The sequence below is a fragment of the Cucurbita pepo genome, chromosome LG15 (genome assembly GCF_002806865.2).
Source record: "Cucurbita pepo subsp. pepo cultivar mu-cu-16 chromosome LG15, ASM280686v2, whole genome shotgun sequence".
NCBI classification, from domain to species: Eukaryota; Viridiplantae; Streptophyta; class Magnoliopsida; order Cucurbitales; family Cucurbitaceae; genus Cucurbita; species Cucurbita pepo.
In genome coordinates, this window is record NC_036652.1 from 6,581,590 (window position 1) to 6,716,219 (window position 134,630).

The 134,630-nt window shown below is 38.1% G+C and overlaps 24 protein-coding genes and 1 long non-coding RNA gene across 33 annotated transcripts in view; 12 read left to right on the top strand and 13 right to left on the bottom strand.

Annotated features, from left to right (window-relative positions):
* Window positions 1–2,271: 2,271 nt before the first annotated feature.
* Window positions 2,272–3,909, top strand: LOC111811205 (auxin-induced protein 15A-like). Its single transcript, XM_023697959.1, has one exon. The coding sequence runs from the start codon at window positions 3,455–3,457 to the stop codon at window positions 3,755–3,757; it is 303 nt and encodes a 100-aa protein (XP_023553727.1). The 5' UTR covers window positions 2,272–3,454; the 3' UTR covers window positions 3,758–3,909.
* A 7,134-nt stretch (window positions 3,910–11,043) lies between these two features.
* Window positions 11,044–12,132, top strand: LOC111776254 (auxin-responsive protein SAUR15-like). Of its 2 annotated transcripts, none has more exons than XM_023655656.1 (2): window positions 11,044–11,333; window positions 11,828–12,132. In XM_023655656.1, exons 1-2 carry the CDS (start codon window positions 11,103–11,105, stop codon window positions 11,858–11,860), a joined length of 264 nt encoding a protein of 87 aa, XP_023511424.1. In that variant the 5' UTR covers window positions 11,044–11,102; the 3' UTR covers window positions 11,861–12,132. The 2 variants fall into 2 exon arrangements, with proteins under 2 accessions (XP_023511424.1, XP_023511423.1); XM_023655655.1 differs by having other exon boundaries at window positions 11,848–12,132.
* Window positions 12,133–14,175: 2,043 nt separating this feature from the next.
* LOC111811192 lies at window positions 14,176–18,187 on the top strand. Of its 2 annotated transcripts, none has more exons than XM_023697947.1 (5): window positions 14,176–14,682; window positions 16,412–16,708; window positions 16,803–17,021; window positions 17,627–17,755; window positions 17,839–18,187. In XM_023697947.1, exons 1-5 carry the CDS (start codon window positions 14,413–14,415, stop codon window positions 18,043–18,045), a joined length of 1,122 nt encoding a protein of 373 aa, XP_023553715.1. In that variant the 5' UTR covers window positions 14,176–14,412; the 3' UTR covers window positions 18,046–18,187. The 2 variants fall into 2 exon arrangements, with proteins under 2 accessions (XP_023553715.1, XP_023553716.1); XM_023697948.1 differs by lacking the exon at window positions 14,176–14,682 and adding an exon at window positions 15,725–16,273.
* Window positions 18,188–20,053: 1,866 nt separating this feature from the next.
* LOC111811190 (type III polyketide synthase B-like) lies at window positions 20,054–21,548 on the bottom strand. Its single transcript, XM_023697946.1, has 3 exons — window positions 21,382–21,548; window positions 20,888–21,299; window positions 20,054–20,811 (listed from the first exon to the last, which is right to left on the bottom strand). Exons 2-3 carry the CDS (start codon window positions 21,262–21,264, stop codon window positions 20,223–20,225), a joined length of 966 nt encoding a protein of 321 aa, XP_023553714.1. The 5' UTR covers window positions 21,265–21,299; window positions 21,382–21,548; the 3' UTR covers window positions 20,054–20,222.
* LOC111811196 lies at window positions 21,291–22,969 on the top strand. The gene is made up of 4 exons (XR_002817510.1): window positions 21,291–21,532; window positions 21,620–21,729; window positions 22,209–22,341; window positions 22,766–22,969. It is a non-coding gene; the product is annotated as an uncharacterized LOC111811196 (long non-coding RNA).
* On the bottom strand, window positions 21,841–26,168 carry LOC111811193 (5'-methylthioadenosine/S-adenosylhomocysteine nucleosidase 2-like). The gene is made up of 8 exons (XM_023697949.1): window positions 25,864–26,168; window positions 25,702–25,765; window positions 25,033–25,124; window positions 24,047–24,153; window positions 23,289–23,363; window positions 22,976–23,050; window positions 22,350–22,442; window positions 21,841–22,248 (listed from the first exon to the last, which is right to left on the bottom strand). Exons 1-8 carry the CDS (start codon window positions 25,958–25,960, stop codon window positions 22,051–22,053), a joined length of 801 nt encoding a protein of 266 aa, XP_023553717.1. The 5' UTR covers window positions 25,961–26,168; the 3' UTR covers window positions 21,841–22,050.
* Window positions 26,169–28,655: 2,487 nt separating this feature from the next.
* Window positions 28,656–32,167, bottom strand: LOC111776418 (COBRA-like protein 2; the record flags this gene model as incomplete). The annotated part of the gene is made up of 4 exons (XM_023655854.1): window positions 28,656–28,837; window positions 29,971–30,424; window positions 31,666–31,745; window positions 32,086–32,167. Coding segments are annotated over 4 exons (798 nt in total), but the record flags the coding sequence as incomplete, so codon positions are not given.
* Window positions 32,168–33,037: 870 nt separating this feature from the next.
* Window positions 33,038–36,845, top strand: LOC111811194 (translocon-associated protein subunit alpha-like). Its single transcript, XM_023697950.1, has 8 exons — window positions 33,038–33,244; window positions 33,720–33,887; window positions 33,964–34,014; window positions 34,264–34,352; window positions 35,612–35,689; window positions 35,838–36,044; window positions 36,354–36,428; window positions 36,522–36,845. Exons 1-8 carry the CDS (start codon window positions 33,184–33,186, stop codon window positions 36,567–36,569), a joined length of 777 nt encoding a protein of 258 aa, XP_023553718.1. The 5' UTR covers window positions 33,038–33,183; the 3' UTR covers window positions 36,570–36,845.
* A 16-nt stretch (window positions 36,846–36,861) lies between these two features.
* On the top strand, window positions 36,862–39,591 carry LOC111811195 (peptidyl-prolyl cis-trans isomerase 1-like). Its single transcript, XM_023697952.1, has 2 exons — window positions 36,862–36,871; window positions 38,660–39,591. Exon 2 carries the CDS (start codon window positions 38,723–38,725, stop codon window positions 39,239–39,241), a length of 519 nt encoding a protein of 172 aa, XP_023553720.1. The 5' UTR covers window positions 36,862–36,871; window positions 38,660–38,722; the 3' UTR covers window positions 39,242–39,591.
* Window positions 39,592–41,566: 1,975 nt separating this feature from the next.
* On the top strand, window positions 41,567–45,521 carry LOC111811583 (probable magnesium transporter NIPA6). Its single transcript, XM_023698508.1, has 9 exons — window positions 41,567–42,051; window positions 42,488–42,544; window positions 42,633–42,723; window positions 42,808–42,968; window positions 43,054–43,181; window positions 43,266–43,403; window positions 43,918–44,010; window positions 44,110–44,227; window positions 45,017–45,521. Exons 1-9 carry the CDS (start codon window positions 41,928–41,930, stop codon window positions 45,106–45,108), a joined length of 1,002 nt encoding a protein of 333 aa, XP_023554276.1. The 5' UTR covers window positions 41,567–41,927; the 3' UTR covers window positions 45,109–45,521.
* A 428-nt stretch (window positions 45,522–45,949) lies between these two features.
* Window positions 45,950–50,178, top strand: LOC111811585 (probable amidase At4g34880). The gene is made up of 4 exons (XM_023698510.1): window positions 45,950–46,741; window positions 47,652–47,866; window positions 47,952–48,191; window positions 49,342–50,178. The coding sequence occupies exons 1-4, from the start codon at window positions 46,172–46,174 to the stop codon at window positions 49,973–49,975; spliced, it is 1,659 nt and encodes a 552-aa protein (XP_023554278.1). The 5' UTR covers window positions 45,950–46,171; the 3' UTR covers window positions 49,976–50,178.
* A 1,533-nt stretch (window positions 50,179–51,711) lies between these two features.
* On the bottom strand, window positions 51,712–56,157 carry LOC111811581 (translocase of chloroplast 120, chloroplastic-like). Of its 3 annotated transcripts, none has more exons than XM_023698503.1 (3): window positions 56,004–56,148; window positions 55,815–55,880; window positions 51,712–55,672 (listed from the first exon to the last, which is right to left on the bottom strand). In XM_023698503.1, the coding sequence occupies exon 3, from the start codon at window positions 55,641–55,643 to the stop codon at window positions 51,984–51,986; it is 3,660 nt and encodes a 1,219-aa protein (XP_023554271.1). In that variant the 5' UTR covers window positions 55,644–55,672; window positions 55,815–55,880; window positions 56,004–56,148; the 3' UTR covers window positions 51,712–51,983. The 3 variants fall into 3 exon arrangements, with proteins under 3 accessions (XP_023554271.1, XP_023554272.1, XP_023554273.1); XM_023698504.1 differs by having other exon boundaries at window positions 55,815–55,883; window positions 56,004–56,147; XM_023698505.1 differs by lacking the exon at window positions 55,815–55,880 and having other exon boundaries at window positions 56,004–56,157.
* Window positions 56,158–58,506: 2,349 nt separating this feature from the next.
* LOC111811582 (U6 small nuclear RNA (adenine-(43)-N(6))-methyltransferase) lies at window positions 58,507–62,997 on the bottom strand. The gene is made up of 8 exons (XM_023698506.1): window positions 62,692–62,997; window positions 61,555–61,763; window positions 60,994–61,447; window positions 60,712–60,919; window positions 60,511–60,618; window positions 60,293–60,424; window positions 60,119–60,188; window positions 58,507–58,959 (listed from the first exon to the last, which is right to left on the bottom strand). Exons 1-8 carry the CDS (start codon window positions 62,907–62,909, stop codon window positions 58,886–58,888), a joined length of 1,473 nt encoding a protein of 490 aa, XP_023554274.1. The 5' UTR covers window positions 62,910–62,997; the 3' UTR covers window positions 58,507–58,885.
* A 1,416-nt stretch (window positions 62,998–64,413) lies between these two features.
* Window positions 64,414–65,383, top strand: LOC111811584 (glycine-rich protein 2-like). The gene has a single exon (XM_023698509.1). The coding sequence runs from the start codon at window positions 64,488–64,490 to the stop codon at window positions 65,052–65,054; it is 567 nt and encodes a 188-aa protein (XP_023554277.1). The 5' UTR covers window positions 64,414–64,487; the 3' UTR covers window positions 65,055–65,383.
* A 1,304-nt stretch (window positions 65,384–66,687) lies between these two features.
* On the bottom strand, window positions 66,688–70,095 carry LOC111811184 (auxin transporter-like protein 2). The gene is made up of 8 exons (XM_023697939.1): window positions 69,834–70,095; window positions 69,578–69,763; window positions 69,385–69,497; window positions 69,113–69,296; window positions 68,930–69,027; window positions 67,664–67,871; window positions 67,317–67,574; window positions 66,688–67,091 (listed from the first exon to the last, which is right to left on the bottom strand). Exons 1-8 carry the CDS (start codon window positions 69,999–70,001, stop codon window positions 66,816–66,818), a joined length of 1,491 nt encoding a protein of 496 aa, XP_023553707.1. The 5' UTR covers window positions 70,002–70,095; the 3' UTR covers window positions 66,688–66,815.
* A 6,369-nt stretch (window positions 70,096–76,464) lies between these two features.
* Window positions 76,465–78,128, bottom strand: LOC111811569 (myb-related protein 308-like). Its single transcript, XM_023698479.1, has 2 exons — window positions 77,237–78,128; window positions 76,465–77,034 (listed from the first exon to the last, which is right to left on the bottom strand). Exons 1-2 carry the CDS (start codon window positions 77,497–77,499, stop codon window positions 76,548–76,550), a joined length of 750 nt encoding a protein of 249 aa, XP_023554247.1. The 5' UTR covers window positions 77,500–78,128; the 3' UTR covers window positions 76,465–76,547.
* A 3,626-nt stretch (window positions 78,129–81,754) lies between these two features.
* On the bottom strand, window positions 81,755–85,969 carry LOC111811568 (L-ascorbate peroxidase 3-like). Its single transcript, XM_023698478.1, has 10 exons — window positions 85,899–85,969; window positions 85,655–85,816; window positions 85,207–85,331; window positions 84,947–84,996; window positions 83,883–83,948; window positions 83,746–83,794; window positions 83,067–83,149; window positions 82,901–82,980; window positions 82,703–82,805; window positions 81,755–82,138 (listed from the first exon to the last, which is right to left on the bottom strand). Exons 2-10 carry the CDS (start codon window positions 85,765–85,767, stop codon window positions 81,947–81,949), a joined length of 861 nt encoding a protein of 286 aa, XP_023554246.1. The 5' UTR covers window positions 85,768–85,816; window positions 85,899–85,969; the 3' UTR covers window positions 81,755–81,946.
* A 740-nt stretch (window positions 85,970–86,709) lies between these two features.
* On the bottom strand, window positions 86,710–94,093 carry LOC111811927 (synaptotagmin-2-like). 3 transcript variants are annotated; one of them, XM_023698998.1, is made up of 12 exons: window positions 93,667–94,093; window positions 92,716–92,814; window positions 92,585–92,635; window positions 92,373–92,496; window positions 90,791–90,909; window positions 90,611–90,712; window positions 89,825–89,899; window positions 89,462–89,538; window positions 89,130–89,376; window positions 88,710–89,063; window positions 87,438–87,569; window positions 86,710–87,065 (listed from the first exon to the last, which is right to left on the bottom strand). In XM_023698998.1, exons 1-12 carry the CDS (start codon window positions 93,775–93,777, stop codon window positions 86,934–86,936), a joined length of 1,623 nt encoding a protein of 540 aa, XP_023554766.1. In that variant the 5' UTR covers window positions 93,778–94,093; the 3' UTR covers window positions 86,710–86,933. The 3 variants fall into 3 exon arrangements, with proteins under 3 accessions (XP_023554766.1, XP_023554767.1, XP_023554765.1); XM_023698999.1 differs by having other exon boundaries at window positions 86,710–87,085; XM_023698997.1 differs by having other exon boundaries at window positions 88,710–89,376.
* Window positions 94,094–95,046: 953 nt separating this feature from the next.
* LOC111811197 (beta-galactosidase 13-like) lies at window positions 95,047–98,433 on the bottom strand. Its single transcript, XM_023697953.1, has 13 exons — window positions 98,338–98,433; window positions 98,143–98,255; window positions 97,991–98,057; window positions 97,671–97,907; window positions 97,502–97,596; window positions 97,318–97,423; window positions 97,150–97,234; window positions 96,787–97,073; window positions 96,544–96,722; window positions 96,240–96,459; window positions 95,940–96,152; window positions 95,336–95,830; window positions 95,047–95,254 (listed from the first exon to the last, which is right to left on the bottom strand). Exons 1-13 carry the CDS (start codon window positions 98,431–98,433, stop codon window positions 95,147–95,149), a joined length of 2,301 nt encoding a protein of 766 aa, XP_023553721.1. The 3' UTR covers window positions 95,047–95,146.
* Window positions 98,434–101,082: 2,649 nt separating this feature from the next.
* Window positions 101,083–103,645, top strand: LOC111811198 (ubiquitin-conjugating enzyme E2 5B-like). Its single transcript, XM_023697954.1, has 4 exons — window positions 101,083–101,201; window positions 102,659–102,786; window positions 102,889–102,993; window positions 103,440–103,645. The coding sequence occupies exons 1-4, from the start codon at window positions 101,132–101,134 to the stop codon at window positions 103,581–103,583; spliced, it is 447 nt and encodes a 148-aa protein (XP_023553722.1). The 5' UTR covers window positions 101,083–101,131; the 3' UTR covers window positions 103,584–103,645.
* A 2,846-nt stretch (window positions 103,646–106,491) lies between these two features.
* On the top strand, window positions 106,492–108,934 carry LOC111811575 (basic leucine zipper 23-like). 2 transcript variants are annotated; one of them, XM_023698494.1, is made up of 3 exons: window positions 106,492–106,701; window positions 106,907–107,779; window positions 108,540–108,934. In XM_023698494.1, exons 2-3 carry the CDS (start codon window positions 106,993–106,995, stop codon window positions 108,560–108,562), a joined length of 810 nt encoding a protein of 269 aa, XP_023554262.1. In that variant the 5' UTR covers window positions 106,492–106,701; window positions 106,907–106,992; the 3' UTR covers window positions 108,563–108,934. The 2 variants fall into 2 exon arrangements, with proteins under 2 accessions (XP_023554262.1, XP_023554261.1); XM_023698493.1 differs by having other exon boundaries at window positions 106,501–107,779.
* On the bottom strand, window positions 108,782–111,641 carry LOC111811574 (WD-40 repeat-containing protein MSI2-like). 2 transcript variants are annotated; one of them, XM_023698491.1, is made up of 6 exons: window positions 111,290–111,641; window positions 110,888–111,211; window positions 110,655–110,798; window positions 109,627–109,751; window positions 109,106–109,422; window positions 108,782–108,953 (listed from the first exon to the last, which is right to left on the bottom strand). In XM_023698491.1, exons 1-5 carry the CDS (start codon window positions 111,599–111,601, stop codon window positions 109,143–109,145), a joined length of 1,185 nt encoding a protein of 394 aa, XP_023554259.1. In that variant the 5' UTR covers window positions 111,602–111,641; the 3' UTR covers window positions 108,782–108,953; window positions 109,106–109,142. The 2 variants fall into 2 exon arrangements, with proteins under 2 accessions (XP_023554259.1, XP_023554260.1); XM_023698492.1 differs by having other exon boundaries at window positions 108,782–108,956.
* A 1,581-nt stretch (window positions 111,642–113,222) lies between these two features.
* Window positions 113,223–114,699, bottom strand: LOC111811168 (heavy metal-associated isoprenylated plant protein 26-like). The gene is made up of 2 exons (XM_023697918.1): window positions 114,509–114,699; window positions 113,223–113,699 (listed from the first exon to the last, which is right to left on the bottom strand). Exons 1-2 carry the CDS (start codon window positions 114,587–114,589, stop codon window positions 113,316–113,318), a joined length of 465 nt encoding a protein of 154 aa, XP_023553686.1. The 5' UTR covers window positions 114,590–114,699; the 3' UTR covers window positions 113,223–113,315.
* A 13,295-nt stretch (window positions 114,700–127,994) lies between these two features.
* Window positions 127,995–128,674, top strand: LOC111811930 (probable BOI-related E3 ubiquitin-protein ligase 2). Its single transcript, XM_023699002.1, has one exon. It carries the CDS (start codon window positions 128,008–128,010, stop codon window positions 128,476–128,478), a length of 471 nt encoding a protein of 156 aa, XP_023554770.1. The 5' UTR covers window positions 127,995–128,007; the 3' UTR covers window positions 128,479–128,674.
* Window positions 128,675–132,009: 3,335 nt separating this feature from the next.
* The window catches only part of LOC111811217, a 3,203-nt gene continuing 582 nt past the window's right edge, over window positions 132,010–134,630 (bottom strand). Inside the window, exon 2 of the mRNA XM_023697971.1 lies at window positions 132,010–133,641. Coding sequence (XP_023553739.1) covers window positions 132,793–133,641 — 849 coding nt within the window. The 3' untranslated portion in view covers window positions 132,010–132,792. The remainder of the gene's footprint in view (window positions 133,642–134,630) is intronic.

The window sequence follows — 134,630 nt, forward strand, 5'->3', positions numbered from 1 at the left end:
ATCTATTAGACATAATTTTAAAAGTCTAGGGACCAAAAAGAAATCTCAAAGTTGATAAATTAAACTCGGTAAATTAACCGGAGACAAATTTATATGGGACCATATTTTTAAAGTTGAGACACGTTTATGTGGGACCATACATGAGATTCTTGTAATCTTTATCCTTCCAGGGTCCTATAAAGTCTACAAAAGATAAAATCTTAGGGTGTCCTCTGGAAGAAAGAAAGAAAAAAGGACCAATCTTAAATGATAAACAATTGAGACTTATCGAGTTGAAATATGTGGAGAGGACGAGATGGTTGTAGGCCCTACCTAAACTTGGTTGAGACCGTTCCAGTCCTAAACTAATAATTATATCAATTTAAACCGTTACAAGACAAGCATAGATTTCTTCTAAGTTGAGACCTCACGATGAACCTATCAATTTCTAGAAATTGATGAAACTAATCTAAAAATAACAACATGCTTTCTAAAATGTGAATGTTTCCTTTTTTTTTTACCTTTTTGAAGGATAATATTATTTTTTACCTTTGCGGAGACTTCTCCCTCTCCTATCTCATTCTAGCTTCTTTCTCTTTTTTTTTTCTTTCAAACTTTTGATCTACAAATTTTTTATTTCTCTCCCCCAACTTCGATGACTCATCTGAAACACTATCGTTCATCTGTAGAAAGAACTGACGATAACCTTCCAACATGTACATTTCAAAAAGTTACATCCAATCTGGCCCATTGAGCTCAAAGTTACGATTTCTTAGAGTTTAAACTCGATCCTTTCGACTTTTGAAGGCCTTAAAAATCAAGATGTTATAGAATTTTGATTTGTTTATATGCATGGTTGGAAAGAACACAAAAAACAAATCGTAAGAAAACACCGGATTATTTAGCTAAAACGAACTTTTATCGAGAGAGAAATATAACCAAAATACATCTTAGAGTGAGCTCGATCACATACTAGGATCCTAGGATTATATAATATGATCTTAGAATTGTACAATACGATTCTAAGATCCCCATATCGTATTGTACTACACAAATATCGTACAATGTGATCATAAACGCTCTAAGATCATCTTTTAGTCATATTTCTCTCGATACACGTCCATTTCAGTTAACTGATCACTCTTTAAATACAATTTTTGTGTGTTTTTGTCAGCCAAGCATATAAATAGGCAAAAGTCTAAAACAATCCAAAAGTCAAAATAATTTAAGAACATAACTTTGAGCTCAATTAGCCAAATTGGATGAAATTTTTTATATATACTTCCACATAACTTTTCAAGATCTACATGCTGGAAGACAGCTTATTCGACCATTTAACTAAGAAAAGATCATTTTGGCCCTCAATTTAGACTCCACAAAGTTTTTCATGGTGGGATGAGACAGGAGAGAGAAATAGAAGCAGATAGAGTTGTAGAGAAGGAGAAGACAAAGGTGAGAAAGATAAAAAAAGAAGAGAGGGAGAGAGGAGGGAGGGGGAGAAGAAGCTAGAAAATAAGATATAGATGAGAGAGGAGGGAGAAATTTTCTCTAGTAATTCAAAGGTAAAACATAATCTCACTCACTAAATTCCTTCTCTTGTTTATTGTTTTTATAAAGTGAATTGAAGATTCACAACCTTTCCATATCAACAATTCATATATAGATTATCACATTGAAAAGAGAATCTTAAAATTCAAATATTAATTATCACACTAAAAAGAAAATCCTAAAAGCATGTTTCAGGCAAAGGCGATCCCAATGGATTCACTAATTTGAAGAAAGTGGAAGGTCACCGTTTGCTGCTTTATCGTACAGAATGCCAATCAATACAAAGAAAATGACTCAGAAGACAAAGCCATGTGGCTTCCAAACCTTTCATCTTCACTCACTAAAAGTAGCATTTTCTATGATGTATACTATGCTTCCCCCACCTTATCACTACATAAACCTTCTTGTTCATTGGATCTTTTTCAGCCCTAATACTTATCCCTCACCATCAAACTGCCATTAGTTAGCATTTGATTCATAGAAAGGAATTAGAAATCAAGATCGTTGTCAACAGGGACCTTCGTTGGCCAAAAGTTGTAGTTTACTTTTCTAGGAGTCGAGTCATGACCTTGGTGCCTGACCTTCTCTAACAACCACTGTCCAAGGTGGAAAGTTGACAACCGTTGAGATTATGTATTTAGAGATAAGATTTGATAACCACAAAGAATATTCTAAAGGATCTGCTAATCCTATAGTAAGATTCTCTATCATGGACTGCCTACCCACACCAACCGAGAAACGAAGCTTGCAATCCCTCCCTAATCCCACACGACTTCGATCCTTCCAGTGGAGAACTAGATCATGGTATTGAACATGGCATACCAATGCCAAGGACAGCTAAAGATTCAAATGCAGAAGTATCCATTCCAGTACTTGACACAGTAAGGTCATACGGATTTTGTAAATGCCTCAATAATTAGAACTAATGATATGAGTTGTAGCTTCGGTTGTACATTATAATTTCAAAAAGTTCTCAAAGTTCATGGAGTGATAGTGATGCCATTGAATAGGCATCGCCAACCTGGTTGAACTGGACATCATCCTATCTCTAAAAAGTGATAGTTAAGATATTTTCGCACCAAGTTCGTCACAGTTTCTACTTTTCTAAATCCGCGTGACGAACGACACCAGCATTTATTATATGTCCTGGAAGCATAAATTCTTGATGATGCTTATGAAAATCCATTATCAAAGCATTTAGTAGCTGGGTTCCTAAAGTGTTCAAAGGACCATTAAATCGATAGAAAGAACAAAATTTCACACTCGAGCATCAAACTCTTGCAAAAAGTTTCGATAATGAGTACTCTATTCATGACTCTTCATGGAGATACTGTCTGCAGATGCATAATTTAGCTGGGTCACTGTTTTCTTCAAACAGAGGGACCCTTGAGTGAACCAAATGAACCCACAAAGACTGGTTGGCTAGTTGGCAGGGGATTTAAAAAAACAAATACAAACTCGAAAAAGCAAGAACCTAAAGAAGCAGTCCAAGTTCAGTGCTTAAGCAAGTAAACTAAAAATGGAGCTTAAATATTTTCTTTAATTGAAGACATACTACATGTTGCCAAGAACATGCCCAACATCAATAATTTAGTGCTTTTTTTTGCATTAGAGGCTCAAGGATTCACAAGTTGCCATTCCTTTTTCTATTTTTCGTTTCTAACATTTGTGCAAGCAAATGGTAGGCCATTGTGTTTTGCACTAAACAAGGCAAACCATGTGAGATATTGCCAACTTCTTCACCTGCTATGTTTTTCCCCCCTCTTCTTACCTTTCTACTTATCCATGACAAAAATTCTATATATAAATACATAAACACTCACTCAGTGACTCAAAGCTCACTACAAGTACCATAACAAGTCCTTTCAAATCCAGTTCAAAAGGCAATTCAAAAACAGGGCCTCTTCTTTCTTCTAATCCTACAGAGATGGGAATCCATTTGACAGGAATAGCAAACGCAAAGCAAAAGCTACAGAGAACACTTTCGGAGAAATACGGGATTGGATCGGCGGTCACGAATGTTCCTAAAGGGCATTTCGCAGTGTACGTAGGAGAAACAAGGAAGAAGAGATTTGTTATTCCGATATCGTACCTGAATCATCCATTGTTCAAGGATTTGCTGAACCTAGCGGAAGAGGAATTTGGATTCGATCATCCAATGGGCGGCCTCACGATTCCTTGCAGCGAAGACTACTTCATCAGCTTAACTTCATCCCTAAATTGTTCATAAATTCGCAAGCTCCTTCAAATTCTGCTCTAATTTGACATTTTCTTGCTTCGATTCTGTGTTTTTAGTCAGAGAATTGAAATCGAGAGATTCAAGCAAAGTTGGTCTCTGTGAATTTTGTATCAATTTTTTTTTTTTTTAAGAATTTTTTTTCATCATCATTCATTGTTCTTCCTCGTTATTATTACCATTTTAAACTTCCTAACAAATATTTCATTCCCCTCTTTACAACTCCGGCATATTTCGGATGCTTGAAGGCTTCGTTGACGCGATGTGATCGGGATAACTCTTAGATTCTCGACGTTTTAGAGAGTTTTTATTCAAATCCCGACTCAACCCCTCACTGTACTCGTTAAAAAGAGAAATGAATGTCACGACACCTATCCATTTTTTACCTTTTCACAGTTGAGAAAAGCGGAATCCTCATCCTGAGTCGAGTCCGCATTGCCATACGAATCGACATCGGTCAAACCAAGAGCTCCTATTTTTTCTTTGACTGATATCTCACAGTTTACTCTCTTGGGAGTCAGCGTTCTCATTCGCACACCGTCCAATGTGGGATCTCACATCGTTCGAGGGTGTGAAAGCTTCTCCCTAAAAACTCGTTTTAAAACGTGAGACTAACGACGATAAGTAAGGTTTGAAAATGTCACTATTTTCATATGTTTTGGAATTATTATCGAAGTTGAATGGCTAGTGATAGAAAATAATTATATTTAATTATTCGTTGAAAGAAGTTTTTCCATTTTTTTTTTTAAATAAAAGTTTCTTTAAATATATACGTGCATATCGACATTATTTTATCTCAAATTATATTAAACTTTGTAACATTTTAAAAGGCTTTTTAAAAAGACGATAATTATTAAAAATTAAAATATTACGAGAGCAAGAAACCATGAATTAAGATTCGGTTTCTTTCATGAACTCGAATATAATTCAACTGATTAAGATATATGTCTTCGATTTGTGAGGTCAAAACGTTCAAAAAAATTATGTATCGACTTTCTGCTAGCAAATCAATTGAAGTTGTCAAAACTAATTTGATCGAAGTGTAATTAATTAATCAGCAAACAAATAAAAAAAAAAACATATGTACCTAAAAATTTATAAAAATGTTTGAAAGAAGAGACCCGAACTGTTTTTTTTATTTTTTATTATGATATTAATATTTTAAACTAACATTATTTACTGTTTTTATAATCATTTATAGAATCAAATAAATTAAAAATATATAAAAATAACAATAAAACAGAGGGAGGAGGCAAACAAATGGATACAAGATATTTGCTATGAGGACAAATATGATACCTTACAGTAGACACAGAAAGCAATAGTAAAATATATTTGTCTATAATAAAAGATCAAATAATATATATATATATATATATGATAAACTATAATTTATGACTAAATATTATCGCTCGATTATATTTGATAATTATCCTGATTTTTTTTTTCTTCAAATTTTGTGATACCCGAATAAAAAATGAGTACATGAATGGAGCGAGACCGCATTCAAATAAGAGTAATTTTGAGGATATAATGGTTAAGAATGATTTAAAAAAAAATTGATAGTTCGGTGACGGTATACTTTACGTGAATACGAGTCATAAAATCCAATACAACTCGATTTTTTTTTTTTTTTAAGAAAAGATGACGAGCCACCTCCAAAACAAAACAAGGTCGTTTACGATCCTACAAAAATGAATTGAAAATTTTGTTAAGATGAAGAACGAAATACGAAACTGTGACGAAGAAGGCCTTCCGTCCCCTTCCTATAGACATCTCTAGTCATGTTCGGGTCGGGAAAAACCCGATCCAAAGTACTAGTATTTTCAGACATAATTGTACGTATTTGAGAGTTGTGAGGGGACGTAGAACGGCCGTGTCTGGCGGAGGATCGTTGAGGCCTTTAATGGAAGGGGGCCGTCGCAGGCTGTCGCCTAACGAGCACTCTTCCGTACAGGTGAAGCTCTTATACAAAGAATAAAACCTTCAAGGTTCCATGCACAGAGCCACGCATTCATTTGCCGACAAATCGCATTCATTTCGCCACGACCCGTTCAATCTAGTTTACGTGCATCTCGACTTTAAAAAGTTTTGTTTTTATTGTATGGCATGTAAGTAAGGACAACGTCTCGATTGATAAAAGATTCTTTTTTTGCATCAGACAAGAAAGTGACATCTCGAGAACCTAAATCTAAAGTCACGAAAGAAAACCTAAAATGGGTCTGTTCGTTGTTGTAAAATCTCGAAATTGAAAAAAAAGCAAACGAATTCAAATTTTATAATTCTTAATAGACGTGTTTTAAAAACCACAAGACTGATTGTGTTACATAACGAGCCAAAATGGACAATATCGGCTAGCGGTGAGCTTGAGCTGTTACAAATGGTATCAGAGCTAGACACCGGACGGTGTGCTAGCGAGAACGCTAAACGCCCTGGGAGATGGATTGTGAGATCCCACATTAGTTGAGGAGGGGAACAAAACATTCCTTATAAGTGTTATGAAAACCTATATCTAGCACGTTTTTAAGACGTAAAATTGACGACGATACGTGACGGGTCAAAGTGGAAAATATCTATTAGCGATGGGTTTGAGATGTACACTCGTATATTTCGAAAATTTTCATTTTAACCCTTAAACTTTGAAATTATTTCAAAAATACCCTTACAAGAATTTTTTTTTTCTTCAAATAAAGGACGATAGTAATGTAAAAACACGAGCACATAAAGACATATACGTGCAAAGATGCCTTATACTTGACTAACCAATTACTCAAAACACACAATATTAACATCACCCAACAATTATTTAAATGGATTCTACCCTTTCGAGCAGGTAAAGATGTTATTCTCGATCAAAAAGTCATCATTCGTATTTAAACATGCATCTGTTAGAGATCACTATCATAATGTCAGTTTAAGGACGGTATAAATCTTTATCAGTACAACACCTTTTACATGAAACGAGAAAATGAAGTCACGTGCAGCTTAAGTTAAATATTTTAACGACAGAATCATACTTTCAAATGTTGCTAATAGAGATCTCATAGTGTCTGCCATTATGTTTTAGCTAAATAGAACAGAATACTGCAAAACAGGAGCGTGATGTTCTTTTTCTTCTTACTTTACATAAAATAATAGGTTGACTTTAGCTCGAGATTCTCGGTATTTTTCTCGAGATCTTTTTCGGTCAATGATGAATGAAATTATAATGCCAAGTTGACATATTAAAAGTCAAATTCCACTAAGGTCTCCTCCTCTTTTAACTACATGTGTTCCTCAAGTGGTGGAAGAGAATGGAAGACATTCTATACATTTCTAGAGTGGTTTTTAAATTTTATTTAAATTTTATTTTTATTTTACTCCTTCAAATTTCAAAAATAAATAAATAAATAAATAAATAAATAAATAAATAAATATATATATATATATATATAATCCCTTTTTATTAATTATTTTACAACTTTTATTATTTCTTTAATTTAATAAAAAAAAAATATTATGGTTCGAATTAATTTATATTTCAATTTTTCCGTAAGTAGATAAAGATTTATAGTGTATTTTATTCATAAAAATATTATTCTACGTTGGTGTTCATAGAATCGGTTAGGTCGGTTGGTTGGGTCGTAAATTTTTTTAAATTTAAACAATTCTTATTAAATAATGAACCCAACTAACCCAATTTAACCGAACCATAAATTTTATGAGTTAGGATGGTTTACGTTGTTCAAGTCATTTGTTTAATTTTTTATTTTTAATAAAAATAAAATATTAGTTCGTAAAACATCTATTTATTTATATTTAAACATTTAATTAATATTTTTCACTTAAATTTAATATTTATTTTTAAAAGTCGTGGAAGAATAAATAATAATAAAAAAAAAATTTATATTTTTTTTAAATAACAATAAATAAAAATGAGTTTATAATCCGACTTAAACCAAGATTGACTACGAGTCACGAGCGTTTTTTTTAACATCCTATATGCAACAAATGAAACGAACACTCTTAAATTATTTTGAGGTTTGGACACGTGGCAGACGCGGAACCGTAATGTCGGAGAACCACCGTGTCTCTCGGAGGTTGTCGGATCTTTAATGGAAAAGGGGTCGTCGCAGGCTGTCGCCTCACGAGCGTTTGAGTACGGGAAGCTCAAATACAAAGAATGACATGTAAGAAAGGAAGAAGAAGAAGAAGAAGAATGTGTGGGTGTTAGGGTGGTGACAAATGGCATTCATTTTCTTGTACCCTTCTTCTACCTTCTTCCCTCCAATTATTTATTTGCCACCTAAGCTCGCTCACGCGGATCCCGATCCGACATTTAATGGTTGAAAATGCTACAAAAGTCCCATGTTCGATGAAAAGATCGATATTGTTAGCTTGACCCGTTACGTATCGTCGTTAACTTCACTGCTTTTAAAACTCGTCTGTTAGGGAGAGGTTGTCACACCTTTATAAGGATTGTTTCGTTCTCCTCTCCAACTAATGTGGGATCTCACAATCCATACCCTTATAAGAGAGACGCGTTTTAAAATCGTGAGGCTGATGGTGATACGTAACGGGCCAAAGTGGACAATATCTGCTAGCGGTGGGTTTAGGTTGTTACAAATGGTTTCGAAACTAGTCACTGGTCCGAGTAGGGATAGACTCTTTCCATAATAGGCATGTTTTAAAATCATGAGGTTGAGGGCAATACGTAACTGGCCAAAGTGGACAATATCTACTAGCGGTAGGTTTGGGTCGTTACGAATGATATCTGAACTAGTCATTGGACAGTGTGACACACTAGTCGGAGTAGGGCTAGACCCTCTCTGTAGCTCCGTAGTAGACACGTCTTAAAATTGTGAGGTTGAGGGCCATATGTAACGGGCCAAAGCAGACAGTATCTGCAAACAGTGGGTTTGGGTTGTTACGAATGATATCAGAACTAGTTACGGGACAATGGGACGCACTGTTGGAGTAGGGCTAGACTCTTTCTATAGTAGACGTGTTTTAAAACCGTGAGGTTGAGGGCGATATGTAATGGGTCAAAGCGGACAATATCTTTAACCGTGGGCTTGAGTTGTTACGACGTTACTTACTTATCTTGAACTGATTTTAAAAATAAAGCCTATAATTTAATTTAAAATCTATAAATTTGTAATAAGACAATCGATTAGGATGAATTTTCAATCTCGTGTTATAAAAATTTAAAATCATGGACCAAATTTTATTCGATATAAATGCAAAAAACGTCAACGTCAACGTCAACGTCAATTATTATTATTCGTCGTTGTGATTATATGCTAATTTTACTCTTAGAATTTCAAATCGATTGAATCTAGACAACTCGTTCCTATCTTTTTAAGATAAGACGGCCCCTCTTTTAGCGACCTACAACCTTACAAACAAAATAAGATCCATACGTTGAATAAAACGTGTATGAAAATGTGTTATCTTGTGCAAAGTTCATTACTTTACGCGTGACAACAAAATTGCCGATATGGCTAGTTGACCAAGTAAAAAACGTACATTTTAATTAAAATTTGAGTTTTTTCTTCCAAATAATTATATTATAATTTCTTGCTTTGCTCGAGTTTTTGATCGATGAATATTATTAAAAATTGTATGGAAAAGAGAACAAAAAAAAAAAAAAAAAACGGGCGAAAATTTGGATCGNGAAAATTTGGATCGAGTAGAAAAAATAATATAACACAAAGAGTGAGCTTGGAACATGGAAGAATTATCAAATGAGACTTTCAAATACTCGTGGCTTTGTCGGTATGTTACGACCGAGTGAGTGATGTGGAAAAGTAAAGCTATACGGGTTTATGTCGATTTGATCAAATACTCATGGCTTTTTGGGTGTGTTACGACCGAGTGAGTGAGGTGGAAAAGTAAAGCTATACGGGTTTACATCGATTTGATGAAATACTCTTAGCTTTGTCGGTATGTTACGACCGTGAGAGAGGTGGAAAAGTAAAGGTATACGAGTTTATGCAGATTTTATCAAATACTCATGACTTTGTCGGTATGCTACAACTAAGTGAGTGAAGTGGAAAAGTAAAGTTGTAACAGTCCAAGCTTACCACTAACAGATATTATCCGCTTTGGCTCGTTACCTAGCGCCGTCAGCCTCACAGTTTTAAAACGTGTATGTTAGGGAAAGATTTTCACATCCTTATAAGGAATGTTTAGTTTCCCTCTCCAATCGTGTGGGATCTCACAATTCATCCCCCTTTGTGTCTACCTTTGATATCATTTGTAATAGTCCAAGTCCACCGCTAGTAGATATTGTCTGTTTTGTCCCGTTACGTATCGTCATCAACCTCACGGTTTTAAAACGCGTCTGTTAGAGAGACGTTTCCACACTCTTGTAAGAAATGTTTCATTCTCCTCTCCAACTAACGTGGGATCTCACAAAAGCTATACGGGTTTACGTCGATTTTATCAAATACTTATAGCTTTATCAGTACGTTACGACCGAGTGAGGTGAAAAAGTAAAGCTGGGTTTACGTCGGTTTTATCAAATACTCGATCCGATAAGATTCCTGCAATCCGTCTTATAGATCTTCTACGAAAAAGATGCAAATGGGAAGTTTAGGATATGAAGTCAAATTCTAATAAGGTCCTCCTCCCACCAAGAAGTGCTTTCCTATAAAGTGTTGGAAAAGGAATGGAAAGCCTACTACTCCCAATTGGTAGCCCTTTTAGTAGTGAATCCTTCTTGATCATCCACTTTCCTAGAGTGGTGGAAAACAATGTAGGACATAGGACATCTCGAATTAGGTTAAAGTTTTAGTTGACTTTCCCGAGCTCCTTAAAGTCCAAGGTTTGGTCGGGATGATCAGATTATAACGCACAAGCTGTCTAATGTGCAACGAGAGCAAGTTCGTGGAGACCCTGTTCACACATGTCATATACTGAGTGGTGCAATTGTGTCCGTGACTGTATTTTTCTTTCTTATCTACAAACAGTGGAAGATAGCTAAAGGTTATTTTTTTTTTCGAGTCTTTCGATTGTAAAGGTTGTAGCTTTCAATCGTTGAACGTTTCGAGTGTTGCACTACACAAAAGTGCATTGCTTCACATCGTACACTCAACGCTTAAACGTGATGTCTTGATCAAGTCACGAGTCTTTTTTCATCCCTACTAATTCGAGCCAAGCGATCGTGCGTGGGTCCGTTCTCGTCCAAGTTGGGCCTTTGGATAATACCACTTTAAGGGAAGAAGAATCACAATCCAAATCCCCCAAAGAAGTTTCTATATAAAGCTACACGATTTCGAGCTCTCAAAGAGGCAGCAAAATTAGAACTATTTTTGACAAATTTCTCTCTGGGGCATTTCATCGAACACTTAGCAACATGGGTATTCTGCCGGAGATCATTCATCACGCAAGGCAAATAACTCACCGATCAGCGTCGTCGCACCACCGATCGGGTTGTTCGGATGTTCCGAAAGGCCATTTTGTGGTGTATGTTGGGGAGGAAGAAGATGAGAGGAAGCGATTTGTGGTGCCATTGTCGTACTTGAAGAATCCCCTGTTTCAAGAACTGTTGAGCCAAGCTGCTGAAGAGTTTGGATTTGAGCATCAGGTTGGTGGTATTACGATACCTTGTGCGCACGATCATTTTCTGAGTTTAACTTCTGGATTGAGCTGAGCCATAGCTGAAATTGATTAGAACTGGGAATCCATTTGCTAAAAGCTTCAAAAGCTTGAAAATGGTGGAGCTCTGTAAATTAGGGGTTTTAGAGTTTAGCCATTGATGTATTGTTTTGAATCATTAGATCATTGGAATCCGTTTTCTTTCTATATCAATCGTTCGCCATGTTTCGTTAGTGTTCATCGAACCATCAGTCTCGTTTGTTCATCGAACCATCAGTCTCGTTTTGTTTATCTTCAACGCCATGTTTGCATACATCCCACCCTTCTACATTCACAGCTAGCAGATATTGTCCTTTTTGAGTTTTCCATTCTAGGGTTTAAAAACGTGTTTACTTCGTTCTATTCTCTAACCGACATGGGATCTCATAATCCACCCGAGCCAACGTCCTTATTGGGACTCGTTCCCTTTTCTAATTGGTGTAGGATTTCACAATCCATCTCAGGGCCAGGCGCTGATGAGCACATTGAACTATCCATGTGGCTGAGAGCCCTCACAGCCCAGGCACAACGACGCAATTATCAGGGGTGCGCTCTACCACTGAGCTAATAGCTCATCCCCCATTCGGGACCTAGTGTTCTTATTGACCCTCGTTTCCTTCTCCAACTGATGTGGGATCTCACAATCCACTATCTCGGGAAGACTTTCTTATCCCTGCCACATTGGTCTTCTAAGTTGACAAGATTTTGACCACCGAGAAAGTTCTAAAGCAATTAGGTCGGTTTGATAACCACTTATGTCTTGTTTCATAACTAATTTTCTCATGCATTAATATCTTGTTTCATAAATGGAGTTACACGCGTGCATTAGTTAGCTAAATCAACGAGTTCACGACCTATGCAACTCTAAAAAGTTCACAATTCAATCCAACCTAACTCTCTATTTTTGGATTAAATTGTTGAGTTTTTTTTAAATTATTTATAAAAATATCTACTTCGATATAATACATGTTACATTAATAAATAAAATATCGTAAAACCCAAATTTCAAACATTTACAAGTCACAAAACATCGCTAATATCGATTACGAACGTCAAATTTTCTTAATCTTTATGATTATAACCCTGTTTTTGGGTTGGTAGGGTTGACCCGACCAAAAAATTGTGAATCTGCGAATTGATTCAAAGTTTTATTATTTTAAAATTTAAACTCAACCAAAAAAAAAAAAAAAAAATTAACCCGACCTAACATTTATGATTTGGATTAAGTAACTGGATTGGTCGAGTTCTCGAGCCAGATGAATACCCTTTTGATAAATATAAATGAAAGTTTAAAAAAAAATTTAAAACTCACTAATATAAATATGTCATTAAGCCTTTAATTTTTTAAAAAAATTAAATTTTTTTTAAAAGAAATTAAAAAAATTTATATAATTTAAAATTTTATAAAATAAATTTAAAATTTCCCATAATAATATTGGAGAAAATTGTTAGTAGTTTGACACGTGGGAGTAATAGGTCACGTGTCTCCACCACACACGTATTAGTGGCAAAATAGGAATTCACCATCATGACCATATTAATTTATCTATGACTTACCCTAAAACATTCAAGACTTTATTTTTATGTATAATTTAATATTGCATTATTATATTTTCTCGATTTCTACTTTACCGAAACAATATTATTTTTTAATAGCGTTTTTTAATCTCTCCCTTCGGTCGTTAAAAATTACAAATACAAAATGTTTAGGCTTTCGTACCTAGTGTAACAATTCTCGAACAATCGTATGTACCAATTTAAAGCGGTATCCGTTTGAAAAAAAGTCTAATCTTGTATTTGAATTTCGAACGGCTGACATGTTCGGGATGGTAGAACGGAGAGAGGGGAAGTCGTGCCCATATACAACCAGGAGTGGTCGAAGTACTTCCTAAAACAAGCACGAAGACCCGCCTTCCATCCCGCGTTTTCCTGCTTGAGACCCAAAAAAGAAAGGTCAGCCACTTTTATTAGGTTTCACGCTCGGAAATTCACTGATAGTGACTTTGCCAGGTTAGAGGTAAAGGTAAGCTTCATCTAGAGAGAGGGAAACAACCCACCACCTGATGATTCGACGTTCACGATAAAGTTAAGCGAAAATACACGTAGGAACTGATCGTAGATAATTACTCGGATTTACGTGAGATTTCTTTTTATCACGAAATTCAAATCGAAATTATTAAAAACTTCAACAAAAAAAAAAAAAAAAAAAAAAAAAAAAAAAAAAAAANTTGTTCGAGTTGACAAGAAAGAGTTCGTTTGTATGAGTAATAAACCTATGTATTTACACGAGTCGCCCTTGTGGAGTAAATGAGTTCTTTCAATTTCTCGTATCGTTTGTCGTGGATTAGTATCTCGAAGTTCTTTGATAGGCATAAAGAAATCGTCTCGGTAGCAACCACCAAACCAATAGAACCAAGGTTAGCTCAGTCGGTGATCCATAAGCAAGGTAAGTAGGTCTATTACTGGCCCGCTCCAAAACGAAAAGATCTAACGGATTAATCATTTGTCTCGGATCGAAGATGCTAACGAGGCGGGAATCGATGTGGAGGACCTCTCTACCGTTTGCGTCTGTGTCTATCTCCTCTAAAGTATGCTCGGGAGACGATTTAGTAAAAATATAATTAATAAAAATTTTAAAATTTTATTAGATATAAAATAAAAAATTTATAAATTTATATATAAAAAAAAAAAAATAGATAAAAATGCAAGAGTTTGACTAAAATGGTAATTTCACTTATTTTTATTGAAATTTAAATCAGAAATGGAGTTGGTAATATACCAATGGACACGTTCTTCATCTCCGAAGCTTACAGAGAAGGAAAATACAGAGAGAAGAAGAAGAAAGTGACGAATCCGTTTGAATTTGTTCCTTCTCGAAGTTCCATTAATGGCCGAATTCTGTAATCAATGAAGCGTAATCAACCAATTTGATCGCCATTGCCAACGATCTCTCTCTCTCTCACACAAGAATCTCAGCAAAAAGCTTGGGCAGTTCACAGGACTTGAGAATCAAAAGCAGAAAAAGTTAAATGGATACTGTTTCTTCTTCACCTTCATCATCATCTTCACCATTGAAGCGATCTACCGGACAGATTCTGGACGGTTCAGAAATTATGGAGTTGGTTGCCAATAAACACGTCTTCTCCTCTTTTGTCGACCATAAGTTTCACGAGCTCGACACCGACAAAGACGGCAAGCTATCTCTCAAAGAGCTTCATCCTGCCGTCGCCGACATTGGTGCTGCTCTTGGCCTTCCTCCTCAAGGCACTTCCCTTGATTCCGATAACATTTACTCTGAGGTTTCCTTTCTTTCTCCTTTTCGTGCAATTTCAGATGTTGTTGTTGTTGTTCTTCTTCTTCATTAGGTTTTTTTTTTAGATTATATACTGCGGAGATACTTTGATTGGATTCCTTCTGGAATTTCCGAATGCGAATTCCGGAAAACGATAAGAACTGTTCCTTTTGTTATTAATTGCTGTTCCTGTTTTCGTTTAATGATTGTTTTGATCTGAATTGAGTTTTTCATTCTATCTAAACTCTGTAGAAAGTGGTGTCCGTCTTGTCCCCACTATTTGAGACCATCATTATGGTGTTATTAAATTGGAGGGAAATTTTGTTCATGTTGTTCTCTTGTTTTAACTGACAAATTCAATCCAGCTCTAATGATGGATGACAAGGAGATTGATACAAGTTCTTGGTGTTCTTTTTTTGGCTTGTCCCAACCTGCAATTGGGAGAACATTTTCTGGTTTTGTGAAGTTTTGATGGGACTTATGAGATTATTGTTTCTTTTAATATTGTCTGTAATGCTTGTCCTTCCCAAAGATCACTTTTAATTTGATGATTATGATGACGTGAGATCCACACTTGTCGGAGAGGGGACGAAACATTCTTCCTAAGGGTGTGGAAATCTCTCCCTATAAAGAGGCGACGATATGTAACGGGCCAAATTGGACTATGCCTTCGAGGAGGCTAGACTCCTTTTCTTTTGGAGTCATTTGTTTGACATTTGAGGATTCTATCGGCATGACTAAGTTTAGGGGCATGACTCTGATACCATGTTAGACGAACACGACTCTTCACAATGGTATGATATTGTCCACTTTGAGCATAAGCTCTCATGGCTTTGCTTTGGGCTTCCCCAAAAGGTCTCGGGGAGAGTATTCCTTGGTTATAAGTCCATGATCATTCCCTAAATTAGCCGATGTGAGACTTTCATCATCCAACAAATATGTGTTAGCGGTCGGCTTGACTGTTACAAATGGTATTAGAGCTAGACACTGGGAGGTGTGCCAGTGAGGACGCTGGCGCCCAAGGAGGCTAGATTGTGAGATCCCACGTTGGTTGGAGAGGGGAACGAAGCATTCTTAATTCTTTGTAAGGGTGTGGAAACCTCTCTCTCTAACAAACATCGCTTTAAAAGGTTGACGACAATGCGTTATAGGCAAAAGCGGACAATATTTGTTAGCGGACTGTTACAAAAAGTTTAGTGGGCAACTATGATTTTACTTTCCATTCCTTTATCTAAAAAATGCAAATTATTAGTTTCCATTTACAGATGGCTTGAGAAGCATCCAGCCTCTGGTCCAACATGGCCGGTGGGTTCATTACAACTTTCTGGATTCCTTTTCAGTTCATCATTTCTTTTCCTTTTTGACATTTCCCCCCCTTTTTACAAGGTGGAATCTATGGCGAGTGCTTTGAAAACAATATCCCTTTTGATCATTAACAATGTTAGAATTGTCAACATCTGACCTCAATAATAATGAAACAAGTTTTCTGCTCCAATAATTAAGCAAGAGAGTGTTAAAGCTTTTGTTCATAAAACTGTTCTTGTTTCCTACTTGTCTTTTGTTGCCAAAATATATAGCAGATTTTCAGTTTTAGGCAGGTTGTGATTCTACTTCTGACTTTTTTTTCTTGAGTTTATTGTCAAATATGTCTTCTTTATTGCAAACTGTTTCCGTTCTTGTTAGTTCATTCAACAATTTCTGCTCTGGATGGGGTTCTTTCTTTGGCTGGCATGCAGGTATTGAATGAATTTACCCATGGATCAAGAGAAAAGGTAAGCAAGACCGAGTTCAAAGAAGTTCTCTCTGATTTTCTGCTAGGCATGGCTGCCGGGTTGAAGCGAGATCCTATCGTTATACTTCGGATTGATGGAGAAGACCTTCTTGAATTCATCAATGGCCCTGCTTACGAGCCTGAGATGGTCGCCACTTTTTCACAGATCGAGCTACCTGAAGGATCTCTTCGTGATTACATTGTTAAAGCTTTTGAATATCTTACTGTGGAACAAGGGATGCCTCCTCTTTCAGACCCCTGGGTAATTAATAATTTGATTTCTTAGCTGAACTGTGACTGGATTTCTTCATGTTCTAGTAGTTTTGTGATTGAATTTGTTGCCAACTTTTCATTAGGTTATGAGCGATATTGTCGAACCATCTCTGGAATTCTGTTCTGCAGCTGAGAATTGGGACAAGCCTGTCTCGCCCGAGACGTTGTTGGAATTCAAGAGAGCGGCGGAGCACGTGGCACAACGCCTTAAAGAACAGCCTGTTATCGTTGCTCACAGTGAAAACACCTTTGATGGAAGCAGCATAAGAAGATTGATATCCAACAAATTCGAACTTGACAAGGTAATATTGTGAAAAAGTCTAAGTCCACCGCTAGTAGATATTGTTCAAAGCAGATATTCAAATAATATCTGCTAGCGGTAGTAGATACTGTTCAAAGCAGATATTCAAATAATATCTACTAGCGGTAGATTTGGGCTATTACAAATGGTATCAGAGCCAGACACCGAACAATGTGTCAGTGAGGATGCTGGGCACTCAAGGGGGTGGATTGTGAGATCCCACATTGGTTGGAGAGGGGAACGAAACATTTCTTATAAGGGTGTGGAAACCTCTCCCTAGTAGACGTGTTTTAAAACCTTCAGGGGAAGCCCAGAAGGGAAAGCTCAAAGGGGACAACATCGACTAGCGGTGGGTTTGGGCTGTTATTAATAGTATCAGAGTCAGTCATTGGTCGGAGTAGGGCTATACCCTCTCCATAGTGGACACGTTTTAAAAACCTTGAGGAAAAGCTTGAAAGGAAAAGCCCAAAAAAGACTATCTACTATCGGTGGGCTTGGGTTGTTACATATTGCATCATTGAACTGTTTTCCAGTAGTGTTGCTTGATTAAGATTGTTCTTGCATCATGTTCTCTACATCATCTGTCGTACTTTAATCTTGATGCAGTCACTTAACACGGCACTTCAGAGTGTCCCAAAAGATAAAACTGGGAAATTGCCAAAGGAACATCTGCAGTTGGCGCTGGATTTGGTTGCTCCATTAGCCGGTCTACCACCGCTCGGTGCCCTCGACGAGGTTACAAAACAACCAACGATCATCACCGACATTAACTGATCATCACTGAAACTAACGCTTGATATCTATAATCTAATCTGCAGATGGACAAGCTGCTTGTTGGTGTATTCAAGATGGTAGACCCGGACGACAGGAAGGCGGTTAAAGAAGACGAGTTCAAGAAACTATTAACTGAGATTCTGGGGGCAGTCATGTTGCAGTTGGAAGGTAATCCAATCTCAGTTTCTTCTAGTTCTGTTGTGCATGAGCCTCTAGCCTGTTCATCTTCACTTTTGACACCATCCTCTTAGTAAACATATCAAGCAGAGCTGTTCTAGGGTAAAAAATGATATACTCCTTTGAATCAATGTATGCACCAGATTTGTTGTATTATATTAGAAAAGATACTTTATACGTGCGTGAGCATTTATTCCAGTTAAAATATCATCACTAGTCCAATAGGGTCAAACTCAATAATTATACGAGCTTATTGTTAATTAAGTTTTTTAGGAATAAATTGTCCGGCCTATAGGATAAATATCTCTCTACTCTATCAAGGTTTTCATCAAAGAAATTCAAGCCGCCTCAATTAGAGCAAAGTGTATTAGTATTCTACGGAGTGTCTTGTAATCTCTTCACTACTTGTCTTCATACAGAGTACTAATGTTTTCCACGGAGAGTTTGTTCAATGTATCATTATTCAAAAGAAACTAAATCAAAACTAAATTCTTTGGTAGATTAGCTGGGATCAAGTTTTGATGAATGTGCTATACCTCTCTTCTCTTTATTATTTGAAAAATTTGTCTTCTTTGGGCTTTCTCTTACGGGCTTCCCCTCAAGGCTTTAAAACGCGTCTACTGAATGTTTCCACACCGTGATTTGTTCTCCTCCCCAACCAATGTGGGACATCACAATCCACCCCACTTCAGGGCCCAGCGTCCTCGCTGGCACTCGTTCCTTTATCCAATCGATGTGGGACCGCCCCCAAATCCACCCCCCTTTGGGGCCTAGCGTCCTTACTGGCACACCGCCTCGTGTCTACCCCCCTTCGGGGAACAGCAAGAAGGCCGACACATCGTCCAGTGACTGGCTCTGATACCATTTGTAACGACCCAAATCCATCGCTAGCAGATATTGTTCTCTTTGGGCTTTCCATTACAGGCTTCCCCTCAAGGCTTTAAAACGCGTCTGCTAGAGAAAGGTTTCTACACCCTTTATTTATAATGGGTGATTTGTTCTCCTCTCCAACCAATGTGTGACATCACAAATTATATCATCAATCAATATGGTAGGTTAGAGTGATTGCTCTTCATATGGTTTGAACTAAAAAGATGGGTACTGTTCTTTTCGAAATTTAACCTAAGTTTCGTGAAGTTAGATCTTTTATTTTATTTTTTTTTTCTTTTTAATAAATAAACAAGGACTATAAATTANTAAATCACGTGGGGGAGTAAGATTAAATACGACCTCTTAGAATAAATAGAAATATCTTTATTGTCAATCTATGTGCTCAAGTTTGCTCGTTAAGTTTTCTCGATGATAAAGATGTTGGGTAGAACTCTTTTAAGTTAGACGTTGGGGGTTAGGTAATTTATATAAACTTAATTTTAAAAATAAAAAAGTTCCATTTTTATTTTTCAAAACTTAGCATTCGTTTAAAAAAGAAACCCACTTTTAAAAAAGTACAATATAAAAAATTTATGAACTTAATTTTTAAAAAATTAATAATTAAATATTAAATGTTTATGGGGAGGGCGTTAAAAGATAATTATTTAAAAAAAAAAGTTTGTTAACTATTTTTTAAGAATGTTTGTATTTTGAAAATATCACCATAAATATTGATATATAAATTTAAATCTTATATTTAATAAAACCCTAAAGTTTTAATTTTGTATTTAGTAAAATTTAATTTTTTGAAAAAAGATTTTGATCTAATTTTGAAGAGACGGTTGGATGATGAAAGTCATCGACTTATTTAGCGATTGATTATGGATCTATAAACAAAGAATACTCTCTCTATTAGTACTATGAGGTCTTTTGGGAAGCCCAAAGCAAAGATGAGAGCTTACCCTCAAAGTGGACAATATCACAAGAGCAAAGATGAGAGCTTACCCTCAAAGTGGACAATATCACAAGAGAGTCGTGTTCTGAATTGTGTTCATCTAACATGGTATCAGAGTGATGCCCTAAACTTAGTCATGTTCATCTAACATGATATTAGAGTGATGCCCTAAACTTAGTCGTGTCCATCTAATATGGTATCAGAGCTTGTGGACAATATCATACCATCGTGCACGGTCTCTTTTTTTTCGGTTCATGTAAGAGAGACATTTAATTTCTATAAAAATTAAAGTTTGAGAAGTTCATGAAATGAAACATTCGTCAGCATCGAAGAAGAGTGATTCTCAAACAAATCATTCCATTAACCTTTCTGAAAAGCAGCGTATAACAGAAATCGAAATTTTCAGACTGATAATCCAGACGAAAATCATGCTCCGACGGCAAGATTCCTCGTCAGAATCCCTTCAAACGAAATCCCAGGTCCAAATGCCAGAATCAATCCCCATTCCTCAGTTTCCCCACCACCCATCTTCTTCTTCAAGCTTTCTTCCACCATGTATTCCAGCACGTACACGATCGTGTTACTGCTCGCATTTCCATAGTCCATCAGAGCTCGCCGGCTCGCCGTCAGCTTCTCAGGTAACAATTCGAGTCTCTTCTCTAACCTGCTCAGTATCGCTGGCCCTCCTGGATGTACTGCCCAGAACATTTTGTTGTATTCTTTTTCTTGCAGCCCAAGTGTTTGAAGAAATGCCTCACAGAAATTTTCGATGTTATCTTCGATTATCTGAGGGAGATCTCTTGCTATTGTGAAGCTAATACCCTCCTCCGACAGTCTCCCGTCGATTATGTTCTGGGTGTTTGGAATGAATTTCTGGGTTGCTGTGTGGAGCTCAAAGAGTGGCCGTTCAATGCCGAAAACAGGGTCTGTGCCAATTAGCATCGCACCTGCACCGTCCCCAAATAAGGCCACGCCTACCAGATCGTATGGCCGTTTTGCACTCGGTGGCTTGTAGCTGCAAAGAAAATGACGTTCATGTTTAAATTCTCAGAACAACTAGTATGAGCTTTGGGGAGTGTTTAAAGAGTTACCCAATAATGGTGGTTTCAGAGGTGACAAGCAGAACTCGGCTTCCGGGGTTGTTTTCAGCTAAGTCTTTGGCGACTCTAAGGCCTGCCACGCCTCCAGAGCAACCCATGAAGTAAAGCATGAGTCTCTGGGTGTGAGGGCTGAGCCCAAGGCCCTTCGCTAGGAAGAGATCGCCACCAGGTAGGCGAGCTTCACTTGAAGATACATAGACTAAGTGGGTTATGTCTGAAACTGGCCTTCCCCAGTTCTTAATGGCAGCTTGTGAGGCTTCAATGGCCATGTCTGTCACAGCTTTGTTGCATATCTCCAGTCTCTGCTTTATGGTTGCTTGGCCTTCCATTGCTAGCTCTGGGTACTTCTTCAGTATCTCTTCTGACATCACCACGTATCTGGTTTTGACTGTTGTCGTCTTGCCTATGGATTTACAGTACAGGATGACAGTTAATTCAGTTAAAATGAGAAGTTTTTATAAGCTCTAGCATTAATAAGTTCTTACAGAGTCGGGTGAGCTTTTGCTTGAGGTCTAAATCATCGCAGCTCGTATCCTTGAAATAGCCATCGACCAGGCAGTCTTGAGGGACAAGTTGGGGAGGAAAGGCCTTCCCAAGTGCCAAGATCGTAGCTCTACCAGAGTTGGCCTTTCCCTTGTAGGCTTCTTGTGCCCCATTTATGTTTTTCATATCTTTCATTTCCAACTTTTCAAAGAAACTTGGGAATCAAACAATTTTTTGCAGTTTGCAGGGACAAGAAAGCTATTAATAAAGTGACACTACCTGTTCATCACCTAGAAAGGCAGTTTGAATGCTCAAAGTCTACAATGGAAGGCATGTGATTTGAAAATAAGGTAAGATTTTAGAATGGTAATTAGTTAAGAAGCAGGGGATTCATGTAGGCTGTGCATATTAGTAAGGTATAGATTTGGTTAAAGTGTGTATTTAGTGCATTTGCAGTCCAGTTGAGTCGACATGGTTTGATATCCATTCTCATCATAGTCACATTACAAATACTCAGTGCATGAAAGCACATATAAAAAGAGACAAATCTCACTTGCTACATCGATTTGTTTGCTCGAGCAGGCCGAAAGACATTTTAACGTACAATAAAAAGAGTACACAATATGATTTCCAAAAGTATATATGCTTGGTTATTATTCGACTCTTGTAAATTACAGTTCATGAATGCACTTTCCACTGATGAAATGTATAACTTGTGTCACTGCTTCATCCAATGCAGCAGAAACTGTAGCTAAATTCTGCAAGAATTCTTCTGCAGTTGGTTTTTCGCCATCGACGATATCAGTTACAGCTTTTACAAATATTGCAGGAACTTTGAACATATCTGCAACGTAGGCAACTGCTGCTCCCTGAAATTCAAAATCAAAGAGTTAAGAGACTTTGATGGAATTTGGAAGTGAAAGAAATTCATGCCAGTGTCAATCAGCCTTTGTTAACTCCAGGTACCTACCTCCATATCTTTAACTGTGGCATCGTTAGCTATAATCGATGCTTCATCCTGCACGGACATGTCCAGCGAGTCACCAGTTGATAATTTTCCGACCTGATAGAAGAAACGAAATGACTTAGCTGATCAAATATATATTATTCTGCAAACTCGATCATCATGACATTTTCAGAGTGCTTCACTTCATGGACAATGAAAGTGACTTCTTTCCAACTTAGATAGAAGTTGATAACATTGAAAACTGAAAATTTGTAATAAAAAAAAACATATCAAGCCAGTGGCATGCTTCTTGTAGCACATGTTCAACTAATGTTTCAAACAGCAGGAAGATTTCATGCAGTTTCAAATTTAAATTTAACTTCTTGGCTCTGCTTTACATCTATATTCATGTAATGATGCATATGGGTGAAACATTTCAGGTTCATCATCGACGTGAAAGCTATTCGAAACGGGAACTTCAAATACGTTTCAAAGAAAACTAGGAGCCCTTACATCACATTGAAGGTCAGAAGTGACTACCTAATAACATCGCAGTACCAAAACAAACTAATGCTGTGGATTATCCAACTTAGAGAGAATAAATATACCATAATGTTAACTCTATTTAATTCTTTGTGAAAGAAATTCACCTTTAGGTCGAGTCCCGCGAGAAGATTCGGTGTTTTCAGTGTTTGCTTCAATCCGACTCCATATAAATCAAAAACCTGTAAAGTACATCATATACTGATGAAAGAATCCTTTGAGGCAGAATTAAGCAGCAGGAAAATTGAAGCTGTTAATACTCTATCAGGCTATCACAAATCACAGCACAAAGTGCTCAACTTGTACATACAAACATGCCATTACGACGTACAAGAAAAGACGATCGACCTGTTAAGTTCAACGATAATTGCAAATTGAAGCATACATTATGCCTCTTCAGCTCTAGAAAATAATACTTACTGGAATAGGTATACGTCTGTCATGGAAGGCACACTCAGATACCAGAAACACATCGCCAATGCTAGCTCCTTTGGCCTGATAGCATGCAACCCAATCATCAGTCAAACACAAATAGGAGTGATCTTAATCCTTCATAATTGTTAGTAGGTTGAACTAAAAAATAAATCCCAGAATTTTAAAAAGATTCAACAATTGTTGGATTGAGGAACACAACCACTATTCAACGATTTGGAAACATATACAAGAAGGAGAGGACATATGTGAGATCCTACATTGATTGGAGAGGGGAACGAGTGTCAGCGAGGACGCTGGGCTCCGAAATGAGGGTGGATTGTGAGATCTCACATCGGTTGGAGAGGGGGAACGAAACATTCTTTATAAGAGTGTGGAAACTTCTCCCTAGTAGACGCGTTTTAAAAACCTTGAGAGAAAGTCCGAAAGGGAAACTCCATAGAGGATAATATCTGCTAGCGGTGGGCTTTGGCTGTTACAACATCACTAAGACTGAGGGCTGAATGTCACAAATAGTGTTCAAGGGGGAGAAAAAGAAGATCAAAAGGAAAGACGACGAAAACCCCAAAAAAGAGATTAACATGTCCCATGAAGGAAACACTAGTCTGATGCTCTTTTTTTAACTTTGAATCAAGGTTAAAAGAACAAATCTGTGTAGCAAGGCAGCAATATATGCATGATGAAGAAAAAAATGGTTACAACACTGAAGCCTTAAAAATAGATTGCTATCAAAGATATACACATACCTTAAAACCACCAGCAGTGCCTGCATTGATGATCAGGTCTGGTTGCAATGCTTGGATAGAAGCATAGGTTACGAGCGAAGCAGAAATCGTGCCGACACTATCAACTCCTGAGAGGTAACTTGAACTTCAGAAACAGATAGCTTACATTGTAACTTCTATTTTGAACACATTATCAAAAAATAAAAAATAAAAAATAAAATAAAACGTGAAGAACAAAGAAGAACATGGAACTAACAGAAACACACAAAACACAAGGATATAGCAACAGATGATTATTCCAAAATGATGAAAGAAACGAATCTGGTTGTATGATGCTAATGAAGCAATGTCTAAAAACACCCAAAACCAAGTTAACAATTCAATAATTATATCCAACTGATTGTGAGATCCACGTCGATTGGAGAGGGGAACAAGTGCCAGCGAGGATGCTGGCCCTAAAGGGGGATACATTGTGAGATCCCACTCGATTGGAGAGGGGAACGAAACATTTTCCCTAGCAGACGCGTTTAAAAAACCTTGAGGGGAAGTCCGAAAGGGAAAGCCTAAAGAGGACAATATCTACTAGCGGTAGGCTTGAACCGTTATTTTTTAAAACGCTCTAGTACTAAAGATATAGTTCAAGTATCCAGCACGTAAAGGAGTGTTGAGTACACAAAGACGTCATAAAAACTAAACTTGATATCTGTACTTCATAGGTAAGATCATAATAAGCACCTAAGTTGCAGCCATAACTAGCCAATCTGAACCAGATCATGTAATAAAGGGAAACAAAAAGAAACCTAGCTCAACTATCAAAAGAAAGAAGGCATGCCAGAGATTAAATGTAATCAGGTCTATCAAACAGAGCTTGAACAGAACCTGTGGGGATGGTAAAGGTCAGTTTATGAAATGCATTACAAGTCGTTAACATTAGCAGTCCATGGAGATCCTCCACTGAAAGATACGAATCAAAGAAAACAAGGTGATTGGTGATAAATTATCCATACCCAATGCTGAATCCTTTCCAGGCCAAATTAAATTAATTTGAAGATCTTTGTACATCCCATGATAACGAACCCACGGAACCTCCTTTGGAAACCTGCACAATCAAGCACTTGATATAAAAAGAAAAACGAAACCATACCAAGAACCAAGAAAAATCTTCAGGTAAGAATCACGACTCTCTACAATGATATGATATTGTCCACTTTGAGCATAAGCTCTCATGGTTTTGCTTTTGGTTTTCCCAAACGGCCTCGTACCCATGGAAATGTATTCCTTATAAACTCATGATCAACACCTTAATTAGCCGATGTGAGATTCCTCTCCCAACAATTTTCAACAATCCTCCCCTCGAACAAAGTACACTATAGAGCCTCTCCTGAGGCCTATGGAGCCCTCGGAGCCTCCCCTTAATCAAGCTCGACTCCTTCTTTAGAGCCCTTGAACAAAGTACACCTTTGTTCTGACACTTGAGTCACTTTTGACTACACCTTAAAGACTCACAACTTTGTTCGACATTCAAAAATTCTATTGACATGGTCCGTTAGAAATCACGGTTTTGATACTCATGATCAATCTCTTAGTTAGTCGGGACTCCTCTCCCAATAATCCTCAGAATAGAACACTAGCAAGACTAGCAAGTCAGAGCATCAAGGTTGAACAAAAAAACTTACACAGAGTTATGATCTTCGGAGAGCTGAAACTTCTCCACCAAAGGAAGCGCTTCGGTCTGCATAGCTGAATCGCCAAATCACAACCCAACAGTCGAAATCCCAACTAAGAAAGTAAACATAAAGTATATACAAAAAAATCATTCAAATACGAAGATGGATTACCGATTATGATGAGAATAGATGAAATTGGGCGGTTGCTGTGAGTCTGAGAATCCATGTAATCCTCTGCAGAGCTCGGAATGTCCTGGGGAAGAGTCATGGTGATCTTGGGTATCAATGGCCGAGACTTTTTAGCAATTTAAAGGACAATCAAGGGACTTGCAAACGACTAATGGGTAGAAAATTTGCGAAAATGGTATAGAACGTGGCAAAAGAGTCTCTGTAAAACAGCCTCAACGGCGGCTGTTTCAAAAGCGAGGTGCCATTTTATTCTCTTCCCCTTCTTGCTAGGGATTTCGGTTATTTGAAACTTGGAATTTCAATATCCAATGATTTTCGTGGTTTCAATTCATTTTGGCTGTTTGATGGAAATAATAATAATAATAATAATAAATAATTTGGTATATATATATATATATATATATGTATGTCCAGATGGGAGGGAGTGGCACGTTGGTTAATTTAGGGAATGATCAGGGGTTTATAAGTAAAGAATATATCTTCGTTGGTACGAGAATTTTTGGGAAGCCCAAAGCAAAGTCACGAGAGCTTATGCTCAAAGTGGACAATATCAAATTCTCAAGTGTCGAACAAAGAAACTGCTAGCCTCGAAGGTGTAGTCAAAAGTGACTCGTGTGTCGAACAGAGGGTGTACTTTGTTCGAGGGCTCTAGAGAAAGGAGTCGAGTCTCAATTAAGGGGAGGTTGTTCGAGGGCTACATAGACCTCAAGGGAGGCTCTATGGTGTACTTTGTTCGAGGGAAGGATTGTTGGGAGGGAGTCTCATATTGGCTAATTTAGGGAATGATCATGAGTTTATAAATAAGGAATATATCTCCATTAGTACGAGGGATTTTGGGGAAGCCCAAAGCAAAGCCATGAGAGTTTATGACATTATTATACAATTGTGGAGATACATAATTCCTAACATGGTATCAGAGTCATGCCCTTAATGTAGTCATATCAATCAAATTCTCAAGTGTTGAACAAAGAAATTTCCAGCCTCGAAAGTGTAGTCAAACGTGACTCATGTGTCGAACAAATTGTGTATTTTGTTTGAGGGCTCTAGAGAAAAGAGTCGAGCCTTGATTAAGGGGAGGTTGTTCGAGGACAACGTAGACCTTAGGGGAGACTCTATGATGTACGTTGTTCGAGGAGAGGATTGTTGGGAGAGAGTCCTACAAATAGACTAAAAATGACATCACAAGGTATTAAACAAATGGAATTGGGATACGGAGGGATGAAATGAGTGCGAGTATGGGACGTGGGATTTTGGGCCAACTTGGGTATTGGGTTTCTAAATGTATGGGCGCAACTAATTAAACACAGCCACGTGGAGATATTTGATTGGTGGGAATGTTGTGGAGACTCGTAGGGCAATTGACACATAAACCTTGAAACATGGGACTTTGTCTTGACGTTGAATTGAAAATTATTGATTTAGATATTTAATTGGAGTGGTGAAATTACACTTTTAACCCTAATTTTACCCATTTTTTGTAGTTGGTTGTAAATAATTAGGTCACACGTTTAAATCAAATATCGTAATTTATACACTTTACTACAATTTTTAAACTTACGGTAAGAGAGACTTAAATTCTACATTACTGAAAGTCATTTTTTAGGTCGAAGTGTAAACCTTGAAAGCCTGCAATACTTCGAGAGAGTAAGCATAGGTATGGAACAGAACCCATCTCGTATTTTTGTATTTCATTCTATATTTGGTCTACCTCAACCAAAACGAGAAAAACTCAAAGCAACAGTAAAAGGGTCGGTTTAATTAGTTAATAGTATAGCTCTATCTTTCTCGAGTATAAATATTTAACAACTAGCCCGAACAAGATGATACCTCATCTGGGTTTGCCATAATATTTATCAATCCACGACCCACTCCCACGAGAACTCACTAAATAGGTCGGATGGTGATGGCAGAGGAAGCCCGTGCGAAAAAGAGAGATCTTTTAACATTTAGAATGCATAGCCAACCTTCCAATCAACCCAAGCTATGCTTTCACCAAAACAAAAAGGCCAAAAAGAGGTTTCCCTCAAGGTTTTAAAACACGTCTATTAGGAAGAGGTTTCCATACCCTTATAAAGAATGCTTCGTTCCCCTCTACAACCAATGTGGGATCTCACAATCCACCCCCTTTAGGGCCCAACATCCTCGCTAACACACCATTCAGTGCCTAGTTCTGATACTACTTGTAATAGGCCAAATCCACCGCTAGCAGATATTGTCCTCTTTGGACTTTCCCTCAAGGTTTTAAAACGCGTCTACTTGGGAGAGGTTTCCACACCCTTATAAGGAATGCTTCGTTCCCCTCTACAACCAATGTGAGATCTCACAATCCACTTCTTTAGGGCCCAGCATCCTCGCTGACACACCGTTCAGTGCCTAACTCTGATGCTATTTGTAACTGTCCAAGTCCACCGCTAGCAGATATTGTCCTCTTTGGGCTTTCTCTCAAGGTTTTAAAACGCGTCTACTAGAGAGAATTTTCTACACCCTTATAAGGAATGCTTCGTTCCCCTCTCCAACCAACGTGGGATCTCACAATCCACCCCTTTGGTGCCTAGCATCCTCGCTAACACATCGTTCGGTGCCTAGCTCTACCATCATTTGTAATAACCCAAGTCCACCGTTAGCAGATATTGTCCTCTTTGGATTTTCTCTCAAAATTTTAGAACACGTCTAATAGAGAGAGGTTTCCACACCCTAATAAAATATGCTTCGTTCCCTCTCCAACTAATATAAGATCAACACCTTTCAAGTATGCTACTGATAAAGCATGGCAGCTAAAAACGAGATAGCAAATACCTTGTACACTGAACAGAGCTTTTGTCTGCTTTTCTGCAACCACAGCTGCATGTAGGGCAGGGTGTGATGGAGGGATTGTAAAATGTTGAGAGTGAGACACAACAAAGTGGTGTCTTGTTCGCCACAAACATGGAGTAAGTACATGTTGACTTCCATGTTCCTGCAAAAACAAGTAGTCAAGCTTCTGCTTTTAAGGTTTTGGTCGAAGTTTTCTTCAAGAAAAAGAGATGGGTTTTTCTTTTTTTTTTGACAAAACAGCTTCATACACAAAGTCTAAAGAGAAACATGAAATCTAGTAAGAGATCACAGGTCATTCAGGTCCCTTTGCAAGCCTTTAAACATTCTATGGGTCGTCGACCTGTGCTTATAATAAGCTTGAGTCCAAGCTCACAACTAGCAGATATTCTCCTCTTTGTGTTTTCTCTTTCAGGCTTCCCCTCAAGGTTTTTAAAACGCGTTTATTAGGAAGAGGTTTCCACACCCTTATAATGAATGTTTCGTTCTCCTCTCCAACCAATGTGAGATCTTACAATTCACCCATCTTCAAGGCCCAGTGTCCTCGCTAGCACTAGTTCCCTTCTCCAATTGATGTGGGACCTCCCACAATCCAACTCCTCTTGGGGAGCCAGCGTCCTTACTGGCACACCACCCAGTGTCTAACTCTGATACCAATTGTAACGGCCCAAGCCCACTATTAGCAGATATTGTCCTCTTTGTGCTTTCTCTTTCAGACTTCCCCTCAAGGTTTTTAAAACGCGTCTATTAGGAAGAGGTTTCCACACCCTTATAAGGAATGTTTTGTTCTCCTCCCCAACCAATGTGAGATCTTACAATTCACCCCTCTTCAGGGCCTAGTGTTCTCGCTGGCACTAGTTCCCTTCTCCAATTGATGTGGGACCTCCCACAATCCAACTCCTCTTGGGGAGCCAGCGTCCTTACTACCAACACCACCGAGTGTCTAGCTCTGATACTATTTGTAACAGCCCAAGTCCACCGCTAGAAGATATTGTACTCTTTGGACTTTCCCTTTTATAAGGGTGTGAAAACCTTTCCCTAGCAGACCGTTTCAAAACCCTGAAAGGAAATCCCAAAGTGGACAATATCAGCCAGCAGTGACACTAGGACCGTTACAAGAATAGACTCCAAAAAACTATGAATTTGATATCAGGAAAGCGATCGCGTAGCATATAAGAGTAAGATTAAAACATGGAATCAGCAGACTGTGCCATTCTTTTGGGCACTTGGGCAATTTCCAGAGCCAAAAGGCAATGTATATTCATTTAAAGTACTTACTAAAAACCTGAACTTGTCTTTTGCCATCAATGACAGAAGAAACGGTCGGATGAGCGTCCAAAAATGGGCTGCAAGTGTAACCAAGACCAGGCGCCATGAGAGTAACATTGGCCGGTGGTTGCTCATGGCCATCTTCATCCATACTCCCAACTGAAATTTCAAACGAAGTGAAAGACTTGGAAGGGTCCACAGCCCAAGCAGAAAGAACCCCACCGCGGCAGCAACCCTCCGATCGGTTTTCGGGCGATGCCTCCGGCATGAGATCAAGAATGACAGGGCTCCCTTCACAGGAATGTGGAGTGTCAAACTTAAACAACGAGCAATTCCCTTGTTCAGTTGCAAAAGCTCCACTCATTGACCAGATGACTTCACCCCTCGTCCATGTCCACCCCAGCTTCCAACCCGGCTTCTCCACGTGTCGGAATTGATAGTAGTTTTGGACAGTGACCCTCCCCTGAGAATGACATGTTGGTGAGAAAGTTCATAGCTTTCCTATCTTTCAAATAAACCCAAATGATGAAAACTAGTGAAAATTGCACAAACTAACTTGAATGATAGGTATTGTTGTAATTACGCTCAAGAACGTTAATTCGAACTTATAACTCTGTTGGTTTAGTAGTTCCAACAATATTGGATGTGAGATCCCACGTCGGTTGGAGAGGGGAACGAAGCATTCCTTATAAGGGTCTGAAAACCTTTCCCTACCAGATGCGTTCTAAAAACCTTGAAGGGAAGCTCAAAGGGGAAAGTCCAAAGAGGACAATATCTGCTAGTGGTGGGTTTGGTCTATTACAAATGGTATTAGAGCCCCAAGCGATGTGCCATTGAGAAGTTTGAGCCTCGAAGGGGGGTGGACATGAGGCGGTGTGTCAGCAAGGACGTTGGGCCCGAAGGAGTGGTTGGGGGCTCCCACATCGATTGAAGAAGGGAATGAGTGTCAGCGAGGATACTGGGTCCTGAAGGGGAGTGGATTATGAGATCCCACATCGGTTGGGGAGGAGAACGAAGCATAAGGGTGTGAAAATCTTTCTCTAGCAGACGCGTTTTAAAAACCTTGAGTGGAAGCTCAAAAGGGATAGCCCAAAGAGGACAATATCTATTAATGGTAGCCTTGGTCTTTTACGAATGGTATCAAAGCTCAAGCGATGTGCCAGCGAGGAGGTTGAGCCTCAAAAGGGGGTGGACATGAGGCGGTGTGTCAGAAAGGACATTGGGCCCGAAGGGGTGGATTGGGGGGTCCCACATTGATTGGAGAACGGAACAAGTGTCAGCGAGGACACTGGGTCCCGACGGGGAGTGAATTATGAGATCCCACATCGGTTGGGGAGGAGAACAAATCATTCTTTATAAGGCTATGGAAACCTCTCCCTAACAGACGTGTTTTAAAAACCTTGAGGAGAAGCTTAAAACGGAAAGTCCAAAGAGGACAATATCTGCTAGCGGTAGGCTTGGACTCTTACAAATGGTATTAGAGCCCGGCACCGGACGATGTACCAACAAGGAGGTTGAGCCTCGAAGGGGGTGGACACAATACAGTGTGCCAGCAAGGACACTAAACCTCAAAGGGTGTGGATTGGAGGGTCCCACATCAGTTGGGGAGGAGAACTAGGCATTCTTAATAAGGGTGTGAAAACTTCTTCGTAACAAACGCGTTTTAAATATACTTTGCAAGCTAAGCACAAACGTTAAACTCACCACGTATCCATGAGTCGTCCAAGTTCGAATATCGTAAGTAATCGTAACGTTTCCATTAGGATCCAAGGGATCAAAACAACCTGCAGCACAAAGACATGGATCAAGACATAGGTTATGAATAGACAGCAAAAAGAAAGGCATATTACTCCCAGAAAATTGAATCCAAAGAAAGCTAGAAAGATGCCTGCCAAATAACAGCACATAGCTACCAAGAACAAACAAAGAACTGAAGGAGAAGGGCTTGCTTCCATTTTGTTTGTCTGAACCCAAATCAAACCATGACCCATTTGACATTTTGTTTGTCTAAAGAAGAAAGAAGCCTTACCCTAACCCCACATGGGTTAAAACTCCATTCCCATCTTATCCAAAAGCTTATATTCAAACAAGATATTCTAGGAAACATCGATTGGTCGGTCTAACCTTTGGACAGCCCAAGTGTCGTGGTCGGAGCTCCATTGCAGCAGGCGACAGTAGATGTTTGGAAGATGATGCTTGTCGTGTTTCAGCTGCAGATGCCGGTTGGGATTGGAAGTTTGCAAAAACAAAGACAAAAAACACCATGAATTAAATGGGGATTTCAAGAAACATGTGTGTCTTGTTTTCATGGTTTATGCTGATTCGAAGTCAGCTTAGGCCACTATGCTCTGTTTATGGACTTATACAAAGAACTTCCTCTTAAGAAACCCTATTTCCACGCTTTCCCGAGCACACTCGATCGGGATTGTTTCGAACCACAGACTTCTATAATTTGATGATATTGTCTATTTTGAGCATAAGCTTTCATGACTTCCAAGAGGCATGTACCAATAGATATATAATTCTTACTTATAAACCCATGATTATCTCATTGGCCAACGCGAGACTCTTCTTCCGTGTACATCTAGGAGAGCTTATACTTAAAGTAGACAATATGACTCGAGCTAAAAAAACATTGCACATGTAGTAGGATGACGATATTTTGCTTCATTGAGCTTACCATTGCGGGAGGGAAATGAGTACTCACTTTAGAAGCTATTTAGTTTTTACGGATCAATCCGGTAAAAAAGAGCATAAAAATTCGAGTAGCTCTAGACACGCTAATTCTTCTATGATGACATCATCATTCACGAAAGGTATGATTTAATGCATCGTCTTCACCATATTTAGAGCTACTCAATTTTTTTTTAACAAAATGTTGTTATTAATAAATTAATAAATGAAAATACTTTTAAAAAAATAATTTGTGAAATAAACAAAATTTTAAGAGTGCTATTTTTTTTTATTGAATTATAAAATATATTTAAAAAGTATATTACAAAATGAAGAAATTATTTTTGTAGGTTTAATTTAAAAAAAAGAAAAATATATATATATATAGAAATTAGGGGAAAACGGGTTCTCTTCTCGATTCCCAAATAAAAGTCGCTCATAGATCCCCAAGTTTGACCCTCGAAAATCGAAGCTTGGTCGTCTCTCCCTTTCTCTCTCTAATCGGAATTTCCTCAATCTACGCTCTCCGTTCGATTCGCCATTGTCGCCATGAAAACCTTCAGAGTTTTCTTCCTCGCCCTTCTTCTTCTCGCGTCTCCCTTTCTCCAAGGTTTGCTCTTTTTCCAATCTTAGATCTACACGTTTTTCCATCATTTGGGTCTTGCGGATTGGTCTTTTGGAATTATTACTCTGTTTTATTAGATTTTCGATCTTGTTGTGCGTGTAGGGTTTATGATGGTAATTTTCTGTTTTATTGGCTTCTGGATCTTTGACTTTGAGGGGTTTGATTGTTTCTCTGGTGGATCGGAGGGAGGGAGTTCAGATTGTTCATTTTGTATTGGATCGTGTCTTTTCCTATTAGTATTTAGTTGCTCTATCACTGATTTTGATGGTGAAATGAGCTTAATTGATTAATTAATCATTCGTTTGAGGATTGAGGTTGACTATGCTGAGGGATCGTTATCGAAAATTTTATGAATGAAATGGTCATTAGGAATCTATATTAAATCTGGCTTTGAGTGCATTGGATTTCATTGTTTTAGCGGGTCATTTTACATTTGCTTTGTTGTTTACTTGCTTAACAGCTGCTACATGTCAATCGGACTCTGATGGTGAATCATCTGAGGCTGTTGAAGAAGCTAGTGATATTGGGATTGTGGGCGAAGAAGATTCTCAGGATTTTGGAGAAGTGAACTTCGGCCCTGCTCCAGGAGTTGATACTGTCTGCGTTTTTCCAAAAAACAGTGCACGCAGTAAGTGTTTTTTCTTTGATAGTCATACTTTCCTGATATCTATTATTGACATTGAAGTTCATGCCTTCCATTGCAGTTGTGCCTGCTGGTGAAGAGACCGAACTACTCGCCGGAGTGAAAAATGATGGTAAACTAACTTCAATCTGTTCTTTTTAATTTCTTTTCTCTGTTGGCAAAGTGGGTTTTCATCTGAGATTATGTTCTTGACTGTAGTACATTCACTTCTTTAATTGAACTTTGTTCAACTGGCAGTCATGCTTGAATGTAATAACAAAGAAATTAAGGCCAGCATTCATTAATTAAACCTTTTATCGCTTACCATTGATCCAAAATCTTATCAGTCAATAATATCCTCGACTGTTATTTGTTAATCCAGGGGAATCGAGCTTGAATGTTATAGCTATTAAGGCCAGCATTCACTACACTTTTGATCATCGTATGTTGATTCAAAACCTTACTGGACAGGTAAAACTAACCTGACAAGAACAATGTGATTATTAGATAGAGTTGTTGTATGATCTCAACGTTCTCTATTATATTTGATGATTACAGCATTGTACCACAATTTGATTTGCCTGCGTTTTGATCTCAATCAGTTGAATGCCAAATTTTATAGAGGAGATTTGCTGTGTTGGGAAGATTTAGTTTCACTAATGTGTTTATGAAATATGTGTTATAGATCACGAGTTTCATTAATTTTGTAATGGCCCAAGCCCACCGCTAGTTGACATTGTCCTCTTTGGGCTTTCCTTTTCGAGCTTTCCCTCAAGGTTTTTAAAATACGTTTGCTAGGAAGAGGTTTCCTCGCCTTTATAAAAAATGTTTTGTTCTCTTCCCCAACCAATGTATGATCTCACAATTCACCCCCCTTCGGGACCCAGCGTTCTCGCTGGCACTCGTTCCCTTCTCTAATTGATGTGGGACCCCCAATCCACCCCCTTTCGGGCTAGCGTCCTTGCTGGCACACCGCCTCGTGTCCACCCCCATCCAGGGCTCATCCTTCTTGCTGGCACATTGCCCTATGTTTGGCTTTGATACCATTTGAACGGCCCAAGCCCACCACTAGCAAATATTGTCCTCTTTGAACCCAAGCCCACCACTAGCAAATATTGTCCTCTTTGAGCTTTCCCTTTAAGGTTTTTAAAATGCGTCTGCGAGGGAGGTTTCCACACCCTTATAAAAATTGCTTCGTTCTCCTCCCGAACGATGTGGGATCTCACAAATTTCTTGTGGAGATCGGAGAACTTGGTAATCTCCTTGAAGAAGACATCAAGACCACCTAGAATTCTTTGAGTTTGGCTTATTGGTGTTTGGACATCATTAATTTATTTGTATGTAATGAATAAAGAGTTTGGCTCGTGTTCTTTTCTTCTTTTAGACTGTTATTGGTCAGTACAAACTTTCTTTTAATATGTTTTGCATGTCAATAGAAACTCTCTTTAGGATATTCATTGCTGGATATCATGCTGCTATTGGTTTGATTCGTATCTGTTGAATAACTATTCCCTCTCTCATCAAGATAATGCTACATAATTTACAACTGAAGTTCAAATTCCTCTCTGATTTATTAATATTGTATTTTAGTACAAGCCTATCTTTCTTTGGTTATAAAGACCAGTTATGAACTTCCAGTTATATTTTCACTTTTCTTAACACAGCTTCTCTTTCGATTAACTTCAGCTCGATAATTTTAACTTATATCATCTTCCTTATTATACTTGTAGGTTTTCCACAACGCAACGGTGCCACCATCAGCCCAAGCTTCTTACCCATACATATTTGCTGTCAGCAAGTTTTTGCAGGTATATTCATCATCGTTATTATAGCAGTTCCTTGTCCTCGCAATATGAATTTTCAGTTTATATACTTACCAACCTGCTTTTCTTTATCAATTTTGTAGTTCGAAAAATCTATAAAATGAAATTAACTTAACATATTCCTGATCTGCAGCCTGGAAACTTTGATCTAGTGGGCACTATCTTTTACGAAATAGACCAGACCGCATACCAAAGCGTCTTCTTTAATGGTACTATCGAAGTCGTTGAAGCCAGTGGTCTCATTAGCATGGAGACTGTGTTTTTAGTTACTCTTGGAATCGCCCTTCTCGTTCTACTTGGCTTGTGGATTCATGGTCAAATACAGCAAAAACTCTCCAAGGTATAGATCTTTCTTGTCTTCATTTGATGATGACTATGCATTCGAATAGTGGGTGTTTACTTATTGTCCCAGCATCAGGGCGTGCAATTTTTTCATCAAATATGTAATCTGAACTGGTTTACAAGTATTTACCGGCCGCCGGTTCTTTTATTAAAAACCATGTTCCTTGCCTTCATACCGAATCCTCTCACGTTAATATGTGGAGTATGAGAAAGGCGGAGCTGCAAGACGTGCATCTTATCTAATTTTAGACATTTCTAGAGATATAAATACTTTTGACATAAAATTCTATGCAATTCCTTGTACCAGAAACCCAAGAGAGTTGCTTCCAAGGTTGAAGTTGGCACAAAAACCATTGACACCTCTATGGATGAATGGCTTCAGGTTTGTTTTTGTTCCTGAAATTCATACGTGTCTTGAGAAAATCTCAAAACTGCTGCTGATATCTTTTGCAATCTTGTCTCCTCTGATACTTAGGGAACTGCATTCACTCGATCGTCCAGCAAGTCGAAGAAAAAGAACTAATGACGACTCGTCTCCATCCCAGTTGCATAGTACACTGACAATGTGCAGATTCCTGCAACCCACATTAGGCAGTTGAAGATTTCAGGAGAGTCAAGGTTGACTAGTTTTGTAAGGAATTCTTCGCATTATCTGTTTCTTAATGCCAATCTGAACTTAAGTTAGTAACGATACAGTTTTTTAAATCTAGAAAAATTTCATTGAAGCACATGATTATCATAGTTGAAACTTTGTTGAATCACCAATGACATGGGGTATGCAGGCCTCATTTCCTTTTGATTTCTTTTACCTCTACTTCATGGGAAAGTTCTGCTCATCGACGTCTAGATGTTGAACGATGAATAGTTTTTGTGAGTTCATACATCGATTGGAGAAGGGAACAAAACATTCCTTATAAGGATGTGGAAACCTCTCATTAGTAGGCGCGTAACGGGGAAGCCAAAACCAAAAAAGCCTCGAGGGAAAGCTCGAAAGGAAAAGCCTAAAGAGGATAATATTGGCGAGCTTAGACTGTTACAAATGGTATCAGAGCCAGACACCAGACGGTGTGCCAGCGAGGATATTGGCCCCTAAGGGGGTGGACTGTGAGATCCCACATCGGTTGGAGAGGGGAACGAAACATTTCTTATAAGGGTGTAGAAGCCTCTCCCTAGTAGACAGTGTAATGGGGAAGCCCATAAGGGAAAGTCCAAAAACTTTGAGGGACAGTCCTAAAGAAAAAATCTAAAGCGGACAATATCTACTAGCGGTGAGATTGGGCTGTTACAATTTCGCTATAAAACTATTAGACATGCGTGTTTTCCTCTTTAAATTGCCCCATGTGAGGTCTTGGTTGGTATCTTTCATGATTTTACGAGGAGACGACAATTGGAGAATTGATTGAATTGCTCACTAGCATGGCTCGTAAAAAGTTGGGGGAAGGAAAACCATTGCTTGGTGCTAAGAAATGAAGGCAAGCTACTAGAGTCCGTCCCATCGATCGCCACAAGCAAGCATAGCGAATCACATAGGTAAGTCCCTAGCCAACGTGCAAATAGATAGGGTGGGCGAAGTGACATTACTCAACATGATACTTAGTACATGGCAAGTCTAGATATTTTTGACGTCATAGATTCAAATTTGTCCATGTTTTTCGATGGGGATTACAAAATAAGTCGTAAACAAAGTAACAAAAAATTAACAACGTGTAGTTGAAAGGATAAAAACGGAGACAGAGGAGTGTAAAACTATTATTTCAACTATAGTTTGATCCCGCAATCACATCGTGCTTTTTTTTTTTTTTTTTAGAAGAATCATATTTCATTCAAAATGAAAAACTTTAAAAATTAAATGCCTCAAGTATCTTTTATTTCTCAATGTCAATTGCCCTTCTTTTATGGATACCCAAATGATAGCTCTTCCCAAAAGGAAAAGCCATGGTCTACACTCGTAGGATCAAATATTCTTTTTATTTTCTTTTTATTTATTTTTAGAGTGATTGGCCTCCATGTTTTGGAATAAGAACGGTTTTCTTTCGTGGACCCTACAATATGGTGTAAAATTTGGTTCGACCGGTGTTTGCCTTACTCTTGAAAGTGACAACTATCTTCACAAACGAGCAGTGTTTGTTTAACATGTTTTGTTCTTACTCACGTTCTTTCTAAAAAAAATTCAGGTCACCCGAACCAAACATGTTTGAATTTTGAGTCTCTCTAATTTAGCCACCGAAAAAGAAGGTACATCTGTTGATATAAGATTTAATGACGGAGTAAAATTATGTTAATGTATTAGGATTTTTCAATTTAATTTCTATCTCTATAAAATTTAAATTATTTAATTATGCCTTTTAATTTTTTTTATTGGAAAAATCCTGCACCGTTGGATCAAACTTCATCGCAGATCGAAAATGAAATACTCTCTAGATTCTTAAGCGATAATCATTGATAGCGAAATTAACCATGGTAAACCAGGATGTTTTTTGACCTAACCATGGTTAGACTTATAGCACTTAGATTACACCACGTGTCTTAGATCCAACGGTGGATATCGAGTTTTCATAGATACACACGAAGCTTGACCGCTATATAAAGTGCTTGCCCCGCCGAGTCCAATAATCACGGGTCTTCTTCTTCTACGCTGAGAAATTTAGGGAACTGAAGAGGAGAAAAAGATCAAGAATGCCAAACCCTAAAGTTTACTTCGACATGACGGTCGGCGGCCAACCGGCCGGCCGGATCGTGATGGAGCTTTATGCCGACGTCACTCCCCGCACCGCTGAGAACTTCCGTGCACTGTGCACTGGCGAGAAGGGAGTCGGCAGGAGCGGCAAGCCACTTCATTACAAAGGCTCGTTGTTTCACCGTGTGATCCCTAATTTCATGTGCCAGGGAGGCGATTTCACCGCTGGAAATGGTACCGGAGGTGAGTCGATCTACGGCGCGAAGTTCGCCGACGAGAACTTCATTAAGAAACACACCGGTCCTGGTATTTTGTCCATGGCGAATGCTGGACCTGGAACCAACGGATCTCAGTTCTTCATTTGTACTGATAAGACCGATTGGCTCGATGGTGCGCACGTTGTGTTCGGTCGTGTCGTTGAGGGCATGGATGTGGTAAGGGCCATCGAGAAGGTCGGATCGGACTCTGGAAGGACTAAGAAACCGGTTGTGATTGCCGATTGTGGCCAACTCTCTTAGATTGGCGAACGCACTCACTCTACCGTCGGCTGCGCTGCCGAAATGGTATCTATGATGATTTCCTATTTGCGTATGTTGTTTAAATTGATGCGAATGTAGGTCAGTGCGAGTCTCTTCTTAGTCTATGGGTCATAGGTTTATGCTGCTACTACTGCTACTGCTTGAGTAACGCGCCACTGCCGTTCTACCTTAATTAGTGGTGGTTCTGCGGTGGTTCCTAGACATAATTGGTTGTTCAAACCAAAAACCTTCAATAATATGGCTGTCTTTAGCGCTCTACCTCATAAATCCCTGGTCCCTGTGTTCAACTATTTGCATCTATAAATATTCATCCGATCTTTTATGCTAGTTTAAACCGTATGTTACTCTGATTGCGTGGAATTGGTATTAGATTGGGTTGATTTTGCTCTGTTCAAGATGGAAATAGGAGAGCGTAAAATCTGGTCCATGGAAGTATAGTTTTTCTTTGTTTCTATTGCCATGGTTTGGTTTTGAAAGATCTGGCGTCGATCTAAGCTTGTTTTTGGAAAATTATCAACTATGTTCATTGAAAAAGCAGGCGGTGGGGGAATATTTTATGGTTTATCTTTTTGGATTCCGGTGGAGTTGGGAAGGAACCGAGATCCAGATTTTGGGATCTGAGGGTTGTTTTAATTTTGCTAAATTAACCAATATATATATTATTATTATTTATGCATATGGTGGTGGCGGATTTTTTTTTTTTTTTTTAAAAAAAATTTAATTAAATATTTGAATGTTTGAAAATTTGAATTTACAAGACGCGTCTGCCGCCTATAATATTTAAAAAAAGTTTCGACAAATTTAGACCAAAATTTGAGGTTTTATTTTATTTTTAAAATTTTTGAAAATTCATAAATTTCTTAATGAAAGTTCTTTGAGGGTTATTGTTATTTTTATTTTTTAATTCAAGTGGGTTTGATGTTATTATTGACTAATGCCATTTGAATAAGTCTATTTTAAATTTAAACGATTAATTTGTTTTTAAATTTCAACAATAAAATAATTTTTTTGAAAAAGTAAATGGATGCTAATGTTTTTTTTTAGCTATAAAAAAAAAATCAATCCACATGCTTTTAATATTTTGGATTTAAATAGTATTGAGAAAAATAATTAAAATTATGTACTCTAAGGTCCTAAATTGTTATATATTAAATTATTAAAATATAGTGTTAGACGAACACGACTCTTTATAATGGTATAATATTGTCCACTTTGAGTACAAGCTTTCGTGGCTTTGCTTTGGGTCTCCTAAAAGGCGGGGCCTCCCAAAATGTTTCATACCAATGTAGACAGTATTAGTTGATTATAAGCCTAAGTCCAAAAATGCCTCATATCAAGGAGAGAATATTTTTTTATTATAAACACATGATCATGAGACTTTCATCCAACACCTCCTCTTAAACAAAGTATGTCTCCCCTTAATCGAACCTTGACTCATTTTTCTTTTGGAGTCTTCGTCATTTTTTTACTGTCTTCGAGGAGCCTTTACTCCTTTTTCTTTTTTTGTTATTGTGTGGACGGTCGTATTTGTTTAACGTATCAAACATTTTTTAAAATATATAATATAAAGGATAAAATATTCCTACAAAAAAAAAAAAAAAAATACAATATTTTCGACCACGATTCTTTTTTCCTATTGTTTTCACGACCTTTATTGTTTAGACAATTAATTAAAAGATATATTCGAAACAAATTTAGTTATCTTATTTAAATTTGAAAAAAATATAAACATTCCTTCCACCAAAGAAAAGATTAATTGCTCCAAGTCAAATACGCTTAATTTTGTAGTTTATACGATCAATTATTATATCTTATTGGTAAATGTAGTAACTATTAATTATTTTAAACCTTTTTTAATTATTCTTTTATCTTCTAATAATTACTCTCATTTACAAAGGGTCACGGAACACATATACCGCACATAAAGAGGGATACATCGGCTACGCAAATCAATTTAGGATCTATAAAAAAAATTATAAATAAGTCGAGAAAAATATAAGATACAAATATAAAAAATATTACTATCATCCCTCGATTCTAATAATTTTTAATATTAAATGAATCGTTGAATAAAAATTATTCCTAGAATCCTATTCATATATATATATATATTTTTTTTAATTCCCAACCTGCTAATTAATTTTCTTTTTTTTTTTTTTCAAAAGAAAAAAGCAAAACGTGTATTTATTAATTTATTAATTAATTTATGATTGGGATTAAAATATAACCAGTACGTAGCCGACACGTATTGCTATATTTATGTTGAAACAATGAAAAATAAAAAAGGAAAGGAAACCTTCCGCCCATTAGAAAAATTCCGACGAGACGACGACGGCAGTGCGTTACGTCGAGAAGTATTTCTCAGATCTCTTGATCTCTTTTTCTCATCGGAATTTCTTACTTCCGGTGATCCGTTGCCTTTCTTCTTTCATTTTTTGGAACTCGTGATCTTCTTTTTGGCGGGAATTTGGTTTTGTATTAGTGGCCCCATAATTCTCTTTCATTGGGCGACTAGATTTATGATTGATTTGTGCTGTTTTTGTTTTCTTTTGCGGCTTGTTTGAATTTTGGAGTGCGATCCGATTCGGGCGGGAGTTTTTGTGGGTACTTTTTGATTTAATCTCTGAGAAACCTATTGTCTGAGTGTGTAAAGAGAGAGGGAGAGATGACGATTTCGGAGAATACGAAGGGTCTGGTTCTGGCTATGGCGTCGAGTGCGTTTATTGGTTCGAGTTTTATCTTGAAGAAGAAGGGACTCAAGCGTGCCGGAGCCACAGGGGCGAGAGCAGGTCTGTGATTATTACTCACGAAATGAAATTTTTGTCTCTTGGTTTTGGTTTTGCTTTCTCGTTGAATTGTTCTACCGATTTTGAAATGCTTGATTTACCGATTTTGAATTGTTCTACCGAGTGGACTTTTGTTCTTGATCTGTCTATACTGGGGTGACATTTAATTCAAGAATGGATTATGGAACACAGGGCAATTGAGCTTCTAAACGGATGGAATCTCTAGCTTTAAGGGGTTTGGATTTGAAGTTCTTTGCAAACTAGTATGTTACTGGGCAAGCGTTAAGCATTAAATAGAGTTCATTATGAACTGAAAATGTAAAAGATCTTTGATTAATGAATTTGTTTTTTCTCCTCTAATGGACGTAATTCAAGAGTCTTCTAGGCAATGTTCATGCTCTAATTCTGGTTGATGCTTATAGTCTCATTCTTAATACAGGTGTTGGCGGATATACATATCTGTTAGAGCCACTTTGGTGGGCAGGAATGGTCACAAGTATGTATAATAATACTATTTATGTCTGATCATTATTGGCAAAAATATGATGTTGATCTTGATCCTGAGTTTTCTTCTTCCTAAATAGTGATTATTGGAGAGATTGCAAACTTTATAGCTTATATTTATGCCCCAGCAGTTTTAGTCACACCCCTTGGTGCACTGAGCATCATTATCAGGCAAGTTCCTTTCCTTTGAGGTTATTGTACTGTTTGCTCATGAGTTCGTGGAGGATCTCACATTTCCTTTTTCTATTTGGGCAGTGCTGTTCTAGCCCACTTCTTGTTGAAGGAGAGGCTACAGAAAATGGGTGTGTTAGGGTGCTTATCTTGTATTGTAGGATCAGTTATAATAGTTATCCATGCACCTCAGGAACATACTCCTGATTCTGTACAAGAAATTTGGGATTTAGCTACCCAACCAGGTAAGAGTTGATTCTTATGAAGTTCATTGAATGAAATATCATCAAATTTTGTACTTAATATATGTTTTTCTTAATCCTTGGACAGCTTTTCTAGTCTACATTGCTACTATAGCTTCGTTAGTATTGGCTCTCATGTTGTATTTTGAGCCTCGCTATGGGCATGTAAACATACTGGTCTACTTGGGAATCTGTTCTTTAATGGGTTCATTGACGGTAATTATGCCATTTCTGCTAGATCAAACTATTTTAGAACTATTACTTGAATTGCAATTTTCTGAACGTTTGTGGTTAATTCAGGTTATGAGTATTAAAGCTATTGGAATAGCGATAAGGCTTACACTTGAAGGGGTAAGCCAGGTAGCTTACCCACAAACTTGGCTGTTCGTCACAGTTGCAGTAGTCTGTGTCATCACACAACTAAACTACTTGAATAAGGTTGGTGTCATATTACTATGGTGGGCACAGTTGTTTCCTATCCATTTCTTAAGCAAATTTGAAATGGCCCAAACCCATGACTAGCAGATATTTTCACTTTGCCCGGTTATGTATCGTTGTCAGCCTCACGGTTATGTATCATTGTCAGCCTCACGGTTATGTATCGTTGTCAGCCATACTCTTATAAAAAATGCTTTGTTCCCCTTTCCAATCGATGTGACATCTCATAATCTACCCCTTTTCGAGGCCTAGCGTCCTCGTTGGCACACCGCCTGGTGTTTGGCCTTGATATCATTTGTAACGGCTCAAGCCCACCGCTAGCAGATATTGTCCGCTTTGACCCATTATGTATTGCTGTCAGTCTCATGATTTTAAAATGCGTCTGCTAGGGAGAGGTTTTCACACTTTTATAAAGAATGCTTCGTTCCTCTCTCCAACTGATGTGGAATCTCACACAAATGCTTGAACGAGACTGTATATTAATGTTGACTGATGTGATCTTTTTTTGTTTCAGGCCTTGGATACATTCAATGCAGCCCTCGTATCTCCTGTATACTATGCCATGTTCACGACATTGACTATCATTGCTAGTGCTATCATGTTTAAGGTAAGTTACTTAACCATATAGCTTTTCCGATCTCGAGTATTACATCTATTCAATTGTAGAACGACGAATCTAAATCAGTTACGTCGGTCTATGCCGCAGGACTGGTCAGGCCAGAATGCAAACACCATAGTTTCTGAATTATGTGGATTCATTACTGTCCTTTCTGGAACTATTATTCTTCATTCAACCAGAGAACAACAACCAGTCTCCACGCAAGGTATGACTTCTGAACATCTCTTTTACTTATCCCTGTTGCCCATCAGTTGAGAAATCTTAGTATGGTTTGATATCTAACCAATTATTGCAGGATGGCGATCCTGTGTACCTAAGTAATGATTGTGTATGCATACTCGTTTAAATCTTATATATAACCGCCCAAGCCCACCACCAGTAGATATTGTCCACTTTGGGTTTTCTCTGTTAGGCTTCCCCTCAAGATTTTTAAAACGCGTCTGATAGAGAGAGATTTTTACACTTTTATAAGTAATGCTTCGTTCTCCTCTCTAACCATGGTGAGATCTCACAATCCACCTCTCTTGGGGGCCAGCGTCCTCGCTGGCACACCGTCCAGTGTCTAGCTCTGATACTATTTATAATAGTCCAAACCGACCGCTAGTATATTTTTTCCTCTTTAGGCTTTCCCTCAAGATTTTTAAAACGCGTTTGATAGGGAGAGGTTTTCACTCTTATAAGTAATGTTTTGTTCCCCTCTCCAATCGACGTGGGATCAACGTGGGATCCCACATTATAGAATCAGGAAGGGTTCAGGACATCTATTTCACGTATTTGAATCTTTGATCTGTTCTTCAACCGTCTTTTATATGATATCATTTGGTAAAAGTAGGGTCCTATATCCAAGTCTTACCTTGACAAAAAGGGGTCCAATGGGCATAAGAGAACTTTGAATCCTGCTGAATGAATATCAGCATTATATACTTGTTTAATCTGGCTGTGGTTAATGTTTCATAGAACTTGCACAACCCATAAGTTAAACCTGTCTTTGCAGGATCTGTGGCATGGTATATTACTGGGGATTCAATGAAAGGCATTGAAGAACATCTGATCACCATAAGCAATTCACATTACACTGAAGGATGAACCTACTCTGTTGTGAATGCAATTTGAAAGGCAATGGCCTTAAATGCAAAACTGAAAATATACTCATATGGAAAGGATCGGTACAATGTGGACGAATTGGCACATCGATCATGGTCTTGTCACGACTCGAGAGATCGTGTCCTCCCCTCAGCTGCTGCGAACCCGAGCTGCTCGACAATCTGGTAAGGATGTTTACACTTGGAATGGAAGAGGGGGGGAGAGATCTTCTCAATGATCCATGCTGGTTCCAGCATCAGTAGTATAGTCTGTGCCATACTGTAAATTATAGGTTATAACATTTATTCATTTCCCATCTATAGTTTTGAATCTGTAATCTATCTTATTTGATTTTGTTTATAAGCCTTGGGAATAGATTATAGTTTTGAAGGAAACTCTTTATTTTAAAAGTCTTATTTGATTTTGTTTATAAGGGTTGGAAATGAAATTATAGTTTATAAGTCATTTTGGATGGAAACCTTTAATACTTTTTTAGTTACAGTACTAACGGTTTCATCCAATCCTAACGGTAAAGTCATTTTTGTAATTTAAAAAAATTAAAAGTATTAATGAAAATTAATAGTTCAAGGGTATTTTTGAAGAATGTCATTGTCCATATAAGAAAATGAGGCCGGGATCATATTTCCCGTTCCCATTTAGGTTATACAGAAAATTTTCACCCCCGATCCCTCCGAGACAGGTCCACGGAAGCTATTCTAAACTTGCTCCAAATGGAAACAAACTTACAATTTATCGTAAAATGCCAATTACTATTAGAAAAATGAATAAGTTCGAACGCTCTCCCATTGTTGAACTAAATAAAACTTAAAATTTCCTCATCAAAATTTGTATGTTCCTTGAAAGGCATTTAAAAATTTCTTCAACCCCATCAATCAACCAAGCACTAGCTTTAGATCCCATGAACAAACAAACAAATCCACCGAACAGGGACGGCAATGCCATCCTCTTTGCTTTGGACTTCATCAAATCTCCATATTTTTAATGTACAATAAAACAGTGCTACAACCAAACCTTCCATTTAAGCTCTATATATTATCATAAAGCCATGGCTTTTACTTCAGAACTTCCATTGAAGCTCCAACTTCTCACTTCCATGGCCTACTCCTCCTGGCTTCTGATTATTGTGGCCTTTTGTTTGACGGTGCAACGTTCTGCAGCTGTTCGAGGATTTTCGATCAGAGAAGCCACCATACCTGACCTTCAGCTAGCTTTCAAGCGAAACCAGCTCACTTCGACGGGCCTTGTCGAGTTCTACATTGGGGAAATTCGCAGACTCAACCCGGTTGTCCATGGTGTCATAGAAATCAACCCAGATGCCTTGCTGCAAGCTTACAAGAGTGACAGAGAGCGTGAGGCTAAGAAGCCTGGATCGCTTTGTGGGCTGCATGGAATCCCAGTTTTGTTGAAGGATAGCATTGGGACTAAGGATAAGTTGAACACTACTGCTGGGTCGTTCGCGTTGCTTGGCTCTATCGTACCCCGTGATGCAGGCGTGGTGAAGAGACTAAGAAGGGCTGGAGCCATCATACTGGGAAAGGCTAGCTTGAGTGAATGGGCTGATTTTAGGTCCCTTGCTGCTCCTGCTGGTTTGAGCGCTAGAGGTGGCCAGGGAAAGGTGTGTTGCTTTGAATTTAGGTTCCTACGTAACTAAAAACCTATAGCAACTCAAGTCACGGCTAGCCGATATTATCCTCTTTAGGTTTTCCCTTCCAGGCGTCCTCTCAAGGTTTTAAAATGTGTCCACTAGGGAGAGGTTTCCACACTCTTATAAGGAATGTTTCGTTTTGTTCCCCTCTCCAACCGATATGTGATCTCACAATTCACCCCTTCAGAGACCCAGCGTCCTCGTTGGCACAGCCCCTGGTATCTAGCTCTGACCATTTGTAACAATCCAAGCCCACCGCTAGCAGATATTGTCCTCTTTGGACTTTTTCCTTCTGGGCTTCCCCTCAAGTTTTAAAACATATCCACTAGGGAGATGTTTCCACACTTTTATAAGGAATATTTCGTTTTGTTCCCCTCTCCAACCGATGTGGGATCTCAGAATCCACCCCTTAGGAGGCCAGCATTCTCGTTGGCACACCGCCTGGTGTCTATCTCTGACCATTTGTAACAGTCCAAGTCCACTGCTAGTAGATATTGTCCTCTTTAGGTTTTCCCTTCCGGGCTTCCACTCGAAGTTTTAAAACGCGTCCACTATGGAGAGATTCCCACACCCTTATAAGGAATGTTTCGTTCCCCTTTCCAACCGATGTGGGATATCAGAATCCACTCCCCTTGAGAACCCAGCGTCCTCATTAGCACACCGCCCAGTGTCTGGCTCTGATACCATTTATAACAGCTCAAACTCACCGCTAGCAGACATTGTCCTCTCTAGGCTTTCCCTTTTCGGCTTCCCCTCAATGGTTTTAAATCGCGTCCACTAGGGAGAGGATTCCACACCTTTAAAAGCAATGTTTCGTTCCTCTCTCCAACCGATATGGGATCTCACGAAACCATTTTTTTTGTACCATTTTTTTTTTCAGAATCCATATGTTTTATCAGCATCACCCTGTGGATCCAGCAGTGGACCTTCCATATCAGTAGCAGCAAACATAGCAGCAGTGTCAATAGGAACTGAAACCGACGGTTCTATCCTCTGTCCAGCTAGTTTTAACTCGGTCGTCGGTATCAAACCGACCGTCGGCCTCACCAGTAGAGCAGGTGTCATTCCAGTCTCCCCAAGACAAGACACTATAGGGTGAGCAATCTGGCATCCATATCAGCAAAACATTCTACACAGATCATAAGAACTGAAACTTTGTAACCTTCACATGTGAAAACAGGCCAATCGGCAGGACAGTGACGGATGCTGTAATAGTTCTTGACACCATTGTGGGATTTGATTACAATGATGAAGCCACCAGAACATCCTCCAAGTATATTCCATACGGTGGCTACAAACAATTCCTCAATGCAAATGGGTTGAAAGGGAAACGATTGGGCATTGTGAGGAACCCTTTTCTCAGCTTCTTTAATGATTCAGCCATCACTCAAGCTTTTGAGGAACATTTCAACATTCTAAAGTAAGAAAACCAACTTCCCTATCCATGCAAATGCTAATCATTCCATAAACAGGTTCATATTCACTTAAAACAAAAGGCTCGATCCATTAATGTGAGATCTCATATCGGTTGGAGAAGGGAACGAAGTATTGCTCATAAGGGTGTGGAAACCTCTCCCTAGTAGACGCGTTTTGAAGGGAAGCCTGGAAGGGAAAACCCAAAAAGAATAATATCTGCTAGCGGTGGGCTTAGGCTGTTACAAATGATATCAAAACCAGACATCAGGCGGTGTGCTAGCAAGGACGCTGGGCTCCCAAGGGGGTGGATTGTAAGATCCCACATCGGTTTGAGAGGGGAATGAAACATTTCTTATAAGGGTGTGGAAACTTCTCCCTAGTAGACACGTTGGTGGATTGTGAGATCCCAAATCAGTTGGAGAGGGGAACGAAACATTGCTTATAAGGGTGTGGAAACCTCTCCCTCGTAGACGCGTTTTGAAGGGAATCTCGGAAGGGAAAGCCTAAAGAGGACAATATCTGCTAGTGGTGGGCTTGGGCTGTTACAAATAGTATAAGAACCAAACACCAGGCGGTGTGCCAGCGAGGACGTTGGGCCCCAGGAGGGTGGATTGTGAGATCCCACACCGATTAGAGAAGAGAACAAAACATTGCTTATAAGGGTGTGGAAACCTCTCCTTAGTAGACACGGTGGATTGTAAGATCCCACATCGGTTGAAGAGGGGAACGAAACATTGTTTATAATAATGTGAAAACCTCTCTTAATAGATTTACTTATAAGGGTGTGAAAACATCTCCCTAGTGGACTTGATTATAAGGATGTGGAAAACTCTCCCTAGTAGACGCGTTGGTGGATTGTGAGATCCCATATCGGTTGGAGAGGGGAACGAAGCATTGCTTATAAGGGTGTGGGAACCTCTCCCGAGTAGACGTGTTTTAAAACCTTGAAGGGAAGCCTGAAAGAAAGGGAAAACCAAAGAGAACAATATCGGCTAGCAGTGAACTTGGACTCTTCCTTACGAATTAAGAAAAATCAATTCAACAGGAACACAAACAACCAATCTTCTAAAGGAATAGTTTACAAGCCTCTTAACTCAAATTATATTCCATTGTTCTTCTAGTAAACACTAAATCTAACATTGTTAAAACTCAAGGCAAGGTGGTGCAATTTTGGTAGACAATCTAGAGATAGCAAATATAGATATCATCTTAAACGTGACTGCAAGTGGAGAAGCAGTGGCATTGCTAGCTGAATTCAAACAATCATTAAATGAGTACCTGAAAGAGCTGGTGGCTTCCCCTGTTCGAAGTTTGGCCGACATAATTGCCTTCGATAACGCAAATCCAGATCAGGTAACACAATATTCAATCCATTGTTCATCGCATAGTAATCGCATTCATTCGGAATCGATTCGAATCATGGTTGTGCAGGAACTGCTCGACGTTTTCGGCCAGGAGATTTTTCTCGCGGCCGAAGCCACAAATGGGATCGGCGACGTGCAGAAGGCGGCTCTGTTGAACTTGGCGAAGCTGACGAAGGATGGGTTTGAGAAAGTGGTGGAGGAGGAGCGGTTGGATGCGGTGGTGACGCCAGGTCCCGCCATAGCTACGGTGCTTGCAATAGGGGGATTTCCGGGAATCAATGTTCCGGCGGGATACGACGGCGGAGGAGTTCCATTTGGGATTAACTTCGGAGGGTTGAAGGGTTCAGAGCCGAAGCTGATTGAGGTTGCTTACGCGTTCGAGCAGGCCACTCTGATAAGAAAGCCTCCTTCCTTCAAGCCTTGAAGTGAATCAAATTACAACTTTCATCAATTGAGCTATGTGTTAAAGATATTGAAATTAATTGACATTTTAGCTATTGAACTACGACCTACGACATAAAACTACTTTGTGTTGCAATGATCTAACTTAATTCGAACAAAATTATTGTTGTCTCGTATTATGAGACCAATTGTTGTCTCGTATTATGTGAACAAAAGTAGGTTGTATGTCTGATTAACTAGAGGACATAGATCCACCCCCTCCGCTGGCACTCGTTCCCCTCCCCAATCAATGTGGGACCCCCAATTTACCCTCTTTCGCGGCCCAACGTCCTTGATGGCACAATGCCTCGTATTCACTCCCTTCGGGGCTCAGCCTCCTAGACGGCACATCACCTGAAACCTGGCTCTAATACTATTTGTAATAGCCCAAGTTAATATTATCTTTGGACTTTCTCCTTCGGACTTTCTCCTTCTGACTTCCCTTCAAGGTTTTTAGAACACTTCTGCTCCAGAGAAGTTTTCACCCTCTTACCTTTGCTCTTACATTTGCCAATTAAGACCATATCCATATTAATATTAGTGGGCACGCACAATGAGTTCAATTAATTGTGGTACCAAAATCATCCTACAACATGTGCCCATCACCTAATTTCTTGGGCCTCTTCTTGAAACCTATGATCTTGCATATGACCACTCAATAATTTATTTGCAATTGATCTGCTAATTCTCACAAAATTTCAGTCATGACAATGCTAAAAAAAGAATACTAAAAAGAATTTGATTAAGGAAAGAACAAAAGTCCCTAGAATCAGACAACAACATCAAGCTAGAAGTGATGTGGCCTATTTTGAACAGTACAGACATTGGCAGGTAGCAGGCAGGCACATTCTAAATGGAAGTTTATAATAATGAATCTGAAGAGAAGGGAAGAGAAGATGCCTGTTGATCAAAGCTGAATCAAACAAAGCAGCTACGACAAGGGCACATCAGCTACCACCTTCTTCAGTGGCCACATAGCCGCTAGTGTATCTCAGCTGGCCACTGAAACTGACTCAGACACACAGCACCTTAAACAACCGACCAGTTTGACAACAATTATTCACCTGTCTCATATACAAGTTTGGAAGGGAGCAATCAATCACCTGCACTAGCTAGATCCTAAAACACGACGACGTCGGTGACTCAAATAATCTCGAGATGTAACGGCCCAAGCCTACTGCTAGCAAATATTGTCTTCTTTGGGTTTTCTCTTTCGAGCTTCCCCTTAAAGTTTTTAAAACGCGTCTACTAAGGAGAGATTTCCACATCCTTATAAAGAATGCTTCGTTCTCCCTCCCAACCGATGTGGATACCTCTCCCTAGTAGACGCGTTTTAAAAACTTTAAGGGGAAGCCCGAAAGAAAAAGCCCAAAGAGGACACAATATCTGCTAGCGGTGAGCTTGTGCTGTTACACGAGATTTATCCTCAATTGAATCATCAATCGACATTGCATGAGCAAAGTTTGCAAAGTTGTGGACTAATCAGCATCATGACATCCAAAAACATGGATTATCATCAGTAACAAACAGTTCAAACATGCAATGTAAGGACAGGGTCGACATGGGCTATAAAGATTTGGTCGTTTCAGAGTTTATCTTCGACGTGCCAAGATGAAATGGCATCGGTTTCTTTCCAACATTCAAAAGAAAGATGAACATTACACCCAATACCAAGCAAACGGAGCAGAGTAATGGAACATAGTAGCGTACCGTGTGATGCCAGTGAAACTCAACTCCAGAAAAGATATATTTTGCATAAAAGCATGACTTAATTTAACAAGAAACACAACTTGAGCAGTGAGAACAAAAATACCAAATATCCTATCGAACAACAATACCTAAAAGCACTACAGAAGGAGAAAGCTTGTGGGAGGAGCAGAGCTTAGAGTCACTTACATTTGAAGCTAAACGGTATGAGACTGCCACTTAAAAACGTCATTATTACCTATATTGCAAAAATTCAGCTGCATCTGTAACCTAAATTCATTCCATCATTGTTCATCCTGCCAGTGTTGATAACAACCCAGAAGCTTTCTGAATAGAGGAAGGAGACCAACAAGAGCTAACTGAAGCTGTTCCGAGCTGTTTAACCGAACGCTGACTTGCCCTGCCCCCCTGTTATTCAAATTCATACGACCAATTAGGCTTGTCGATCGTCCAATGGGAACTTGAGATTGTATGTTGCAACCAATAGCAAGATCTCCATGCCAATCCATAACCGAGAGCCCAAGAGTCGAAAGGGAACGACCCAACGGATAATCTTTATCTCTCAATTGAGCCTCCAGGCTGCCACCATAAGCTACATCTCCCCTACCAGTCATTGCACCCCCCGTCACAACCAAACGAAATCGCTTATTAGCAATCAATTTATCTTCAACTTTGAATCCTGCAGACAAGGCATCGCCTAATAGGGCAAATGACAGACCAGCAATTGCCTTGTTCTTCCTAAAATTAATAAATGTTGTCTCACCACGTAATGTATAGGCCAAATCCTTCCCAACAGTCTGCATATCGAAACCGACAGAAGACGCTTTAGTTTCGCCATGCTTTATCGTACTACTCATCTCGATTTGAACATTTGCATCCTTCTTATCCTTGGTAACTTGACCACTAAAAGAGATGGGTATTGTGTCTTTGACGACGAACAACTTCTCTGCATTTATACCTTCATAACCAACATCATGATCCCATCCATGTGTTTCTAGTACAGGCCTTATTAGCCATTGATTAGAGGAATCGAGATAACGATACCGGTGAGTGGGATTATCAGAATCAAAGGAAGCAGGTAACGCCAAATCAGGCATGGGAACTGGTACTGACGCAGCGGCACCACTATCTTCTTCTACATTATCACTAGAGTTGCTAGGTCGATCTTTTGCCTCGGCAGCCATTTTCTTCAACATCTTCCTCCTCATTTTCTCTTCTTTTAGTTGCTTCTTCATAAAAAGTTTTTCCCTGTATTCCAACTCGTCAAAGTAGGCCTTCTTCTGTTCTTTGGAGAGCTTCTCCACCTGTGCTTTCTTCAATCGTTTAAAAGGTGGCAATTCGTCATATTCAGATTCATTTTCGGAATCTGACGATTCATCAAGGTCATCCTCAAGACCATCATCATCAGCAAATTGTTCCTCTGGGAGTTTCACTTGAGGTCTGGGTTGAAGAAGGGAAGAGAGAAGGAACGGTAAAGGCGGTGACTTCGACCGAGGAGTAAATGGCCTCCCAGGAGGACTATCTTGCAACTTCAGAAGAGTGTTAGCTTCGGCCAAAATCTTCGAGGCAAAAGAGAGCAATAACAAATGAGGTTTCCAAACCTGGCCATTTGGCAATACCCTTTGCCCAGCTCTGTTCGTTCTGCAAGCAGAGTGATTCTCCACTAATGAGACGGGATTCATAAGACGCATATCCCCTGCAGCCTGGCGTATGGCTTGCTGTACAACATGAGATCGCTGAGTGACGAACATATCGTAACTAGAAGCAGTGCCATTTGGACCATCAGGTGGAGCAGATGCTGCATGAGTAAGAACTACAATTGCATTGAACCATATAGATGGTCCAAATATTTCAGTAATTGTACGCAAGAGAGGCATGTCACTGAAATCTCGGCTTTGCATGTCCAGCCTATCAAGATACAAAACAATATCTGGAGGCGTCTTCTTTATAAAATTTTTAACAGAGAGAAGGATCTTCTCATTCTGGCGCTGGTCTGACCAAGAGGTAAGAAGACCAGGAGTGTCGATGACCCGTACTTTGATCCCCTGCACAGTTCCCACAACATCTTGAACCTTTTTTGTGCCCATTTGAAAAGCATCAGTACTGAATTTAACTTCATCGAATATGGAGTTGATGGTAGCGCTTTTACCCACGCCTGTCTTTCCAAGAACCATGATCGTACAAGAGAAATCAAGCGGTTCCTGCCCAGCAGCCTCCAGTTGCTCTGCCATGGCACTGGCACGGTCAAAGCTGAAGGCACCAACCCGACCTCCATTTCTTCCTCGAAGTTGCTCAGCTAATCCAAGACGGTATAGAACTTGTGCCACAACAACATTGTGTGGAGTTTGCCCAAGCCTATGTGCAAGACGCAAAAATTTCACTCTTATCATCTGGAGTTGCTCACGAGTATCGTCATTTTCCTCAGCATCCCCATTAACATGATCATCAATTTGTTGCATTTGAACATGAGATACAGTACCGTTTACTCGAGGTGGCTGCACCACCCGAGGGGCAGGTTCCAACAATGGAGCAGCCCGCCCAAGACCAGCTGGATGGGCAGGAGGAGTGGGATTTGTAGATTTTCCAGATGATGAAGCAATGATTGATGAAGGTTGAATCTCTGGATCCCTTTTCACTTGGGTTCTGTCCTGTCCAACCTTCTCTTTACTCTCCGTCTTTTCAAGCCCTCCCGTGTCGAGGCCATTATTGGAACTATCGACAGGATGCTGTTGTCTTAATGTATTATCTTCCTTCACAGTCACATCACTTTCACCACCCTGGGTCTTCTCAATTTTCTCATCTTCTATCTTTTCAGAAGCTGAGATATCCTTAACCGTCTCCAGAGAAATTCGATTTTCACCCACAGGTTCATGTTGATCAACAGAAGTAGTACCATTCAATCCCCGAGATTCTCTCGACTGCACTTCTGTGTCTTTCCCAATAGAAGCATCTTTCACTTCCTCAGAGCTTCCTTCATTTTTATTATCATCGTTCTTAGGATCGATCCCAGTTGTAGCCGTTTTTATTTCTTCACTCTCATTGTCAGGCAGTTCTAGATCCACATGAAGAGAATCATCCCTTAGCTCAGAATTCACATAATCTTGATTGTCCAAATCAAGGACAGTGGGTGCAACTAATGGCTTCTCGGTGTTCTCAACATGATCTCTAGACTCTGTAACGAAGCTTTTCTCATTCAATTCTATGCCTTCGCTGTTTTCTGTCAGAATCTCACTGGAAGAATTCAGGTTAGTCCCCCCGATCATATCGGCAGTCTTCACCTGTTCATCATTCGAAGGCGGAGTCACATTCAAAACGTCACTATTTTCATTTTCAGACTTCATACTCGTCAAACCGTATTTCAAATCATCCTCATCCCCACCCTTCAGCACTTCAACCTCCGGGCTAGCACCGTTCTCCAATGTCTCCTTTCTCGAATCATCTCTACTGCAGTCCAACTCATTATCCTTCCTCTCATTCAACTCAGAGGTCACTGCTTCCTCTTCAATTCCTCTTTCATCAATCTTAGAAGCCACAACTACATTATCGACCAATTTCTCGCCCAAGTCTTCCTTCTCCTTTTCAGAATTCACATCTTGCTCATCCACCACCATGTTTTCATCGACCCCACTAGAAGCCTCCATTGCCTCTTCAAACTTCTCTTCATCGTGAACACTACTAGGGCGGTCCAAAGTTACTGCAGATACAAAATCATTGACTTCTTCTTCTCCAACATCACCATTCACCGAACCATATCTCGGACTCTGCTCTAGTAAATGCTCTTTCCCATCTAAAGCCTCCTCAAAAACATCTTCCCCTTCCAAATCCCTAGATTCGTGAGCACCAAGTACAACTGTTTCATCTACACAATCCGGTGAAACACCATCTTCCCCAAATTTCTTCTCTCCATCGTGCAAGCCATGAGCAATCTTAACCCCATTTTCCATCACAAATCTAGAACCTCAGCCTCAAAGTCCTACATGCACCAAAACCAAAAATCCGCATCAAACCAAAGACATCAACAATCAGAGAATCCACCAGAAACCCAAAATTCAAAAAACCAACAAAATCGAAAACCCTAGTGCCTAAATCCAGAAATGGACAAGTATTCCACATACTCAATATCGAAAACCCGCAACAAAAACGCCCAATCCCGCGTTCTACTAATTCAAAGCCATTAGATCCTTCTTGAGCAACAATGTTTCGAACAGGATTTCACATGAATCAAACCAAAAGCAGATGAGCCCAAAAGAAAAACAAAACACGAACATCAAATAGCTAATCAACAAAAAACATAAGAAACTCACCAGATTTTGAAGGTGGGAAAGAGAGAGAAATCTTTTAGGTAGAGAAAAATGTTCCTAGAGAGAGAAAACGAGTCTGTGATTGTTCAAGTTTATTAAGAAAGGAGGAAGAGAGAATCCTTAATCTTCCTTCTCCATTGCTTATCTAACTCGGTATATCAAAAATATGAAGAAATTAGAGACATAGACTCCAATCGACGGCTGAAATTTCATCACAGTATTTTAATCGGACGGTGGAAAAGGGAGGATTATATCACAAAGCGTGATGACGTGGACATGACGGTTGAAAAAGATTGCCTGTTCCGGTCCTAGATCAAGCAGGCGTTTAATTGTTCACGTGGAGAGAATCTGGGCCGTTTGTGGATTGTTTGGTATTCAAATTGAACGGTGATCCGTTCGTGGATTTCCACGGGTGTTTCACGTGGCTGATACTGGAATACCTTTTTGGGAAATAGATTTGGTGGAATGAGCCCTTCGAGGGCATTTCCGGTACGTGTCAATTTTTTTTTTCCTTCATTGAAATAATTATTTGTTTTTAAAAAATAGAAATATTGTCGTTTTAAAGTTTCATTTCCGATATTATCCTCCTTAGGCTTTCCCAGGCTTCTACGTCCTACTAAATAAAGGTTTTCACTCCCTTATTATAAGTAATGTTTCATTCCCTCGCTACGTGAGATCCCACGAACCACCCCCTTGAGGGCCCAGCGTCCTTGCTAGCACACCACCCGATGTTTGGCTCTAATATCATTTGTAACATGCCAAACCCACCGTTTGTTCCTTTCTCCAACCGATGTGAGATCCCACAGTCCACCCTTTTGGGTGTCCAGCGTCCTCAATGGCACACCGCCCAGTGTCTAATACCATAACAGCTTAACCACACCGCTAGCAAATATTGTTCTTTTTCGGCTTTCTGGGCATCCCCTCAAGGTTCTAAGACTCGTTTACTAGAGAATAGTTTCCACACCCTTGTAAGAAATGTTTTCAGCTTTCTGGGCATCCTCTCAAGGTTCAAAGACTCGTTTACTAGAGAAAAGTTTCCACCGTAAGAAATGTTTTGTTCCCCTCTCCAACCGATGTCAGATCTCACAATATAACTTCAGTTAAATTGAACAGATATTTGATGAAAAGTTAAAGGCATATAATGTACCAATGCAAATTATTTCGATTAAATATTTATTGATGTTATGGGTTTCGACAATAAACCCTAGAATTAGGTCAATTCACTTATGTATCTAGTCAATACTATTTGAACGGGAGGTGTAGTTTCTAAAAACGTCAAATATAGATTCTTGATATCGAAAAATAATTCCAATCAACTTTATATATCGATCGTGAAACATTAATGTTCAAGACGAAAAGGGGCATTTGGCCTTTAATGAAATGTTAGGTTTAGGATAAAACAATTCCATAAGAAAACGTAATATGACACATTTTGACGATCTTTTCATACACCAACCTCTCGACTACCTTTCAATTACTATGTTAGTAAAACATCACTATCACACAATAACATAACTTTTAAAAAAACGGTACTTAAGACCGTCGCATCTTGTTAGCATCAATTGTACGTATTAGACTCAACAAAAATCTAGACTCGAAGAGTCGTATCTCGTTAACAAAGGGACAAGTCGACTAAAATCTGTAAGGGCAAAATAGGAAACGAAAGATTATTTTCCAAAGTAAAAAATTGGAGGTAGTTTTAGCAAACCCACCAAAAGAAAATTTCGTCACTCGAGGGGCACTTGCAAATTTAGAGGTATTTTTATTAATTTAGCCTAAAAATAATAAATAATAACTCTAAAGAAATTTTAACTTTATTCAAGGCTCAACTATACTAGCATTACAAACAAAACAATTGATCTTACGTGAAGATTTCAAAACTATTCTTTAAGTAAAAATTTATTAGAATATCGAACAAAAATTGAGACTTAAAACAGTGCGACATGACCTGTCCGATCACGTTGTTTCAAGTCTCAACTTTTATCCTAAATTTCTAGCAAATTTCTACTCTTAAAAATAGTTTTGAAACGTTTATGAAAGATCAAGAAGAATAGTGTAACTAAGAAAACAATAAACTTAGGCTGAAGATCCAAAGACAAGCATAGACTTGATGAGACCCAAAAAAATGACTTGCACAGACAACAACCTACCAAAATACAAACAGAAACCAGCTGAGGTATATGTTGAACTAATACAAGAACCGTGAAAACATCGAAGCATCGTCACGTCGAGCCGATGCAGACGGCAGGGCAGAGGGTACAAAGTGAAACAAAGGGGCAGAAATGAGAGTGAGTTTAACAAAGAAACAGTAATTCTAGCAGAAATGTGGGTCGAGCTGATAGGTGAAGAGTATGACGAGGGGCTGACTTTGAAAAAATATCGACCGTTGTTCATGGGCTATGTATCGAAAACAAACTAGTAATAATACAATGGTAGTTTCAAGACGACGCAGGCGGGAGGGCAGAGGGTACAAAGTGAAACAAAGGGGCAGAAATGAGAGTGAGTGTAACAAAGAAACCGTAATTCTAGCAGAAATGTGGGTCGAGCCGATAGGCGAAGAGTACGACGAGGAGCTGACGTTCCTACTACAAAACCATGACTGTTCTAGCAGAAAACCAGAATTCAAGCTTTTCAAAAGATCAAAAAATAACTAGACTTGTTGGGTGTCACAAGGGCGGAGCTAAGAAGTTCATAAGAAGGATCAAAATTGTACCTGCTAACTTTTTATAAATAAACGATCTTTTAACTTACTCTCGTTTGCTCCGACCCTGCAAAGTGAGCAATACAAGTGTCGTGTTGTGCAGCTTCCACATAAATAGGATCGGTTTATAGGTTATACGACTGTGTCCTCGAGTTCTAAGGATTGTTCGAGGCAGAAGGGTCTCCTATAACACCTTTTCTTTACAAGATTCAGCTTTCAGGAATTCCTCTAATCGGTGGAAAATCTGTGAGAATGAGCCTGCAAGGGATTATATATACCATGGTCAAACTACTGTTTCATTGGATCACACATTAAATAATACAAAATCGTGTTTTGATTTCGGGCAGTTGGGTTTCATCTTGTAACTCTTGAGAATATAGTATTGAAAAAATTAGCAGAGTCGTTTTCTCTCTAATTCCTAATAACAATTCTTAGTTGTAATAGCCCAAGCCTACCGCTAGCAGATATTGTCCTCCTTGAGCTTTCTCTTCTGGACTTTCCCTTCTGGGCTTCCCCTAAAGATTTTAAAACGCGTTTGCTAGGGAGAGGTTTCCATATCTTTATAAGTAATGTTTCGTTCTCCTCTCCAACTAATGTGGGATCTCACAATCCACCCCCCTTGAGGGCCAGCGTCCTCGTTGACACACCTTGCAGTGTCTGACTCGGATATCATTTGTCACAACCCAAACCCATCGCTAGCAAATACTGTCCTCTTTGGACTTCCCCTCAAGGTTTTAAAATATGTCTAGTAGGGAGAGGTTTCCATGTCCTTATAAGGAATGCTTCGTTCTCCTCTCCAACCAATGTGGGATCTCACAATCCACCCTCCTTGGTGGCCAGCGTCCTCGCTGGCACACCGCCTGGTGTCTGGCTCTGATACCATTTGTCAGAGCCCAAGCCACCGCTAGCAGATATTGCCTTCTTTGGGTTTTCCCTTTTGGGCCTTTCCTCAATGTTTTAAAATGTGTCTATTAGGGAGAGTTTTCCACATGCTTATAAGTAATACTTCGTTCTCCTCTCCAACCAATGTGGGATCTCACATTAGTGTTGTGTAAGTGTACGATGTATTGGGAATATTAGTAGGGTATTAGTACGGGTATTGTGGCAATTAGCTAACGGTCTTGGTTATAAATAGAGGTATTCAGGAATCTGAAATCAGTGTACGAAAGACATAGCCCTCTCGAAAGGCTATTCATATTATGCATTGCAATATAGTTTTATCTTAGTGTTTCGTGCGTTTTCTGTGTGTTCGAGATCCTAACATGTTGATCCTTGTGCAAATATTCGAGCCAAACGTGTGGAAGAGAGCATAAAATGAAAATAGACTCAAAAGATTAAATCTACACCAACCCAAGAGCTGGAGAAGTCCACAGAAACAATAATCAAAAGAAAGATCTAAGGCATGAGTGAGTAGTACCTGAAGAAGGAGTACTCTTATGATGCAAGGAGCCTTTCACAAGAAGCGTGCCAGGGATCTGTTGAAAGACCTATAACAAAGAAAATTACCACAATAAAAAAGTATGGGCCTAACTTCAACTCCTAATCATTAGTGATGATGCTGCATAACCACAAAATGACAAGCAGGAGATACCGAAACTCGAAAACACAGATCAGCTGAGGGTTGAGGCTCGGACATTTCGACAGCTACTCCACTGGCACCTTTGTCGACTTCATACGCCCCATTCTCGAGAATTTCTCGGCAGTGATCGTTAGATGCAGTAACCTACCAAAACATGTGTGGTAACAGAACTTGTAAGCATGATATCATCACTTGCAAAGATGAATGAGAAGCCAAGTGAACAACCATACATCTACTGTAAATGAAGAAATGTTCAGTTTACAAGAAGCTCCACCGGCGCTAAGAAAACGTTCGACTGATTGCAGTATACTCGAGGCACTGACTTGTGGAAGGAGGCCCTGACAACAGAAAGATATCAAAACTGAGCTACATGGGAAAGATTTGATTGAAAGCCCAACATGAAGATTAAAAAAGCTCAAACGTTTGTCCACCTCGAGCATGAAAGACGAAACGCTCTTGTTAGTGACGTGCGGAGATATAATCTTCCGTGCTGCAGGCATAAAAGACCAAGCAAGTCCCCACCGACAAGTTTGGCCTTGGACGAATTCTGTAGTCTTGACAACCGTCACTCCGACTTTCCAAAGTTTAGATATCAGGAAGCTGAGGTTTGATTTCTTCCCAATCATTGAAGTATACCACCTGCAAAGATCAATGAAGATAAGATTCCTAAAAGGAGTATTGAAGAATTAGAGGCCATTTTGCAGTAGAAATACCGGAAAGTTTGCTTCAAGACGATGCTGTCTTCGATCATACGACTGATAAATGCCCTCTCCCCGCCCGGACAAACCATCTCTTGTGGAGTTCCACCACAAGCAGTCTTTGGATTCAATCCCGCTTCATCCATACTCTCGAAAAAAGGAGGATTGCACATGCAAAAGTCAAACTCCTCACCATCTTTGACAACACCAAGAAGAATGGGAGGACCATGATATCGCTTCTCCGAGTGGATCGTCTCCTTTGACGAGGATGAGGGCGGGGATGGCCCTACTTCCCTACCGTCCATACCATTCATAATCTTGCATTCATTATCAACAGCTACATTACTACGTAATTCTGTCGTAAGACCGTCTAAGGTATCATCTACCTTTCTAATTTCAATAAGTTCAGAAACATGTGGATTACTTTTGACATTTCTTTCAGCCCACTCTAGCGCTACATCAGTCACATCTGCACAAAGTCGAGTGGAACCCGAAACCTGGTCATTGTTAAACATACAAATCAATGGATAACATAGAAATTTAAGAACAAAAGCAACGATATGGTAAGGAAGTCACCTGTCCCGACGAAACTCCACCCGAGAAGAGAGGCACCAAGAAGAGGGTAAATGCAATTTGCCCCCGTTCCTATGTCAAAACCTCTTACATTACTACCTCTATCACTATTTGCCTTTGCAACAACATCAGATGACAAAAGATCTTCAAGCCAATGGATATAGTTTGATCTATTGGGTACTGTTGGGCAGAGCTGTCCATCAGGAATCCACCTGATATGTAAAAATCTATAAAGACATCCGAATTGGACAAAAAAAAACATTTTCATATTGTTGGTCCTCTTGATCATATTGACATGGATTTGGATTGGATTTGGACTGTATTGATCCCCCCATTGGGTTGTCTTACCTTGGCTAATTTAGGAATGATTATGGGTTTGTAAGCCATGAATACATCTCCATTGGTACGAGGCCTTTTGGGGAAGCCCAAAGCAAAGTCACGAGAGCTTATGCTCAAAGTGGACAATGTCATATTATTGTGGAGAGTCGTAGTTTCTAACATGGTATCAGAGTCATGTCAATAGAATCCTCTAAGTGTCAAACAACGAAATTGCTAGCCTCGAAGGTGTAGTCAAAAGTGACTCATGTGTCAAACAAAGGGTGTACTTTGTTCGAGGGCTCCAAAGAAAGGAGTTGAGCCTCAATTAAGGGGAGGCTATTCGAGAGCTACATAGACCTCAGGGGAGGGTCTATAGTGTACTTTGTTTAATGAGAGGATTGTTGGGAGGGAATGATCATGGGTTTATAAGTAAGGAATACATCTCCATTGGTACGAGGCCTTTTGGGGAAGCCCAAAACAAAGTCACGAGACCTTATGCTCAAAGTGGACAATATCATACCATTGTGGAGAGTCGTGTTTCCTTACCTAGGATGGATAGCTAAATTGCATCTCATAATCACTTTAAAAGGGATAAAACTCGCCATTAATCCTATAAAATCCTAACAAAAAGTTAAATGCATCCAGAGGAAGCCAACCCCTTCTCTCCCCACTAAAATTTTCATCAGAGCCTTGCAATAATGGAAGTCAAAATTTAACTAAGCCCACAAGTTCGAAGCAGAAAAGAGAACTAAAGAAAGCAAAACAGCACAATTCTCATATCGACAGAAACTCTAACCATCAGCTATGGGGAAGGAGTGATACCAGTGAAGGGCGTGGTCGTGGAGAAGCAAAACCCGTGTAAGTTCACGGGTGGCGTTGAAGTCGGTCCAGTCGATTCTGGGTCGGGGCTCAAGGAAGACGAAGGGTTGAAAGGAAGGGTATAGAGAGGCTAAGAGAGCAAAATCTGGGGGATTTTCAGCGTATTTGTTTCTGGGGTGGATTGTGGCTGCCTCTCTCGTCTTCCTCTTCTTTCTCGTCATCGCCTAATTTCGCAGCCTCAGCCTCAGGGCTCTGTGTCTTGTTGTTCGGTGTTCGCTCCTACGCTGTTGCAGGGAACCACCAAACCCTTGGTTAAATCTGCCTAAAATTTTACTGAGTTGGACTGGTTAGATGGATGACTCGAGTAATCCTAAATTATTCTACGTTTTAGCTCAACTCAAAAGGTTAAGTTGGGTTATCGAGTTGTTGAAATATATATTTTAATTTTTTTTAAAATTTTTATATTGATTGGGTGGGTGTCGGGAGTGGAAAGGGGAACAGTGTACAGTTAGCTATGAGTGATGTAGGCGTGTAGTAGCTAGCAACAAGTAAAATTAGAAGCAACCATGCAATGTGGTGGCTAAGGGATAACAAGAGTAGCGTGGTGAGCTAACGGTGTGGTGTGTGCGATTGCGAGGGATTGTGCGATGTGGGTGACTACAATAGGTGGTGCAACTACGATATGCTATGGACTTGTTAGGTGTGTGGTGTGGCAGCTCCAACCGAGAGCAAGAACGGCATGGCAAGCGAGCAGTATGGTTGTGTGTGACTACGATAGGCGGTGTGGTGTGTGGTGTGTGATGTGGTGGATGCACCAATGTCTGCTCGGGTTGACCTTTTTTTTTCCTTAAACTCGAAAATCGAATCGGTTCAATTATAGAAAAATAACTCAACTCAACCCTTATAAAGAATGATTCACTCTCTTCGAGGCCAGAGTTCTCACTGGTGCACCGCCTAAAATCTACAATCCATTCCGGTTGAGCCCAGCGTTCTCGTTGGTGCACTGCAAAAAACGTGGCTTTGATATAATTTGTAACAACCTAATCCCATCTCTAGTAGATATTGTCATCTTTAGGTTTTTCCTTCCGAGCTTCCCCTCAAAGTGATGTGTTCCATATTTTTATAAATAATGATTTGTTTCCTTCTACAACCCATGTGGGATCTCACAATTTTAACGTTCCATTACATTTAATAAAATTGTTAGAAGTGAATAAAAGAAAACAATGTCCTCGGGTAACGCTGAACCTCAGAGAATTTGAATTACTTAAAGGTAACGTTCCACTTCAAGAAGGTAGAGGGCAACTTGAATCGTGGCTCCCATATCTTTAATTTCGACAAACTCGTTCGAGATGATCCCCACAAGCTTTGATCTCACACGTTAAAAGAACATCTCGAGGTCGACCCATTTTAGGTCAAATCACAAATAATAATAAAATATTCCGAAAAAACGGTAAAGAAAATAATTTAGGGATGAATTCCCAAAAGTACCCTTGGCCGTTCAGACTTCCGTCGCAAATCCCACGGTGAAATGCTCCGTTCCAAAGAAGAGAAGAGGAAGATCCCTGGCCGTCAGATCTCGTCGGAAACCGCCCGCGTCGTTGAGAATCGGACGGTCAGAATCGAAGAATCTGACCCCACAAAATCTTAAATGGAAAATTACGTCGTTTACGGATGACGGGGCGGTCTTCCCGTTTCCAAGCTTTTCGATTATATATATATATATATAAAACCCATTTCATCTAGAGAGAAATTTGGGTTATTAGGGTTTTGCAATTGTTGGGTCTGAGAGAGATCGAGAAATGAGCGAGAGGGTCAGTGGAAAAGTGAAGTGGTTCAGTGACCAGAAGGGCTATGGCTTCATTTCTCCCAACGAGGGAGGCGAAGATCTTTTCGTTCATCAGTCCTCCATTAGATCCGACGGTTTTCGGAGCCTCGGCGTCGGTGAGGATGTTGAGTTTCTGATCGAGCCTGAAGCCGATGGCCGTTGCAAGGCCGTTGATGTCACTGGCCCTGGAGAATCTTCTGTGCAGGGAAGTCGCGGTGGTGGCGGCGGCGGCGGCGGTGAAAGGGGGGGTCGAGGTGGTGGATATGGGTTTAATGGCGGAGGCGGAGGCGGAGGCGGCCGAGGTGGGTACGGCCGTGGAGGCGGAGGGTATGGTGGAGGCTATGGAGGAGGAGGCGGCGGGGGTGGTTGTTTTAAGTGTGGTGAAACTGGGCATATGGCGAGAGACTGCTACCAGGGTGGATCTCAAGGTGGTGGAGATAGGTACGGAGGCGGTGGCGGCGGTGGCGGTGGCGGTGGAAACTGCTATAGCTGTGGTGAATCTGGGCATTTCGCTAGAGATTGTCAAAGCAGTGGCCGTTGATCGCTTAAATTGCTGACTATAACAACAAGGCGAGGCGATTTACTTTTGTTTGCTCGAATCTGGGGGTGTTTTGTTCGATTTTCCTTTACGTTTGTAAGGTTTGATTAGCTTTTATCACGGATTACCATTAGTTTAGTATCTGTTTACTGTCTTTTGGGTATTGAATGATGTTCGTTTCATGGATTTTAGGGGTATTTTATCAGCGATCCTTAGACAAATAGATGATCAATGGGAGGATGAACGTTCCTTGATTCTCTGTTTCTTGAACTGTTGATAGAACTATTTCGTATACAATGCCTTCTTGATTTTGGATGAATGGTTGAATGATCCATATCTGATATCTCTTTTCCATTTCATCTTGATTGACAAATAACTCTTTGATTGATTCAATGCAATGGGGACTCTGCTTTTATCTGCTTTATTTTTTTCCTATGCAATTATTGATGGAATGAACAGAGACTGAGAAAGGGAAATGCAGGCTGTAAAGAAGTAAAGTGGTTTCACTTTTGTGGAAGAGCTGTGTGTTCATTGATTGAGATGTTTTTCCTAATTGTGATAATAAGTGAATAGTGATTGCAAACTCGTCTGTTTCCATTACTGTTCACTAAATGCCCTTTAAACTGTTTATAGTAGTGTTCTTTATTATGCAAGATTCCATTACTTCTGGTTATGGGTTTGAATGGATTCTCAATATCATCTTGTTGATGGGAGAATAAAAGGGAATTGCTTCATTTTTGTTACAAGAGTCACATGCTTCTTGAATCTCGTGAGTCTCCTCATGAGATCTCGGTTGGAGAGGGGAACGAAACATTCTTTGGGTGTGGAAACCTCTCCCTAGCATATGCATTTTAAAATCATGAGGGGGTTGGAGAGGGGAACGAAACATTTCTTATAAGAGTGTGGAAACCTCTTTTTAGCATATGCGTTTTAAAATTGTGAGGGTGACGGTGATACCTAACGGGCCAAAATGGACAATGTTTACTAGCGGTAGGGATGGTATCAGATCTCGACACCAGGCAGTGTGCTAGCGAGGACGCTAGGCTCCAAAGGGGATGGATTGTGAGATCCCACATTGGTTGGAGAGGGGAATAGACACGGGGTGGTGTGCTTGCGAGGACACTAAGCCCTCGGAGGTGTAATGTGATCCTACATTGGTTGGAAAGTGGAACAAACATTGGGTGGTGTTCGAAGACGCTAGGCCCCCAAGGGAATGTGGATTATAAGATTCCACATCGGTTGAGAATTCTTTGTAAGGGTGTGAAAACCTTTCTCTAGTAGACGTGTTTTAAAACTGTGAGATTGACGACGATACATAACGTACCAAAATGGATAACATCAATTAGCAGTGGGCTTGAATATTATATTCCTTTCTGGTGTAAACATTGAAAGTTACCTACAGGTTACTGTGCAGCTGAGATTGTTCAAGAGTGTGCTTGCTAAATGCTTTTTTCTTCTCCTCTCTCACTTACTCAGCGATGCAGCCTTATTTTGAACACAATTCTATTAACCCATTTGAAAACTTATGATTTCGGCCACTCTAACCAAAACTATGATTTACTTGGTGATTTGGGTGCAGGTAGGTTCTTAGCCTTTTCTTTTTTAGGTACCATTAAAGAAGAAGAGGCCCACGCCAAAGTAAAAAGAGACGGTGGATAATGATAGTGTACTATTTCGGATGAACAAGAGCCACATTTCCCCCCTAGGCTGCAGTACAGTGCATAGAAAACACATCCCAATCATCCCTTAACCTCAACTATTTCATCAATGGCTACCAATATGGTGGACGTGGTGCTGATGCAGCGGCGGTGGTGCAGCTGTGACGTTGTGTGACCACGGTGGAAGAGTGGTTGTCTGTGGCATGCATTGGTAACACTTAGTGAAAAGCCCGAATGAGTCGATTTGATGTATGAAATTAGTCACGCTAGCCCACCCGCCAAACCCGAACCCAACGACCAACACCCAAACCACCACGAATGCATTGATCACGTAGGCTCCGACCCATCTTCCGGTGAACTTAGGCGGTTGCTCCACCGCATTCTGCAGCAACAAAGTTAAAAACCATCAAAAAACAGATATCTTTTGCAGAATCTCGTGCCTTTTTTTTTTTTTCCCCAACTTTTCTAGGAGAGGGCAATTCCAAAGACAGTATCTTTTTTAAACTACTAAGACAGAGACATGGGAGACTGAGCCGCTTGTCTGCTAGACTGTGACAGCACGTTACCAAAACATGGAGAGAAAGAGAAACATTCCAGTGCGGCGTACCTCACGGGAAGCAGGTGATCGGAAGGTGAACATGTGAGCTAAAGCAGGGATGATGTAGACTGTGAAGCTAACAAGGAGAGATCCAACGGTGGAGTTGATAGGGCCAAAGAAAGGGAAGATTATAGCCAAAAACCAGATGGGAATGACCACAGGCAATCTCGCAGCTGCCCTTTTGCACAAGCTCTTGCATTCGTGCATTCCAATGGCTTTCTCCCACACAAAGTACAGAGGAGTGCAAGCAAATCCAAATGTGATGAACTGCAAGAATTACAAAGAAATCAGCCTTATTTTGATGTTATAGAACAAAAGATGTGTGTTAAGTAAAGGAAATGGTGATATGATTATGCCTGGTGGATGAGCATTAAGATAACAGCCATGTCTCTGAGGGGTGTTCTTGGGAGAAGTGAGAAGGCATTTGAGTGATTAAGAAGCATGTCTCCAAATGCCCAATACACGGCGGCTGCTGATGGGAGTGTCAGTGTTAGCACATACACTGTGGCCACCAAGTAAATTGCCTTGAATTTCTGTGGCTTCCACATTGCATGCATGATTTCCCTGCATTTTTCCACCAACCAAACACCTTTTCTTTAGCTAATTGCATTGAATACCTCAATGAGACTTTTTCATTTTTAAAATAAGTAGGCTAGGAAGAGGTTTTACACCCTTATAAAAAATATTTCGTTCCTCTATAAGTGATTTGGAATCTCACAATGCACTCCCTTCGAGGCCCAGCGTCTTTGTTAACACTCGTTTCCCTTTCCAAAAGATGTGAGACCCCCTAGTCCACCCCCATTCGAGGCTCAGCGTCTTTGCTGGCACATCACCTGGTGTCCACCCCCTTCGAGATTCAATCCACCCCCTTCAGGGCCCAGTGTCCTTGCTAGCACTCGTTTCCCTTTCCAAATGATGTAGGACCCCTCAATCCACCCTCATTTGAGGCTCAGCGTCTTCGCTGGCACACCACCTAGTGTCCACCCCCTTCGAGGCCCAGTGTCCTCGCTGTCATTTGTTTCTCTTTCCAAACGATGTGGGACCCCATAGTCCACCCTCAATCGAGGCCTAGCATCCTTGATGGCACACCGCCTAGTGTCCACCCCCTTCAAAGTTCAGCCTCCTCAAAGGCACATCAACCGATATCTGGCTCTGATACCGTTTGTAACCGCCCAAGCCCACTACTAGTAGATATTGTCCTCTTTGGGCTCTCCCTTTCGAGTTTTCTCTCAAAGTTTTTAAAACGTGTTTGTTAGAGAGAAGTTTCCACACCCATATAAAGAATGTTTCGTTACACTCTCAAACGAATCTAGGATGTCATAGGAGAAAGGCCATGGAGAGAGAGAGCAAACTAAGAAACAAAAAGGGTTTTCCCCCATGAAAAGATGACATCTTTTATACTCTCTCTCAGCTGATAAGGACAACTCAATTCAAAAAGTATATCTACAATTCCAAATATTAATTCATAAAGGAGGCAAGATGAATACTGCTACACAGATGGGTGTAAAGACAAAGTTACAAAGACACCATCAACCAAGACGTTCATAGATGCCACCAAACAATGGAGTTTTGAAGACAACAACAAAACATTCACAACATAAAAGACCACGACATTGTCTTACACTGTAACAGCATGCCCACCAAATGTGTAAAGAATGTTAGTAGCTCCAGTGAAGTAAAGAACCAGCTTGGTCGGACCAGAGTGCTTAACTCCCTCCACCTACAAATCCATCATCAAACCTTAAACAACAAAGAATCTCCATTACCACGCCCAATGGAGCTTAGTTTAGTGCAATATTTGATACCTGTCCATGGAGGATCGAGGCAATGGTGAGGTACCAAGCTGTGTAAGTGGTCATCAACAGACCCAGAAAAGACCAAATTCTATAGTTTCTAAAGGAAGGAACAAAGACAGTGGTGGCACAACAAGCTCCAAAGATATATGTCCAAGTTCTCTTGTCTAGGTTGTCATTTATGTAATAGATATTACTGCAAACCAAACAATCCCAAGCTTAAGATGAACCAAAAAACAAGCAAACAAACAAGAACAAACACTAAAAGAACCAATTCATGATACCTTGCACAAGCTATTAATTGAATCACAGATCCAAACAGAAGGAATGTGCAATTAAATGCCAAACCCATGTTTCTCCAATGTTTCCCAAGCAACCCATCAAGAACTTCAAACCACTGAAGAACATTACAAAAACAAGCAACCCCATGAGAAATCAAGCCATCTAAAAGGGTTCAAAAGGGTTGAGTTTATGAACCTGAATGACATGGTTTCTGAAATCGGTTTTTTCCCTTTCTTTTCTTGTTCTGTATTCGATATAAAGGGCGCTAATCAAATACGCCGTCCAGCTACCAAGCAAGCCATAGAAGATTTGAAACAGCACGCCAGAGAGCATTCCCAGTTGGGAAAATGAATAGGGTAAAGTGAGCAGAACTTGAGCGACCTGTGATTTGGAGGCGAAATGATCAAACCCCAGAAGCTCAATGGGGGCTAAATCGAAGAGGGATATATACCTGATTTGAAGCGCAGCTAAACCAGGCGTCGTAAACGGAACCGCCATGCCAGAAGAGTGTGGAGAGCTTGGTTTTGGCGTTGGAATGGTTGCCGTCGGCCTCCATTTCGACATAGTTTCCGGCGATCACTGTTTCCATGACTTTATCAGTTGTTGTTGTGGTAGCCATTTTGCTCTGTTGGTGTAAATTGTGAGTGTAATGGTGGGAATGTGAAGTGGGTATTGGGTGAAGAAGATGGATCACTGAAGGGGAAGGGTTTAGAGCTGTGTGGATATATATATACACTACATAAAGGTAGCATGTGGGCTCTCCAAGAGTGGGGAAAAGAGTGTGTTTTCAAACTTCGAGAGGAATTTTGGAGACCCTTCTAATAAATTAAGCTCTACCGACGTGGGGTCTTACTCTCGTTTGAATATGAGTTCGTTGGAGGAAAAGTTCAAGCTCACCGTTAGTAGACGCCGTTTTCTTTACACTTTTCTTTTTGGGTTTTATCTCAAGATTTCAAAAAACTTCTATTGGGGAGAGGTTTCCACACTTTTCCCCTCTTCCACCGACGTCGGATCTCACAATCCATCTCTTTTGGGGCTCAACGTCCTCGTTGGTATACCGCTTGGTGCCTAACTCTGATACCATTTGTAACAGCTCAAGCTCATCGCTAGTAGATATTTCATCTTTAGAATACACTTCTGGGCTTCCTCTCAATGTTTTAAAACACATATGTCAGGGACAGGTTTCCACATCTTAGTAAGAAATGTTTCATTCCTCCCTCCAACCGATGTGGGATCTCACAGTTAATGTGGCAATAACGTGGAAGCGACCAAGACGCTTACTTGGATTAAGTGTAATAGAACGACACTCACTATGTCAAATTAGTATACAGTAGAGTGTCAGTGTACATCATACACATCTTTTTCATGCTCTACATCTATACTCAGATTAACAATAGGTCGATAGATTTTTCGATCCAATAAATGGCGACAAAGATGCATAACGATATGAAAAATTTGTATTCCCACTTTGAACGATGTGAGTATCGAAGGAATTTATCAAAATTTGAGGGACTTAAGTGTTATTAAGTAAAAATGTAGGGATTAAAACAAAATAAGAGTGGGGTTTTTGCACGAGTGGCTCTATTTTGGGTTCCCAAGTAGATTACTATATTATTAAATTCGACCTCGATTTTCGTTATCACTAAAATGTAAACTTTTACTATTTCAAATCAAAGCTCTACTGGATCGAGTCGAGACATTTTTTTTTTTAATATAACTTAATTCTTTCTATTATAAATTTTATATAATCAACCAATTATTTCATTATTTAATTTCAATATATATTTTAAAAAATTACCATTTAAATAATTAAAATATAGTTAACAGTTCCTATTTGTCTTCCTGATAAAAACGAAAGTGGAATTTCTGATTATTCAGAACTTAATCCAATCCTATGTACGGGTCAATCTAATCTCACAGATCCTGCTATTTTCCACGATAATTCTGATTTATTAGCAAACAGGCGAAAAAATAGATTCACCATTCAATTTGAATCAGTTCGAGAACGAAAAAAAGAACTAACTCAATCTAATTTTTTTTGGACACAGCCAAAACGTCTGAAATTTAAAACCATGTGCTAAACTAAAAAAATAGATATGTTCAGATTGACAACGTAAAACTAATAAACTCGACGATTAAATATAAAAGTTCATATATATATATATATATATATATAATTTATTAGAATAATACCTTAGACAAAGACAAAAAGAAAAGATCATATAAGAAAAAGGGAGAAATAAAATATTTATAAAAATTATTATTATTTTTGCTTAGGAGTGATGTAGAAAGAAAGAGAGACCACATGATTGCGAACCAAATTCACTTTTCTCACATGCCCCTCTTTATTTTTTTCTTGCCCCCCAACCCCACAAAAGTAATTTAAAAAAAATTAAAAAAAAAAAACATATTGCAAGAACAAGAACATGGTGATTGGATGTTGGGAGACATTTTTGTTTTGTTCTCTAATCTTTGTCTTTTAAGTCGTTTGATTCTTAAATCACGTAAAAAAACATCTATTAGATTCTAGTTTTTAAATTTGTATTTAATAGGTTAATCAGCCTTTGATTTTGTATGTCTAATAGAACTCTAAACTTTCTGTCTTGTTTCTGAGACTAAATTTCTTGTTTAATTAAGAACATTTTCGAACATGCAAAAACTAGATATACTCGTATGATGATCGTAAATTCATTATAATAATTCACGGTCTTTTATTACTTTGAACTTTTATTATTTTATTTAAATGATTTTTTCGATATTCTCGTGAAAAAGGATTATTCCTTCCGAAAAGGAAAAAAAAATCATCTATTAATGATATTACACCATTTGTAGCTACATAAATAATCAAAGTGAAGGGGTTTGAATTCTATTTTGGAGTGTTTTGAAAAAAAAAAAAAAAAAAAAAAAATTGAAAGTGATTGGATTTGGATGAATTTGTTTTGGACACAAAAGAGTCACTTTTTCACCTTTGCAAAGTATTGTTGTCAAGCTATTATGAAACAAGAAAACAAGGAAGGATGTTGGCATTGGGCATGCCCTAGCTATGTCCCATAAGGTATGATCGTCCATTATTTCTTAACATTACGTGCGAGATCCTACATCGGTTAGAGAGGGAAACGGAGTATTCCTTATAAGGGTGTGGAAATTTCTCCTTAGAAGACGTGTTTTAAAACTCTGAGGCTGATGGGGATATATAACGAGCCAAAGGAGATAATATTTGTTAGCTGCGGGTTTGGGTTGTAAAAAATGGTAACAGAGCTAGTCACTGGATAGTGCGAGACACTGGTTAGAGTAGGGATAGACCCTCTCCATAGTAGACACCACTGGACAGTGCGAGACACTGGTCAGATTAGGGTTAGACCATCTCCATAGTAAACGCGTTTTAAAATCGTGAGATTGACAGTAATATGTAATGGGTCAAAGCGGACAATATTTGTTAGCGGTGAGTTTGGGTTGTTACAAATGGTAACAGAGCTAATCACCGGATAATGCGAGGTACTAGTCAGAGTAGGGATAGACCCTCTCCATAGTAGACACCATTGGACAGTGCGAAACACTGGTTAGATTAGAGCTAGACCATCTCTATAGTAGACACGTTTTAAAATCGTGAGATTGACAGTAATATGTAATGGGTCAAAGCGGACAATATTTGTTAGTGGTGGGTTTGGGTTGTTACAAATGGTAACAGAGCTAATCACCGGATAATGCGAGGTACTAGTCAGAGTAGGGATAGACCCTCTCCATAGTAGACACCACTGGACAGTGCGAAACACTGGTTAGATTAGAGCTAGACCATCTCTATAGTAGACACGTTTTAAAATCGTGAGATTGACAGTAATATGTAATGGGTCAAAGCGGACAATATTTGTTAGTGGTGGGTTTGGGTTGTTACAAATGGTAACAGAGCTAATCACCGGATAGTGCGAGGTACTGGTCAGAGTAGGGATAGACCCTCTCCATAGTAGACACCACTGGACAGTGTGAGACACTGGTCAGATTAGGGCTAGACCATCTCTATAGTAGATGCGTTTTAAAATCGTGAGGCTGACAGTAATACGTAATGGGCCAAAGCGGACAATATCTGCTAACGGTGAGCTTAAGCTATTACCTTACGTAATATAAACCTATTTTCATATCAAACTTGGCTTGGGCTACTACAATACGTAATACAAACCTATAACGATGTAAGCTAACCAGATATCTAATTTGAGCACATTCGAGCATGGTGGATAGCACGAGCTTGACCTAATCTTTAAAATCATAGGAATGCAAATTAGAATCTAACTATCGTTACGAGAGATCAAAAGGGTAATCGTTAGATCATAAAAATTAGGGTTTCGAAGAGCACATACGAAAGTCCGAGAAACCCTAGAATTGAAAAAAGTGGAACATATCAATGATTAAAGCTTCAAAGTGGATTGAAATCATTAGCCATAGCTGCCTAAGAACAACATAGTTTGATGGTGTTGTTGGAAAAGAGAATCACACTTTTAATTACCTTCATAAAGTTTTTACAGCTACAGTTCATAATTTTACTGTATTTTCATAATAGACAGATGAATTGGAGAAGGAATCTCACTGCTTTTTACATAGGGAATTTTTTATCTACTTTATGTCCTAAAGCTGCTACTATTTACCCATGTCCTTGTTTTCTACCTGTTTTTTGAGCCGCTTTCGGTTCGATAAAGTTTTAATCGCTCGAGATGTAAATGATACCGTCTTTTGTAAGTGGAAAGCTTGAATTTTCTCTTACACTTTTAAAATAGAAACAATTTGATTTGAATCATCGCTCCTATGAACATGGCTTCACAAACGATGCTAACATGAATAGAAAATTCGGGATGGTTCGAATAAAAACGCTTTAGTAAGAGAGCGTTCCGCCTTAGAGGGAAGCATCTGTGCAAGCAATGATGGATGAAGTGGAATCGAGAATGTTAGAGGGAATAGCTTCCGGTATACCTGTTATAATTTTGACAACTCCATGACTAGTTTGATCCTGAGGTAAGGAATAACCGGTTCCTCTAAAGGATGCGGTCAATATAGCTAGAACCATTCTCGGGCCACCAATCTAAACCAGGGGTTTCTCACACCCACGTTTTTGTTGTACCGGACAAAACGGTCAAAGTTCGGATAGTTTAGGGTTTAGGGTTGTGCATGGTATGACTTTACCAGCCATTTTATTTTATGAAATTTATTTTATGAAATTTAAAAGAGTTAAAATAGTAAAAGTAAAAAAAAATAAAAAAAAAAAAAATAATGAGATCTAGTTTGGGTTGGGCCATTTGGGCCTTGGTGGGCCTCCTCATCTATATGGGCCTAGCCCATCATGGAAGTCTTCCTTGTATAAAGTAGGCATATTATTTAATTATTTTTTAATATTAATATTTAATTTCTAATTTATTATGAATTAATATAACTTAACTGTTTAATCTAAAATATTTTATAAAAGTTTAGGAAAAATATTGTATTTATTTAGGGTTTAAAAAATAGTTTATTTGACCTCTGATATCGGTTTACGCTATTGAAGCTAAAAAATGACGTGATACTATATTATTTAATGAAAAAATATCCTGTTTTTCTCTTCATGTTTGTGGTCGTTATTACTTGTCTATTACCTCGTTCTCACACGACTTAAAATGAAGTCGAGCCCTTCATTTATTACTTAAAATGGTAAGGAACGAGCGAAGAGAATTTTAAAAGAGTAACACTTTTTTAGAAACTCGAGCTTAAAATTTTAGGGACCAAAACTATGAGATCCTACATCAATTGGGGAGGAGACCGAAACACCCTTTGTAAGGGTCTGAAAACCTCTCCCTATGGATGCGTTTTAAAAACCTCGAGGGTAAGCCTAGAAGGGAAAGCTCAAATAGAACAATATCTACTAGCGGTGGGCTTGGACGGTTACAAAAATAACCAAATCCGAGAAAATAAACAATAAAAGTAGATAAGGATATTATTTTGTCAAACAACCTTCTACCAGTAAGCGAGACTTATTTAGGTCGTGTTATAAACGCCCTAGCTAAACCTATTGATGGTCGAGGTGAAATTTCAACTTCTGACTCTCGGTTAATTAAATCCCCGCTCCTGATATTAGTTTGAGACGTTCTGTATATGAGCCTCTTCAAACAGAACTTATTGCTATTGATTCGATGATTCCTATCGAACATGGTCAACGAGAATTAATTATTGGGGACAGGTAAAACTACGGTGACAATACTTTTTCATAATTATAAGGAGTGGAGGACCATTTGGTAATTTGCCATAAATGGCTAGCTTGAATTTTTGGTATTTTTTAAAAAAAGAATTTACGTTTAATAAGATATTAAATTTTAATTGCCCAAATTTAGTAGGAATAAACTCAAATTTCGGTTATATTAGACATAAAATTTAAATATATATTTAATAATTAATTATTTATTAAATATATAATTAAAAGTTTAATTATAAGTGTTGATAGGTTGAAAAAATGAAGAGAAAATGGAAGGCATTTAATTCTTAGGCTGTCACCGCCAACACCGCCGTGGGGTGGCCGCCATTTTCTAGTACAACGGCGGCTTCCACCAACCACTCCATAAAGTTGGTACCAAAATACAACTTTGGACGGTTACTTCTTGTTGTGAATTACCCAAAATACCCCTTTCCCTTCCTTCAATTACAACACCACCCTATTCTATACTTTATATTTCCCACGTCCCGTTCATATATTCTGACTACAATTAAGCGTGTTCGTGAGCTGGGTTAGGTCGAGTGAGACATTTTTTTTAAAAACCAATCTAATTGGAAAAATTAAAAATAGACCGAAGAGAATATAAATGTCCATCTAACTTGATCTAACCTATTGAGAAATCTCGTTTAAGAGATTTTTCCGTTTCCGCCCCTAACGCCACCCAATATGGAGATAATAGTCTTCACCCTTAAAAGTGAGAAGCATGTAACGTGGTCGTATCGTAAAGGAACGTCGAGGCGTGTCGGGATAATAGTGTTCACTTTTAGAAGCGACAAGCAACTAATGTGGTCGTGTCGTAGAGATATATCTAGACTTTCAGGGATCGAATCTAAACTTCAAATTTCGGCAATTAATATGATCATGCATACCCGAATCGGAATTTCACATTATAATTTGAATTATCACAAAGAACCCTAAAAAAAAATCAAATTCTAAATGTCATTTAATCTCCAAACTTCTACAATCCAAAACACAGCTTTTCAATCCTAAAAAATCATACCCATTACCATTACCATCACTAGAAGCAATAATTTTGCCATTTCCACAGCTACAATTCTTATTATTCTCAAACCCCAAACTGCAAAAGAAGCAAAGACTATTCCTCCCTTCGTTCTTCATGGTCGCCGCCGTGTACGGTGGCGGGCTGATTCTAAGGTCGAGATTCAAGTCCAAGCACTGTTCTTCTTCGACCGGATTGTAACTATTCATAACTGGTTTCTTTCCATCTTCCTGATCCTCCAAGGCGAAATTGGAAGCAAAGGATATGGTGGTCGTCGGATGTTTCGCTATCGATGAGCCACTAATTGACCGGTGAGTCGTTGGGTCGATTCCTTGGCTTAAAAGCTTTCGTTTTATGTGGGTGTTCCAATAGTTCTTTATCTCGTTATCCGTTCGTCCAGGTAATCTTCCCGCTATCAAAGACCACCTGCATGGATAAAACAAAAAGTACCCATTAGTCAAAACTCAATAAAAAAGCTTTCTTGATTTGTTAGAGAACAAGAAAGTGTTAGAAATCACAGATCTCCACAATGATATGATATCTTCTACTTTGAGCATAAGCTCTCGTGTATTCCTTATAAATCTATAATCCTACGACACCCTCCCAACATTCCTGAAAAGAAAGTTACCTATTTCCAAGGAGGCTATGAAGTTTGATGATGAGGTCATCTTCAAGTGGAGTGAAATTGCCACGTTTAAGATCAGGGCGGAGATAATTGATCCATCGAAGGCGGCAACTCTTGCCGCATCGGAGGAGGCCAGCGGCCTTAGGGAGGGAGCGCCAGCAGCCCTCGCCGTGAGCTTTGATATAAGCAATAAGACGGTCGTCTTCTTCCCTGGTCCAAGCCCCTTTGTTTGTATGAGCCTTCTCACAACAAGGAGACCTTCCCATGGTGGAATTTTTTGCTTTTTTTCACTTTATTCCTTGTGGGTTTTGCAAATCTTGAATTGGGTCGATGGGGTTTTCAGAAGTTAAAGAACAATGGAAGAAAGAAAAGGCAATTTATAAATACATATGAGAAAGAAAGAAGAAGAAGAAGAGTTGTTGAATTTTGGAACTTTATTGTGGGGGGGAATGGGGCATGAGCTTTAATAGAGTTTTGACTCATAGGAGGAGAGAGAAAGAGAGGAGGAGAGAGAAAGAGAGGAGATTTTGATAAGCTTCTAGATGTGGGTTGGTAAGATAGGTTAATTAGGGAGTGGTTGGTGGGCCCTTTAGTTTTGCTTTTGATTAATGTTCACCATTAATCATATACTCTTTCATTAAATCATGGGGGTAAGCTTTATATATATATGAATATGGGTATGGATAAAGGTTAAATTATAAGTTTAGTACTTGAACTTTAAAACGTGTCTAATAAATTCTTAAACTTTTAATTTTGTGTCTCATGAATCTCACAAGTCTTGTGAGTGTAGTGAAGGATTCTTGCCTCACCCGACCGTTTGACTTATGACATCATCGACTTGCTTTTTTAACTTAAGTGATTTCATAACTCGAAAGAAAGACCTCTCTTTTGGGATCAGCATACATACAACGGAGGAACGAAAGGGGGATAGATGATAATGAAAAAGGGTGCTGCGACTTACCTATCATTTTGATAAACTGTATAGATTTACCGGACATAAAATTAAAACTTTATGTTGACATACAAAGCTCGAAAAGTTTAGAAACACAAGTTGTAATTTGACAGTAGATTTATTATATATATATGGGTAGTTGAAATCTTGAACCTAGCAATATGGGATTTGTTTTGAACTTTTGAATTGGTATGTGTTATTTATTCTGTTATTAGTATCATTTTTTTTGGCATTAAGAAGAGGGGTAGTTGTGAGTTCTTTGTTATTTAGGTATGATATCATTTGTACAAACCCTAGAGAGAGAAAGATCATATGAGAGAGAGATGAACAAGAGAGGGTTTCTAGAAGAGTTGGCAGTTTGGTAGAAAAGGAAGATGATTTCTGTCTTTATGTCTATGGAGGAAGGAAAAGATAGAATGAATGTATGATTGTGGGGTTTGGTTCAACTTCTCCCATTTCGATCTCTCTTTAAATCTCTACTTTTGTGATGCACGTTTTCTCTCAAACGCTAAATAGATCGTTAAATTTTTTATCTTTTTCTTTTGTTTGTGCATCCAAATTAAGTACAACAAGAATGGAATTTTGAACCTTTCAACCTAAAAAAACGTCGTAGATGCAGATTGATCTAATTATCTTCCCGTGACAATTAAAACCTCATAGGAAACTCATCCAGTCGACTACTATTTCCCTAAAGTCATCTTACCTTTTCATATGTCCAATGCCATGCATTGAATTTTTGTTAAGAACAAAAGGTTAAGTTTGGGGAAGAAGAAAGGGTCACAATAGGTCACCAATAAACCACCATACACAATTCCAATGGCAGAATCAAATTAGAGGAAGAAAAAGAAAGAAAAAAGAAATTTCAAAATCATACAGTAAAGTTGAAAATGTGTGAGATCTCATATCGATTGAAGAGAGAAACAAAACATTCTTTACAAGGGTGTGAAAATCTCTCTAACAAACGTGTATTAAAAACCTAGAGAGGAATTGGAAAGAGAACCGGACAAAAAGAAATAACTTGGAAATTAGAAAGAAAAACAAGGCTTTTGTTTCGATTCATCCCTACAACTAAAACCCATTATCTATTCTTACTCTAAACTATGAACTCAATCCTACATCATTTGATTATGCACCAAACCCGAACTCATTTGTCTCATAAATCCGACATAATTCAATCGAATCAGAGAAGAAGTTTGTCCTAAAAGAAGTATTTTAGAATAGTTTAATACCCATAAAATAAAATAGCATATCATCTAACGACGTATCAACATGACAGTAATAGAGCACTAAAAAGTTGTCGGGTCAGAACCGATGGGTTGAAAAGTCGAAGGAATGGGAGGGGGAGAGGATGGAAAATGGTATGTCTGAAATAGAAAGGAGTAAATACAAAATGCAAAAAAGAAAAAGAAGAAGAGTGGATGTTTTAGGGAAGGAAGGAAGGAAGGAAGGAAGGAAGGGAGGAGGAAAATGGGTGAAAGACAGCAGAGAAGCACTTTGGGGGAGGGGGTAAGGTAAATAATGGATATAATTCAGATCAGATCATCACATGTTTAGGTATTTGAATAAGACAGACTGGTGGGCCTCTCCCAGTAAGCACTTTTACCTAACTCTCTACTCCTTTCCTTCTTTGTCATGCCAAAAAACTGGTGGTTTTAATGTTCTCTGCTGCTACCAACCACCGACTACTGCTACCCTTCCCTCCTCACACTAATATTTTACTTTCTCCTCTCTTGAAAATTTCACCGCTATTTATGCTTTCTAATGAGAGTAAAGTGTATATATAGGTTAAAAAAGTTAGCACGAAAGTAAATGAAACTTACTCCAATTATCCAAGCCTACAACTAACAGATATTGTTCACTTTTACTTGTTTCGTATCGCTGTCAGCTTCACAGTTTTAAAACTGTCTGTTAGAGAAATGTTTCTACACCCTTACAAATAATGCTTTGTTCCCCTCTCCAACCAATGTAGAATTTCACAATCCACCTCTCTTAGGGGCCTAACGTCCTCACTGGCACAACACCCGGTGACTAACTCTGATACCATTTGTAAACTATTCAAGTCTACCGCTAACAGATATAGTCTACTTTGGCCCATTACATATCACTCTCAAGGTTTTAAAATGCATCTGCTAAAGAAAAGTTTTTATACTCTAATAAAAGATGCTTCGTTTTCCTTTATAACTAATATGAGATCTCACACTCACATAATATAGATGGTTTTTTGGTTAGGAAACGGAAAGGATGCTTCGTTTCCCTTCCTAGAGAATGGGAGTGGCAAAAGTTAGGCAAGTTGGGAATCTCTCTAATTTTTAAATTCAGTACATGGAAAGTATAAAAATATTATTTTTTAGAATTTAGACTATTTGGATCATAGAATTTGAACCACTTTCAAACCTATATTTGATAGTATTAGTGAAAACGAAAACATAATATAGAATTCATATTATGTACCTAGTTAGAGTAATTAATGAACTAGACATTTGTAATTCATTTATTTTATATTTTACGAGAGTAAAAATCAATTTGGTAATAATAATGTCAACCTAACTATAATTCACTATGACTTAACAGATAAAGCACCGATTACCATTTCAAGAGAGTACAGTTTGATTCTCACTCTCCAATTATTTTTTTAATTCAATAATTGTGTAGACGAGAGATCAAACTAACTTTCAAAATGATAATTAGTGTCTTTATCCACTTAAATTTACCTAAGTTTCGTACTAAAAAATGGCTAAGAAAATCAAAAGAGCAAACCATAGATGTACTTATATAGGTACAAGTACGGTTTGTAAGCTTAATTTGGCTGAAAATACCTACAATATAGGCTTCTAGAGAGAGATAGAAAGAGAAGTAATTGGCTTATTATCATTTTCACTTTCTAAAAAGGGGCTATGGCACTCTATTCCTGGGTTTGGTGTGGAGTATACAAAAAGCATGAACAAAAGAACATAAAATTCAAATCCAACATAACAAAATAGCAGCAGAAGCTAGATTTAGTGTTTGATTAGAAGGGTGAGTCTGTTGGCTCTACTACAGTCTTCTAGAACCACTGAAATTTTCTTTTTGGTTGGTAAGGAAAGGGATTGGGAGTAGGTTTGAAGATGATAAAAGAAACAACCCAAAGAGATTCCCCATTCAACAAAAGGCAGCTGTGTTCTTGTGTGGATACCCACCACAAGCTCCTTACTTGTAAATACCAAAAGAAAAAGGGCTCTAAAGTTCAAATGTTCCCGAAGGCCTCTCTTAATGTTGTTCCAAACAATATTTGTCAATTCCATCCACCGGAGATCTTTCTAAACAGTTAGTTCATTTGTCCATCTTTTGGTACACTTTCTTTTGGTTGTTTTTGACCACCTTGAATATTGTTATATTATGACCCTACCCCCACTCCACTCTGTTCTTATTCCTTGATCAAATTCAAGGATCAAAGATACCCCAAATGAAATATATTGTACTACAGGTATTAAATGAAGCTTTTAAATACAATAAGTTGGAAATTACCTGAACTTAATCATCCGGTGTAAGGTGATGATCTGAAAAGGGGAAACAAGAAATTTCACAAGGAATTAAACATATAAAGCAAGATATAAATATAGATTTTTATGGTATGATGATAATCTTGCAGAGTGTTTTTGTTTATGAAGCTAATACATGGAATCAGTATGATGCCTAGGTTGTCTTATTGGCATGATAATCTTCCAGGCTAGAAATGAACTCAATATTGCTATAAAGACAACTAGTCGACCTTGTCACTGAAGTTACTTCGATTTTTTGCGGATTTCGTATAAGTAGCTCAGAATTACCACAGCAGCTGCAACCGCGGCTCCAACGGCACCCTGAGCCAATACTGTGCTGTCCTTCACAATTGGTTTAGCAGAACCTGGAGTGAACCCTAGCTCTGAAAGTTTCTTGTGTGATTCAGCATAATCTTGGAAGAATACATCTTCATCCTGTAGAAATTGACGAAAATAGAATAAGAAATGGTTCATACATATGGTAGCTGAGAAGTACTATACACACTGGCCAAATCTAAAGTTCTATCAGTGGTACTTGCGAATGGTTAGAGACTGCAAACATTGTCTTTTTAACGGACATCTATTCTGAGATCCCACATCAGTTGAGGAGGAAAACAAATCATTCTTTATAAGGGGGTGGAAACCTTTCCCTAACAGACGAGTTTTAAAATCCTTGAGGGGAAACCCAAAAGGGAAAGCCCAAAAAGGACAATATCGGCCGACGGTGGGAACCTCTATTTGGGCCACTTCAACGAACATCTATGGTGAGATCCCCAATCGGTTGAGGAGAAGAACAAATCATTCTTTATAAGGGTGTGGAAACCTCTCCCTAACAGACGCGTTTTAAAAACCCAAAGAGGACATACATCTATAGTCCAGATCAAGCGGACTATTTATTTAAAGATCGGATTAGGCATAAAAAAATCTTTTAGTTTCCTCTTAGGGTAGCAAAATAGTAAAATTTCCCGCTAGTCCATAATGCATAAAATAAGACCTTACTTTTGCATACAATTCCACATATTGGCGGAATTCAGGATCTTCAAGTAAAGCCTTGTCCGTGGGAAGTTTTAATAGTCCCTCTGATTCACCTTTCAACAGTTCCCTATTAACATCAAATTGGCAACAATCAGAAATAACACCTTGTATGGCCTAATAAGATGATACAAGGATTAGCCTAAGATGTAGCTGAAGTCCTACACAAAGTATGAGTTATCAAACTTCAGAGGATCCTCTGTCCAAGGTCCATCGAAACCAGATCTCTCCGGATGTGCTCTTCCCTATAACATCAGAATTCACAACATATGATTCACTTAGTTAAACGATAATAACGCCATGCAAGAATAAAAATGTGTGAAGAAATTACCAAAGTGTGACCCCCAGACAATGCAACAATATCTTTGTCAGACAGACCCATCCTATAAAAGATGTCACGCAGATGCGGTGCACCTATCACCAAAATTAGAAAATGGCTATAGTTTAAAATATCGAGTCCTATAAGTGACAATTTCTTACCAAAACTTGAGCATCACAGCAAGAATGCACAAAAGTTTGTAGAATCTGAATGTATCAGTATCATTAAACCCCAGGAGAATTAAGAAGCAACTTCCAGTAAAATACAAATAAATATGACAAGATATTTTATTAAAAAAGCACAGTTCAAATACGAATTATCATGTCGAAAAGCATAAACTGTGATCGCATTATCAACATGATTAAATCACATTCAAGTTTGTGGCACTGACACTTATGATTCCATATCGAACCTCTAACCTCTAACAGCTTACTTTCATCTTAAACATGAGCCACAATTTGACAGCAAATTGTGCAACTAAAAAAACACTATAAAAAATGCAGATCTTCATTTTTTCCTCTTTGACAAATGATTGTAAAATATAATGATTATATTAAACCAGTTAGCTAGAAACTCAACCCTAATATTTTTTTCATTCACAGTACATAGCTAGATGCAGAAAAGGCATTCAGATATCGTTCAATTTGCAGGACTGCAGGAAGCTACAGACAAAATAACACAATTATTATACCTTTTTTAGCATCAGGAAGTCGGCCTTCCCTGGGACAAATGTTCGAATCCTGAGAACCAAGGATTCAGATGTTACTGGAACAGATGAAAAAACCATCAGATGCTACATTCATAAAGTAAACAAATAAATTACTCTACCTTTCTACCAGGAACAAAGTCAATAGTGGGTCCTCCAGTGACCTCAACAGCAACAACACCAGCTAGCTGAATTGAGTATATTTTAAACACTATCAGATCTTAGGGGATTGTAAAAAGCTTAATAGCACTGATGAATTGAGTACGCTTGATAACCTCCATAGTAGATGCATAATAATACACGACCATCTCTGAGTCTGCCTTGGTGAATGTGCAAGAATGAAACAATTATTGATACTAAGATTTGGTAAAGATGATTTCCTGAAATTTTTGCAACTGCCTTTGCCTAACATTTACACTCACCACTGGGTTACTTCAGTACCCATGGGTGTCACCTTTCGCTCACAGAGGCAATTGGAACAAATATATGGAGAATTCACTTCCAACATTTGGGGCCCAGATGATGTTTTCTTTTCCCTTACTTTATTGGAGTGAGGTGGGAAGTTCATGTAAACAGCGATTGTAGCCAATTCCTCACCAACTCCAAATGCAACTTAAATCATAATAGTTTATTATTGCCAAAAAGATTCAGCAATACTAATTACATTACAGGACATACAGTTTTAAAAATTTTCTTCGACTGTCACTGGTTCATAAAGTCTTCTTATTACAATTTTCACTTTTTCATTAAGCTTTTATCTAGGAGTTATGAAGAAGCAAATGTAAGCTTGTTTGTTAAAATACAAACTTAGACATGTATAGCATGTGAATTTGAAAGAGGCATGCATCTTTCCCACTACAAAGAGATCCAAAAATCACAGTATGAATCTGCTATGCTAATAAAATTTCAATGACAATATATTTCTCACGCTAAGATTACCAAAGTGTGAAGTTGAAACGCTTAACGACAGTAAAAGTGCTTAACCATTGTGGAGCTTTTCATCTAATTTCGATTAATATATCATTGGTCAATCACAACATATTTCTAACGTACTTCTCACGCTAAAATTTAAAACACATACAGTTCCTTACATGCAGAATCCATTCCACCTAAAATAGGATGAATCAGAATTGGTAAAATTACAAAACTGCAGGCATATCTATACTACCGTAACAGTTTCAGTTACCTGGTACAGGTCTGCATAAGTAATCTTCGGGTGTTTATACTTTACTTCCTCTGTTATTAAAGAAGAAAGACTAGTGTAAGTCAAATATGTTAATCTGCAATATTTAGTGGACATTCTCGGTAAATAAAAAACCACGATATGGCTCCAATATAATTTCGAAACTACAACAACAAAGATACTTCGAACCATACTCAGATAGCTTAATTGACTGACTTTCAGTTTACATGAACCTCAACGCAAAGAAGAAAACACTGGCATACCACAAAAATCAATGGCTTTTTTCAGTCCATTGTTAGACCCGTGAGAATACTCCTCCGCGTTCCTAATCGATCCATTAGGCCCTCCAGTTTTCGTACTCACATCGTACGTGCCAGCGTCGTGCCAACTTCAAAAGACGGCACAGAGTTAGAAACATCAAATTATTCGTCAAAAATCACTCCAAGAAAATCAGAGAGAAAGCAAAACTTCATTCAACACAAAAAAAAAAAAAAAAAAAAAAAAAAAAAAAAAAAAAAAAAAAAAAAAAAAAAAAANAGGAATAACAACAAGCAACTCAACCACAGAATCCTAAAGGAACCGTCCGTCTCCTTCATTTACACAACCGAACTCGCGATAAAAATGAAATGAGAGAAATAACAATCCGATACATACAACGATTATTCCAATACTTGAAAAAAGACAATCAAGGTGAATGTTGAGAGAGCATACGCCAGACGAAGCATGATCGGTGCACAGTTCCGGTTGGCAATGAGAGAGCGGAGGTGACGGCGAGCCTTATCGATCTCCTTAAGGTACTCTGTATCTACGACCGGTAACGCCATTACAGAGCAGCAAAACGAAAGGCGTTGCTTCGTACAGTAGAGAGGATACCTGAAGAAGAAGAAGAAGATGAAGAAACGATGGAATTGGATATTATAGTTAGCAGACGAGAGAAGAAAAGTCAAGTGAATACCTCGAACTTCGCAAAAATCTGCTCCCAATTTGATAATGCGACCTCCAAAGCTCATCCTTTGGCCATGAACCGCCACGCGCCTTTTATACAAAATTTTCAGTGATCCAAAATTATTTCGTTCTTTTTTTTTTATTTATTATAATTATTTTAAAAAAATTGTAGACTGGAATTCGTTGTTGAATTTAACCACAAAATAAATAATTTGTAAAATAGGTTAAATTGTAAATAAGTGGATAAACTTTCAATTTTGTATATATTAAATTCTTAGAAAAAAATATGTAATTATATTTTAGAAAACTAATTTTATTAAATATAAACTGTATCATAATAATTTGAATAGACTACCCTGTGTCACATATGTGTGTCACAGTATGGGCAAACGTGTCGAGACAAGTGTCTCGGACGATTTCTTTTAAAATGGGTTTTTCAAGGACAATACCGGGCGGCACGGGTGTGTTGGTATTGAGCCCCAGCCCGCGTGTTGGAGGTTGCTACATACCCCCGCTATCCGGGTCATTATCCGTAAATGACACAACATGGGCACGGGAGGGCCAATGCCTCGATAGAACCCTGATGGGTGGATGTTCGGGAAGTCCCAATGCGATGAGTGACATGCGGGCCCGTTCTCGATGGCATGACTGAACAAGTTGTGATGGCCAACGACATCTCGAAACTCAGGATGGTGTCAAGACATATGGACCATGTTGATGCCAATAATCAAACGACCGATGGAACGTTCAGGTTCCATTGGAAACTAAAACCCAGAACATAGTAAGATTTAGAACCCCTGGATCAGACGATAGATGAAATATTCGGGTTCAAATGAAAACTAAATTCAAAACGAATAGAGTAAGTTTTATAACCCAAGGATCAAACGACCGATGAAATGTTCGGGTTCAAATAAAAACTAAACTCAGAACCTCTTTATTTGTATGGGCGATGAAAAGTATAAGAAATGAATATGTGTTAGAAAAATGTGTTTCCTGTCTCTTGCTGTATTCCTCTGAAGATTTAAGCAAGAAAAAAATGGTGAGCTCAAGATGAAGTCCTCCATTGCAACTCAATCTGAATCCTTCCATTCTTTGAGTCTATAAGGTGGTACTTTTCGTTTATCCTTTTGTTCGTAACAACGTCACCCAGACTTATCTCCGCGTACCCCAATGATTCCTGTTCCAAAACACGCATATCTTTCGTCAAGGAAAGACGAACGATTGTGTAGACAAAAGTACTTCAGAATCGTTCGTTTTGGAATGTCTTTTGAAGTACACAAAAAAGGGTCTTTATAGCATTTATAAAGTCATTTCAAACCGTCCTTCAAACTGAGTATCTGAAGAAGAGTTTTGATAAGTAAAAAGACATGACACAAACTACCCGAGTTTACTTCTTTTACTTGAATAATAGTATGCCCATAACCCCTAAATCATGCTCGTTCATTTGAGTTTAACATATGAAGGTGGAGATTCGAACGTCTGACCTATTAGCTGATGGTAGTCTATGTTTTAACTGGTCGAGCTATTTTCGAATATAGTAACCACGTACCTTGGGATGCAAGAGGCCCATTCTTGATGATGAGCTGAGAACTTCCACATATAACTTGTCATCTGTGGGTGGTTCTTCCAGCATAAATTCAAATTCTTCTTCCCATCTTGGGTCTCTGTTCTTCTTCAGACGCTGCCAAACAAAAAAGGCCCAGACAAGAAGTAGATAAATATCGATCTAGAGCTCTGACCATAGCGGCTTAAGAGACTTCCCTCTTAAAAACCTTTCTCCACTAGCTACCGAAATTAATGCAGTCAATTATGTCTCTTCTAGAAGTTGGTTAGTTACCTCTCATTTTGTTCTAGGATTCTTCCTACTCGTAGGTCATTTACGGCATGCATTTTAGGAGTCCAGTAGATATTTACTGTAACAGTCCAAGCTCACTCCTAGCAGATATTTTCTTCTTTGGACTTTCCCTCTTGGACTTCCCCTCAAGGTGTTTAAAACGTGTCTGCTAGGGAGAGGTTTCCACACCCTTATAAAAAATGTTTTGTTCTCCTCCCCAACTAACGTGGAATATCACAATCCACCCCCCTTTGAGGCCCGGCGTCCTCGCTGGCACTCATTCCCTCCTCCAATCGATGTGGGACCCACAATCCACCCCCTTCAGGGCTCAGCCTTCTTGCTGGCACATCACCCGGTGTCTGGTTCTGACACCATTTGTAACAGCCCAACCCCACTGCTAATAGATATTATCCTCTTTGGGTTTTCCCTTTCGAGCTTCCCCTCAAGATTTTTAAAGCGCGTCTGCTAGAGAGAGGTTTCCACACCCTTATAAAGAATATTTTGTTCTCCTCCCCAATTAATGTGGGATATCACAATCCACCCCCCTTCGAGGCCCAGCGTCCTCGCTAGCACTCGTTCCCTTCTCCAATCGATGTGCGACCCCCCAATCCACCCCACTTTGAGGCACAGCATCTCTGCTGGCACACCATCTCATGTCCACCTCCCTTCGGGGCTCAGCCTTCTCGCTAGCATATCACCCGGCGTCTGGTTCTGACACCATTCGTAACAGCCCAAGCCCACCACTAACAAATATGATCCTTTTTGGGCTTTTCCTTTCGGGGTTCCCCTCAAGGTTTTTTAAATGCGTCTACTAAGGAGAGGTTTTAACACTCATCCGATGTGGGATATCACATTTACCTAAACCAGTAGGTACGTTACAACTTTGATTCTTATAAACTACAAAGATCTCTAGAAATTCCCACTTGTTATATGAGTAATGATGATAGTAAAGCAAGATCATTATCATGAACAAGAATCATAAGATACCTTAGTTCTTTTCTCTTCTCCTTTGAAGAGAAGCCTCACATATGGATTGTTATGGTGCTTGCCTTCAACATCTTGAGCTTCATGAACAATAACTACCAGTAGACCTCCATTTTCTGGCGTTCCTGCAGGAGCATCCATTACCTTCTTCTGTGAATCATCAAAATCTCCAGCTAGTTCATCTTCCTTGAATGGTTTATACGTCAACTCAACCACAATTTGTCCCCTGTTCTTCTCATTTTGAACATCATTCAAGTCCATGTTCTTGAGCAGGTCAAGCGTGAACACTTTTGGCTCATCCGGATAAAGCTCTTTCAAAGGGACTAGATTTATGCCCATTTTGTCATGCTTTCCAACCTTTAAACATAAACTATATGAGCCTAAATAGAACAGATTCAAGGAAAGGACAACAAAGTTACTGACCTGCTCCCAGTCAAAAACTTGGAACTCTATGGCTTGGGAATTTGGATCTTTAACCACAAAATTGAACTCCTCATTCCATTCTGGATTCAAATTCTTTTGCTTCACAGTGGTCTTTTTTGAAGGTAGATTTTCCTCTGTAAGCTGCAGCTTTACATAGGGATCTGATGCACCTAAAAGGTCTTTCTTTTTTAGCCTCAATGCCCTCACAACCTTCACATCTAGGATACCAACCGGCTTCCTTAGCGCTCTATGAAATCAAAATTGATTATATTAGCACAGGAGATAGCCTAAACACAAGTTTCATAGCATTGAAATAAACAATATGAACATACGTTGATGGATCCATGACTGCTATATCCAAGGTTTTAGGCCATAGATACAAGTTGCCAACCTGATCTTTAATGGTCTCCTGCAGTTATAGTTTTCAATGCAATCATGAACATGATTTCCAGATCGAACTCGTTCGAATTCAACTCAATAAAGTGAGACAGATTTGCATTTTTTGAGTGTTTGAACGTTCGATCTCGCTACGAAAAAATGAAGGGAAAACGCAGCCAAATAATGGTGTCATCTTGAGAATGGATTACCATAGAGGCTGATAGATGTTACTTTGCTTCAGATACTGAACTATATTAACTTACATGGAAAGCTTAATGCATATGCGCTTAGCCAGAATAAAAACATCACTACAGTACCTGGACAAAGTGGTGGAGACCTGGAATTGACATTAAGTCAGCCCCAACAAGTTTTAGGCCAAAATCAACGTGTGGCTGCAAAACCAACAGCAGAGTTGAGTCGATCAGCACAATCAATAAGCCATAAGTTTTCAAAAACGAGAGAGAGAATTCAAATTCTCGTGGGCTAATTTAGGGAATGATCATGAGATTTAAAAGTAAGGAATACATTTCTCCATTGGTATGAGGCCTTTTAGGGAAGCCCAAAGCAAAGCCACGAGAGCTTATACTCAAAGTGGACAGTATCATACTATTGTAGAGAGTCGTGATTCCTTACATGGTATTAAAGTTCGTGCTCTTAATTTAGCCATGTCAATATAATCCCTAAGTGTCGAACAAAGAAATTTCTAGTCTCGAACATGTAGTCAAGTGACTCATGTGTCGAACAAAGGGTGTACTTTGTTCGAGGGCTCCAGAGAAAGGAGTCGAGCCTCGATTAAGGGGAGACTGTTCGAGGGCTACATAGACCTCAAGGGAGGCTCTATGGTGTACTTTGTTCGAGGGGAGGATTGTTGGGTGGGAGTCTCACATTGGCTAGCAGATATTGTCCTCTTTGGGCTTTCCCTCAAAGTTTTTAAAACGCGTATGCTAGGGAGAGGTTTTCACAGCCTTATAAAGAATGTTTCGTTTCCTTCTCCAATCAATGTGGGATCTCATGTTAGGTGACTCGAGAGAAGCTTAATTTCCAGTCACAAAACTTGAGTAAATACGAACAAGAAATGGAATGGTGACTCGTGATCACAAAACCTTTTCCATGAGCGAGACGAAGATATTTGCAAAACAAGGAAAGCTTGGAACCAATGGCTTCAAGGTAATACGTGGGGCTGCAAAAACTTGCAAATCTAAAACCTGTAGTTGCCAGACAGAAGAATGAAAAAGTCATTTAAAATTTTAGGCATAGAATAAGAAAAGACATCATATTCTCACCTGAACTGTTGCTTTCAGTCCAAATGCCTTGATTGCTATCAGGACATTTGGATTTCCAGCCCATTTTATTGAAGGTTCCATTATCAGCTCCTTCTCATCAGTAACGTACACTTTCATGCCTAACAAGAAACATGATCATAAGAAAAGATCAGCTGCTATCTTGAATAGAAATAATGATACAACGAATTAAATTCTCTACTGCAACAGATGAAAGGCAAAATAAAAAGATGTTTTTGTAACGGTCCAAGCCCACCGCTAGCAGATATCGTCCTCTTTGACTTTTCCCTTTCGGGCACTCGTTCCCTTCTCTAATCGATGTGGGACACCCCAATCCACTCCCTTTGGAGCCAGCTTCCTTGCTGGCACACCGCCTCGTGTCCACTCCCTTTGGGGCTCAGCCTCCTCATTGGCACATCGCCCGGTGTCTTGCTCTAATACAATTTGTAACAACCCAAGCTCACTGCTAGTAGATATTGTCCTCTTTGGGCTTTTCCTTTCGGGCACTTGTTCCCTTCTCCAATCGATGTGGAACCCCCCAATCCACCCCCTTTTGGGCCAGTGTCACGGTCATGCTTGTCCAAGGCATGTCGCCCATGGCCGCATGCCCGTGACATGCCGAAACCTTTTCCTTGTACTACTTTATTGCTTTCTTTTACCGCTTTCAAGTTGTATTATTTTTTTCTTGTTTTCTTTAAGAGTATGACGTTTCGGCAATGTCATGCCTACGCCTGGTAGACATGAAATGCCTCAAAATGTACTATAGGGGGATACGACTAGTAGTCAACTTCTCCCTACCCGATAGTTATATGCAGTGAGCCGTTGTTGTTGCCTTTTTTGCTTACATTTCCATATAACACCAATCTCTCTCTCTCTTACTTTCAAAACTCTTTTTCCAAAACTTCTCTTCCCTGCTTTCTAAAATTTTCTCTTGAAATCGAGACCCAAGGTTTGTATTCACGTTGCCTGATCGCAGGCAACGTAACTCAAAGTAGGCTTGACCCACTCAGTGCTGAGAGTGGGTGCCGCACAATCGCCAAATCCGCTGCCTAGAAACCGCGATTGTGACACCCAGCGTCCTTGCTGGCATACCCCTTCGGGGCTCAACCTCCTTACCGGCACATCGCCCGATGTCTGGCTTTGATAGCATTTGTAACCGCCCAAGCCCACCGCTAGTAGATATTGTCCTCTTTAAAATTTCCCTTTCGAGCTTTCCCTCAAAGTTTTTAAAACGCGTATGCTAGGGAGAGGTTTCCACACCCTTATAAAGAATGCTTCGTTTTCCTCCCCAACGAACATGGGATCTCACATTCTTAGTCCACATGATGCAACGTATCAAAGTCCTATTTCCCTAGTCTTGAATTGTGTAAAGCATACTCTATGATCTCCTTCCAATCATGACTTTTTAGCTTCTTCTCCTTCTTTCAAGACATTCACAAGTGCAGAAATAACCATCTTCAAGTTCAAACAGTTCTACATTTTCCCACATTCACAAAACAGAACTAAGATTCAATGGAATACTTCATAAAAGTTTCACATAAAATTCCTCTAATATTGAACCTGAAGAGTTGAATCACATCAGTACCTTGAAATGTCGGCGGCAAGGACCCCAATGTGAGTGCTTCGAAATCAACGGAATCAATCTTAAATTTAGGAATTTGCTCTGCAATTATAGGTTTAGCAATTTCTCTTACTGTTTTGCATATCGCCTGTATCAACAAGAAACATAAGATTTCTGAACAGACACAAGAAATGGATAACAAAAGCATGCTGCTGCTAATAAACAGATGAGTGAACCTTATCAAGGTAAGGCCACATATATTGAATAAGCCTGTTAAGCCAGTCAACCTACAAAATAGTTGATACCAAAAGTATAAGATAATTCAGTGAAAATGCAAAACCAGAGGCATTTAAAGCAAGTTACATACACGATCATAATCTGGACATTTCACCCAAAGTGGTATCTCAGGAAGCATTTGCTGCAATCTTATTGTGTCCTCTTCGACAAGCGGGCGAATCTCATGATCCTGAACAAACCATTTCAGCATAAGTTCTTCAAAATCCATAGAATGTAGGATAGACATCGTAAGGATAACAAAGCTGTAACGGCCTAAGCCCACCGCTAGCAGATATTGTCCCTTTTGGGCTTTCCCTTTCGAGTTTCTCCTCAAGGTTTTTAAAACGTGTGTGCTAGGAAGAGGTTTCTACATTCTTATAAAGAATGTTTCGTTCTCCTTTCCAACTGACGTGGGATCTCACAATTCACCCCCCTTCAAAGCCCAGCGTCCTTACTGTCACACCGCCTCATGTCTACCCCTTCGGGACTTAGCCTCTTTGCTGGCATGTCTGGTGTCTGCTTTGATACCATTTGTAACGGCCCAAACTCATCGCTAATCAACTGTGTCAGTTGGTATCAGAGCCAAACACCAGGCGGTGACTATGATCCATCCAAACGTTGATATTGGATTGACTATGATCTGAACCCCTTAACATATGATCAAACCAAACATTTCTGTAACCCCTCATTTTCAAATTCAACGTCATATGAACTCAATTTCCAATTAATTTTAAACATGCCTACATAATCCTACTCCATTTGCTTCATGTAAGATATTAAATCCTAAGTGGTGACTATGATCTGAACCCCTTAACTATTTGCATTCACCCTTACGGTTCAATCCAAACGATCCAATGATCCTTTATCGATCTTATCAAGGATCGCAAATCCTAAGATCGTATATAAAAACCAGATCTAATTATATTAGTGTTTATAAAAGGTCTTAATAGTAATGAAACTCGTGGTTATGGAACTGAATCTGTTGGTATGAAACACTTTCTGAAATCTCCTTGTAAATGAACCAAAGCAAATAAATACTAACCTCAACGTTATTAGGCTGAACATAGATGAAAAGGAAGTAACCAGCAACAAGGCCGATGGAGATGCCGACTCCAAATCCAAAAAGACCCAATATAGTACCGAAAAACCCCATCTCAATTCCTGTTCATCGACTTTCCGGCGCCTTCAAACTTGCAGATCAATGATTCAATAAGAATATTCTACAGAGGGGATTTTGGAAGATCCGAAGCTTCCTTCTCGATTTCAACGACCAAAACAACGGAATCGAAAGCCGACAGTCAAAAAAATCATTGAAATCGAAGCATTGATCTTCTAAAAACAAGTAGCGAATGTTGTAGTTTTTGTTTTTTCGGGATGGTTTCGTTTTTGTCGCAAAATTTTTAGAATGAAAAGATTGTTGATGTTGCAATTGGGGGAACTCGGAAACAGCCAACGATTTGATTCGCGGTTTTCATGGCGTGGCGCAGAACTTGATCCAATTGCTTCTCTCATTTAAAGCGGTAAAATTTTAGTACTTCTTCATGCCACGTGTCATTCGAGGGTGCTATTTAATTTTTTAAAAAGTTCTCTTTTACCTGAATTTAGGTAATAATTTCAATTTTCATTCTAAATTAGAGTTTTTTTTTTTTTTTTAAATAACAATATTGGTATAATTTTTTTTAATTTACAAATTTTTAAATTTTAAGGTATCATTTTTTGTTTTTAATTTTTTAAGCTAAATTATGCAAATATTCATTCAAATGAAAATCATTAATGAAAATTTAATCTCATTTATCAAAAAAAAAAAAAAAAAAAAGAAGAAGATCATTCTAGCTTAGCAACGGTTGGAGTTATTACCTGCATGAGCACCTAACGACCATTTGAGTTAAACAAGTTCATGGTATTCACGAGCCTTTAGATGAATGAAAGATAAAGTGCCCGAAGAGACCCTCTAAGTCCATAACTTAAACACGAATTTGAATTTATAGCTTAACCCTGATAATCCTCTAATGACCGGTCCAAATTAGTGTTTCATAACAATCGAAGATGTCTCTTATGATAAGCCAACTTCAATATTTAGCCGAATGGTTTATTCAAAATTTGTTTATAATAAAAATAAAATATTAAGTTTTTATTTGTTTCCAAATTAAGGTTAATTTAAATATATTTTTTTTATTTAAAAAACTTTTTTTAAATATCAAAAACCAAAATTTGTAAAAAAATTATTAAAAGAATTTAAGTTACAAATATTAATTAATAATGACTAAGAATTTAAAAATTATTAAAAGAATTGAAGCCATATTGAGATAACAAAAACTTAATTTATTCATAATAAATAATCATAAATGATAAGGAAAAAAAAAAAAAAAAAAAAAAAAAAAAAAAAANAAAAAAAAAAAAAAGATAAAACATTGAGCTTCAAGGAGCCTCAACTCTAAAGGGAGGACGATTTCATGGTGTTATCAGCAGCAGGCAGAAGGCAGAAGGTAGAGCAGACCAGCCTCCCTTGTCTCTTCTTCTTTCTAGACGCTGCATTTTGCTTGAATCGCTATTGTCTTGCCATCACACTCACTCTTGAAGTTGCTGAACGCATCCAATGGAACCGAACAGCTATCTTTACCCAAACAATACTGCAACAAGAACACCAAAAACCCATTTCAAAAGGGTTTCAAATTTGTAAAGAGGTATTGTATTGTATTAGTTTGTTTTACCTGTTCGACGACTTTCTGTGTCTCAGCGGCTGAGTTGCATTTCCCGTGTTCATAGTTTCCGCAGACACCAATAGGTTCACCAAAGCTTGCGAATTCAATGGCGGCAATCTTCTTCTGATCGGGGCACCTGAGATGGGCACCGGATTTCACATCATCAACCACCGCTCTGAATTGCTTGTTCTTCCTTTCCCAGGACTTGACGTTTGGTGGATGATATTGGGTTATGTAGCTGCAGATTGTGTCTCTGTTTACCAGTACGATTTCAACCTTTTCAGGTGTGAGTGGCTCTTCTTCCAATACCAATAGGAGATTTTGTTTTGGCTTTATGAAGGATCTTGGAATGTGGTAGTCTGCTTGTGTGGGCTGTCTTAGAGGGGATAAGTAGGACATCCAATATCGACCAATGCTTTGACCATTCACCCAAACTTGTCCCTTACCCATTTTGTTCATTCTAATAGCCACTGGATCGTTGCCTTCTGGGGCATCGAAGTATGTCTGGATGCAAGAAAATCAGTGAGTTTAGTTTAGTTCAGTTGATTTGATTGTGTTTTTCATGGGGTTACCTCATTTTCTGTTCATTACTAGAGCTTATGAAGAACATTACCTTGTACCATGTGAGAGCAGATTTTTGTTCTTTGATGTCACTCCAATCAAACTTTTGTGATCCTTCCTCAGTGAAAATTTTATTTCTTTCTCCGTTGAGACCAACCTGGTGTCCCCAACCATTCTTAGAAACATCAAGTGTTCCTGTATTCAAACCAAGGATGGTAATGGATCGAGGTCCTGCAAATCTGTGTTCCATGTAAGCTCCACTATCCTGTTATGACAAAAGAAGAACTCGTGATTACATTTTCTAGAATAGAATCAAACAGAAAGAACAATCAATGGATTGTATTCTACATACAGGAAGTCCAACTAATGTGCCTAGCAGGGCTATGTGGTTAAGTCCAGCCTTGAAGGGAACTGATTTTTGGAAAACGAAATTCTTCTCTTCATGACTACCATGTGCCCCTCCAATATATTCGCCATTAACGTATACAAGCATAGCATGACCAAGACTTGCAATACGAATGACTGGATGAATATCTGGGCGCTTTGACACATCTTCTATGTCCAATTCAATGCTGTTTATCAGTTGATGATAGGATGTTAGATAGATATCATTTGGGTTATTTTTTGTTTTAAAAAGTGATTGAAGTTCATATTACCTAGTGGTGTACCATCCGTAATCTGTGGTGTCCTTGAGTAAGGTGTAGAGCTCCAATGGTATCTTGTTATTTACTGGAATTTGCTCGACAGTTGGAACGGGTTCAGAGTACATTTTCCATTGGAAATTGGTTGCAACCTTTGATGGGACGAAGTTCCTGGCATTGTGCTGTGATACAATCTGTAATGGAAGAGTCAATTAGAGCCCTGAGGAACCATGAATCTTGAGTAGAGAGGTGTTATACCGTTTGAGTGTTGTAGACAACAGTGGTACAGTCGGGAAGCACGCTAATTGATCGAGGAGGAAGGAGATAATCTCGTCCCCCGAAGTTAACAGTTTGTGCAAACTTGGTGTCATTGTTGGCCAAGAAAGCAGCACAAATGTTAGTTCCTGGCTTCTCATAAATGCGAGCCTCTAAGCCCTTGCCCATCACTTGGGTTCTAGGAGTTCCCCAGAGGAGAGGCTTCTTGCACAAATTCAAAGCCTTATGTACATCCCTGAGATGACCCCATTTGGGCTCCCTTTGCAAGCCTTTTATATCACAACAGAGCAAAATTTAGACGTTTGAGCACAATAATTGGTTGAATTAGCCATGAAACACACTTACCAAACTCGTCAAGTGGTGCTTCATCGTAGTATCTGGTTGTTGTAAAGACAGCACTTGTTCTTCCAAAGTTTGTGCCACCATGGTACTGTGGAGGTTGAATTAGATCATTTGGTTGCCATTAAAGTAGAATTCAACCAAAGATTACTTAACAAGCCATAGATTTCTTACCATGTAATAGTTGACAAGGCTCCCGTTCTTGGAGAAGAATCTGGCAACGGAATAGGCAATATCTTCTGCAGCTCTTTGGGAAGGTGGGTCTCCAAAGACACGGTATCTAACAGTTCATGTTTAGTTAGTACTTTTCTATGAATTATATTCAAAATTGTGAGCAAGATTAGGTTAAAATGCTTACTGAGCAGTCCAATTCTCAGTCCACAAGGCAGGCTTGTAGGGCTTGTTGGGACCGGTGAAGGTGTCTCCACAGTGCCTTCCATTGCAGGTGTTGATCTGAACATAGCAAGATTCTTAGTTTCTGATCAAATCATAAGGCTTAGAACAGTTTAAGAGATCACCAAGCTTACCACGGGATCAGGAGCATCCTTTTGCTTGCACATGACCCATGGAACTCCGATGTTGTAGCTTATGGCCAAATTTGCAGCCCATTGGACGTATTGGACACCGAGCTCATCATAAGCAAGTTGAACATGGTTATATTCATTTTCAATCTGAGCCAAAACGATGGGTCCTCCTTGAGAAGCAAATAGCTTATTTTCCTTCATCATGTCTATGATCATGGTCACAAATTTCTTCATGTAATTCTGCAAATGAAACAGTTCTGTTCCTTTAGTACCCACAAGAACTCCAATCTCCTCAAAATGTAAAGATTGCAGTCATTTTTTACCTTGAATGGAGCGTTGTATGATCGGAAAATAATGTTTGGTTTCTCTCTGAGCCAATATGGAAGTCCTCTGTGAAAAGAACGCATCTTAGAGATGAACACAAAGAATTACAGAGATCTTGAAGCATGATCGAGGAGGAAATGATGAACAATACCCATGGTTCCATTCAGCTTGGATGAAAGGTCCAACTCTTAGAGTTACAAACATCTTTTTCTCTCCAATGATTTTGATGAACTTCACCAAATCATAATTTCCTTCGAAATTATACTGTACAGTGCAAAACAACACTCGATTCAAGATAAACTCATCACATAATCAATCAAACTCGACCTGAGATCTTCAGATTTACCTGGCCTTCAATTGGTTCATGAATATTCCAGAAAACGTAAGTTTGAATCACATTCAAACCACCACGCTTCGCCTTCTCGAGAATATCAGGCCACATCTGGAATCAAGAAAACCATTAGGTATCTCTGTTTTTTTTTCTTTATTCCAGATTTTTTCTAGATTAACTTACATCAGATGTACTTCTGGGGTAATGAATGGAACCAGAGAACATAAGTTCTCGTTTGCCATTAACGATGAGCGATCTGCTATCGTAGGTAACACCAATGGTACGATTTGCAGCAACACCAAGAGCCAGAACGGAAAGAACCAAAGCAACAAGCATTTGTTTAAGAACCGCCATGGAATCGATCTTGTGGATTTTGGATTGGGAGTTGGAATTCAGTGAATAAACAGGAAGAACATGGAAGATTAAAATGAATACTCAATGGCTAATGTCACATTAGAGATTGAGACTCCGAGAAGCTGATTTGGAATGGTAATGGAAGATGGTTTATATAATGTTACCTCTGGAGAAATTCTCGGAACTGAAGATGAATCTCTTGGCTCTGAGCTTTTCGCCATAATTAGGGCTTCGAGAGAGGAAAATATTACAGAGGGAAGAAGACGATGGTTAACGATATTTCGAAATTGGCGGGCTTCTGTTTAATGAGATTCTATACTCTGCGGGCACTTACTTCGACTTTTGTGCGCTTTCCCAATGGTTGTGCTCCACGTCAGCTTTCCTTTTTAGAAAAATACACCTTTGATATATATATATATATATATATAATTTTATAACTAAGTTTTTATTATTTAAAAATTATATATATATATATATATATATATATATATAATTAACGATAATTCATAAGTTCTTTTATTCATTTTTAAATTTTTAATTTTTTTAGAAACAAAATCATATATATATATATATATATATATATATATAATTTAAAGATAAATTAAATTATAAAATTATAAGATTACAAAATTTAAATAATAGAGTTGCTCGAAATAATAATAAAAAATATTTATAAAATTAATATATATATATATATATATATTTATATAAAATTGTCGGAAAAAAAAATAGTCATTTTATTCATCCTTAAATTTTATAATCTTTTTAGACAAAAATTATATATATATTAAAAAAATTGAATTAAATTATAAAATTATAAAATTAAAATAATAGAATTGAAATAATAGAGTGGCTTGAGAATAAATAATAAAAAAATATTTATAATATATATATATATATAATTAACGATAATTCATATATATATATATATATATATATAAAAATTATTAAGAATATCACGCGGGGATGATCTCACCAAATAATTTTTAGTTATTCATATAACATTGTACTGTATTATTGTGAAGGTTTGTTATTCCCAATAAAGTAGACTCGAAAAATTTATTAAAAAATAATAAAAAAAAAAAAAACTTTTTGAAGCATTTTATATATGGATGGCAGTGGAGAAACCAAAATGAATCCTACTTTCCTCTCCCATGACGTAGATTCTTTAAATTTTTAATTAACCAAAACCTATCACTTCCAAAGAATATATACACATAAAATCCCCATCCAATTCCTTCACCTCACTTCCAATATCTCCTCTCCATCTTCTCTTATTTTTCCCCATATGTTTAATATTCGATTCCACGGCATACCACGGGTCGGGCTAATTGGGTTAGATGAATAGTACTCCTCCACACACGGTTCATGAACCCATTAGGCGAATTCACACTCTTAGGTTTGACTAACCCTCACGCACGTATAATACTATGGAGAAGTAATCTATGCTCGTGAGACATAGCGTTCCTAAGCTTTCTTTGGTCGAATGTTTATTTCATCCATTCATAAAATCGGGCTTAGAGTTTATCTGTGAGTCAACGTCATTACAGTATCCTAAAATTAGTCATCAATAGTGTACTTTTTTACAACAATAGTTACGACAGTAACTTTTTGAACCTCAATTGGGTTGAAAATGCTTCCAGATCAGTCCAAAACGATACTTTGTTACGAGAAACTTCCCATGACACACGTGTGAGGCGAAACCCTTCATTCATCTTAAATTTAATCATAAGTGCATGAACCCACTAGGTGGACTCACGCTGTTAGGCTTGACTATGGGCTAGTGCACCCTCACGCACGTATAATAGTGAGGTGTATGTGCCATCTATGCTCGTGAGACATACAACATGCATAAGATCTCACATTAAGAATCATGGTTCAACCAGATGATGCACGTAATAGTGTTCCTAAGCTTTCTTTACTTCAATGTTCTCAAGTTCAGTTTACCTAATCCAATTTTACCTACGGAATTTCATCCATCATATAACCGAGATTAGAATTTATCTGTGAGCCAACATAATCCCAATTGGGTCGAAAATGCTTCCAGAGCCGTCCAAAACGCTCAAACCAATCCAAAACGGTACTTTAACCTAATTGTTACGAGAAACTTCCCAAGACACACGTGTGAGGCGAAACCCTTTATTCATCTGTGCTAACAAATTCGATCGATAGTCAAAATCAGCTTAAATTTAATCATTTAATATACTCACGACACTCGATTAGGACCGTTCGAGAGGGTAAAGATGGAATTTATCCTTTTCATATTAAAAAACACACAAGATTCTTAATATGTTAGCTTACTATCCTCTTCTCAAAGAATCTATTCTGTTCCCACTTTGAGAAGTGCAAAACCAATTGCCATGCATTGGTTCTTATACCCTCCCTTTTTGGGCATTATATAGACCATTTCAAGCCCTTTGCCCTCTGTAGAATCAAAAGCTTAGAGCTTGCAACAATGGCGTCCAAGAGAATATTGAAGGAGCTTAAAGACTTGCAGAGAGACCCGCCGACATCTTGCAGCGCAGGTGATTGATTAGGGCAACGTTTTACTCGTTTGATAATGTTCTTGTTTTTTTCGGTTCCTTCGTCGTGTAAGAAGTGTTTGATAATGGTCTTGTTTTTTTTGTTTAGAAAGTTGTGGAGAATTTTTGAAAATAATAATGTTTTTCCGGTTTTTGGTGTTAAAGAATTAGTGTTCAATCGTTTTTTGTTTTGTTATCGGGTTTCTATCGATGTTTTGAAAAAGAATAAACGAAAAAAATTTAAATTTAAAACGTTTCTAAATGGATTTAGAAATTAAAATTTTTGTACGTTTTTTTCCTTTTTTTTGTGTTAAATAATCACTAGGTGAAAATTAGAAGATCGAGCTATGAGATCCCACATCGGTTGGAGAGGAGAATGAGATTCGTTATAAGAGTGTGGAAACCTCTCCCTAACAAACATGTTTTAAAACTGTGAGGCGGATAGCGGGATGCGTAACTGCCTAAAGTGGACAATATCTGTTAGTGGTGAACTTGGGCTGTTACAAATGATATTAGAGCCAAACACTAAGCGGTATGCCAGCGAGGACGCTGGCCCCCAAGGGGGTGGATTGTGAGATACCATATCGGTTGGAGAGGAGAACGAAACATTCCTTTAAGAGCATGGAAACCTCTCCTTAACATATGCGTTTTAAAACAGTGAGGCTGGCAACAATACGTAACGAGCCAAAACGAACTATATATGTTAGCGGTGGGGTTAGGCTGTTACAAATGGTATCAGAGCCAGACGCCGAGTGACGTGCCAGCGAGGATGCTGGCTCCTAAGGGGGTGGATTGTGAGATCCCATATAAGTTGGAGAGGAGAACGGAACATTCCTTGTAAGAGTATGGAAACCTCTCTCTAACATACGTGTTTTAAAACAGTGAGGCTGTCAACAATACGTAAAGGGTCAAAGCGGACAATATTTGTTAGCGGTGGGGTTGAACTGTTACAAATGGTATCAGAACCAGACACCGAGTGACGTGCCAGCGAAAACGCTAGCTCCCAAGGGGGGTGGATTGTGAGATCCCACAACAGTTAGAGAGGAAAACGAAACATTCCTTATAAGAGTATAGAAACCTCTCCCTAACATACGCGTTTTAAAACCGTGAGGCTGACAACAATACATAACAGACCAAAGCGGACAATATCTGTTAGCCGTGGGTTTGGGCTATTACAAATGGTATTAGAGCCAGACACCGGGTAACGTGCTAGCGATGACGCTGGTTCACAAGGGAGGTGAATTATGAGATCCCACAACGGTTGGAGAAGAAAACGAAACATTCCTTATAAGGGTATACAAACTTCTCCCTAAGAGACGAATTTTAAAATCGTAAGACTTGACGACAACACGTAACAGGCCAAAACAGACAATATCTACTAACAGTGGGCTTGAACGGTTAAACGAACGATTTATTTATTATTATTTGAACAAAAGCTTACGTTATGGTGCATTTTTCAGGGCCTGTGGCAGAGGATATGTTCCATTGGCAAGCAACCATTCTTGGTCCTTGTGATAGTCCCTATGCTGGTGGAGTTTTTCTTGTTACCATTCATTTTCCTCCTGATTATCCCTTCAAACCTCCTAAGGTAACCCATTTGTAGGGCTTTTTCCTCTCGTTTAGGGTCGGGTTTGCATAACTTTTAAAAACGTCGAGTTTAAGTTCAAGATTCAAATACTATTAATCGCAGGTTGCCTTTAAAACGAAGGTGTTCCATCCCAACATAAACAATAACGGCAACATTTGCTTGGATATCCTCAAGGAACAGTGGAGCCCGGCCCTCACAATATCAAAGGTTTGAATCGTTAATATTATTTCATCATAACAGAGCCATTTGGATCCCACGAGTTAAAATTAATATCTGAACTTAACATTCGAAGAAGAACATCAACTATAGGGGTGTTTATAGATCAAAAATTGGGTATTGGCTGGGACGTTTTTTAGATCAACCCAACCCGATTGTTCGAGTTGGAAATTTTTTTAACCGAAACAACCCATATAAGTTCATACCCGAATCCAACCCACGGTTTGGGTCAGGTTGATCAGATTTTTCGAGTCATCGATTCTTTAAACAACCCTAATTCAAACGAATGATTCAAAATATTATTACGTGAAATTCATTTAAAAGAGCGTTAATTCAAACCGTTACAATTTTTCTTTTAATCTTAATTTGATTCATGTCGATACTCGAGAACATCGAGCGTTATTCTCATTTATCTATTTATTTATTTTTGGTTGTAGGTTTTGCTCTCAATTTGCTCACTATTGACCGACCCAAACCCGGATGATCCACTGGTTCCTGAGATTGCTCATATGTGCAAGTCTGATAAAGTCAAATATGAATCCCAAGCTAGGAGCTGGACCCATAAATATGCAATGGGTTAACCTAATATGTCACAAAACTTTGGAGCTTCATTATAATATATGAATCATTTTCTATCATATAATTTCACTTTAATTATACGAATAATAAAACGAGCGTAACACCTTTCGGATACTAATTTTATCGAACGAAAGCATGTCAAGCTCTTCACACGAGTTAGGTCGTGGTCGACCAGACTTCAGGTGGGTTACAGTCTAATTTAGGTTTGGTTACTTACGACTAGGTCAAATAGACTCGAGCGGTTAAAACCCAATACGAGCTTAGTTTGGCTCAGGCTCGATTGATAAACCCTAAACAAACTTCATATAAATTAAAAGGGAAGACGGACATTGTGATGTCCAATATTGGTTGGAGAGGAGAACAAACCACTGTTTATAAGGGTGCGGAAACCTTCCCCTAGCAGACGTGTTTTAAAGCCTTGAGGGCAAGCCCAAAAAGGACAATATCTGCTAGCGGTGGATCCGGGACGTTACAAATGGTATCAGAGTTAGACACCGGACGATGTGTCAGCTTCTCGCTGTTCCTCGAAGGGGGTAGACACGAGGTGGTGTGCCAGTAAGGACGCTGGGCCCCAAAGAGGGTGGATTTGGGGGCGGTCCCACATCGACTGGAGGAAGGAAAGAGTGTTGTGATGTCCCACATTGGTTGGGGAGGGGAACAAACCACTATTTATAAGGGTGTGGAAACCTTCCCCTAGCAGACGCGTTTTAAAGCCTTGAGAGCAAGCCCGAAAGGGAAAACAACCCAAAGAGAACAATATCTGCTAGCGGTTGATCTGGGACGTTACAAGCATGGTAGGATTAATCTGTATAGCCCCGATTCTTACTACATCAACGCTAATCCTAATTTGACTTAGCCATTGAGCCTTCCTAATTAGCTTGCTTTTATACGTATAACCTAATTCCTAGTGCATAGAAAATATCGAGCTCTATCGTTAGAGGATTAAAAAATTATCGGTTATCCACCCGAGCGTAGTCTCTCTCGACTAATACATAAGACTCGGGAAAAAAACGTGACTTTTTTCTCGATAAAATACAACAGGACAATTTTATCAATGGTGTGTTAAAACAACTCATTGATAGTGTTATTTGTTGTAGCTACCGAAACCAAAGTATTGTTATGTTAACATACAATTAGTTGTTCGGGGGTTACGGCTAATTCTTGCTATTATAAATGGAAGGCTCGTGTCTATATATATCTTGCAAATCTTCTTTCTCTTAAACCCTAACCAAAAACACGTACAAGAAGTTAGAAACCGAGCTCGTTTTGTTCGGGTTTTTTCTTTCCTTCTTTTTCCTATGGATTGTTTCCTTGTTTGTGGCGTATCACGTCAAGCGATGAGAATTCAGGCAGATAACAACAAGAGAAAGGTAAGGAAAGTCGTAAGAGATGGCATCGTCGTCCATGAGATGCCTACGACAACGAAAGGCAAGAAATGGCAACGACGTCGGAGACGGGCGGGCGATAACGAGAGAGAGACAGCGGCGGAAGAGACGTCGAGGCTACAACGAACCGACGGAGGGAGAGTTGAGTCGGGTGGGTGGCTTGCAGCATGGTTGGAAGAGGCTGAAATGAAGGAGTTGGAGAAGGCGCATGCAAAGGGTGTAGAAAATTTAAGGGGTTGAAGGGGTTGGCTCATATTCTTTTAAATTTTAATTTCTTTTTAAAATGGATATTTATAATTTTAATTATTAAATTATAAATTTAATTAAAATTAAATAAAGTTTGTTTTGATATTTAAATTTTTTAATTTTATATCTAATAATTTTTTTTATTATTTGTTGTACGTTATAAAATTTAAAAATTTATTCAACACAATATTAAAAAGTCAAGTGGTCGAGAGATTTTAAATTAAAAATATTAAAATAATAAACTTTGTTATTTTTTTAATCATGATTAAGTGATTTTTTCTATTTTTTTCCCCACGGGCCAATATTTTCTTATTCTCCACCAACGTCTCGAATTGTGATGTCCGTTACGGAGGAGAACAAACCACTATTTATAAGGGTGTGGAAACTTTTCTCTAGCAGATGCGTTTTAAAGCCTTGAGGGAAAGCTCGAAAGGGAAAGCCCAAAGAAGACAATATCTGCTAGTGGTGGGTCTGGGTCGTTACAAATGGTATCAGAGCCAGACGATGTGTCAGCCTTCTTGTTGTTCCTCGAAGGGGGTAGATACGAGGGGATGTGTCAGTAAGGACGCTGGCCCCAAAGGGGGTGGTCCCACATCGATTGGAGGAAGGAAAGAGTGTCAGCGAGGAGGTTCGGTGTGGAAACCTTTCTCTAACATACGCTTTTTAAGGCCTTGAAGGGAGACCCGAAAGGGAAAGCCTAAATAGGACAATATCTGCTAGCGGTGGGTCTGGGTCGTTACACGAATATTTAAAAATTATGGGTCTTAGCGAAAGTTGAACCTTACACATTTACGATACTTAAAAGAACATTAAAATGAAGATGACAGTGTTCGTAAACTACAAAGGAGAAAACATCAGCGTTTTAGAAAGATTAGGGTTTTTTTTTCATCGTACGGTTATTCACTCGATCGATTTTCGTTGGTTTTGATGGATCGATCAATTGAGTCGACCAACTTCCACATAAAATCCGGGTCGAGTCAATTTTATTTATTTATTTATTTTGGTACCCTAATTAAGAATTTTAATTTTGGCCTTCACAAAATTATTAATTTTATAATTGGATCATAAATTTTAATTAGAACTAAATAGGGAAAGGGAATAAATAGAAATTTTCGCTTTTTTAATCATTAAATAAAATCGGAACTATTTGACGGTCTTGATTTGAGGGGGGCCCACAAATGTCAGTATTTGTTGTGAAATTACATTTATGTCCTCCAAAGATTTGTAAAATTACCTTCATCGGCATCCAATGACAAACAGAAATTCTATATCTCAGAGAAAAGTATGAAAAATTAATGGAATTCCTGAAACCATTGATGGATTTTGGTCCTTTCCCTTTCCCTTTCGCTGAATGTTCTTCACCGATGTGGTCACCCTAGGGTTTCTCTTCTTAATCCAGTTTTTCCTCTGATTTCGCAGTTGAATTTCAATTGCTTCGGTTTCTGTTCGATTGTAGGCTGTTCGAATGATTTCTGTGGCGGTTTTGTCGGTGAGCATTGCTTTGTTTTTTGGTGCTTTTGATTAATGCGGCGGCGTGAATGTTAGTAGATTCATTAATTGTTCTTCGTTGGTTGACTTGACTGTATTAGTGAAATTCCCTAGGTAGGATTAATGAGTTTTGTAATCGACTTTTATGACCTTAGCAAGATTTCGCGACTGATTGTGGTGATTCTGAAGCTTAATTTCTGATTCAGAGTTCAGGAATTGGTAGCTGAGTTCGATATTTTTATCTGTACTGGTTTTGAATTACACTCTCCGATTTGTATTATATTGTTCGGCGATGGAGGACGGAGAGCTTGATTTTTCGAATCAAGAAGTGTTTTCGAGTCCAAATATGGAGATTCCGAGCAGTTGTTCAATGGATGGTTTCTTTGATGAACTTCTGAAGGATACTCATACTTGTACTCACACGCATACTTGCAATCCACCGGGCCCTGACTACTCTCATACTCACACATGTTTTCATGTCCACACTAAGATTGTCCCTGCTCCAAGTGAAGAAGACAAGGTTGTTACTGATGACACTGCGGAATCGACCGAGAAGAAGTCGAAGAAACGGCCGTTGGGTAACCGGGAAGCTGTTCGTAAGTACCGGGAGAAGAAGAAGGCTAGGGCAGCTTCATTAGAGGACGAGGTTGTTAGATTGAGGGCTTTGAATCAGCATTTGGTGAAGAGGTTGCAGGGGCAGGCAGCACTTGAGGCTGAGGTTGCTAGGCTTAAGTGTTTGCTTGTGGATATTAGGGGCAGAATTGAAGGGGAGATTGGTTCTTTCCCATATCAGAAAGCTGTTAATCCTAACTTGGCTAATCCAAGCATCCCTGGTGCTTATTTGATGAACCCATGTAATGTCCGGTGTGAGAATGATCAAATTTACTGCCTCCATCCCGGGGTCGATGGTAGCAGAAGCAGTGAAGGTGCTGTGATAAATGGACAGAGTTTTGGTGCTTGTGAATTTGAAAATCTTCAATGTTTGGCTAGTCATGGCTTGACATCGGAAGAGCTACCCGGGTGTGGACTACGGAATGCAGTCTCGAACGATATTTCTTCAGGAGCAATGAAGAAGAAAGGTAAAAACTGAGGGTTGTTCCATCTTCTATGATGTGTTTTGAGTGCTTAATTGGATGAAGTAGAGTTAATTTTGCTGATGATCCTCTTTTTTTCTCTCGTTGTTTGTTTTACGGTTCGTGTTTCACTTGATTCATTGTTCATCTTGCCTTTTGAGTTTAAGGAGCATGTGCAATAGTCTGTATGGCTGATTGCCATTTCCAACTTACAGTCCTTTTGATATAGTTTGGATTTGTGTATGTTTCGATCCTCGTTTCGGATATCTTGGCACGTGACATCGAGGTCCTGAATAGGTTGCTTAAATCCATGCATGACTTCCTGTTTTATCCGCCTCTGTGATATAATGTCTACAACTCTAATGTTCTAACTTCGTTACCATAGAAAGGATTGTCTGTAATTGTAAAATTCATTTCTATTCATAATCTCCAGTCAATGCATCATCACATGACTTAGGATTGTTCTGTGTTGCACTACAAATTTGGTAGCATAGCCTTGCATATTAGAATGGCTTTGCAAGTTCTAAGCCTATCGATTACTCCTGACATAACATTTATAAATTAAGAACAACTCATGGATTTGATGCTTATGAATCTGCCTGGGACTCTGATCCTATTTGTCTATGTTTTTGGAAAGATGTCTCACTTGACCCTGTTCAGGAGAACGGACTGTAAGCACTTGAAAAGTCATTCCAAATCGGCCTTATCAGTAACTGGGTGCTTTTATATAAGTTGGTAACTCTTTATTTTTCCTTTTTCTTATTAGGAGGAAAACGTAAAGAGACATGAACCTGATGAACTGATCTGTCAAACATCAACGTCTACACTCCGGCAATGCCCGTGGGGTGGTGCATATACCTCAGTCACTGCAACATCTGATTACCTTCTCGTTATCGATCTTCTCTCGACCCATTTGAGGTACTCGAAAATGGCAGAGCTTCTTCATATGTTGAGAAGTGATATTGAGTAGAGCTTAGCAGAGTTGTAGTGAATGAAAGTAGGGCAGAAGAAGTGAATGGCTCCATTTATATTAGCTTTGTTCACCATTTCATTTTGGCCTGATCTCTATGGAGACTAACAGAAGGCAGTGTGTCCAATAATGTTAGCATTGTACTCTATTTGATTACAGTTCATAATAAACATTCTAAATATTTTCTTCAAGACATCTTCCTTTCTGTTCCTGCTTCAAAAGATGGAAAATATGAAGGAGATCAAACTATTGTGTTGATAATTGAGAAAATATTGATCAAAACATACAACACAAGAAGAAGGCAACCTAATCTGTCTGAAAACCTTTAAATTAGCTAAGTTGAACGATGGATTTCTCCGAACCTGAGTAGTAACCCTTTCGGTCTTGTCGGGTTGGGTGTCATCGGTAGATACTTTTGGCCATTTGCCAGACCTGTACTGAGTTATCTTCAGCCACACTTGAAATGACCCATGGCTCGTGGCTGTTCCAGCTAAAGTCTGAGATTTTAGCCTTGTGACCTCCATGTGAAAACAACAGCTCTGGAGGCCCATCTTCAGCCTCTCCATCTTGCTCGCTTCCTATGCTGTTTAGATCCCACACCATTAACCTTCTATCGTCACCAGAAGATGCCAACACAGTTTCATGATTTGGATCCCACTCCACCTGAAACACTCCCTCCCTGTCACCAACAACTACAAATCAATACTTACTCCCCCTCCTAATCTATGTATTCGGAATGGCTTTTCGAGCACTTAAAATCACTTTTTAAAGCACTTGAAAGGTCATCCGAAATAGACGTTAATTTACCGGTTGATACTTAAAAGGAACCATCACGAATGTATTATTAAGACTGATGATCTGATAGGGATATGTAGAGACATACGCATGGCTGCTAAGAACGTGCAGTGGTTCGGCGAGCTTTCGGAGATCAAACAGACCCACTGTGGTATCTGAGGATGCCGTTGCTACAATCCATTCGTTATATGGATTGAAAGAAACATAGTTCACCTGTAATCCAAGGAACAGAAACTTTATGAAATTTGAAAAACTAGTTGGTTTCACTTTCACCAAGGAAAGGGAATAAGGTGCTCCTCCAAAATATAATTCTAATCCGAGACAGTAAAATCTTAACCATGATCGATCATTCTGTATAGGCAACAGATTTCTGTTGGTCAGACCAACTGGAATCGACTAAGCCTAAGTTGGCCGGTTGGTCGGAAATGTGGTCAAAGAGTGTGTATACGCTCGCTCGGACCTATCTCCAGCCTACAGCTAGTGTCGGGTCAGTTGAACCTCAATTCTGACCAATCCCGAGAAATAACTGCTAAAATTCAGTAATATGAATCCTACTACTAATCAATTGCATGACACGAAGAGGCAAGACAAAGAAGATTTAACTATCAAAACAAGAAAAGAATGGAGTGGCAATAAATACCACGTGACATTGAAAAGTCATTGAAAAGTGATTAGAAAGACTTTTTGTCTTTGATAGTTGAACTATCATTTAAGGCTATTCATGTCATGTCTTATTTTCTTCGATGTTTATTTAATAGCTTCCGGCAGTTTTTTTTTTTTTTATATATATATCTACTAAAATCAATTCATTTGATTAGTCTTGATCAAACTAATTCTGGAATGAGTCGTCTTGGAATCTAAAAGTGATCATCATCGATTCCAAATTTAATCTATGATTCTTCTACCTAACTCTAGGTTGGAATCATTTTTAAGTTTGCTTTATTTATGAACTTTTGCAAGAATTTTAGAAAGACGTCATGTTTGGCACTTATCGTTGGAACAATTGCATAAGCATCCTATGTGATTTCATTCTAAAATATGTGCCATCGAGATAAATTGTAGGCGAGAATAATAGTTACTTGTGTAATGTTAAGAAAAGGTCCCGAATAGCATTACCTCCTCCTCGTGAGCTCGAACAGAATCCACTGATTTATTTGTGCGCAAATCCCATATCACCAACAAGCAATCATCGCCTACAGATCCAAACAAATTCTCATTCTTCAAATGCCATGACACATCCCCGACCACGCTTTCATGAACCTGATTATAGAAACAGCAATATCATTCAAAATTAAGTTAAGAACAATAGTCTCCAATCGAGAACAGCAATTTCAGTCGCCAAAAATTACCTCATAAACGTGCATTGCATCAAGCACATTCTTGTCAGCCATGGAAGACACATCCCACAAACAGATTTTCTGATCATTTGAGCCACTTAAGAGGTAACCCTCCTTAAACGGACTCCAAGATAACCCATAACCCTCCTTATCATGACCCCTCAATCTCAAATCAGGGTCGCACTCAGCTCCCTGAGCCTTTGCCCCTTGTTTAGCACAATTAAAAACATACACCTCACATCCACTCGTTTTTGCACCAACAATTTGTGCGTTCTGCGGCATGCACCGCGCTCTGTTCACCTCCCCTTCAACACGTATCTTCTGGGTTATCTCTATCTGCCAAAACACAACAAAATCTCAGCTAAGCATTTCATCAAACACCTAGTATGCACTAAACAACAATTCATCACTAACCTTTGGGATAATGGGATTTTCCCCACTAATGTCGATTCTGGTTTCGGATGCTTTGACCGGAAGAATAGAATCCGCCACCATGAGGTAATTGGGGACATCCTCCGATGTGTGGGTTCCGAGGACAAGCTTGTGGACGGCGAGAGATGGGTTGGCCTGGTGAGGAAATGGGGCCGATGGAACCCAATGGACGGTGAGAGATGGCCATTCCAGTGAGTGGGAAATGAGAAGATCATACAGATAGGGAGAGTTCTTCTTCCAGATGGCAAATTCCTCCACCACCTCATCGACACCGCCGGCTTGTTCTTCCGCCATTGCTCTTGCTCCGGACTCCAACCAAGCTTCGTGAATTCCTTTTTCCCGCTAAACTTCTTGGGCTTCAAACAAGATGGCGCGCTTTATATAGATCCATAGATTTGAACAATTTGGGCCGAGATTTGGGCCGCCATGAGATCATCAAGCCCAGCCCACCCAACAATTAATTTATATTTTTATTCTTAATTGTTTTTTTTTTTTTAAATCAAATTTAGCAGTGAGACCAACGGTGGTGATACGAGCCAAAACGGACAATCTCTACTAACAATAGGTTTGGGTTATTACAAATGGTATTAGAGTCAGACACGAGATAGTGTGCCAGCAAGGATGCTGGCCCTCAAGGGGGTTGGATTGTGAGATCCCACATAAGTTGGAAAGAGAAACGCAATATTCCTCGTAAGGGTGTGAAAACCTTTTCCTAATAGACGTGTTTTAAAATCGTGGGGCTGACATCGATACGTAACGAGCTAAAGCGAACAATATTTGCGAGCGGTCAGCGATAACTCTATATTACAAAAAGGTAAAGACCGAAAACAAGACGATCACAAATTTTGCGACCTAAAATCTAACGTAAGAGCTCAATGACCCGAATGCAAATCAAGCCTCCAGATGTATAGAAAAACTCATCTAATTACACAATATTATTTTTAGTCCAATTAAAAATTAAAATAGTTAATATTATAATTAATTGATTTATACTTAAATTATTTGTATTTCAATTAAAAAGTTAAATCTTTAATGTTATAATTATTTGATTTATAGTTAAATTATTTGTATTTCAATTAAATTTTTAAATCTTTAATATTATAATTAATTGATTTATAGTTAAATTATTTGTATCTCAATTAAATATTTAAATCCTTAATATTATAATGTTTTGATTTATAGTCAAATTATTTGTATTTCAATTAAAATTTTAAATCTTTAATATTATAATTAATTGATTTATACTTAAATTATTTGTATTTCAATTAAAAATTTAAATCTTTCATATTATAATTAATTAATTTATACTTAAATTATTTATACTTCAAATAAAACAAAACATGGCGGCTATATAATCAAAAATCATAATCACAAATGTCTCTTTATTTATTATAGAATCAATTTATTAACAATTTTCCACCACACAAAATTAATGTGTAAAATGACTAATTTAGTTAAAACGTATGGTCTATTTTTCATGGTCGACATGAGGAGATAATGGTCCTAATCCGAACATTTGGTCGGCCATTTTGATCCGAAAAATTGACCCTTAATAATTGAATTATTGAGTTTCAAAATATTATATTTTTTTCTTCAATTTCTATTTAATCGTATATTTCAAATTTCAAAGTTTACCGACTAAAATATATATATATATATATATATATATATTAATTTATATATCAAATAACATAAATTTTGTGATTTTTAATAGAGTTATTTAACCTATATTTATTTAATTATTTAATTATTTGCTTAATAAACACTTTTATAAAGCCATAATTAAATTCAATAATTATAAAGTCCACACAACTCTAGAATTAGGAAATGATTGATTGAAAAAGGAAGCCCACCAAAGGGAATGACAGCCAATATAAATCATACCATAAAATAATAATAATAATAATAATAAAACTTTAGTCTAAAGAAATAAATTAAAATTAAAAGCCACAAAAAATAAAAGCAAAATCGACAAATTATTCTGCTTATTTACAAAAGTAGGCGACCATTACATGACAGCGCAAGCCGCGGGATTTTCGTCACTAAACGCTGTCGTATAGCGAACTTCAGTGGAGCTCGCACGTGCCAGCTGGTACACGTTGGGATCGTCAGCTTTCCGCACGTACCCTGCCGGCGCCTTCTTGTCATACACTCCCGGCGCGTAAGGATGTGCCACGACGTCGTAGGGCACGTAGGGCCATAGCTCCGCCTTCTTACCAGTCCGATGAGCGACACGCGCCACCACTTTGGATGGCTCGACGTATCCGACAACGGTGGCTTTGTTGGCCTTGCGGTCCACGTCTACCTGCTTCACTCCCTTCATCCCTTCCAATGCTCTCCTCACCTTCCTCTCACACCCTTCGCAGTCGATCCGAATCTTTAGCTCCACCGTCTAACAATTTCAACATCCAAATATTATTAGAATTCCCGCTAATTTGACCGTAATTGACATGTATGACATGTATTTCCACTCGAGAGAGTGAACATAATTGACCCATAATAAAAAAACTAACCGTTGTAATAGTTCAAGCCCACCGCTAGTAAATGAGTTTCCCTTTTGAAGCTTTCTATACTCATTAGAATTTTCGCACCCTTGTAAAGAATGTCACTTCATTACTGTAACAGTCTAAATCCACCACTAGCACGTGACTTACTATTTCGGGTTTTTCCTCAAGTCACTCAGCTACTGTAAGAGTCTATGCCCATCGCTACCTTTCTCTTTCGGACTTTCCCTCAAAGTTTTAAAATACGTGTACTAATTAGAAGTTTGAACACCTTTATAAAGAATGTCACTCAGCTACAGTAGCCGTTCAAACTCACGGCTAGCACATAACTTTTCCTTTTAGGTTTCCCCTCAAGATTTTTAAAACGGGTTTACTAGATAGAAGATTACACCATCTTATAAAGAATAATTCGTTTACTTCTCCAACCGATGTGAGATCTAACGGCCAGAACGTTAAAAACCCAAATCTTCCTACTTTTTCTTCACTCCACCAAGCAAATTTGTGCTTAATTTTATGGGTTTTTGGAGAACTCAAATGGGTTTAGTTCAAGTTCAAAACTTTCACCAAAAACAGCTAAAAACTAAGCAAAAAACCCCATTTTCAAGCTAACAAGCATCTGGGTTTTGCACAAAAACAGAAAAAAACACAAAATCAAACCAAAATAAAGATCTAGAACACAAAAAACCTCAAAATTTACCTGCAATTGCTTGCGTTTCTTGTGCTTAGAGCTGTGGGAAGAACAATCAAAATAGTCAGACAAATGATCCAAAACACCCATTTCTTCTTCTTCTTCTCAGTTGGTTTGCAAAACAAGTAAGAGCTTCAAGGTATTAAAGCGACATCAATGGCAGACTCCCCGCTCCTCTTAAATACACCACCAAATCCGCCCCTTCGACAAATCTAAACTATATTATTTTATTGTTTTTTTCTTCTTCAAATGTCGGAACGAGATCTCCACCGTTGGATACCGAGAACGACAGGGATTTACGCCACGTGTCGTCATGGAGATTGGGACTGTACGCGTGTCGATGTGGTGGCATGACCCGAACCGACCAACGCCCTTAGGGGCCCCGGGTCTTTTTGGTGCCGGTGGCACGTGTAGCCCACGCGCTATGTCGTTTTAAAAGTTAAAGAGGCAGTTTTATTTTTTGTGGGCCCCGGTTTGAAGCTGATATCAGTGATTGGAGGCAATTATTAAGCGCCACCTGGCAAATTAGCGACAAGTGGCGCTTTGTTCTATTTCCTTTGAACTATTATTTTTCTCCACAATTTTATATTATCCTTTAAATTAAAAAAATTAAATTAAATTTTGTCTCTCAATAATTTTGACAAATTATATTATATTTAAAATTTTTTAATATATTAATTTTTAAAATTAATTTAGGTTTAATTTTAATTTTTCGTTAATTTTTAAAATTACATTTTTGTTTATATATATATATATATATTAATTTCGTAATTACTATTTTATTATTTATTTGCTAAAAATTCTTTTAAATAATTTTGTAGGGTAATTTCTCTTGAATAATAAATTTTAATTAAATATTTAAAAATAAATAAACAAATGTTTTATAATTTATGAGTAAGTTAAGTTAATTATTTAATAAGGGTTATTTTGTAAATTATTTTTTTTAATTTGGAATTTGAATTTAACCTTATTATTTTATATTAATTTTAGTTTTAAATTTCTAAAATATATATTTTCTTTATAAAAAAAAAACTGTGTTATTATTTATTAAAAGTAAATTAAAGTTAAATTAAAAAAAACAAATTAATAACTTTAAAATATTAATGGCAAAGAGTAGGACCACGATCTTTTTCTATATACGTGTGGGGTTTTATTTTTCTTTTATTTCCCTTTTCATTTATTATTTTATTTTTTTTAGTGAAATTTTGATTTGACTTAAAGTACGTAGCTCCATCTTTTTATTAATTTAATTATTAATTCGAGTTATATTTAATTAATTTTTTCTTTTTTCTTTTACTATATTAAGTTTTATTATAATAATTCATAACTTTTTGTCTAATTATAATTTATGTAGCACTTAAATTATTTATATTTCTTTTCTGACTATTTATGAACACATTTAAGCTTGCCCCCCAAGCATAGACCATACTTCAATACCAAGAAATGCTCCCCAACCAATTCGACCCAACTCGATCCTTAACCCAACTCGATCCTTACCGTCTGGGTTGGATTGTTTGAATGGTTTAGGTCATCGAATCATAAGAACATCCCCTACAACGTATATGTAACGACCCAAGGCTACTGCATAGCGGATATTGTTCTTTTTGGGCTTTCCCTTTCAGGTTTCCCCTTACAGTTTTTAAAATGTATCCATACCCTTTTAAAAGGTGTTTCGTTCTCTTCCCCAACCGAAGTGGAATCTCACAATCCACCCCCCCTTTAGGGCCCAACGTCCTCGCTGGCACTCGTTCTCTTCTACAATTGATGTGCGACCCCCTACCAAATCCACCTCCCCCTTCGGGACCTAGCGTCCTTACTAGCACATCGCCTCGTGTCTACCCCCCTTTGGGGAACAACCTCCTTGCTGGCATATCGCTCGGTATCTGGCTCAAGCCCACCACTAGCAGATATTGTCTTTTTTGGGCTCCTCAAGGTTTTTAAAACGCGTCTGCTATAGAGAGGTTTCCACACCCTTGTAAAATGGTGTTTAGTTCTCCTCCCCAACTTGGAATCTCACAGTATGCCGCCACATAATCAAATATGACATCTACGTTGATCAAAATGTCGATAATTTGATCCTCCATTCCAACACCTGTTAAACTAAGCGAAAAAAAATTCAACGATTTGAAGGTAATTGATTCAGATTTTTAATATTTAAACATTATTACCGATATCAGATCAACGTGTCAATCGTTAACATGTGCAAAAAAAAAAATGTATAGCGCATCTAATCGATTAAATTACGTGAAATGTCAATATGAACATAGGCATATAATAATAATGTAGAGATTTGAATTGAATGAGGACTCGTGACCAATGGTTTCCTTCTTAAATATGGCGTAGGTTCTAAGAAGCTGCACCTCAGCTACACGACAAGACATCATTCAACTTATTTTTTTATTTTTTTGTTTTAAAAAAGAAGGGAAAATATTGCTATAAAATATGAGCCGTTGGATCAGAATCTTTTCACCTGTGCCGCGGTTCTAAACGCCGACTTTTAATTGATTTTCCTCGTTTAACCGAATAAATAACTGTATTTTAAAACTACATGTCGGACTTGTACACTAAGCAAAAAAAAAAAATATATATATATATACTTCAATTTTTTATTTCAAATAAAAATTTTAAATTAAAAATTTAATGAAGAAATTAATATTTAATAATAAGAAGAAGAAGCTAGATCGAGTACGGAGATGAGGAATGTAATCTCCACCCTGATTCTATTTAGTTAATTGAGAAAAATTTATATCTACCGACTCTTCATTATCCATTAAAACAGAAACTTTCCAGTCTGATTCATTGCACGTTAAATATTATTAAAAAAAAAAGTGGACAAGAACATTGAATTGTGGAGAGTTTTTATTAATACGATGGGTTGTTCGTAGCTTTGGCATTAGGTATGGGAATGCATAAAGTTATTAAATGTTGGTTTTTTTTTTTTAATAATGTCAATTTTAAATGCCTATGGTCTCCCATGCTCACTCTCATTGCCTTGTCTTCATCTATATAATTTATTTTATTTAAAAATTAGTATAATATTGTTATTAAAAATATATTTATTTATTTTTTTTCTCGGGTGGAGCTCTCTTTTTAACTTCTTTTGTACGATACATCAACTAGCTCGACGTTTATTTATGGGCGATCGACCGGTCACATTATCATCTTCATAGACTCATATATATATATATATATAAATTAATAGGAGAAATTGATAATTTATGAAAATTCTAAAAAAATAAAAATATTTTAAAAGGTTGATTATTAAAGAGGTAGAATTAAAAAAAAAAATAATAATTCATTGAAGGGCTTTGATAAAGCCCAATAGACCTTTGCTGGGCCTTGTTAAAATAAATATGGGCCTTTTAGATTCCAAAGCCCAAGAGACCTTTTATGGGCCTTGTTAAAATAGATGTGGGCCTTTTAGATTCAAAAGCCCAATGAAGTTAGCCATGTATTTTCCAATGCAAAAGTGACGGTGTAAATGGCGTCCATGCCGGAGGAATCTACGCCGTCATTGGATCCGGCGTATGGATAATTTTAATTCCGAAACTGCCCCTCTGAACAAAACAGTGAGTGGTCGGTCAACGTTCAAAAAAGTTGGTTTGTTATGGTATTGTTGGAAATCCGGTCGGTCCGGCTGTCGGTCAGACCCAAACCGACCAATTCCATTTTTCCACGTTGTTTGAAATGGGTTTCCATCATCCATGATTATCTCCGTCCAAATATTGTCTAAACCTTGAAATGGGTTGGAACGCTAACGCTGTACGTTCGAGATTCTTGGAATCCAGAGATGACACCTTATTGTCCCGACATTCCCCTACGTCACTTAATTATCGCTTCTAATAGTGCATACTACACTTCATTATCTCAACATTCCTTGAAACATGATCACGTTACCCACTTGTCGTTTCTAACAGTGAATACTATACTTCATTACCCCGGCATTTCCCGACATCCTCTAAAATATGACCATGCTACCTACTTGCCGTTTCTGACAGTGAATACTATGCCTCATTGCCCTGACATTCTCCTGCAACTCTTGTAACATGACTATGCTACCCACTTGTTGTGTCTAATAGTGAATACTATACCTCATTGCTCTAACATCCTCCTACATCCCCTGAGACATGATCACATTACCCACTTGTCGTTTCTAACAGTGAATACTACACCTCATCGTCTGGACGTTCTCCTGCAACTTCTGTAACATGACTATGCTACCCACTTGTCGTGTCTAACAGTGAATACTATACCTCGTTGCTCTGACATTCTCTTACGTCCCCTGACACATGATCACATTACCCACTTGCTGTTTCTAACAGTGAATACTACACCTCATCGTTCTGGCGTTCTCCTGCAACTTTTGTAACATGACTATGCTACCCACTTGTCGTGTCTAACAATGAATACTATACCTCGTTGCTCTGACATTCTCCTACGTCCCCTAAGACATGATCACATTATCCACTTGCCGTTTCTAATCGTGAATACTACACCTCGTTGCCCTGATATTTTCCTGCAACTTCTGCAACATGACCATACTACCCACTCGTCGATTCTAAGAGTGAAAGACTAATATTCCCACAAAACAACGCAGGTCATTTCAACATATTTTATCCCCACTCACGTTCTTCCTACAAAAATTCTCAATTGAGTTACCAAAAATAAAGGTCCACCAAACCACCATGCTGATATAGAAAGTAACTTCAGTTCTTTTAAGCTTTTTTCAACCCTATTATCCTTAAGATCGCTCGGTTCATTCACGTACCTCTCATTTACACAAACATCACACGTACACCTCCTATATCGAACAATTTAGAACCCGATACGTTTACAAGTCAAAAGTGATTTTTTTTCAACCGAAAAAGATACGAAATTGACAGCATGATAAAAAGTAGGGCAATGTTATAAATTAAGGAGCAACAAAGGAAGTGGTTGAAGAAGAAGACAAGGATGAAAAGGGAAGGAAGGTGAGAAGAAATGCATGCTTGGCTTGGAGAGTACACACAAAGCAAACAAAAAAGAAAAAGAAAAAGAAAAAGAAAAAAAGAAAAAGAAATTAAAATACTTTTTTAAAAATTATTTTATTTTATTTTATTTTATTTTTTCCACGAGGGTTGCGTGTGTGGGTCACCATCCAATGTTGAATGCCAAAGCCAAACCTATTCTTTTTTCTGACTTAAAAAAGTATGTTTTGATTTTCTCATCTCAACTCTCTTTCACACTCTCCCTCCTAAAGGGTATTATTGGAATAACGCGTCTCGTGTCCTATTCTCTACTCGTAAATCGAGTTTAGCTCAACTAGGTAAGATATGTCAAACAAAAACATTGCTCGACTGGTTTAGGTATGTACCCGATCTAATCCAAGAGGTCAAAGATTCGAATCCTCTCACCCCTACAACGACCGATCAAACGCCCAGAAGCTAAAAATGATCGAGTTTTAAAAATTTAGGTTTTGACCTAATTTATTAGGATTTCTTGTCTTAATAAATAATCTTAATACGTTTGATATAGACTCGACCTTTCTATTTCAAGTTACGTTAATTTATTTGTTAAAAATAAACACTTCTATAATATTAGAACCTAGAAATACGTCGAGATCGAGAAGAAAATTCTAAATCAATTGACCCCAAAAACACTCCTATTTTATTTATTATTTTTTTTTTTGAAAAAATTGTCAATTTTTGTTAGAACGAGAATAATAATTTTATTTAGGTGATTTTCAGTTGAATTTTAATGAAATTAATGGTAGAGACCCACATGGGTTCGAAATTTCGAGTCGGTTGGATTGATGGCTCGAATGATCGGAACAGGACTTACAACTCAACCCAACCCAGCTCAACCACATTACATATTAAGTTGGGTCGTCAGGAATATTCATTTTTTAAAAAATTATTATTTAAAAAATTATATTTATCCACTCACATAATATTTACAGGTCACAACGCATCATTAACATCCGTTAAAAACGTCAAATATTCATCATTTCCATAACAATATTAAAAGTAGGGTAGAATTCAATTATGTAGTGAACCTAATTTTCAAGTTGGTCGAGTTGACCCGACAAACCTACAAACCAAATTGTAAGGGTCTCGTTTGTTCGAGTCAATGGATCATGTGAACACTCATAAAAAAAACAGTTACAAACTAATACCTTACCGTCTAAATTGATTCAACCGTAACGTTTAGTTTAAACTGAAGTCGCTCGGGTATAAATTGAATTTTTCCCCTAATAATAATAACCGGTTTGTAGGTTCGTGTCATTATCATTGACTAAAGTACATAATAAATATGTGACAATGCCACCCCAACTTTAGGACTAATAATAGACAAACTAATACATCAAATCAACTTAAATTTATTAATCTCCTCGTGATTATAGTACCAATTAAAATACATTGTTTTATTATTTAAAGTTATTGGAATTAATCTTCCTCCAAATTATTTATTTATTTTTTTTAAAAACCATAATAATAATAAATAAATAAAAACCGAAAGTTTAGAAATCAAACTTGTAGTTATCGGTTGGAGGAGGGAATGAAACATTCCTTATAAGGATATGGAAACCTCTCCCTAGCAGATGCGTTTTAAAATCATGGGGCTGATGACAATACGTAACGGGCCGTAATGGATAATATTTACTAATGGTAGGTTTGAGCTGTTACAAATAGTATTAGAGCTGACACTAGGCAGTGTGCCAATGAGAACACTTAGCCTTCAAGAGGGTGGATTGTGATATCTCACATCGATTAGAGAGGGGAACAAAGCATCTCCCTAGCAGACGTATTTTAAAATTATGGGGTTGATGACGATACGTAACGGGCCAAAACGGACAATATCCACTAACGGTGGGTTTGGGTTGTTACAAATGGTATTAGAGTCAGACACCAGACGGTGTGTCAGCACGCGTTGGCCCCAAAGGGGGTGGATTGTGAGACCTCACATCGTTTAGGGAGTGGAACGAAGCATTCCTTACAAGTGTGTAAACGCGTTTTAAAACAGTGAGGCTGACAACGATACGTAATGGGCCAAAACAGATAATATCTACTAAGGGTGGGTCTGGGCTGTTACAATTATTGGGACGTTTTAGGGGGAAAACTCACTAATAATTGTACTAGGGTTAAATTTGCTCTTCTGGGTTTGAACAATATCACTGTTATGAACCGTTCATCTGATTAATATACATTTTAAAGAACGAAAACAAATGATTTGACATATAACATACATCAATCAGTGAAAAACTAGACGTGTTTTGATCAGATCCAGAAATAATCGAAATCATAGCGTTTTGGTTGTATTAAAAAGGTAAGGTGGAAATGATGAACGCTTTGAAAGGGAATGGAATGGTGAAAAAGAGCAAAAAGTGAAGCATTAAATGAAAAAAAGAAAAAAAAAAGACTTAGAAAGAGGGGCCTATCATTGGATCTTTTATTTTATTTATTTATTATTATTATTATTAAGTAATATATGATGGGACGTCGAGTTTAAATTTTATAATTAAAAATTAAGAAATTGAAGTTGTTCGTGAGTTAGGTAGACAGGTGAATAAACAAGCTCGAGTTTGAAGTTAGTGGCCCGAGATACGAATTTAACGAGATTTAAATAAACTTAATCTATTTAAGCAAGAATCTAAATAGAAAGAAACATGGCCCGTGCTATCTAAAAATACGAAAAGTGAGGAATTATAAAAATTAAAAATTGATTAGATTAAGGAAAAGATTAGACGTGAGCATAATTAATTAATCCAAACAAGAAATAACATAATATAACTTAATATTAGAAAGGAAATCGAGATTTGAGATATGAATTAATGAATGAATGAATAAATCAAAAGCTACCGAACAAAAGAAAAAGAAGAAGGTAGAGAAGTAGTTGAGAAGATGTAAGAAAGAGAAACCCCACTTAAAGTTTCGACCCCGAAAACAAGAAGAAAGGAAGAAAATTGCTTCCCGAGCCTTGACTTTTTTCGTATATTTTAATCAGTTGAGTGTGACTCATTTATTACCGTTCGTTTTTTTTTGTAGTAGCAGTTATCAACTTAAAGTATGTCAATTGATTAAAAGTTCGAACCTATACGTAACAGTTCAAGGTCACCTCTAGTAGATATTGTCCGTTTTAGCCCGTTATGTATCTCCGTCAGCCTAACAATTTTAGAACGCGTCTATTAGTGAGAGGTTTCCACCCCCTTATAAAGAATGTTTCATTCTCCTCTCCAACCGATGTGAGATCTCATAATTCACCTCCCTTGGAGGTCCAACGTCCTCGCTGACACATCGCTTGATGTCTGGCTTTAATACCATTTGTAACAACCTAAGACCACCGCTAGCCTGGTGTCTGGCTCCGATACAATTTGTATCAGCTCAAGCCCTTCGCTAACAGATATTGTCCGTTTTAGCCTGTTGCATATCGTCGGTCACATCTAGCAGATATTGTCCGTTTTAGCCTGTTTTGTATCACCGTCAGACTCACAGTTTTAAAACGCGTCTATTAGTGAGAGGTTTCCACACCCTTTTAAAGAATGTTTCATTCTCCTCTTCAACCGATGTGAGATCTCACAATCCACCTCCCTTGAAGGTCCAGCGTCCTCACTGACACACCGCTTGATATCTGGCTCTGATATCATCTGTAACAACCTAAGCCCACCGCTAGCCCGGTGTTTGGCTCTGATACCATTTGTATCCGCTCAAGCCTTTCGCTAACAGATATTGTCCATTTTAGCCTGTTGCATATCGCCATCAGCTTCACAATTTTAAAACATTGTCATCGACTAAAACATTATAACTTTGAGTTTTCACATTTGTAAATTTTAAACGGTAGATATCAACTTAAATATAGTTTAATTGGTTGTCTAGCAAATAACTAGAGCATATGGGAGATATAAGTGGGAGAGAGGGGGTGCGTGGGGGGTTGGGGTTGGAGGTGCAGGTGTGGCACATGGGTCCATGGCCTCCGCCGGCCTTTGGTCCATTCTTTTCTGAATCACTTCCATTAGACAGACACAGGCACAGGCTAAGGCTCATAGGGAACCCAAATTCAGGTTAAATTATTGAGTTTCAAGGACTCATAATAATGTTGAACAGCGTCAGAATGGAGCATGAATGTGTGTGTTTTCTGATTCATCCAAATCTTCTTCCCACTTCATCTCTCTTCCTTTATCCATTCCTTTTCACTATTTCTCGATCCAATCGCTAACCCGAGCATAGTTCAATAACTAAATTATCATATCTTCAGCTAAAAAGTTACCTCGATCGTTAATTCGAGCTTACTTGAATGACTAAGTTATCATATCCTCAGCTAAAAAGTTATATATTCGAATCTTGATCGTTAACCCGAGCACAGGTCAGTGACTAAGTTATCATATCTTCAGCTAAAAAGTTATATATTCGAACCTCGATCGTTAACCTGAGCATACTTCAATGACTAAGTTATCATATCCTCAACTAAAAAGTTATATATTCGAATCTCAATCGTTAACTCGAGCATAGATCAATATTTAAATAGATACTATGTTTACATATAGATCCTTACGTCCTTACATCCCATTTAGGATTAGGAAGAGGCGTATGGACCTGTTTTTTAACTTATCATATCCTCAGCTAAAAAGTTATATATTCGAATCTTGATCGTTAACCCGAGCTTACTCCAATTACTAAGTTATCAAATCCTCAGCTAAAAAGTTACATATTCAAATCTTGATTGTTAACCCGAACATAGGTCAATGACTAAGTTATAAAAAAAGCATTTTTTTTCTTCGGTAGAACAATTTTGGCTTTAAACTTTTCATTATAACCACAAAAATATTCAATTCACCCCGAGACAAACAAAATTTCACTAAGGAAAACTTCTTAACCAAACCCTAATAGCCAGTCCGACCATAATAATTCAACAGCCCTAAACCCTAATAGAACATATGTTCAAATCATTCTACAAATAAACCCTAATCCTGGTTTTGTAAATCGAACACTCTAAATCAGGACAAACGTTACGTATTTGCCACGAGGATGAAAATTTTTAGGTATTGTATCTCTAAACTCGTTGTGGCCTACCCTATTGCGAGGTTACTAAGGATAGCTTCGTCCTTTGACCCTTAGATTTAATAAATAATAATTATTATTATAGAAAAATAAATATTTGACATTTATAGTCTTTTAATTTTGATTTTATGTCACCTTAATAAAAAAGTAGGTTTTAATGAATAGAGAAATTGTAAATTATAAGCTATTACAATTATTTCCTGTATTATTTATCATCATTAACATTATTATTATTATTATTATTATTATTATTATTATTATTATTATTATTATTATTTGAAGTTTAGTAGAAGCTAGGGGCCTAACCTTGATATTACAAAATATATTGTTACCTAAAAGAAAAAATAGACAATAAATGTAAAATTAAATTAAATTAAAAGCAAAAAATAAACTTATAATTAAACAAATTATATGATATAAATTAAATTAGGTATTTATATTCCTAATTTATAATTATTTTTTTGAAATATTTAAATAATTTTTTTTAGATGACTTTGATTAAAATGTAAAATGATTAATTTTTTAGCGTTATAATGTCGCGAAGTTCTCGAGATAGAGAATTAATTTTTATTTTTTTCATTTAATTTTTTACGATAAAATCGATAAAGTTAAAAAATAAAAATTAAAGAAAAAAGTGAATAAAAATCAAAAGATTGAAACCATATATCGATAATTCCCCGTGTTGTCTTTTTGGTATAAAGTTTGACATTGAAATGAGAGAAATTAATTTGGGGAAGATTAAAATAAAATAAAAAATAAAAAATAATAATAATAATAATTAATTAAAAAAAAAAGTTTTCAACCAAATATCACGTAAAAGTACTTTAACCAGCAGCACCAACTTACACACTTTTTCATGTGTATTATTATTTTTTAATTAAAAAATAAAAATAAAAATANTGACTTAGATTTAATTATAATAAAACCATTATTCATTTTGTATTTAATTTTTTCTTTAATATATTATTATTATTATTAAGAGCTGCAAACAATGTAAATGGACTATGAATGCAGACCTTGACTGTGGGGGAGAAATAATTGAATTTCATTTATTTAGGTATATGTTTATTATTATTATTATTATTATTTTATATAATTTTGCCGACAAAATGGTGGGTTGGATAATTGGTGTACTGTAACACGATTGAATAAATAAGGTAGGAGTGTTCATATGACTTGATAACTCATCAATATGAACTACTTAACTCAAACGGTAAATGGTGAGGTTGGGTTGAATTTTTTTAAAATCGAGGATTTCATTCTTGAGAGTTAGGCATTGTTTTAGTTAGGTCAACCCCGAGCAACCTAAAAACAGGGCTACAACTCAACAAAAAAGAAAAAGTTATATTTAACGTTTGTGGGGTTGGGTTGGTTCGAGTTAGGTTTTGAACTCTATCCAGGTTGGGTTGAGTTCGGTCGGGTTAGGTTTTGAACTTTACCCAGATTGGGTTAGGTCGAGTCGGGTTAGGTTGTAAACTCTATTCACGTTGCTTGTGTCACTAATCCAATCAACTCGAAAGTTTGGATTAGTCCAAAACAAATTTCAACCCAACTCAACTGAACCGTGAGGGATAGATGGATGAAGTGAGAGAACATCTGAATCAGACCTGTCTAAATATATAATAATTAAAAAATATGTAAGATAATTGAGACACATTGATCATTAATTTTAAAATTGTTTTAAATTACTCAATTTAATAAATTTAATTTTTTAAAACACATATTTGAATAATCATTTCCATATTTAAATTAAAAAATAAAAATAAAACTTTTATTTTTTAATCAATAATTGTAAGAGTACTTATGAACGTGAAATTTGTCACACTATGAATTGAATATCAAAATAAAGTCTCACATGACCGTTTAATTTACGTCAATTCAATATTCCACGCGTTATTAATATTTTAAAATCACATTTTTTTTATTAGAAAATTATTTAATCCATATAATTTGACCATATAACTCAAAAAAAAAAAAAAAAAAAAAAAAAAAAAAAAAAAAAAAAAAANGTGAATATATTTTGTTCGTTTTTTTCGTTACGTATCGTTGGCAATCTCTCGATTTTAAAACTATACGTTAAGGAGAGGTTTTCACACCCTACAAGAAGCGCTTCGTTCCCCTTTTAAACGACGCGAGATATCACAACAACCGACAAAAAAAAATTGAAAACAAAACTAATGACATAGATTTTAGGAGGAAACATAACACAACGAGCAAAATAAACAAAACACACTTTTAAAAACAAAAGTAACGGTCGATACAGTAACAATATAAACTATAGATATATATAAATTTAGTACTGAAATATTAAACTTTATAAATTTTTGATACAGAAAGTATCAAATAAATTTATAAATTTTGGCTCAGAATTAAAGTGAATTTTTAATATTCAAATAATTCTTTAATTCATGGATTTTTATGTCTAATAAAGCTTTAAACTTTTATATTTGAGAAATAAAAAAAAATAGAAAAAACAAACAAATCTAGAGATTCTCCCCTCCCCTAAATTATTATAATAATAATAATGTTGATGGTCACGAAATTGAAGAGTGACTGAGTCACGAAATTGTGTCCATGTCCACCATTTTCTCTCATCCTCAAGCTTTCTCTCTCCTCAAATTTCTCTCTCTAACCATATTGCTGACTCTGAAATCTCTGACCCCGATAGTTTAGTCACCAAATCTGCATCTCTGTACCTTCTCTTCCCTTTCCCTTTCCCTTTCCCTTTCCCTTTCCCTTTCCCCTCCCATCTCTCTTTCTCTCTCCTATTCCTAGAGAGAGAAAATCTACCCCCTTTGAAAAATAGTATCCTACCCTGTTCCCCCTCCCCCACCACCCCTCCTTTTAAATCTCTCTCTCTCTCTCTGTATCAAAATATATATATATATACATATATATATATGTGTGTGTGTGTGTATTTATGTGTTCTTTCCATTTAACCTCCCATTTTCGGCACGACTTCCTGTTTTGAATCCAAACCCATTATTCTTTTCTATCTCTCTCAAAAGGGTTTGATTTAGTTTCTTCTGGGTCGCCGGAATCCATGGCGGTTCACGCTCAGTTCTACCCTGAAAACCTTGCCTTTCCCTTCGCCGGAAACTCCACGGATGCCGTCTCTCCGTTTTGCTACCAGAAACCGCCGACTGAGTTCTTCTCTGGTGGTGGTGGCGGTAATGGTGGTGGTGACGATGGCTCTGTTTTTAGCTTTGCGAAGAATCCCAACAGAACGGCGGTTGCAGCGGCGGGGTTTTCTCAATGTGTGAGTGCTCATGTTGAGAAACAGAGACAAGAGATCGATTATTACATCAGAGTTCAGGTTTGAATCAAACCCATTACAGAATTTATGAGAATGCTCTGTTTTTTTTTTCATCACGATTTTGATTTTCCTCTGTTTTTTTTTTTTTTTTTTTTTTTTTTTTTTTTTTTTTTTTTTTTTTTTTTTTTTTTTTTTTTTNGCAACAAATTACATCATTAATGAAGAAAATCGAAATGAAAGCAGCAATTTTGTTAAGGCAAAAAGAAGAAGAAATTGCTAAAGCTGCTAAGAAAACAATGGAGCTCGAAATTTTCCTGAGAAAATTAGAAACAGAAAATCAACTATGGCAGAAAATCGCTCAAGAAAACGAAGCAATGGCCATGTCTCTCAACAACACATTAGATCAAATGAGAGAAAAAGCTTCTAATTCCATGGAAGATGCAGAATCCTGCTGCGACATGAACTCCGCCGCCGCCGTGGAGGAAGAAATCCGACCAGGGTGCTCTGTTTTGGAACAGGGGAGAATGAAGAACAGGATGATTTGCAGAGAGTGTAATCATCGGAATTCGACAGTGATTCTGTTGCCTTGTCGGCATCTGTGTTGTTGTAAGGATTGTGAAACGGTCGTGGATTCTTGTCCGGTTTGCAGAACGGGGAAGAAAGCGAGCATAGAGGCGATGATTTTCTGAGAAAAACCCAGAAATTTTCTTTCCCGGGAAAAGGCGAGAAAATCAGATAGGAAAATGTCAATAGAAGAAGGCACTGTTCTTCAACGTTTCTTCTTTTTTTTTTTTTTTTTTTTTCTGTTTCATCTGATTTTGGATTGGAAAATTGTACTTTGAAATTCTACCAAAATGAAGTGGACAGATTATTACAAGACAGAGTATCTTTTTTCTTTTCCAAATTCTTTGATTTTTTATTTAATTTTTTGAATAAAGGTTATTTATTTATTTAATTTATTTTAATTTGATGAACAAAATTCTTGGGTTTTGAAGATTTAATTGATTATGTTATGGTAATTTTTAGTGACCCATTTTGGGCTTTGTTTGTCGTTTCAGAGCTTTGTTTGGTTCCATTTGTTCATATAAATTGGGATAGTCTTTTATTTTCCTATTAATTAATTTATTGATTTATGTCTTTTTTTTTTTTGTACTTTTTTTATTTATTTAAAATTATTTGATAAGCCTTTTTTTTAATCAGTTCTTGTTGACTTTGACCCATTTATATTTGTTGGATGTTTGAATAATTTTATTTTGCAATAAAAAAGTGTTTTGTTTCGAATCATTGTGAATGGTCTTAATTTTATAAATTACGAAGTAGTTTTGAGTCTCGTTAATCCCTCCATTTCTTGGCTGCAGGGGCTGTGTCAGCCATTTCGAGGAGACTCTTACCAATGGCTCAGCCATTTTCAGGGTGGGGAGACTCTTTAACAGAAAAGATAACTCTTCTCGAGGCCCCTGCTGATGTCTCTAGACTTCCTGACGTTATCGTCCCGCCACGTTCCAGTTCAAATTTTTTTAACCCGATTCTCTTTTGGAGCTCGCGCTATTGCACTATCAGACACATAAACGAAACACTAGTGTGGTGCTCTTTCAGTAGCTTACCCTACTTACGGCTCAACCATTTCCAGGATGGGGAGACTCTTAAACAGAAAAGATAACTCTTTTCAAGACCCCCACCGACGTCTCTAGACTCCCTAATGTTACCGTCAGCAGCCACGTCCTAATTCAAAAATTTTAACACGATTCTCTTTCGAAGTTCGTGCTATTGCACTATCAGACGCATAAACGAAACACTAATGAATGATGAGTTCGCTATAGCACTATCACGCATAAACGAAGCACTAATGAATAACGATCATATTGAAGTTGAAGATTACCCATAATTTTTGAATGAAATGTTAAAATAATTAAAATTATTTTGGAGGTTTAGTGATAAATGTGCACAAATTAATGATGATCCAACCAAACACATGCCCATATTTGGTCAGTTGAATCATCATTTAAACATGAACCCTTTGGGATTTAATTTAATTTAATTTAATTAATTACACAATTTAACCAAACAATGTCTTAATTATATGAATCTCTAATATTTAATTCTATTTATTTTATTTCTGAATTAAAATAAAATAAATATATACGTTGGAAAATAGCGTTTTTGAGTTTAGGGCCGGATATTACTCCGATATGTCGTCCAAGAATTCTGGTGCTACGCATACACCATGCACCTTAAATATATCACACGTGGCGGTAATGGATTGGTTTACAACAGTATGCGGTTCTGATTTCAATTTTTAAATTAAAAAATTCCCGTGATGTATTGTCCGTTTCACTCTCCCAGAATCGTGGGAGATTACCACACAATTTCTTTTTCTTTTTTCTTTTTATTCACTAAAATTAAAAAAAAGTGATTTTATATGTTTTTTTATTTGAAAAAAGAGACCGCGTTCACACTTGTCACAATCACACAGCGAATTTGCGATTGTATGACACTCACTTTACAACGACAAGTGAACTAAGCCAATTCGTTTTTGTGTCGCCTACGGCCAAACGACGTATGCTCGAGCTTCTGGCCTCGGTTTTAAGAGAAGGTTTTAGAAAACGAGGGCAAAGTGATCTAAGCGAATTCGTTCTTGCGTCGCCTACGGCCAAGCGACGTATGCTCGAGCCTCTGGTTTCGATTTTAAGAGAAGGTTTTAGAAAACAAGGGTAGAGAGAGATTTTCGAAAGAGACGTTATATAAGCAAGCAAGAGAGAAATAACAACGGCTCACAGTATATAACCTTGGGTAGGGAGACGGTATGATTAAGACATACTTCAAATTCTCGTAACTTAGATTAAAAAATTGGAGGTACAAAATTTAAAACGATCGTTTTAACAGTATATAGACTAAAATTCAAAGTAAAGAAACGTCGAGAGATTCAAGGACTCTCGAGTGCCGGGTCCCGCTCAAGGAAATGAAAGTGGAGGGCATGGGCATGAAGGAGAAAAGAGGAATATTGGAGGACATTGCTTCCACATTTCAAGTTTGGGGTTCTAATTGTTGCACACATCAATATGGGGGTGGACCTACCATGCATACACCCATCCCTATCTTTGGATTTCCTAAATTTCACTTTTTCTTTATTCTTTTTGTTTTTCAACACGTATGTGGTGGGTGGAATATAAATGTGGACGATGCTCGATGGTTTGGATATCATATTCGGGAGAAGATTTGATTTGGATGAGAATAAGTTCCTTCGTAGGTTTAGAAAGTCGATGACTAAATAGCTATTTGAGAGAAGACATTCGTACGTCGAATATAGTTTCACATCAAAAAAAGGAAATAGTATACCAAAAAACAAAAATCCGTGTAATACTACCTTGATATTAGATAAGATGATACTAAATTATCCTTGAATTAGGACAAAAATTGTGACCTGCAGCGGTATTCCAAAAACTTAAAACACCCTAGTGGTCTTAAAATTACCAGGAACTCAAAACACCCCGATGGTCTTGGAATTACCAAGAACTCAAAACACACCCTGATGGTCTTGGAATTACCAGGAACTCAAAACACCCTGATGGTCTTAGAAGTACCAGGAACTCAAAACACCCTAATGGTCTTAGAATTACCAGGAACTCAAAACACCCCGACGGTCTTACGAGTTACCATAAACTTAAAACACCCTAATGATCTTATGAGTCATCGCTACATCATTTCCGGACCTAATTTGTATTCAAATGGTAAGGAAGAATAATTGTATACATGAATAAAAGGTGAAATGGAATATGAATAGGACACTATTCATTCCATCCTTATCTCCAAATTTAAGTAAACAAGGCATTAATTGTTTATTAATGTTTGAAAACTAAGAGATAGGAAGAACACTATGCAGTTCATCCATTAATGTGCTTGGGAAAATTCAAAGTCGTCTTTCCCCAGTCCAAACTACTTTCATTAGTCAATCTAAGTCACATCACATCAGGAATACATAAACACATTGTTCAAGATAAGATCAGATCACTCATCATTTCAACAAAAAGAAATAAACAATGAGAGGCTTGGGGAAGAAGAATGGTAGTAGTAGTTTGAAAACATTTTTTGAAAAAGAATACAAAGTACACCTGTCCATTACATGAACCTATACAGAAAATAGTGCTACTTTCTCAATCTAACCAAAAAAAAAAAAAAAAAAAAAAAAAAAAAAAAAAAAAAAAAAAAAAAAAAANAGAACCTTCTCAATCTTTAACTGTTCTTGAATGGGGGATTTGGATTTGGATTTGGATTATGGCCACAGGCAGAAGATCTAACAAAAAAATGACCCATTTTACAGATTTCAATCAAGTCTTTTTAGCCATTTTGCATAGAACCATGTCAATCTTTAACTGTTCTTGAATGGGGGATTTGGATTTGGATTTGGATTATGGCCAAAGGCAGAAGATCTAACAAGAAATGAACCCATCTCACAGATTTCAATCAAGTCTTTTTAGCCATTTGCATAGAACCATGTCAATCTTTAACTGTTCTTGAATGGGGGATTTGGATTTGGATTAAGGCCACAGGCAGAAGATCTAACAAAAAATGAACCCATCTCACAGATTTCAATCAAGTCTATTAGCCATTTTGCACAGAACTAATGTCAATCTTTAACTGTTCTTGAATGGGGGATTTGGATTTAGATTTGAATTATGGCCACAGGCAGAAGATCTAACAAAAAATGAACCCATCTCACAGATTTCAATCAAGTCTTTTAGCCATTTCGCACAGAACTATGTCAATCTTTAACTGTTCTTGAATGGGGTATTTGGGTTTGGATTTGGATTATGGCCACAGGAAGAAGATCATGGCAACCTTTTTTAAACAATTTGAGATCCGTACTACAAACAAGATCCAAAGGGGACAGTAAAGATAAATCTTGAGAGAGAATTTTTGCTACTCCTCAATACTAATAACTTTATATCTGGCGCTGAAAGGGACTAGGGGAAAGGATAATAGCGTGTGGTGGTGGGTAAAGCCGATCAGTAGAGGCTAAAACCAAGAAACTGGGTGATGATAATGGCAAGACCAAGAGCAATGGCTACAAAAGAAGCAGCCCAGGTCAGTCTTTCAGTTATTCTAGGCACTCTGTCCTTCAACGCCTCGCTAAACGAGCCTATGAAAGCAGTATAGCTTCCCATTGAAAGAACTGTTCCAACTAAAAACATAAGAAGAAAGGCAGCGCCGGCTACACGGGAAGGCAAGGCAAGGGCAGGCAAGACTATCATAAGTGCATCAGGTTGCAGACCATGGACAACTCCAGTGGCAAAAGTAGCAAAACCAATCTTTTTCTTCTTTTTCTTTCCCACAACCATTGGTTTCTCTAGTGTTTCATAGATGCCGACATCACACTCACCATTTTCTAGAGCCACACATGGTGTACGGACTTCTGAAACTTCCCTAATACCCATAACACCTATTATAAATAAAGTCATACCTACTACTATTGTGCCCCAAGTTCTGAGAATTTCAATGTGTAGCTTATCTTTTAAAAGTAGAAATAGTAAGCCAAAAATGACCTGACCTGCATCATGGCCACACCCCCAAAGTGCCCCAACTGCAGCACTTTCCATGCGATTACAGCCAATTGAAAGTGGTGCAAGAGCAGCAAGGTGGTCTGGTCCTGATAGTGTATGTAAGCAACCAGCAAAGAACCCTGTCCAAGCACTACTTAATAGTTCACTCTGGATCAGTCGTCGCCCAACTACAGCAGCTGCAGGACCTCCAGTTTTAGCTGCTGCATTTTGAAAGGATGCAAAAGCTGCTGGCGCAAAGACTGGTTGGATCAGGATCAGAACAAGAGCAGAAAGAACACAGAGTGACCTTTTCACCTATATGAAGATTAACAACGTGTGAAATTCTATTAGCTCTAAGAATAAAAAACACAATTACAGCCAAAAAGGGTCTTTGTTCTTCATCATATTTAATAAGTTAATAGCTAAATAACATGAACACTCAGTTTTCTCTGGTGTCATGTTTGTCCATTCTGCTAATCCATCAACTCGTAACAACTACAGCCAAAAGGGTCTTTGTTCTTCATCATATTTAGTAAGTTCATAGCTAAATAATATGAACACTTAAGTTTTCTCTGGTGCTATGTTTGTCCATTCTGCTAAATCCATGAACTCGTAACAGATATGTATTGGGCTTAAATGGAAATAAACCAATTTGAAAAGTGTTCGAAATCGTTCACAAATTTCATCATATTGCTTCATAAATGCCAAGGATGCTTGAACATGTGAATAGGGCAGGGTTTTTCGTGGTATCCAAAGATCAGAAAAGGATAAGGCGACAAACAATAATATAAATTCGTAACCACTGCTGCGTCTGTGTTCTGTATCTGTTTGTGAGTTTGTGACCACATGGTGAATATTTAATTTCAATGTGTACCGCTGACAATAAAAGAGGAATGCAGCATGAAACAGAAATTTCTCTGATCATATCCATCGTTCGTCATTAAGAACACTTTCAACATTTATTTCTCAATAAAGAATCTCACTCGATTGTTAAGACAACTGAAGAATAATCCGAAATTTTAGAGTAGTACAATGCAAGGGTATACATATGAAGCCGTCGCTGGTAATTGTAATTCATTAGAGACATTGCTGATTTAATATCACAAAATTTTAAATCGCAGTTATTCTTCTCAGTGATTTCATGGAATCCTGAAATAAGATCCAACTAAGCAATGCAACACAGCAGATATTTCACACGACTCGTATGATTAGGCAAAAATTCATGCAATGAAGTGAAAAAAGTACTCGAGACTTCAAGAAAAGTGACCTACAATTCGGTAATTAATCCAAACTGAATGAGTTAT

What these genes read in the sequence shown, in the direction of transcription:
- LOC111811205 (XM_023697959.1), top strand. Translation starts at nt 3,455, where the DNA reads ATGGGAATCCATTTGACAGGAATAGCAAACGCAAAGCAAAAGCTACAG.
- LOC111776254 (XM_023655655.1), top strand. Translation starts at nt 11,103, where the DNA reads ATGGGTATTCTGCCGGAGATCATTCATCACGCAAGGCAAATAACTCAC. An exon ending in AGTTTGGATTTGAGCATCAG is followed by an intron (nt 11,334 to 11,847) that starts GTTGGTGGTATT and finishes AATCCATCTCAG; the next exon opens with GGCCAGGCGCTGATGAGCAC.
- LOC111811192 (XM_023697947.1), top strand. Translation starts at nt 14,413, where the DNA reads ATGGATACTGTTTCTTCTTCACCTTCATCATCATCTTCACCATTGAAG. An exon ending in ACAAATTCGAACTTGACAAG is followed by an intron (nt 17,022 to 17,626) that starts GTAATATTGTGA and finishes ATCTTGATGCAG; the next exon opens with TCACTTAACACGGCACTTCA. An exon ending in CGCTCGGTGCCCTCGACGAG is followed by an intron (nt 17,756 to 17,838) that starts GTTACAAAACAA and finishes TCTAATCTGCAG; the next exon opens with ATGGACAAGCTGCTTGTTGG.
- LOC111811190 (XM_023697946.1), bottom strand. Translation starts at nt 21,264, where the DNA reads ATGTCAGAAGAGATACTGAAGAAGTACCCAGAGCTAGCAATGGAAGGC. An exon ending in TCTGAAACCACCATTATTGG is followed by an intron (nt 20,812 to 20,887) that starts GTAACTCTTTAA and finishes TTTTCTTTGCAG; the next exon opens with CTACAAGCCACCGAGTGCAA.
- LOC111811193 (XM_023697949.1), bottom strand. Translation starts at nt 25,960, where the DNA reads ATGACTCTTCCCCAGGACATTCCGAGCTCTGCAGAGGATTACATGGAT. An exon ending in ATCTATTCTCATCATAATCG is followed by an intron (nt 25,766 to 25,863) that starts GTAATCCATCTT and finishes TTGGCGATTCAG; the next exon opens with CTATGCAGACCGAAGCGCTT. An exon ending in GCACTGCTGGTGGTTTTAAG is followed by an intron (nt 23,364 to 24,046) that starts GTATGTGTATAT and finishes GCATGCTATCAG; the next exon opens with GCCAAAGGAGCTAGCATTGG.
- LOC111811194 (XM_023697950.1), top strand. Translation starts at nt 33,184, where the DNA reads ATGAAAACCTTCAGAGTTTTCTTCCTCGCCCTTCTTCTTCTCGCGTCT. An exon ending in TCCAAAAAACAGTGCACGCA is followed by an intron (nt 33,888 to 33,963) that starts GTAAGTGTTTTT and finishes CTTCCATTGCAG; the next exon opens with TTGTGCCTGCTGGTGAAGAG. An exon ending in CTGTCAGCAAGTTTTTGCAG is followed by an intron (nt 35,690 to 35,837) that starts GTATATTCATCA and finishes CCTGATCTGCAG; the next exon opens with CCTGGAAACTTTGATCTAGT.
- LOC111811195 (XM_023697952.1), top strand. Translation starts at nt 38,723, where the DNA reads ATGCCAAACCCTAAAGTTTACTTCGACATGACGGTCGGCGGCCAACCG.
- LOC111811583 (XM_023698508.1), top strand. Translation starts at nt 41,928, where the DNA reads ATGACGATTTCGGAGAATACGAAGGGTCTGGTTCTGGCTATGGCGTCG. An exon ending in GCACTGAGCATCATTATCAG is followed by an intron (nt 42,724 to 42,807) that starts GCAAGTTCCTTT and finishes CTATTTGGGCAG; the next exon opens with TGCTGTTCTAGCCCACTTCT. An exon ending in GGATTTAGCTACCCAACCAG is followed by an intron (nt 42,969 to 43,053) that starts GTAAGAGTTGAT and finishes ATCCTTGGACAG; the next exon opens with CTTTTCTAGTCTACATTGCT.
- LOC111811585 (XM_023698510.1), top strand. Translation starts at nt 46,172, where the DNA reads ATGGCTTTTACTTCAGAACTTCCATTGAAGCTCCAACTTCTCACTTCC. An exon ending in CTAGAGGTGGCCAGGGAAAG is followed by an intron (nt 46,742 to 47,651) that starts GTGTGTTGCTTT and finishes TTTTTTTTTCAG; the next exon opens with AATCCATATGTTTTATCAGC. An exon ending in GAACATTTCAACATTCTAAA is followed by an intron (nt 48,192 to 49,341) that starts GTAAGAAAACCA and finishes TTAAAACTCAAG; the next exon opens with GCAAGGTGGTGCAATTTTGG.
- LOC111811581 (XM_023698505.1), bottom strand. Translation starts at nt 55,643, where the DNA reads ATGGAAAATGGGGTTAAGATTGCTCATGGCTTGCACGATGGAGAGAAG.
- LOC111811582 (XM_023698506.1), bottom strand. Translation starts at nt 62,909, where the DNA reads ATGACGAGAAAGAAGAGGAAGACGAGAGAGGCAGCCACAATCCACCCC. An exon ending in CACGACCACGCCCTTCACTG is followed by an intron (nt 61,764 to 62,691) that starts GTATCACTCCTT and finishes TTTACATATCAG; the next exon opens with GTGGATTCCTGATGGACAGC. An exon ending in TTTCGTCTTTCATGCTCGAG is followed by an intron (nt 60,619 to 60,711) that starts GTGGACAAACGT and finishes TTCTGTTGTCAG; the next exon opens with GGCCTCCTTCCACAAGTCAG.
- LOC111811584 (XM_023698509.1), top strand. Translation starts at nt 64,488, where the DNA reads ATGAGCGAGAGGGTCAGTGGAAAAGTGAAGTGGTTCAGTGACCAGAAG.
- LOC111811184 (XM_023697939.1), bottom strand. Translation starts at nt 70,001, where the DNA reads ATGGCTACCACAACAACAACTGATAAAGTCATGGAAACAGTGATCGCC. An exon ending in TTAGCTGCGCTTCAAATCAG is followed by an intron (nt 69,764 to 69,833) that starts GTATATATCCCT and finishes TCCAAATCACAG; the next exon opens with GTCGCTCAAGTTCTGCTCAC. An exon ending in CCTCGATCCTCCATGGACAG is followed by an intron (nt 69,028 to 69,112) that starts GTATCAAATATT and finishes ATGGATTTGTAG; the next exon opens with GTGGAGGGAGTTAAGCACTC.
- LOC111811569 (XM_023698479.1), bottom strand. Translation starts at nt 77,499, where the DNA reads ATGGGAAGGTCTCCTTGTTGTGAGAAGGCTCATACAAACAAAGGGGCT. An exon ending in CATAGCCTCCTTGGAAATAG is followed by an intron (nt 77,035 to 77,236) that starts GTAACTTTCTTT and finishes TTATCCATGCAG; the next exon opens with GTGGTCTTTGATAGCGGGAA.
- LOC111811568 (XM_023698478.1), bottom strand. Translation starts at nt 85,767, where the DNA reads ATGGCGTTACCGGTCGTAGATACAGAGTACCTTAAGGAGATCGATAAG. An exon ending in ACTTTGTTCCTGGTAGAAAG is followed by an intron (nt 83,795 to 83,882) that starts GTAGAGTAATTT and finishes CTTGGTTCTCAG; the next exon opens with GATTCGAACATTTGTCCCAG. An exon ending in ACTTCCTGATGCTAAAAAAG is followed by an intron (nt 83,150 to 83,745) that starts GTATAATAATTG and finishes TTTTGGTGATAG; the next exon opens with GTGCACCGCATCTGCGTGAC.
- LOC111811927 (XM_023698997.1), bottom strand. Translation starts at nt 93,777, where the DNA reads ATGGGGTTTTTCGGTACTATATTGGGTCTTTTTGGATTTGGAGTCGGC. An exon ending in TGTGGCCTTACCTTGATAAG is followed by an intron (nt 92,497 to 92,584) that starts GTTCACTCATCT and finishes TTGTTGATACAG; the next exon opens with GCGATATGCAAAACAGTAAG. An exon ending in TCGTCTCGCTCATGGAAAAG is followed by an intron (nt 89,900 to 90,610) that starts GTTTTGTGATCA and finishes TTGGTTTTGCAG; the next exon opens with CCACACGTTGATTTTGGCCT.
- LOC111811197 (XM_023697953.1), bottom strand. Translation starts at nt 98,433, where the DNA reads ATGTGGCCTGATATTCTCGAGAAGGCGAAGCGTGGTGGTTTGAATGTG. An exon ending in CTGCTCTCACATGGTACAAG is followed by an intron (nt 95,831 to 95,939) that starts GTAATGTTCTTC and finishes TCTTGCATCCAG; the next exon opens with ACATACTTCGATGCCCCAGA. An exon ending in CACAGAAAGTCGTCGAACAG is followed by an intron (nt 95,255 to 95,335) that starts GTAAAACAAACT and finishes TTCTTGTTGCAG; the next exon opens with TATTGTTTGGGTAAAGATAG.
- LOC111811198 (XM_023697954.1), top strand. Translation starts at nt 101,132, where the DNA reads ATGGCGTCCAAGAGAATATTGAAGGAGCTTAAAGACTTGCAGAGAGAC. An exon ending in ATCCCTTCAAACCTCCTAAG is followed by an intron (nt 102,787 to 102,888) that starts GTAACCCATTTG and finishes TATTAATCGCAG; the next exon opens with GTTGCCTTTAAAACGAAGGT. An exon ending in CGGCCCTCACAATATCAAAG is followed by an intron (nt 102,994 to 103,439) that starts GTTTGAATCGTT and finishes TTTTGGTTGTAG; the next exon opens with GTTTTGCTCTCAATTTGCTC.
- LOC111811575 (XM_023698494.1), top strand. Translation starts at nt 106,993, where the DNA reads ATGGAGGACGGAGAGCTTGATTTTTCGAATCAAGAAGTGTTTTCGAGT. An exon ending in AGGAGCAATGAAGAAGAAAG is followed by an intron (nt 107,780 to 108,539) that starts GTAAAAACTGAG and finishes TTTTCTTATTAG; the next exon opens with GAGGAAAACGTAAAGAGACA.
- LOC111811574 (XM_023698491.1), bottom strand. Translation starts at nt 111,601, where the DNA reads ATGGCGGAAGAACAAGCCGGCGGTGTCGATGAGGTGGTGGAGGAATTT. An exon ending in ATGCAATGCACGTTTATGAG is followed by an intron (nt 110,799 to 110,887) that starts GTAATTTTTGGC and finishes TTCTATAATCAG; the next exon opens with GTTCATGAAAGCGTGGTCGG. An exon ending in TTCGAGCTCACGAGGAGGAG is followed by an intron (nt 109,752 to 110,654) that starts GTAATGCTATTC and finishes CTTGGATTACAG; the next exon opens with GTGAACTATGTTTCTTTCAA.
- LOC111811168 (XM_023697918.1), bottom strand. Translation starts at nt 114,589, where the DNA reads ATGGGTGTTTTGGATCATTTGTCTGACTATTTTGATTGTTCTTCCCAC. An exon ending in AGAAACGCAAGCAATTGCAG is followed by an intron (nt 113,700 to 114,508) that starts GTAAATTTTGAG and finishes TGAAATTGTTAG; the next exon opens with ACGGTGGAGCTAAAGATTCG.
- LOC111811930 (XM_023699002.1), top strand. Translation starts at nt 128,008, where the DNA reads ATGAAGAAAATCGAAATGAAAGCAGCAATTTTGTTAAGGCAAAAAGAA.